The 144,179-nt window shown below is 37.1% G+C and overlaps 3 protein-coding genes across 5 annotated transcripts in view; 2 read left to right on the top strand and 1 right to left on the bottom strand.

Moving 5' to 3' along the window:
- Window positions 1-20,390: 20,390 nt before the first annotated feature.
- Window positions 20,391-78,222, bottom strand: GMPS (guanine monophosphate synthase). The gene is made up of 16 exons (XM_069475304.1): window positions 77,035-78,222; window positions 62,246-62,427; window positions 58,244-58,358; window positions 53,641-53,738; window positions 50,225-50,328; window positions 46,946-47,139; window positions 46,519-46,684; window positions 43,864-44,015; window positions 43,210-43,383; window positions 41,032-41,137; window positions 36,943-37,058; window positions 33,832-33,957; window positions 31,169-31,284; window positions 27,998-28,128; window positions 26,849-27,021; window positions 20,391-25,782 (listed from the first exon to the last, which is right to left on the bottom strand). Exons 1-16 carry the CDS (start codon window positions 77,671-77,673, stop codon window positions 25,681-25,683), a joined length of 2,694 nt encoding a protein of 897 aa, XP_069331405.1. The 5' UTR covers window positions 77,674-78,222; the 3' UTR covers window positions 20,391-25,680.
- Window positions 78,223-95,441: 17,219 nt separating this feature from the next.
- On the top strand, window positions 95,442-117,706 carry SLC33A1 (solute carrier family 33 member 1). Of its 3 annotated transcripts, XM_069475302.1 has the most exons (7): window positions 95,442-96,651; window positions 105,831-106,021; window positions 109,895-110,079; window positions 110,352-110,469; window positions 112,108-112,323; window positions 113,185-113,380; window positions 114,880-117,706. In XM_069475302.1, the coding sequence occupies exons 1-6, from the start codon at window positions 95,877-95,879 to the stop codon at window positions 113,350-113,352; spliced, it is 1,653 nt and encodes a 550-aa protein (XP_069331403.1). In that variant the 5' UTR covers window positions 95,442-95,876; the 3' UTR covers window positions 113,353-113,380; window positions 114,880-117,706. The 3 variants fall into 3 exon arrangements, with proteins under 3 accessions (XP_069331403.1, XP_069331402.1, XP_069331404.1); XM_069475301.1 differs by lacking the exon at window positions 114,880-117,706 and having other exon boundaries at window positions 113,185-114,243; XM_069475303.1 differs by lacking the exons at window positions 105,831-106,021; window positions 110,352-110,469; window positions 114,880-117,706 and having other exon boundaries at window positions 113,185-114,243.
- Window positions 117,707-130,065: 12,359 nt separating this feature from the next.
- Window positions 130,066-144,179, top strand: part of C7H3orf33 (chromosome 7 C3orf33 homolog) — a 15,198-nt gene continuing 1,084 nt past the window's right edge. The window contains exons 1-4 of the mRNA XM_069473062.1: window positions 130,066-130,179; window positions 132,154-132,213; window positions 136,038-136,185; window positions 140,431-140,591. Coding sequence (XP_069329163.1) covers window positions 130,066-130,179; window positions 132,154-132,213; window positions 136,038-136,185; window positions 140,431-140,591 — 483 coding nt within the window. The remainder of the gene's footprint in view (window positions 130,180-132,153; window positions 132,214-136,037; window positions 136,186-140,430; window positions 140,592-144,179) is intronic.

Genomic DNA, 144,179 nt, shown 5'->3' on the forward strand with positions numbered 1-144,179 from the left:
GGAGCCTAGGCTGTACCATACAGCCCCGGTGTGTAGTAGGCTATGCCATTTAGGTCTGTGTAAGTGCACTCTGCAGTGTTTGCACAACCAAAAATCACCTAATGATGCATCTCTCAGAACATATCCCTGTCATTAAGCAACTCATGACTATATAGAGAGGGTTCAGTAGTACTCAAGGTTTCAGGCATCCATTGGGGACCCTGGAACATATCCCATAAGGTTAAGGGTGGGAGGGGAATTACTACAATAACTTTTTTTTTAACTGAAGCCTTTTATAACTTTAGGTTTACAGAATTGAATCGGGCCAAGCTCAGTGGATCATGCCTGTAATCCTAGCACTCTGGGAGGCCAAGGCAGGAGGATCGCTTGAGCTCAGGAGTTTGAGACCAGCATGAGCAAGAGTGAGACCCCGTCTCTACTAAAAATAGAAAAAATTAGCCAGGCAACTAAAAATAGAAACAAAAAATTAGCCAGGCATGGTGGTGAGCACCTGTAGTCCCAGCTATTCAGGAGGCTGAGGCAGGAGGATCACTTGAGCCCAGGAGTTTGAGGTTGATGCCATGGCACTGTAGTCCAGGCAACAGAGCAAGACTCTGTCTCAAAAAAAAAAAAAAAAAAAAAAAAAGAATTGAATGGGTCATGCTGGGCATGGTAGCTCACGCTCAGCACTTTGGGAGGCCGAGGGCCGAGGCAGGAGGATCTCTTGAGACCAGCCTGGGCAACATAGCAAGACCCTGTCTCTACAAAAAATAAGAAATCTTAGCCAGGCATGGTGGTGCATGTCTGTAGTCCCAGCTACCTGGGAGGCTGAGATAAGAGGATCATTTGAGCCCACGAGTTTGAAGCTGCAGTGAGCTATGATTGTGCCACTGTACTACAGTCTGGGTGACAGAATGAGACCTCATCTCTAAAAAGATTAAAAAAATAAATAAAAAGAATCGAAAGAGTCGTATTCCTCAATTTATAGTATGATATCATTAGTGGCCCCTGCAAAGCTATGGCGTTCTATTTTAATATTTTGACTTGTTTTTGATGCTTTGTACTCTAGTTATTACTAAACAAGCAGTTTTTGCTTTCACTCCTTGGCATTTTCTCCACCCATTTATTTAATACAGCTTACCTATACTTAATTTGTTCCTAATCCTGCCCATTTAGCAGTTTTATCCTACACAGGTGAAATGACGGACCATCATTCTACCAGCATACTTTCTTGTTATTACACAAATGCTCTGATGGCAACAGGGGTAATCACATGCTTCTCAAGAACCAAACTCGATGTGGAATAAAAGAGGAGTCATTTTTCTGCCATCTGTCTCACAGATTCCAGGAACATATGCTTACACCAAGGACTTCCTGGAGAGGCACTATTTAGAAAACCAGGCTGTAAATACCTTGAGAGAAACTGCTGTGTCTTCATCTCACCACACGCCCAAGACTTCTCACAAAGACATTTCTCTGAGGAATTCCTTTATCCCCTTATCCTCTAGCAACTGAATGTAAAGGAACTCAGCCTCAAAGTAGGTATGGAGGTGGCCAATAAAAACTTCTCACAGTAGTGATCACAGTACTAGATAAGAGAATTCTAAATAGCCAGCTCAAAATAAACTAGGGAGGAACTTGGTAGAACCTATATGGCAAATTGTATTAATATTTAAAATATGTGCTGCCCCTTTCTGTGGGAAGATTTTACCTTCCACCACACTGATGTCATGAGAGGCCGTGTGACTTGTAGTTCCCTTTCCTATGCTATATTCACCCCTGCCCTATTGAATGCAGAGTACTTGCTTTGGGCCAAGAAATGTGAGCAGAGGTGCTGTTGCCTCTTTTTAACAAAAGCTTCTCTTTTCCTTTGACTGGCATGTCATGGAAAGAGCCCACTCTTTCATCCTGAGTTGCAGAATAAAGATCGCATGGAGCAAAGCCACAGCTGACCTACAAGCAATATGGAGCCTGAGTGAAAAATACACTTTGGTTATCACAAGCTACTGAGACCTCCGGGCTATTTGTTAACACAACATAACTTAGCCTAAGCTGACACATAAAATTTACCACAACAAATTTATGATACTTTGCATTTTGGTTGCATTTACTTTCCTTCCAAACTATTCACAGTGCTTTAGGTTCTCTGGTTAATTCTCTCAAATGCAGATCAGTGGGTTGTTTTGCTTTGTTTTGACATTATCTCTTGTAATAAATATAATCACCATTACGTTGCCTGTCTCCAAACACCAAGTACTCTTTCCACCAGGCTACTAAGCACACTACTATCTCTGAAAAGTGTTTTTAGAACTTAGGAGTGAATTAACTTAAAAGTTTTTTTAACTTTAAAGAGTTCTGTGAAGAACCAACTGCTGGTTTCCAGTCAGGCATGTAAGGAGCTTGGAAGTCACTACTCTGTCCTCACAAGTAAAAAGCTGAACAAATGAAAAAAATCAACTCTTCTGAGATTCATCAGAGAAGAGAGATCCCAGGGAAAACTGCTGCCTCAAAACTTAGAAAGACCAGCAGATACAGAGAAGTACAACTTACTGGGGCAGAAACCTCCACAGGAATGGAAACCTGAACTGTAATTTTTTTTTTTTTTTTTTTTTTTTTAAGACAGAGAGTCTCACTCTGTTGCCAGGCTAGAGTGCCGTGGCATCATCATAGCTCACAGCAACCTCAAACTGCTGGGCTCAAGCGATTCTCCTGCCTCAGCCTCCCGAGTAGCTGGGACTGCCACGATGCCCAGCTAATTTTTCTATTTTTTGTAGAGATGAGGTCTCACTCTTACTCAGGCTGGTCTTGAACTCCTGACCTCAAGTGATCCTCCTGCCTCTGCCTCCCAATGTGCTAGGATTATAGGCATGAGCCACAGTGCCCGCCGGCCCTGAACTGTAATTGTTGAAATGCTAGAGGTTCAGCGTAGACAAATTTCTGAGGTTAAAAACTTTAAGAGGGTCTCACACTTTTGTGAATTTTAGTTCCTGGAGCTCTACAAGTTTCTTACAGTGAATATCAAAGAAAAATCCCCTTGTTCTTCCAGCAGGGGGAGGGGAAAAGTAACCATCTTTTGAAAAATGCCAGAGCATTCTGTTCTTAACAAGACCTGCCCTAAGGAGAAACGATGTCATCAAAGCCTGACCTACTGGAGTTTTATCAGAGCCTAACCAACGTGAGGGAAGGGAACTATCCAACTCCAGCTTCCTCTAGCCATCTTGTTCCACCTAAGATAGAGGGAGGGGGGCTGAGAAACAAATGTGAAGTTCACAGTCCAGAGGTAAAGGGTCACTGAAAGACTGAGCCCTAATCATAGGCCTCTGGAAACACTCCCCTCCCCCACACTTTACCACCATACCACTAACGGCCTAGTTACTGAAGTTCCTTTCACCCAGTCTATCATGTCTGGCTTCAACAAATAATTACAAGGCATACTGAAAGGCAAAAAACACAGTTTGAAGAGACAGAGCAAGCATCAGAACCAGACTCAGATATAGCAGGTATATTAGAATTATCAGACTGTAAATTTATAAAACTGTGATTAATACGCTGAGAGTTCTAATGGGAAAGTAGGTAACATGTAAGAACAGATGGGTAATGAAAGCAGAGAGATAGGAATTCTAAGAAAGAAATTTTGCGGATTGCTAGAGATCAAAAACACTGTAACAAATGAAGAAAGTCTTTGGTAGGTTCATTAGTAGACTAGACACAGCTGAGGAAAGAATTTCTGAGCTTGAGGCTATGGCAAAATTTCAAGTTTTTAAATATAAAAATATAAATATACAAGACAGAAACACTTTCATTTGGAATCTTTGAGTTTCAAAGTTTTAGCTTCATAGGGCAGCTTCCTTTTGAGCTTCATTCAAAATTATAAGATGAAAGAAATCTGAAAAAAAAACTGTAACCAATTACAGCTCTGAACATTCTAACATCTGTTCCTGACAGCAGAGAAGTGAGGTTTCCCCTTGATGTTTCATTTGTCACCCTCTAAAGCAGAGGAGCAAGAGACATGGTGAAAGTGAAGCACTGAAACACTAGTAAAGTATCTTACAATACTTCTCCATGTCTATTTAGTCCTGAAGCTCTGAGGACAACCCTGCCAACAAATAAAGGTTTGGTTTCTCTTAGACAGCTAGAGAGACACAGGGCAACATGAGGGAAATCTCATGCAATGGAAGTAGTCACATATCTATGAATCTTTTTCCTTTAATTTGCACCTCTAAAAATTCTCCTTTATTTTCTATCTGGCCTCCTGAGGAGAAAGGATATCATGTGGGCATTCAGGTATTAGAGTAAATATTTTAACATTCTGTAGCTATTTTCTACGGATACCAGATCAAGTCTACATTTTTATAGTGACATTTATAACATTTATGATTAAAGTGGAAACATTGATCTTTGTGATCATAGTAATGTCATTCAACAGTGAGTAGAACCTGGCTATTTAAAAAAGTTTACACATAAATTATTTTTAAAGTGTTTAACTTAATAGACTGCATCATATGGAGATTTCTGAAAAGGAATTTGAGTTTGGGTAATACAGACCCAAGGCCCAGACCTTTGCTGTACCTGGGAATTACAGCTACATGACCCGTCCACACACATTCTGGCACTGTGGGAACCCACACTCTTTGCCACTATACTGCAATGCCTCTTCCAGAGAAGAAAACAAGGACACACCACCCCAGTGTATTCCATGAGATGAGTATAAATTCACGATCAAAATCAGACAAGTACAACATGAGAAAGAAATATAACAAACCAATCTCACTCATGAACATAAATGGAAAATCCTAAACAGTGTATTAACACAACAAATCCAAGAGAGCATAAAAATGATAATACATCTTGACCAAGTTGGGTTTATACCGGAAATGAAGGGGTAGCTTAAACCCAGAAAATCTACAAATATATTTATCACATTAACAGATTAAAGGAGAAAAACCATATATATAATCATTTCAATAGGTGTATTAAATAAAAAAAAGCATTTGACAAAATACAATATGCAGTTATGACTTACAAAAAAACAAAACAAAACAAACAAACAAAAAAAACTCTTACCAAACTGGAAATAGCTCTCCCTGGGATGCTATCTAGAGGCACTCAAAATGGTCTAGCATTTAACATACCTTTAACATACCATTGTAGACTACAATATAGCCTGTAAAAAACTAGGCTGTCTCAAACCCCTGGTAATAGAATTGGGAAAGCACTAAAATCTGCATGTGGCATGTGCCCAGGCAAACTTCGAGGAGTTTGTGCCGTGAGACCTAAAGTTTGTATAAGGTTGTCTAACAAAACAGGTAAAGACTGATTTCTTTTTAATCAACAATCAATGGAGGGGGCAGCATATCTAGCTAAGAAACATTATGGGGTTTGGACTGATAAAGTGGTTGGGACCAGATTCAGTGTGGCTGGCCCAGAGACACAATCTGCAATGAAGAATGCTCCAGAGGAAGGGGATTCATTGAAAATATTGGACTCATTGCAAAATATTCTAATCTCAATTCACTTCATAATTTGGGTGTGTGTGTATAATGGTCAGTTCCTTAATAACTGCTTTAGCTCTGACTGATGTAGATCTTTACTTGTGAGATCTGAGATTTCTTAGTGCCTCTTCTCTGTACAAGGTAGAAAAATTCTGAGGCTTGAGCTGGGTATTGAAACATAAAGAAAAATGAGACACTACATATGGTATAGTTAAGGAGCTCCCCTCTCTACAGGAGGAAAAGCATTACCAGCCTTAGGACAGGGCATGGGGACAGGAGCTCCAGAATCTTAAGGTTTCTCCTAAAGAAGGCAGAGCTTCCCAGTGCCCAAGGCAGATTTGTAGAATGGCAGGGCCACAGGGTAATTTCAGACTCAGCAGCAGTAGGCTGGGTCCATGGTGGGGGGACGGAATGTCTGAGTTTTTTCTTTGCTCATTTGATAAAGAGAAGGTAAAAGGGTGATGGAGGGGGGTGAAACGTGGCTCTCAAAGAACCACAGGAAACAGCTGAAGCATGTGCTTTTGGAGAACTGGTCATTTTCTTTTAAGGTTGGGATCAGAACATCAGGAACTGTTCTGTTTTTTGCTTGTTTGTTTGTTTTTTGAGACAGAGTCTTGCTCTGTTGCCTGGGCTAGAGTGGCTGTTCTGTTGAATTTGAGAAAACTGGCACTCTTTTCACTCTAATTGAGTGATTCTCTGGTGTCACTTCTGAAAACCATGGAGACAAAGAGAGGGAGAGATATGGGAGTGTCATAAAGCAATGAGATAAGAAAGTATGAGGAAAGGGAGAAGCTGCCAGACAATGGGTATGTAACAAGGGTTCTAGTTTTACCCCTTATTCAGTAACACCTCTGGGACTACTGAAAGGATACACAGAAGACAGGAATCACCCAAGCTAGATCTGGGAACATTGAACTGACAAGTGTCAACATTGGTGGGTTGATTTCTGAGCATGGGTAGGAATATAAGGACAAAAGCTGTGGTGTTGGACAGGGAGTCCTCCTCAGCTTATAGGGAAAGAGTTTCTTAATTGGGCTAAGAATTGGGGTTGCCTCTTTAAAAAGTATGCTTTAGTCCAAAGAGCCAGGTGGGGCCCACATTAGTGAGAACTAAACCCTGGGAAGTGTTGGCCCTCCTGTTACTGATAATAGCAGGAGTGTAAGAGACTACTGAGAAATGTAGAGTCAAAGGGTGATAAGACAAAACGTGGCGACCAATCTTAGTTAACAGGAACAAGCCAGAAAATGTTAGTTCTTTTGTTGATGGTAATTGGAAGTGATTTTAGGTAACTATGGAGGGGCCTACAATGAAATATTTGGTAAGATAAACTAGACAACCTTTATCCACAGGGATAAGCCTGGATGTGTCCACATCAAATAAGCAACAGAGTATGAGAAAAAGGTTAGTCCCTTTGTTGATGATAAATGGAAGAGTTTTAAGGCAACTAATGAAATTGGAATCAAATAGTAGGCAAAATTTGGGTGGCCAGTTAGTCATAGGAACCAGCTAGTGTGCACACAGGATAAGGATCTGGGACCCTGAAAATGTTAGTGCCTTTGTTGATGGTAATTGGAAAAGCTTTAGGGTGACTACAGAAGAACCTAAAGAGAAATTGGGTTAGGACAAACCTAGATGGCCCATTTGGATTCAGAAGGACAAGGTTGGGAAAGAACTAATTTCTTCAACCTATTGAGCCAGCGGGCCCTGCCCCTGCAGTTGGTCAAATGATGTTTTCCATGTGATCTGATTATCATAGTTAAAAAAAATTTTTTTTGGCCGGGTGTGGTGGCTCACGCCTGTAATCCTAGCACTCTGGGAGGCCGAGGCGGGCAGATCACTCAAGGTCAGGAGTTGGAGACCAGCCTGAGCAAGAGCCAGACCCCATCTCTACTAAAAATAGAAAGAAATTAGCTGGACAACTAAAAAATATATATATATAAAGTTAGCCGGGCATGGTGATGCATGCCCGTAGTCCCAGCTATTCGGGAGGCTGAGCCAGGAGGATCGCTTGAGCTCAGGAGTTTGAGGTTGCTGTGAGCAAGGCTAACGCCACGGCACTCTAGCCAGGGCAACAGAGTGAGACTCTGTCTCAAAAAAAAAAACAAATTTTTTTTAATAGGTTGAGACATACCATGAGTTTGTCACACTTACAAAGAAGCTTCAAATATTGGAGTTGAAGTAGACATTGAGAATAAACAAGAAATGGAGATGTAGAGAGAGAGAAGAAAAACTAAGATTAGTGGTATTGAAAATGAAACGAGAAAGGGCAAGAAGGCAAGAGAAAAAGAGTGTCAGACATGGAAGGGACCCAAAGAAATCAGAATAAATTTCTCTTTCTCATAAACTGCTGCCTGCCTTTCTTTTTCCCTCTTTTCACAATCATGGAGTGCCTGCCATGTGTCAGACTAAGTATTGGAGATAAAATATAAATAAGACTCTTTGCTCTGTGGGTCATTGCTTGGGACTAACACTTGTGAGAGCACAACAGTAAACTGCTAGTCAGGGGGACATTGAACTTCTAAGAGGAATTAAGAAGGAATGGCAGAGAGTGAGGAGGGATCATACTGCCAAGGATTTGGCTACCAGGGATTTCATCCCTGATGAAGATGGGAAAGTGAGCCTGATATGCAGAAGGTCAAGGTGAGCAGGGCAGATGGGCAGCTATGAGAGCCACTTCCCAGGGCCTAGAGTACCTGAAGGGCCACAGACTCAATTCCCACCCTACACCCTGAGGTCAACTTGCCAGTAGTTGCCATTCCTAGGGTAAAAATGCTGAACTGCCTGTGCTCAAAGACCTGGCCATCATTAACCTTCCAGGCATTACAAGTGCAAATGACTCAGGTTATCCCACATCTAGTGGCTTGGCTACCTCAGGAAGCCTTTACACATGGCGAAATTTAAGAGGATCATTGGGACACTGCAGGGTGTGGGCGTCAGGACAGAGATTCCATACCCATACTTAAGTTTTGGGTTTAGACTGGGCCACCTGGAGCATCACCAAACCCCAGCCTGGAACAGAGTGAAGGAGGTACTCATGTTATATGGAATGGGTTAAAATTGGGTTTAAATGGGTTGAAAAAAATCCATTTTTAAAGTATTATCAGGTAAGATAAAGTTATTCTTTAATATATTATTCACTGATGCTCTGCTTCCAAAAGGCTTTTAAAGTAGCTTTTTGTTGTTCCCATTTTCATTTAATAGGGAGGAAAGCTCCAGGAGAAAGAGAGAGGGGCAAATAAATTTTGATGGGAGAAAATGCAGTAATAAATCTGAAGTATTAACATCGCAACGGAAGACCTTCATAAGTTACAAGCCACTGGAGAAGAAAAGCATGTGTACCAGAACACTGCTCAGATGGAAGAGTGGGAAAAAGATCTTCAAGAGGAAGACATTTCTTCTTCAGTTTTGCAATATTCTATCCACCTACACAAAAGGCAAGATACATTGCATCCCTAGTGTGGACTTTCAAAATAATACCAGAAATGGAAATAATAATTAATTTATTCTCTTAAAGGTTCTATCATACAGAACAAAGAGTAAAATGTTCACGCCCAATCCCTCTCCCCTTTCCACTCACCTATCCCAAAGATAACTACTTTAGTGAATTTATAGTTTTTCTATGCATTTTTCTATATATAATTATATATTTTTCAAATATAAATGATTATGCATTTATATCATCAGGCCATAGAGCTTATTTGCCCTTTAAACAGCTACATGTATATACTAGATTATGCATGAACCCTATTTGACCATCCTCCTTTGGATGGACAATTGAGGTTTGCTATCTGTATTATTAAAAACATTCTTCCATGATCCTCCTTTGTAAGTCAAGGATCTGTATGTCCTTGGATCATTACATAAACTTAAGAAAGGGAGACACAGAATTAAAGTTAACTTAATGAACAGTTTTCCTTTATAAAGAGAACTGTGAAATGTACCAATAAAATTAAGACCGAGAAACACATTTTCAATAAATATATGAAAGTATTTTTCAAAGTAGACATCACTTCTCTAGTATGCATAAGGAAGACAGTTTAGAAAGGGAGAAATAGGGAAGAGACAGATAAAATCTTTATGCTTTCCAAAGCTCAATGACACAGTATTAATACACTTGTCAATACATTTTCTAAAACAAAGCGTCTCAGCTTTTGAAAGTTCAAAAATGTGGGTAAATTTGCCAAGTTTAAGAATTATTACTTAAAATACAGATCTTTCTTCAGATCCTCTATTTTCTTAATTTTCAGTGAAAAAAATATTAGCTCTGTGGACTAGACAGATTTTAGGAACCAGAAGTTAAATTTCATAGAATAATATCCCTGTTCTGCAATCTCCTAACTTCTAGAGTATTGTTACAAAATACTTTGGAAAGTACATTATATTTTTGTCTACATATATGGGTCGGCTTATATTAAGTCAAGGTAGAGATTAGATATGGGGGATAGTTCATCCTCTTTTCCCGGCTCCTACAGTAAAAGTCGCCAAACTTGCAATTCTTCTAAGACTGTATCTATGAAAAATGTGCAGTATCCAGGGATCAAGGAGCTGAGGACCTGAATTTAATTATTAATCTGGAATAACTTGACATTAGCCATCTTTGCTCCTCAGATGCCGCAAGACTCAGAAGCATGGTTTCAAAGCACAGACAAGGTCACACGATATGGCCTCAATTAGCTTGTTAAATCTTTCAATCCTTTTCATGTATATTTATTTAACCAATATATAACTTTCTATAGCCCAGGCTTGATTCTGAAGGCTGCACTCAGTGCCTGCTTCTCATCTGCAAACTGAAGATAATAATAATGATACGTAGTTCATAGAGTTGTGAGATTATATGAGGTTAAGTAAATTTGCCTGAGGCCATATATCAACCGGATGGTAGAGTCATTTAGTAATGCTTCAGCTCTTTTACAGCTGGCTTCACCTCTTCTATTTCCCTTAACAACTGGTTCACTCAGTCTCACAAGTTTATTGCAATGAATGATAGAGGTGAGATGGGACCCAAAAGCCCTATCCTAACTCATATTTACTGGCCTCCAATTTTCTAGCATTTGTTCTTAAAGAGTGCTCAGTTACAATTTATGATTTAGAAAAATATTTTAAATATTCATTTAAATATTGATTTAAAATCTCATCATGAATACCAAACCTAAAAGAGTTAGGAGGGCCAGAAGAAGAAACTAAGGAATTTTAATAATTGAGAAATCATAGAAGTTTCTTCCCTTTAACTCTCATTTGACAGCAAAATTTGACATTTGGCATAGAAAAAGTTTGCCCAAGCTTAGGTTGATTTGGATGAATTGTAAACCAGTTTGTGTTTTTATAAATAAATTTTCCCAATCGGGTAACTATTAACATGTTAATTAGTGACAGTAACCCAATATTAAAGTTAAGAAACAAACTAACCAAAGATAAAATATGTCCGAGTATGTTTTTATGTATAAGCCTCCCCACCCCCACACCCATTCCTCCTTACGTGCACCTTTCAATGAATAGACTTTCTCTGGAATGGACGTTCAACATGGATGAACCTTGAAAACATCATGCTCGGTGAAAGCAGTCACAAAAGACTACATATTGTACGATTCCGTTTATGTGAAATGTCCAGAATAGACAAATCTATAGAGATAGAAAGTAGATTAGTGATTGCCTAGGGAAGGGGAATTTGGGGGGAAATTGGGAGTGACCACTAATGGGTACAGAGTTTCTTTTTGGGGTGAAGATTTGTCTACAGTTGATTGTGGCAATGGTTACACAACTCCAAATATACTTAAAACCATTGAATTGTTCACTCTAAATAAGTTCTATGGTATATGAATTCTATCATAATAAAACTATTAAAAAGAAAAAAACAAATTGAGGTACATTCAACAAAATACCTGACCCGTATGCTCAAAACTGTCAAGGTAATCAAAACCAAGTCTTAAAAATTGTCACAGACAAGAAAAGGCTGAGGAGACATAATAATTGTAATGTGGTAACCTGGATGGGATCCTGGAACAGAAAAAGGACATTAGGGAAAATCAACTATGAATAAAATGTGCTTACTTTACTCATGCACCAATGTTGTTGGTTCCTTAGTTGTGGTAAATGTACCACATGGGAATGCACCAAGTCTGTCTGACTCCACAGTTCATGTTTTTAACCAACAAACCACCCTGCCTCTCCGTAGCCCTAATTATGGGAGCTCATCCTTGTTCCTGCTTGGATGCTGCTTCAGTCTGGGGTCACTTCTTATACTGAGGTTTGGATTCATGGACATTTGGGGTTGGGGATAGTCCAAAGCCGAGTTAGGTAACCTCACCCTGGCACTCACATTGGAGGCTTATCTTGGTTTTATTCTGGCCTCCCATGGAGATACCAGGATGCTTCATCAAAAAGCTGCATGAGTTAAAAAAAGAAACATCACTTCCTTCGTAGCTCTGCCAAGACATAGATTAAAATATAAAGCAGAATCAAAGTAACTGAGAACCATGTTATGATTCTCTTCTGGTTGACTATCATGAGATGACTGAAGAATGGAGTGGCATTCAAATGTAGATTAAATAAGCACCTTGAAGGTATTAAATTTGTCTTTTCTTCACACACTTAAAAAGTTAAACTCTGCTTTCCGAAGAAGACCTCTAAGATCGAAAAATCAGTCGCTATGATCTGATACCAGTTAGCTCGAAGGATGAAGAAAAGCTCTTTATTGTTCTCAATAAAAACTCTGGTCTTGCTTTCTAAGGGAGCAGAATGGGTTTCTTATTTTTAAACTAAAATTGATAAGGGGCAAGGGCACATACTTGACACTGCAGTGACCCAAGACACAGGCAAGCCTGACCAATGGGAAGAGGCACCTGCTCTCAAGCATGGCAGGAGGGGCCTGGCTCTATGACCATTAGGATCTTCAGGGCAGACAGGCAGTCTGATGCAGTGGGAAGTGCACCCAGACAGGCAGCTCCAGCTTTAACCAGCTTTGCAATCTTTCCACTGCTGGAGTCTTTGTTGCCCAATGGGATAAAATAAAATTTCTTTCCAGGGTCCTTATCCATTCTCATCTTCTAGAAATCTGAATGAACTAGAGATCAGCCTCAAACTGCCTTGAGGCCAATAGTATTTCCTCCCCCACTCAACCTCTCTCTTGGCTGAAGTTTTCAAGAAATAAAATTACCTACAGTCATTCTTTGGTATATGGGGGGTGTTGGTTCCAGGACCCCTGTATACACCAAGATCCATGAATAAAGAGTTTTGTGCTTCACTGAGGTGATGGGAGGGGAGAGAAGCTGAAGATCTGGGGAGTGTTTAGCCCCTGCTGTATAAAGGAGACTCTTACGTAAACCTTATTTCTGAACAATTAGGCCAGGATGATGGATTTTAGTAGCTCAGGGTTCCATTGCCTAAACTGCAAAACTGAACTAAGATTTTTCCCTCTGTCACTCTAACACTTGCAGCCTCATTCTGTTCATTTATTGTCAACTATAAATTGCATAATCTGTGGATCTCTCCCTGCTTTCTGGTTTGGTTCTTTTGGGTACTAATGCTAAGTTCCTACCTGTCACAGGAGTCATGATTGAGATCCACCAGCCCAGCACCCTGTGCCCTGGTGCACCAAGTGATTACATTTGAGCCTCCCAGGGAGAACATTCCTCCTACCATTCCTCTTTGGTGCTAAAAGGACCTAGAGTCCTGGAACAGGTGGACCACACTGCAAACAATTCCTCAGTACCTCCCCGTCTGGAGAAACATACCAGGTACCAACTCTATGGACACTGTCTCAGCCTGCCTGACTAGGTGGACTGCGGCAGCCCTAGGAGGAGAGGTAGGAAAACAAAGCCCACATACCACACAAAGCCATCTCTTGTCTTCTGGTGGCAAAAAATCTCTTCCCTGTCCCTTACCCCTTCCCCTCAGCATCCCTGGTCCTTTCTGTGCATCTCTTCTGCACTCACTTGATCACCTTACCCTGCCCTGCCTTCTCATAACCTCACCTTGCACAGGGCCAATATAGCCTCTAGGACCCACTCTAATTTACCTTAAGTTTTTAGTTCCCATACGGCTATATAACTCAGTCTTTCAGAAGCCCCTAGTTTAAACTCCCAAGGCAGGAAATAATGATCATCTCTACCTGGGCAGAGCCTTTCAGGTCAGTCCATGGACAGGCTGCTTTGTTCCTGCCATTGTAGCTCAGTGTGTATAAGGTCATGTGAAACAAAACCAGTCTATGGAGGCAGCAGAGGCCGTGAGTGGAGAAGGCAGTGTGTACACATGACTATTACTGATTAACTGTCATATGCCACCACTACCCTAGATACTACATCTAAAATAAATGATCTTATTTAGTCCTCACAGCAACCTAATAGGTAGGTATTATTTTCACCACATTACAAGTTAGGAAAAAAGTTTCAGAAAGATTAACTTGCTCAAGATTACACAGCTGGTGAAGCTACAGAAACAACCTCAAGGTATCTGACTTCATATCTCATGTTACTTCTACCTTCCTGACTTGCCTGCCATGTACAAACTGCTTTTGGCATTCCTTACCCAACCTATACAAGCTTGCATGACAACAGTCTACTTTTCCTTCCCAGCACCAATGCCAGTAACTTAGAAAAACTAAGAGCATTTGCTGACCAAAAGGCAAGCAATTAAAAATACATACAAAGCACAAAACATAACATTCAAACAGGTGCTGAGCACCTGTTATAAGCCAGGCATTGTAATGGCTGTCAATAGAACAGAAAGATAATCAAGGCTATTCTCCTCAGAAAAGTTTACCAACAAGTATGGGAAAGAGGTGAACAACTACAAAGCAAGGCAGAATGGAATAAGTGTCCTAAAAATGGATTCATATAATGTGATATAGGAATGTAGAGAGAGCAAATGCTCTGACTTAAAGCAACTGAGGGAGGTTTCTATGAAAAGGTAACTTTTGAGCTGAGCTTTAAAGCATGAGCTGCCTCCGTGTTGTTTGGAGTGGCACATGAGTCACAACAGCCTAGGTAAGAACACAGTCTGAGACACACACGGGGCAGAAAGATGCCCAAAGTTTGAAGGATTCAGTGGCTAGAGTACAGGGGGTTGGAGGATGGAGCTGGAAAAAGTTATGTCCCAGGTAAAGCAATCTGGGCATTATTCCATGGGCAATAGGAGGTTACTGATATGTTCTGAGCAGAGGAATAAGGCAACCAGAACTTTCTATGAGTCCATGACCTGTGTTTTGAAATAGAGATATTAACTTGGAGAGGGAAGAAACCAAGGAAAGGAAAAATCCCTAGGTTGTCATTGTAATAAGACAGATCAGAGACAACTGAGGGCCTGGACTGTGGTGGAAGCTGGGAATAAAAAGGAGCAGACGGGAGAAACATCGTAGGAGGAAGAACAGCCATTTAAAAACAAACTAGGGGTGTGTGTGGAGGATATGTATGTTGAGACAGTGAGGGAGCCAGAGGAATCACAAATGGCATGCCCCCCTCCAGGCTCAGAGCCTTGCTCTCTCTGCAGTCTCGCTGGGTGCTGGCGCAGAAAAGTGCTCTGCCAGTAGCTACTGCCATGAATGACCTCATGGTAGCTTGGAGGCCAATAAATGTCAAGTTACATATGTCTTCCCCTTCCTGAATAACGTAAGTGCAAAGTGTTTTTTAAAGTAATTATTATGACAGATAATAAATCTCTTGCTCTTCTACCAGTCAACCACAAAATCAGTGTAGCCTATGGCTGCTTAACATTTACCAGGCCACTCAGCAACTTATCAGTACTGGAAAATAAACCTCACAAACACTATTATTCTTTACTTTTGTGAGTAACTACACAGTGTACCCCTGCTGCAACAAAAGCTAAAAAATAAAAAAAAAAAACCCACATATTGAAATCCTGAGATTTAACTGCCTTTCCCTTCTAAACCTGTGTATCTTTGTGACACAGTACTATCACAAGATGTCCAGAGAAGTATTAAAGGAGACAGTTTCTAAATGAAACACGAACTGCTAATTGACCAGTCTAAACATAAGCAACATGAAAACTGTTCAACCACCTGAGTCAGGACTACCATTTCACTTCTTTGAATTCTGTGGTATTCTGCTTCCCAACCAGGGAGGCCCTTAAAGACCCAACTTCATTTAAAGACTGAACAAATCCCCAATAATTGCGTGCTATTCTCCATGTAATCATATTTTAATTTACAATTCAAACAGAATTTGCCAAAAAACAGACCACCTAGCTTTAAAAAAACAAACAAAAACTCACACTTAAGGCTATAATACAAAAGCTGAAGCTACACATAAAGAAAAATGTAAGTCATTTCCTATTTGGTGGTTTCAAATGTAGAGAGGCTAGGTCCTAAGTTTAGCTTCTTCACCTAGGTATCTGATACTTGGAATTCTATTATACATTTATTCCTTTGAAATAAGTCTTGCCTTCTTCTTGTAGGTCTTTTTTTTAAAAGCAGAAACTTCTTAAAGAGATAATGAATTGGATCATTAATACCTCACTGTAAGTAAGCTTGTTCATTTATTTAGCTTTTACATTTTATGAACCAGGCTCTGAGAGTTCAAAGATGAGTAAATCATTGGCCCTGACTTCAAAAGTTTAGTTTTGTGGGAGAAAGGAAATATAAATAAAATATAAAAAATAAATAGTCATGGAATTCTTTGACAGCTAAGTGGGAGCTTGGAATGGAATAGTTCCTTCTACAGGCATGAGGACAGACTGGGAAGTTTTCACAGAGGAACTTTCCTCCCAAAAGCTGATTTGTTCTGCAGTGGGCCGTGAGGGCTGTAGGGGCTGGCACTGCAAGCAGGGAGAGCAGTGAGGGCAAATGAAAAGTGAAAAAAGCAAGGGGCATGAGGGACAAGCGGATCAACATGGCTACAGAAGGCAAAGTAAAGCTAGATTGGTGGGCAAGAGTTAGGCTATGGAGGGCCTTAGAAGCCTTACTATAAATTTCTCTCTCCAACCTGAAGTAGTCTCCATGTAAAAGCCATGCAAAAAGTTTAGAGTGACCAACTGGTCTTACCATAGGTTATCACAGGACCTTATCCACAGCAAGGAAAAAGGGCTGGTGGCACTTTCTTAGAGGATAGCTGTGCTGACACAGAGCAGAACTCTTCATTAGTGCATACACCCAACTGGACACAATCCAATCCCTTGGCTGAGTCACAGCCCTGCACAACTTTGCACCAACTCTCCAGTATGACATTCCCAAACCATGCAAGCTGAACAAAGTTTATTCACTTCTGGCTCCTTCTGGCCTCCACCTACCTGGAATATTCCATGTTTTTACCTCTCCGTAGCCTACTTCCAAGACTCAGCTCTAATCCCAAGGACGATATAAAGCCCTTGAACATCATGTGAGCTTGAGATGTTCTCCCTCACCTCTGAACATTTTATGGAAATCATTGCCTGAATATCTTATTCTACAATCACTCACGTGTTAACTTACTGTCTATTATCATCCCAAACTTCTCTTTCCTCAACTACCAGATTGAAAGAGATGACAAGTATTTCAGTATTGCACACGTCACCAGAATCGGAACAGAAAGGAAACTGGACATCCAGTTTTTGCACTTTCAGTGCAGGGTTGGAGATTATGAGAAAAGAGTTCTGTTAGGATTAATATCATGTGGCATAAATTTCATAAGGATGTGTGTATATCCCCTATATAGTTCAAAGCAAATTATCCAATCCTACCCTCAAAATCTGGGAATCTGATATAGTGTAACTTTATCTGACTTGTCTCAGCTAACTGAATACAATGGGTTTATAAATCCTTACAGCACCCATTTCATCTGCACTGCCATCTGCTTACAATAAGAGATCATGCTTACATTAGCATTTTATACATAAAGCATATTCTCATACATAATGTACAGATAAAGCAATTTCTCATACATTTTCACTTGACCCACACAGGCAATATTATTCCTACATTACATGAGTTAACTGGTGCTGAGGAGACTGGTACCTTGCCCAAGGTTACACAACTAAATGGAGTCAGTGAAATAAGTCCAGTTTACTGGATTTTAGGCCAATGTATCAATACAATTGTGAACAAATACTTATAAAATAGGTTTCCAAGATTACACCTAACAAGTCAACTAATAATCTCATTTTATGTCTGATACTCTAAAAATTTCACGAAAAGTTTTACATTTTATACAACAGTCTTCTTCCGAGATTCTGGGTGGAGAAATGATACAAAGGTGGAAATACAAAGAGCTATGCTGCTTTAGTAAGTTTTTTATTGTAAGTTCAACTTAGTTCCAAACTAATGTGAGCAGTGCTGATTCCCTCTGTCTTACTGAACATCTCTAAACTCTAAAAACACAAAGGATGGCCATCACTATCTACTTAACAGAAAATTTTTTTAAAAACCACATGCAGTGATCATTCCCCCTTGTTTTACAAAGAAAAATCAATATAGTAACAAATCTGCAATTGCACCTTTGGCATTTTCTAAATCCAGTAACTTAAAATATTCACTTCTATCATATAGTATAAAAAGTATAGGATTGTTTTAAGTCTCTGTAGTAATAGCAATTACCTGACAAAGTAGGCTTCAAAGTAAACGTAAGTATACATCAAACTTGGATCTAGGCACATTCTATACATGTTATGTAATACATGGGATGTCTGTTTCTCTACTTCTAGGAAGATGCAATAAGAGTCTTCAATATATCTTTGTAAAATATTCCAACTCTTAAATGTCAAAAGAAAAGATAACTCAGTATTAAGGACACAAAGGATAAACCCCTCAAAGTTAAGAAAAATTGAGAAAAGAAAAAAAAAAAAACCTATAATACTCAGACATGACGGTTCTCAAAGTGTGCAGCAAGGCACCACAAGCCGCTGCAAGAAATTCACAGACGCAAGGTGAACTTCTAGCTCATAGAAGGTCAGTTTCAACACAGGATCATGTTCTATTACTTTCGATGATGACGTATCCTTGCAAGGCTGAGTTTTCATTGGCAGCTGTGATAAAAGATCAAGTACTATGCAAAATTCAGCATGGAACAGGAAATGAGGATGGCAGTGGTTTGATAAGCTATACAGTATTATTCCATTAGTAGTTAACTCTGAAAAATCAAAAGAAGCAGTTTTTCTTTCACATATGTATAATTTTTTTTCAAACAGCTACTATGTTGTTAGAACATAAATACTTTTTAAGTTGTTTGAACATAACTAATATCTAATAAATGCAACTGTTACTTATTTTGGCTTAAGGGAGCTATAAAAAAATTACAAAGGGAATTGTGAAAGCTGAAAGTTTGGGAACCTCTGTACTAAATTCACATCGAGTTCTTTAAGAGCCTGACCGGAAAAGGGAAAAAACTTTTAAAAAAGATAATTCAAAATGTTTCTTAACTCAATGATGAAATCCTTAAATTCTCTTTAAGCAAAAATCTGATAGAAAATAGGCTAGGAAAGCAGCATAAGTATTGGATTATTTAAGAATATAAATACTCTAAGCCATCTAATTTATTTAAAAATCTCTGGGTACTTACTACCAACTTTTGGGAAATCTCAACCATGTGTTATATGGTTAACTCAGTCATTAAAGAATCATTATTCTAATTCTTGAATCTGAGTAACAGGAACATTGGGGGTGCTAATGGCACTATTCTACTTTTGTGTATGCTTGAAAATTTTCACCATTTTTAAGATCGTTGAATATACAATAGTCATGATATATATAATTCTTGGTACCTACCCAGCCCCCAAAATAAGCACTATAAATTAGTTCAATTTATTACATGCTCACCACCCACAATGAAATAGAAATTGCAGAAGAATCAGAAGACGAAATTTTCTTGCACACTTTTTAGTCCACTGAAATGTTTTCCTTAGAGCAAGTATCAATCATGCTAATGCACTTAAAGACATCTTGACAAAAGGCTCTATTTTCCATCATTTTATTTAGCCACATTAAGCGGGAAGTTTTGAAACAGTTTTCACTAACAATTTTATTTTTTAAGACTGGGTCTCACTCTGCTGCCTAGGCTAAAGTGCAGTGGCGTGATCATAGCTCACTATGACTTCAAACTTCTGGGGCTCGCGTGATCCTCCTGCTTCAGCCTCCCTAGTAGCTGCGACTACAGGCTCATGCCAACACACCCAGCTAATTTTTTTTTTTTTTTTGTATATAGACAGGGTCTCACATGTTGCCCAGGCTGGTCTCGAACTCCTAGTCTCAAGTAATCCTCCCAGCTCAGCCTCCCAAAGTACTAGGATTACAGGTATGAGCCACTAAGCCCAGCCACTTTTTTTTTTTTTAAAAAAGAATACATTTTGGCAGGTTACATATTGTCTAAAAGAACAATAATATATGCATGTGGACTAGCATTCTAAAATATAAAAGAAGGATTCATAAGTAAAATTTCACACACTATCTGATAACAGCGCAGTTAATGTGGGATTCTTAGCTATTTTTCTTAGGACCTAATTCACTAATAATCTACAAAAAAATTACTTAACTGTGGTGTTAAATATAGCTTTTGATAAAAGGAATATTCTAAAAGGTAGAATAGTTTTGAAGATAAAGAATAATATTTTTGTTATATGTTAAAACAGTAAAGTTTTCATTATACAGTTGAATTAAATATAGTCTTCTCAGATAGCAGAAGGCCAAATCAGGGCATTGATCTGAAAGGAAATAGACCAGAGCAAAGCAGCTACCTGAAATTACAGAATTTAGTTTCCAGACATCATTATTTCCTCTAATCTTCATATTGGTGACTAATACATTTACTTTGATGGGTTTGATCAACTCTGATAACATAGTTTCAAACAGTTAAAAGGAACTGACCTATATATCAAATAAAGGTTAATTTATGTTTTGAGAAATAAATAGAAATAAAAGATTTGATCAAATATAAATGAATATGCAAGAAGTCACATAAGTCTGTATGTATATATGAAACTTTAATTTTGGAAACACGTGTACATACACACACACCCTTTAGCTGATCATTTAAAAAGCTGCCCAATGTTTTATGTCCATTATGTCTACTGGTAACACTCTGGGTAAAATACTGACACCCTCCTATAAATGTAAGGGAAGTAGATTAAGTTTATTATCCAGAAACCCCTGGCACTATACACCATTTTTTATTTCCCATATCCTAATAATGCCTATCCTCTTCACGCTTGCTTCTTGGACTTTCTCATAAACCCTGAAGCCTCATGACAAATTAGGAAAGTAATCATTTCCTTCTTTATGAAGTATACTGAAGGCAAAAGGGATAAAGTCACCTCACATTAACTTAGCAAAGCGATTTTATGCTAACATTGTTACAACACAAAATAGACACTGTAATATACAATGAACAATTACACAGTGATTTCAAAACAACTATACTACTTATTCCAATTAACAAAATATTTCTCTATAAAAAATATGTTCAAAAGGAAGTTTATATTCACTTCATTTAATATCAAGTTTATAATAACGGTCATACTAGATGCAAAGACAGAAAATTATTTACCTTAAAAATCTGTATTCTCCAAAGGTATATATATACTCTACTTGGATTATTCAAGGTTTAAGATTCCTGGACAACAGAAGACTTTGGAGCTATTAATATACCAAAGAAACAGCCAAAGTCTCATGATTTTGCTAACCAAAGGCCCTTAACAAAGTCAAATGATGCCACAGGATTCATCACTGAACAAAGATTCTAATGAGTAAATTAAGATGGTGCTGCTCAAATGATTCTAATTTAAGAAACTTAGGTTGCAGATAGGTAATTTCTAGTTCTCTAAAGAATGACACCCAAGGACACAGCTGCAGAAGAATTTCTGTATGGGTGCAGTAATAGCTATTTCAAGACCTAGTCAGAATTGGAGAATTGGCTGCAGCATAGAGGTGAATTTCTCCTCTTAGAAGGAAAAGCAAAACAAGTAGGAAGAAAGGATGAAAGAGAAGCCTGTATAGTTGCAGCGCAGATCTTGATACAGGCAACAATTATATCAGCTGTCCTAAGTATTACCAAACAGGCCCCTGGAGTGTCTGACCTACAACATAGTATAGATAGAATAAGTTCCAGAATCTGGTCCCTGGATCTGAACTAACTTAGCTCTGAGAACTTCAGCAAGATAATCTCTATGGCTTGTTTCTCACCTGTAAGTCTAAGATTTTAAGCCATAACTAGATAGGCCAGGTACGTCCCTCCATAACAGCTTATTCTGGCTGGGAGACTGGAAACTGTAAATGCTTGGGTTCCACTCCAAATTCCAATTTTATTTAATTGGCAATCTGGTCATTGTATTTTTTTAACTCCTCAGATTGTGTAATAATAGATATCCAGGGTTGAAAAACACTGACAAAAAGGTTACAGTTTCACAGAATATCTGGGCCTCTTCAACTAGGGTTGGGAGCTGCCATCTTAACACTCTTTGGGGGAGTCCACGTCTCTTCACTTGTCATTATGTAATGTTCAGGAATGTAACAGCCAACAATCTATCAATACTCCTGGTTCCCTCTATCACCTGGTGTGGTTAAACTACCTCAGTAAGGACAAACTGGGTACTTTCTAAAGGTTGGAGACATCCAACCTGTATTCATTTCCCCACTACATTCCGGATTTGGGGCAATAAAAGGAGCATCCACTGAGCTAAGGCATGTCCTTGCCACATAACAAAGAGAATTCTGGAGAGCCAAGAAGAGCGTGGGGAGTAGCGTGGAAAGGTATGAAGAAGCAAGGTTGTAACATTGGGCATGAGGATGTCAGAGAATTTCTGAGAGAGCGAGCTATCTCCAGAAACTTGCGTATTGTAAGTAACAAGATAATTAACACTTTGGAAGTGCATTTTTTTCCATGATGGTCAATTATACACTAAGAACTTCCTTTTAAAAGCTTTGCCTTGAAGGGTCTTAGAACATTACCTCTTCAATGTAGAGAATCAGAAGTCTGAATTCTAGCTCCAGCTCTGCCAACAATTAGCTGTACATAACTGATAGAAAACTTTTCAATAGTCTTAAAGCCAACGTATATTCTCTGTCAGCTTTTCCAAAAACACACAGTAAAGAGATTCCTATCAGGAACACTTTAATGGGTATATTTCAAGTGTTACCTCATAAAGGATTCTCAAGTGGTCAAACTTCGCTGATCTATACCACAGCTTCACAAAAAGGTAATCGGTATTTGATTTTATAATGCATTTTGATGTTTATCTTTGATTAGGCCATATCTGATGTTAAAAGAACTTTTTAAAAAAATTATCTAGTTTCTCCATTCTATCTCCTATGATTTTTCTTTTTATAAAATAAGAATTTAAATTTCTAAATCAAATCCAGCCTTAGTCTAGCTGCCACATCTTATAGATAAACAGAAATGACACGACCAAGTTCACACAGCTGTTCAATGGCAGGGCAAAGCACTAAAGATGGACAGTGCTGCCTACATAATCTGAAAGCCCTCATTCTCTAGAGGTTAGGATCAAGTTATTCAATAAAATAAGATGTCAGAAGGTAAGCACACAGTGAGAAAACAAATTTTTGAGATGCATGTTTAGCTACATGCATGTAGCTATCTCAAGATTAAGAGGCAAAAAAAGACTGGGAAACTGCAACCCTATCTCCTGGATACATCTAAAGACCTGTCCTTAGAGATTATGCCAGGCTAACTATGCTATTTCTAACAGAACTGATGATCACAGATGGGGCAAAAGCAGAACTGGGTATTTGGTTCTTGAAAATTTTGTGCCTGCCAATCTTAGAAATCAATGACGCCTTCACTGATGTGTTTTCCTCCTTCTATCTAAAAGGTACAAAGAAACAAAATACACTTAATCAGTGAGATGTCCCAGCTAGGTGGCAAGCAATGGGAATGAAGTCACAATCTGCCCAGGATAACCAGGGATGAATGTCATTAGCCAGGTAGCCATTATTCTAATCTTGGTCAAAAATAACCATCTCATAAGTTTCTGTAATTTTAGGTGTTAGAATATACTTAATGAGACAGTTGGGACTAAGGAAACCTGAAATTTAATTCTGAAACTCATTAGGCTTAACTATAAAATGGAAGTGCAACCTTCACTTTTCTCAGCAGCTCAGATGATACTATGAAGATACAGAGTAATGTTATAGGGTACAAAACAAAAAGTGCTGTCCAAAGGAAGACAGTACTATTACGAAATTTCTGAATTTCATACAATTTAGATTTTTAAAAAATCTGTGTCATGTCAAGGTGTGTTTGGAGAAATCATTTTCCTAGTATTATATTACAAAGTATACATTAAGAAGGACTATGTAAAAAGGTGTTTAACTGACAAGTATCGGGAAAACACTAAACAGTATTTAATTGTTTTTAACTTCAAAATTTCTCAGAACTTTGAATATCATGTATATCACAAATCTCCAAAATGGAAGGACAAGTGAAGAGCAGTTTCCCAAACTGATGATCATCCCACCACCCTTTTTACATGGACCATCTCAGTGCAGCTATATTCCAAAAGACATACTTCAGGGAAAAAAACATTCTTACTCTCAATTTATCCTAGATTCCTACTGTTTGCTTGAATACAAAATCATAAGACATTTTGGCTAAAAATTTTTTCATATAAACATAAATGTGTCCTGATACATGTGGTAGGCATTTTGTAGGCTGTGTCTTCTAGCTCTAAAATAACATGACTCTAAATCTGTTAAGACCAGATCACTAACATATCCTCTTTCCAGAAGGCCATTTTGAGTACCTCCTCATCAGGACAAAGAATGAACACTTCAAGTTTTGTACAAGTCAAATATTCCTTTGTCTTGGGTACAACTATCTGTTCAATAGACAGAAGCTCTTCCCTTTTGCTGTTCCAGCAGCAGTTTTCTTGTCCTCGGGACCAGCCAAAATGAAAAGATGATTTCTGCCATGCATCATTTTATTGTTTATCTAACACTGAATCTCAAACAAAATTTTCTCTCTAATTAATAGAAAAGACCTTTTAAACAAAGAAAGAGGCAGCAACCTGAGATGGAATTGTTAAGAGAAAAACATGACAAGATTCTTTGCTAAAATATTGAGAGAAACGGCTACCGAATTTAAGTCTACTACAATCTATTTTTATAGTTCTTATGTGAATGTTATAAAAGATCTGTTAGAAACTGGTGGCAATGGCAACAAATCCTGCATCAGTTCTTGAATCCTCTATTACAGTTGGTAGAAAGGATTACAAGGTTTGGCAAATACCTTGCATGGAACAAGACTGGTCACAGACTTCTGAGCAGCAAGTAATAAATCTGTCTACAGATTAGATCTAAGAGTTCATTTTACAACTCTTTACTAGATGACATAAGCACTTTTCCTCTCCCATTTGTAAGCTGTAGACATGCACTATGGCTTCCGTGATCTCAGAGCTGTTCCTCTGACCAGCCAACAAGAGATTAACACTCTCCTCTTAAACTCTATCTGCACTACACCAGAGACATCACTGAGACAGTTTCTTCTGGGGAGAGAACAGAAGCTTTCTATGCAAGGCTGTGGAAGCTGGTAATATAAGGCCAGGAGGATAAAGCTCCTTACTAATGAACAAGCTGACAATGAGTAACAGAGCATCTATATATGGAACATGGTTTGAGAACATTTTAAGAACATTCATAGAAATTTGAGACCACTCTAGTTTCTTCCTCCCATGGCTGCAATATTATAAAATTCTACAGAACTTCAACAAATTCCTGGTACTTTTCTATCCTAAGGTAGCTTACATTTTATAGCCCCAGTGTCCTGCAAAGTGGCTCAACAGCCCACCTATCCCTTCATCTGATATGGTCATCTTTTCCTCACCCTTTGGAGAAATGATTACTTATAGGAAAATTCAGATTCTCCAAAAAGTATATATAAATAGTAAGTCACACTGTTAAATAATGGGTGTTTCTAACAGCTCTTAGAAACTGGCATAGAGACCAAAGCCCATTACTACCCCTAAATTCACCCACCTTCATACATCTTCATAGACAGACATCAATAGCAACAGTGAATTTATACATAAAGAATAAGTGAGGCAAAGGCAAAAGCATTATCAATCTGAGTGTAGGCAATGGTGCTTTGATTATTTACCCGTACAAACTGTTCAGTCCCTTTTTGTTATCCCAACTCAGCTCTTAAGCCGTACATTTTTGCTGTAGAGAACTTAGATGTGATGCAGCTGATCCAGTAATTCTTTTCACAGTACTGCATGTCAATAATGGGAATGATTTCTAATCAATTTAAACTGCACACGGTACTTTAATAGAAGAAGTTTATTACTCCCATTCAGTTGTTCCTGGGGGCTTTGATGTTAAGTCATACATAATTCGAGAAATACCAGGAATCTTCTTAATCTCAGTCACCATCTTTAACACCACCTGTTATAAAAAGAAAAATTATACATACAGATGAGCCAGCATCCCATGCATGTGCAACAGTCCTAAAGGGCTTACATTTGCAATTTAAAATTAAAATGTGCTCTATTTTCACTACTGTCCTCCATATATATGGGATGGTCTCCAACTAATCTTACATAGTGAACTTATTTTCCTCTATAATAGATATTAGTGACTTAAACTCAATACTACTCAAAGTGTGATCCACAAATAGGTGCTAGTCTGCAAGTTGTGTTTGTTACTGGTCCACAACAAGTGCTTCAGAACACTTACAGCAATTTGACGTTGCCATGGGATCCAAATGTGATTTTATATGTTTTAACCAATGCTTTGCAAATTATCTATGGCTTAAACATACAACTCTGAGGACACCAACGTGGTATACAGTACATTATAATAACCACTGTGAAGTATATAAGAGGAGAGAATGGCCTGGTCACTTGACTGGCCAGAGATACGGCAAATTTGAGCCTTTAGGGAAAAGAGACTCTAAGCCACATTCCCCAACACAGCTAGCTATAATGAAGCAATAGTACAAACTAATAAAGTCTCACTTTGATTTTCATTTGTCATTATGTAAATAGCTCCTTTGGAACACTCTGGTAGAGGTATAGAAGAATGGAGAAAAGGTAATCAAAAAAGAAACAGGAATTGTTAGTAGGCAGAACATTAAGCAATTCTTGAGTGCATGGCTGTAAAGCCATCAAATCTCATCCTTATTTCTAACAAACTCTTCTTCATTCCTAAAGTTTTCTTCTGGGGAATACTATTTATAAAGTAGAGGTTGGTAAGATTAGATAAAATTATAGATTACAACTGGTTACTTTCTACATAGTAATCAGACATTTGGAAGGTATATTAAATTTAGGGACTTCTGCTACAGTGTATTAAATAATCAAATGTGTGCAGATTAATAAAAAGAGTTTACCTTATGAACAGAAAACCAACCCCAGAAATATCAACAATGCTATAGCCTATTCCATTTGCCATATTATAAAATGTAAGAGGTATGGAAAATGTACATTCGAAAAAAAATCATATAAATTACCTCTACAGGGATCTCATTGCCAGGTGTTGCAGGTATACCAGTCATGAAGTCACTAGTAATGAAGGTTCGAATAACCACAGATCTCTGGCATGAAGGCTGCTTCTGAAGTGGGTCCCGATCAAAATGTAGTGGTGTCAAAATCACCGGCATCTGGCTGATTTTCCCAGCATAACCTAGAGAAAAGAACATGAAGAACCAATCACCACACCATGGAAAAGCACTCTGTAAATCCTCCCAGACAGTATCTAAAATCACATATACGAGGATAATTTTCATCATTTTTCATATTACACGGCTGGATACTTTCCAGACAGCCCATGGATACACACACACTACAGTTAAGACTGTTGTCATGCATCAATTTCAGCTACTCCCACAGCATTACAACTTGATCACTGCAGTGATGTCACAGAGATGTGCTCTAAAGATAAAGAGTCAATTCTCATGATTCTCGGTAGTTATATTCTATACTGCAAATAGTGAATTAGCAATATACTGAACCTTTTCTCCTAGAAATATAGGGTTAGGTTCCTGCAAGCCCCTGGTTGCAATATTTTCATCAACAGATCCATACATAACTTTGTTTTATGTGTACTTCTGTTTAAACACATCTTATTTAATATTTATTATAGATTCATCAACAATGAACTCACACCCAATCAACTCATGCCTGAATAAAACTTATCTCACACACAGATTTTCTCTGTAAGGGACTTCACAGCCTTCTTGTGCTTAGGAACTCAGATGCACTTCAGCACTGTGTTTGAGGGCCATAATTTTAAATAGCAAAATCACCAACAAAAAGCATAAAAATGCAAGAAATATGGCACCAAGTACATCACGAAAAGGACACTTGTTTATAATATGAGAGTAAAAACAAGGCAGAGTGCCAATCTGTCCAACTTCATCTGGGAACATGTGAGTCTGGCAACTCAAATTTTTTGCCACTCTGCACATGTCCACAAATGGCCACAAGGTGAATAAATCTTATTTAGAAGGCAACATCAAAGAATCATCCATAGAATTAAATAACAAAAACAAAAGCATCTCAAAATTAAATAAAAAGCCACATCAACCTGCTAGTAATATTAATGCCAAGCATCCAAAGCTAGTTACAGCATGCACTGATAAACAAAATGAGCAACTTACCAGACTCCCTGAGAATGTTATGGGCCTCAAAGTCAGCTTGGCGTAAAGTACTGAGCACCCCTGTCGTCAAGAAAGTGGGAGTGACGTCTGTAGGAGGTTCTTTAACTGGTGGACCAAATATATAGACAACTCTAAAAGGAAAGAGGTAAAAATTATAAGGAAAATACATTTTAGTATGAGAAGTAAGGCATGTAGAATAACATTCTTTCCATTTATTTTTAGGCTCTTCCCCTACCCACGTCAACTCCCCAAATGAGTAGGACAGGATATAAGATTATAAGAAGGCCTATCTTCTATGTACCTTCCACAAAGTGAATTCTCTGGAATACCAGTATCGCAGAATGTGCAAAGATATGTGTGATTATTACAACCTTCTTTTCACCTAATGTACTGGATTGAAGAATGTCTCCAAAAATCATGTCCACCCAGAATCTGTGGGTGGAAAAAGGGCTCTGTAGATATAATCAAGTTTAAATGATGTTATACTGGATTAGGGTGGACTCTAATCCAATGACTGGTGTCCTTCCTAGAGCAAGAACATTTGGAAACACGGACACACCCAGGAAAGAAATCCATGTGAACATGGAGACAGAGATTGGAGTTATGCGGTCACAAGCCAAGGACTGCCAGCAACCACTAGACATTAGGAAGAAGCAAGGAAGGATCCTTCCCTAGAACCTTCAGAAAGAACATGGCCCTGCCAACACCCCGATTTCAGACTTCTGGCCTCCTGAACTGTAAAAGAATAAATTTATGCTGTTGTAAGCCTCCCAGTTTACAGCAATTTGTTACGGGTAGCCCTAGGAAACTAATCAACTAGTTAAATAAAAAAAATAAGTGTCCTTTTGACAAGACTTCAGAAACTGTAATATGCTAACATGCCCCAGAAATCTCTAAAATGAAATTATAGTGAATTTCCTAAAGTTGACTGACCACTCAATATTTTTTTTCCATTTTGAGAAATAGTGCTCCTAGAGAGAGATTCTCATTTACAATTCATTAAAAAGACCACTGAAATAGTACTTGGTATCCTATTTCCTTCCTAAACAAATGAATTGCTAGTACTTTAAGTATACGCATGTTTGAAAGACACGAAGATACAATGTTAAGTGTTAATAAAGTAGGGTTTAGAACATAACTTGAAGCAATTACAATCAGACAATTATAACAACTTGAAGTGTATCGTGCCACCGGTTTGAAGGAATCTATTTCACAACTCTCACTGAGAAAATAAGAGGGAGTCAGGGTAGAGGTATAAATGCCATCTAGCTAGCTCTCCCTACTCCAACTCCAGCCAGTAGACAACTGTCCCTATCCTTAGCCCTGTCTTTAGAAAAGAAAGTAAGTCACCCCTGGCAACTACCATGGTGAAGTTTAATAAAGTTTTTTTTCCCCTTAATATGTACATGGGAGTAAAATATCCAAAAGAAAACAGTATTTAGAGCAAAACCACCACTACCCACCAACTACTTCATTGTTTCCTTCCCAACATACTGTACCAGGTTTTTGTCCCCTGTATAAAAAGTATACCATACTTCTAAACAATATAGTCCCTAGAGCTCATAAAAGATCTTTAGAGGAGAAAGTGATTAGTTAAGAGAATGCCACGAACCTGCCCTTTTCACCTTCTCATTTCTTGTAAGTGAGAGTAATCACTACAGTATACAGGGACAGGCAGTCATTCACAGTGTGCAGAATAGTAAAACTGGAACAGTTCCTTCCTGCACAAAGACTCCCTCATCCAAATTAGGGAGGAAAAAATGGCAAAAATGGAAAAATATTTTTAAATTCCAGTTCCCAAAAAGGACCCTGGCAAATCTGAAGTCCACCAAGATTCTTTTAAGGGATTAAGTCCATATTTAAAAATCTAGTTTTTTGTTTGCTGGTTGTTAGGCTTTTTATTTTTTTCTTTTTTGAGATGTAGGGGTAAGGAAGGACAGACAAATGGGGGCAAAAAAGGGAAAAAACAGCATATAAAAGGATAAAGTTTAAACAAGGGTGAGTGCCCTTTGACAAAAGAAAAAGAAAAAAGAGAGATAAAACTAAGGATGCCGTGAAATGAAAAACATACTAATTATAGAGTAAAAGCAGTGGAGTTAAACTTAGGAAAAGGGAATTTTCTGTATGACATATAGTTTATTTAGGTATTAGCATTCCTCAGAAGATGAATTATGAACAATTGTTCTAACCAAGATAATTACCTCCATTCAAAATAGGCAATTACAAATTTACCACTGTTTAAAATGTTAATTTTTTTCAGTATATTAAAGGTACTTCTGTATTTGGGGGCCTTCAGTTCATCTAAGCAAGCTTTTTAATGGGCATGTTTCCATTAGTAAAAACTTGGCTTCCCTGTGACACCTTATCTCTAACTATCCACACTCTGCTAAGTTAAACACTAACAGGCAGGTTTCTAATTTCTGTAGCAGCTGAGTAAAATGAAACCTCAAGTAATTCTTTTTGGTTAACTGCCTAACACCCACGAAGAAAACTGAAGAGGGTGAACAACTGTGAAATATAAGAACATTTAATTAGCAATCTGATACAAAACAAGTGAGATTTTTGAACTGTATATGGGATAACGAAATTGAGTACTAGAAATAGATTATAAATCAACTGTTGATATAGCCAACATGAGCAATTAACAAACAAATCAAAAGAAAATTAGATCTAAAAATGTAAATTATACATTTAAATATAGCTATTTTAATGGTATCTGACATATGCCAATTTCTTTTCTTTGATTTTTCTTGGAATTACTATTAACCAAGTCTCTATTTGTAATTTTATAACCTGTGTATATTTTTTCCATCCTTCTGGAATAAAACATGTTACCATAAAATCAATAGCTAGTGTAAGCTGCTAATTTGGAGGACATGTTTTACAGCTGCTTTTAATATTTTACACTAAAATAAAAATCTTATTTCTCCTTTAAACAAATTTTTAAAAATAAACAGATGACTACATTGTGATGAAGTGTCAAAACACAATATTAAGTCTGCTTAACTGTGACCTATGCACATATCTGAACTATAAACACAGCCATTCACTCTTATCTTCTATCACCTACCTACATCTACACTTCAGCCTTTTGGTCTTTCATTAATAGAAAAGATCTTAAAAAACACATCCTATTCCATTACACATACCCCTGCATCCCACAGAACATACCTGTTAATGTTGTGACACATGCGAGGTATAAGCCTAGCCAGGAAAATGAGAGATTCCCAGTCAGGGTCATCTTTACTAGAGATTCCACACACGTAACTGTAGGAACGACAGTCACCCTGAAAACAGAAATACAATGGATAATTTTTAATAGTCTTATAGAAGTCAAAAGAAGTGTTGAAATATATTTTATACATGGGGACACTATTAATAGCAATTTTGAAACTTTTTAAACAAGAATATATTGTTGAATAAAACTATATATTAGTTCTCTAATGATATAAATAAATTTCAAATTAAAATCCCATATTAAGTCCTACCCCAATTCGTTCAGACATAAAGCATCATGGTAATTTCAAGAATTTATTCAACATATGTTGGAGAGGTCTACTGGGATTTCATCCCAAATACCTGCCGAACTGTGGATAACCAGCATACTTAATTTGGCAGACAAGATCTGCCCATGTTTATTGGGTGGATAAAGGATCCTCAAGCAGGAGACAAAAACAACTCATACACATTTATTTGTTTAAACATGAGCTAAAAAAGTTAATTTAAAAATAAGTAAATAAAATCAATAATTGATTCCCTTTTCCTTTGTCCTGTTTAATCAAAATAATTTGTTTTTTTAAAAAAGCAAATTTAAAAAGTTAACAGATTCATTAGATAACTACTTAATACCCAGAATGTCAGGTACTGAGAATATGAAAATTGAATGTATTTAATAGCATCTATAGAAGTTTAAAAAGTATTTGATAGTATGCTAACTTGGTAGTATCTATAAAGTATAAAATACACATGGTTCTGTAATCCAAAAAATGATCCTACATAAATAAATAACTGCTAAAATGCCTATAATAAAAAACACCTGAAAACAATTTAAACATTCATTGGTAGAAGAATAGTTAAATAAATTACAGTGTATGTGGAATATGAGGGAGCAGTTAAGAATAATCATCTACTTGGAAAAGATAAGTTCATGATGTTCAGTTAAAAGAAAAAAGTTTACCAACAACGTGTATTCGTAATCCCCTCTTTTTAAAATAAGTGTTTCTGGAATGATACAAACAAACCTACTAGAGAGAAGGAATAAGGAGAATTATGTTTTTACAAGTATGGTTTGCTTTGGTATTTAGAAAATAAACCTCATTGCTATACTAACCATGAATTATTTTTACCTGGCCAAATCTCTCAGCTCCAAAGGCCTAAAGACTAAAGTTAGGTATCTAATAACAAAAGAAACTTTTTTTTTTGGTGGGAAGAGTAGTAGAGGCTGATTAAGGTGATTTTCAAAAAAAGAAATCACTCATCCAACAAATTACATTATCTCAAACATCTATTCATCTGTAACATTAGTATCTATAACACTTCCCTAAAATTTCAACTCAACTCCCTGTTAGCATATAATGGTGGAAGTTTTCTATAACAGATCTACTTAGGGCCGGAAAAACTCTGAAGAATTAAATAACCTGCCTACACTTCAATCTTTATATAGTAGGGTAACATCTGCCTGCAAATATCGTGGCAAATTTCAAAATGAATTTGTGTATGACAAATTAGATAATCCATAAACCACTAAAAGAAAATTATTTCTACAATTCCAAGAAAGCTTATTTCAACAGTAATTTTAAAACAATATAAACAGCTTGCTTACACATGTGGCTTTTTAAAAGGTGAGTAAAGACAGGGCAAAATAGCTAGCTTTACCATTTCCATGAACTAAAATATTTTAGTTTAATTTAAAAGTAACAATGAGTTTTTACATTTTGTTTTGTTCAGACCAAACTACACAAAATCAGAGCAAGGAGAAATTTAAACTGACAAATTCATGTATTTACAAAATGAATATGCTTATTAAGTTTTAGATGAATCTCTAAAACAGACTTTCTACATAATTCTGTAAGAGGACATCGAAAACACATGAACCCAATAACTGGCCCAATTACCATTTTAAATTAAATTATTGACACCTTTCCTAGTTTCCATTTAACCACAAGCTCTAAGTAACAGAAAAGAAACCTCCCCTACACTCCCAAGCTTTTGTTCCCCAGAAACTCATTTGAGGGTCATATAAATAAAGGAGAAATCAATAAAATCATTTTATAAATAGCATTTTAAAATTGAGAATTATATTATTCTCACATGCTTTTACAACTGGAAAGGCAAAATAATAAACACAAAAAAACATTAGTTGTACACCACAGTTAAGGGAGAGAGATGATATGTTGAAGAGGCAGAGAACACTCGTTTAGGGAATATACAAGCTGATAATAAGAACTAAATGGTGTAATATATTTATCTGGAAGCCTCATTGCAGTTAAAGACTTCTAAAGCAATAGTATATTTCACACCTAGAAGGATAAATGAGGACATGATCTCTTGATACCTGCTGCACAAGACAGAAGCAAGCCAGCCAACCCTACAGCAAATTTTTACTTTTGGTTAGAGGTGACAGATATTCTAAAACTACAAAATCTCAGCCCTAATACTTAGTTCCTATAACTATTAACTCCATAAATATTCTATAAGATATTGCCTTTTTACTTTTCTAAACATGGTATATATACTTTCATATTTCACTTTCCTAAGTAATTCCTATTTTAACATTGGTGAAAAGAGCAAACTTCAGAAAGTATGTCACAGGTTAGTAAATTCACACAACTCACCTGTACACCTACAGTTTTAATTGGCAGCAAGAAGGCATTCAGTGAATGTAGACTTGTAATTTGCATCAGTTTCTCCTGATCCTCTTCTGTCGTGCAGGCTTTGACTCTTTGTAAGAGGGTATGTGGCTAAGAAGACCCATGAGACATTTTTTCAGGTTTCAAGAAAAAGTATTCACTCGTTTAGTATTTACTACTATCTTATCTATCTACACTGACTGGTTTACAGCACATCATTTTTGGTATCTCCTTCATTTGGGTGTGCTATGCACTATACCAGAAATTCATTCCTGCAGACTAAGGCTAGGAAGAAGTTAAATCTCGGGATAAGAAATAAGATTAGATTTACATACATCAAGGCTTTAATTCCCTGTCACCACCAAGTGACACAACTTACCTGAGTCAAATCTTACACCTCTAATACTTTTTGTCATAAAGTCAGTTTTGTCTGAAATTAATACAGATCCACCCATTTCCTTTATTTGGTTAATTTGTCTGGTACATGTTTTTCCATCCTTTAACTTTCACGCTTCTTATTCCCAGGTATTAATACCTCTTGTAAACAGACTGTACTTTTCAGATTTATTGTTCTATACTAAACAGATTTAGTTTCCAATCTAGTTTGTCAATCTATGTCTTAAGTAGAGATGTTAGTCCTTTTCATTAAGTGTGGGTTAATGATATGGTTGAATTTCATTCTACCATCTACCTTATTTGTAGTATCTATTTGTCCCATTTTATGTTTCTTTCTTCATTCTTGCTATCTTTTGAAATGGTGGTTTCTCCCAGCTCATTTACTTCCCCTTTACTAGTTTTGAAGTTAAACCCCTTATTTCTTTTAGTAGTTTCCCTTAAGTGTTAGCAAAAGAGAATCTTCTGTCCTTCTGGTAAACAATAGAAGCATATTTGAAAGCTTTAACTCAAATCAACTCCCTTGTGGTTTACATGCTATTTCAGCTATATACATTGTTACATATTTTTAAACAAACACCAAAAAGTAGCAGTTTCAGCAAGAGTGAGATCTAGTCTCTACTACAAAAATATAAAGGAAAAAAAAGTAGAGATCATTACTTCTATTATTTTAGACAGTCCACGTTTGTTTCAATTTTTCTCATTTACCATTTTCTTTGCCTATCATTCCTTCTTGTATCTCACACCTTTCTCCTGGGATCCTTTTGCTGCTCCTGAAGTCAGTTCTTTAAAAACAGTGGTTCTCAACTCTAGCTGCACAAATTACTTGGGATGTTCAGGTCCCATGCCAGACCAATTAAATAAGAAATTCTAGGGAGATGGGCCAAAAATAGTAAGCTTCAAAAGCTCCCCCAGATCATTCTAAATACATAGCCAGAGTTGAAAGTCATTGCCTTTAGTTTAAGGAACTGTTGATAGTAAATTCTGTTTATCTGAAAATGACTTTATTTTGCCCTTGTTCTTAAAAGACAGTTTAGCTGTTCACTACAGTTAATTATTTCCTCTGGGCACTCTGAAGTCTTGCTTTTACTGCTGCTTTCATTATAATCATCTTTCCTTTGTAGATAATCAATCTTTTCTCTGCAGCTGCTTTGTCTTTGGTAGTCCGTAAATTTCACTGAGACATACCCAGAAGGTGTCAAATTCTTTTCCTTCATCCTACTTAGGATGTATCATATTTCCAGAATCTGAAGCATCATGTCTTTCACCAGTGTGGAGGAATTAACGTGTTTTTATCTATTATCTCTTTCTGGATATATGTTAGCACTGACCTTCTCAGTCTATCTTAACCCCCTCTACTCATATTTTCTTTATGATTTGTACTGATTTCTAGATAATTTCTAAATATCCATCTTTGAGTTCACTAATTCTCTCTTTAGCTGTTTTTAATATCAGTTATTATTTTCATTTCTAGAGCTTAGATTTTTTTTCAAAGCTACCCAGTCATTTTTAGTAGTCTTACACCTTGTTCTTATGATCAGTATCATGTTTTATTTCTACTTACTTTATATATTGTTAATTCCAGTATCTGAAGTCTTTGACGGTCTTTTTTTTTTTTTTTTTTTTTTTGAGACACAGTCTCGCTCTGTTGCCCGGGCTAGAGTGCCATGGCATCAAGCTCACAGCAACCTCAAATTCCTGGGCTTAAGCAATCCTTCTGCCTCAGCCTCCTGAGTAGCTGGGAGTACAGGCATGTGCCACCATACCCGGCTAACTTTTTTCTATATATGTATTTTTTTAGCTGTCCAGATCATTTCTTTCTATTTTTAGTAGAGACGGGGGTCTCAATCTTGCTCAGGCTGGTCTCGAACTCCTGACATCAAGCGATCCTCCTGTCTCGGCCTCCCAGAGTGCTAGGATTACCCGGCCTCTTTGACAGTCTTATTTTGTTTCCACTCTCATTCCTGGTGCCTTACTTCTGTATGTGTTTTGTCTCTTTTATTGTAAGCTCATATTTGTTAGAATTCTACCTATGAAAATTCTTTGGGACCTAGCTGAAGATATTCCAAAGAGAATTCATACTGCCTCTTGACTGACTCCTGGAGGCACTACAAACCCAGGTCCACTTTCAATTATTAAATAAAACTCTTACCTTACAGTTTTCAGGCTATACAGATAATATAAACTAAAACTTCAAATCTGCAGAAACACTGGGAGACTTTTCCATTCATCTCTAATTTGGAGCTAAAGTGTTGCTCATGGTAGAGATCTCTGATCCAATTCCCAGCCCTTTCTAGACCCAAAGTCTCCTATTCAAACACTGTGTATGAATTGACTTGTTAAAACCAAAGCCTTAGACCACATGGGATTAGTAACTGCCCGCAGAGGAGGAGACAACTTTGGCTTCTTGAACTGTGTCCAATACACTCCTGACTCAAAGGATTTCCTTTACTTTCTTGTAATACATATGAAAGTGTTTTAAAATACTTTAGCATTTTTAGGGATTTAGAATACCCAGGCTTACTTGGCTGGGAAAAGAAGCCTGTATCCAAGAGTCTCTATAGAACACTTTCTTCACTGTCATTTGAAAGGTTATATTAATCTGAATTTTCAAATAATAAAATCCTAATAAATTTGTTGTAAATACTGGAGCACAATAAGAATCCATTCAATTCCTTATAATTAGCTGTGTCAAATTATTACCTTTTTAACACTTGCAGAAAAATCAGCTACTATTTTCAAAATATTGTTGGTTTCAGGAAAGTCCTTACAAATATAAGGTTCTTCAGCACATACTACTCTGATTGCCAGGCCAGGACCTAAAGATAGAGTAACAACAGTATTTAATACAAATTTTGTATTTAATATAAAACATCACTATTTTCAAAATATAAAATCCTTCCAAAATTAAAATCCATCCACCATCATAAGTTCTTTAAAGTATTTAATTTCAAATGTAGCCTTAGTTTCCCATTCAACTCATTTTTTAGAATGCTTAAAATTTCTGTGTCAAGAACTTCTTTTTTTAATAGTCAATGTGTATCACAAAATTCTCCAGTAAGTATCTGTAATTCATATTATACGTGTCAATCTATTTAAAAAATTTTATTAAGGGGCCAGACATGGTGGCTGAAGCCTGTAATCCCAGAACTTCAGGAGGCCAAGGAGGGAGGATCACTTGAGGTCAGGAGTTCAAGACCAGCCTACACAACATGGAAAGACTCCACTGCTATAAAAAATAACAAGCAAGACCTCACATTCACAAAAAATAACAAATTAAAATCAGGCAGGTGTGATGGCATGCGCCTGTATGTCAGCTACTCAGGAGGCTGAGCAGGAGGATCACTTGAACCCAGGAGTCTGAAGGTATAGTGAGCTATGATCAAGCCACAGCACTCCAGCCTGAGCAACAGGGTGAGACTCTGTCTCAAAAAAAAAAAAAAGATTAAGGAAATTTTCCAACATACATAAAGTAAAGAGAACAGTATAATGAACTACCTTATATCCATCATCCATCTTCAGCTACCAATATAATTTTAGGAACAGTAGTATGCTGTTAATATATCTTAAACAATGAATGTTTAATTCCAAAAACTGTGAACTAGTATTTCCACTTTACCAAATATTTAGAAGTTGATAAAAACCAAGGGATGCATGGATCTAACATTAATAAAAATTGGCTTCTGCTGCTTTACTATAACAGACAGACATCACTTGAGACATATGGTTATAGAAAAACCTTAGCCATGTCTATTAATCCCTCATTTTTAGAATAAGTAGCTTATTTAAGCTAAGTTGTTTTTAAAGCAGCAAAACCCTTTTTGCCAATAAAGTCATGCATAACAGAAAACCTGACATATACAATAGACTTTAAAAATATTAAGTGAGTCTAACTGAAATAATGACCAGGACAAAGGATCACTTATCCTCCCTCCATTACATTCACAGACCACCCTTTACCAACATGCAGGTTAGAAACTAAAGATCTTAAATTAGTAGATCTGATTACCAGATTTGATAATAAGTGCTAATCACCACATAGATTATACTTTTGTAATACTCTTTATGGAGGCAATATGATGGTTAAAAGTATAAACTTTAAGGTAATGATTACTGGGGGGGGGGGGGCGGGCTGGGCATGGTGGCTCACGCCTGTAATCCTAGCACTCTAAGAGGCTGAGGTGGGAGGATTGCTTGAGGCCAGGAGTTTGAGACCAGCCTGAGCAACAGTGAGACCCCCGTCAATATAAAAAATAGAAAAATTAGGTGTGGTGGTGCACGCCTGTGGTCCCAGCTGCTCTGGAGGCTGAGGCAGGAGGATCACTTGAGCCCAGGAGTTTGAGGTTGCAATGAGCCATGACAATGCCACTGCACCTAGCTGGGTGACACAGTGAGCCTCTGTCTCAAAAAGGGGAAAAAAAAAAAAAAAGAAAAAGATTACTGGGGATATAATCCTGGTTCCATACTTTCTAATTTGTGTAACTTTTGGCAAATTAGCCTCTGTCTAATTAGCCTAAGTTTCTTCATCTGTAAAATAGGGCAATACTAGTTTCTATCGTGAGGATCAAATAAGACAATATGTTGAAAGTATTAGCAGAGTGCCTAGTACGTAGCAAGTACTTAAGAAATGTTAGACATTACTATGTTTTTTAACATAATTAGACAATTCTTCCTACCTCATCACCTAATCACTATTATAAAGAGCTAATAAATCCCCCAGCTCTAAAACATATATAAGCCCACACAAAACTTTTGGGTGGCGCAACTTCTCGGGCCCCTCTCTTGGGACCCGTGAACCTCACCCAGGCCCCTCTCTTGGCACCCATTACCCTCGCCTGGGAGCACTCAAATAAAGCCTCGTTGCTTACCCCTTTCAAAAAAAAAAAAAAGAGCTAATAAAAACTGAGGTACAAGCCTTACCCATGCACAGCTAGTAACAAAAACGAGTTAAGACATTCGGTTCTAACTTTAAATATCACCTCTAAATAATTTATTTCTATATGACAGCAAATGACTTTTAGAAATAGAGTATTTTTTATTTGTTCATGAATTAGTTACGTAAAGCATTGTGTAAAGAATTCTCTGCACATGAAAGAAATGGCTCATCCATTCAAAGAAGTCAGACACAGGACAAGGATTTTGAAAAACCAAATTTTAACCTTCACTTCTTACTTGGAATGCATCATGGTATAGCACAAGAACACAAACCCTAGCTGTACCACTAGGAATTGTGTGGCAACATTATTAAAATATCTCTATGCCTTGCTTTTCTCATCTGATAGCAACATTATATGCCAGACTCCCAAGGATCATGTGATATTTAAATAATAATACAATGGAAAATGAGTATTTAATAAAATGAAGTTAATACAAAAGAATGTTTGGTCATTAAATATGAAATGTCCGATTTCCAATCAAGAGTTTAGTGTATTGTATTTCAAACAAGAAGCAATATAATTAATCAGAGTATGCACCTAAACTATCAACACAGTTTTGCCATATTAATGGTAGCTTGTTTATACCAGCGGTGAATAAATCTGGACAGCGAGTGGCAATGAAATTGCCAAAGGCATTTTCTACACCTTGTTGAGAATTGAATATGTTCCCTTCAAGACGTGGTCCAAAGCCTACAAGAAGTGGTAGTCAGTCAGTGCAAGGTCTGGTGAATATGGTGAATGACAGAAAATTTCCAAGTCCAGCTGCTATAGTTTGAACAGCATTGTGTGACATGTGGTCAACTGTTGTCTTCCAAGAGGATTGCCCTGTCTCTATTGACCAATCTTGACTGCTTAATCTCAAGCATCCTCATCATTTTGTCCAGCTGTTTGCAGCAGACATCCACTGTAATGGACTGACCAGGTTTCATGAAGCTGTAGTGGATAATACCAGCACTGGATCACCTGACACCAGCAGCTTTTTTTTTTTAACGAAAATGTGGTTTTAGACTATTTCAGCACTTCATCTTTACCCAATCATCATGCCCAACACTTGTTACTGTCAAAAAAAAAAATCCATTTCTCATCACACATAACAATATGATGTAGAAATGGTTCACCTTTATGTCATGACAGCAAAGCAAGGCAAGCTTCAAGACGATTTCTCCTCTGATGCTCCTTTAATTCATGCGGTACCCATCTACCCAGCTTCTTTACCTTGCAGATTTGTTTCAAATGTTCCAATATTGCTGGAATAGTAACGTTGAACCTTGCTGCTAATTCATGCATAGGTTGAGATGGATTTGCTTCCACTGCAGCTTTCAGCTCATCATTATTCACCTTGGTCTCAGGTCACCCACATGCCTCATTTTCAAGATTAAAATCACCAGAAAAGAACTTCTCAAGCCATCAATGTACCGGGTGTTCATTAGCCACACCCTTCCCAAACACTTCACTGATATTTCAAGATGTCTGTGCTGCATTGGTTCCCCAACGGCACTTGTATTAGAAAATAACACACATTTTTGACTTATCCATGTTTTCACAAAAATTGCTCTAAAAAAAAAAAAATCTGAGAGATAATCACAAGCTGAAACATGCGTTTGAAAAGACTGAGGATGTACCTTCACAATAAAAAAAGACAAGAAGTATCAAAGTGAAATGTCAGAGATACCAACTAACTTCGTACTTAAGGAAAGTGGACATTTCATACTTGAAAACCTAATATTTGTTACCTACTCATCCTTTCCATTCTCTCCTGTTATACATTCTGAGATGATGAATTATTTCAGAATTGTCTGAATTGGTTTTTCTTTAACATGTAGGTCTAAAGACAAAATTAAATATTTTTTTTTACCTGGAAATGGATGCCTGGAAACTAACTCTTCTGGAAGTCCAAGTTCTCTACCTAAAATTCTCACTTCATCTTTATGAAAATCTTTCAGAGGTTCTATTACTTTTCCCTACAGGAAAGAAAGAAGCCAGTCAACATAATTTAGTTACCAAATGACATGGAAAACAAAGGGTAAAAAACCGGCTTTTCCTATTGTCATTTTTCTTAAATTAAAAAATTGCTTTTAAAAATGCATGTTTTAAAGTATTTCCTCCTATGTGCTTATAAGGAATTAGATAAATATTCTTCCTTATAAGCACATAGGAGGATTCTTATTTTTCCTTAAAACACATTTTAAACATAAACCTTTTAAATATAAATAAATCAAGGTAATCCAACCCACTATTTCTGATCTAGTTCTCATTAGGAAAATAAGACATTTAGAAAATATGATATTAGTGTTTCAAAATTAAAACTCTTTAAATATCATTAAGAAAGTGAAAAGACAACAAACAGAAAAGGAGAAGATATTCGCAAATCACATCTGATAAAAGATTTGTAACCAGAATATATAAAGAACACTTACAACTCAGTAACAAAAAGATAAATAAGCCAATTAAAAAAGGAGCAAACAATATGAATAGACATTTCCCCAACATACAGAAATGGCCAATAAGTACATGAAAAGATGCTCAACGTTACTAGCTATTAGGGAAATGCAAAGCAAACCCATAATGAGATACACTATTTCATATCCACTAGGGTAACTAAAATCAAAAGAGACAGATAATTCATACCCAACAAAAAAACAGAAAATAATCAGTGTTAGTAAGGACATGGAGAAATTGGAACCCTAGTGTACTTTTGGTTGAACTGTAAAATGGTGTTAGTGCTACAGAGAACAGTGTAAAGGTTTCTGAAACAAACTGAAAACAGAACTACCATATGATCCAGCAATCCCACTTCTGGTTATATATCCAAAAGAACTGAAAGGAGCGTCTTGAAGAGACACTGGCATACACATGTTCACAGCAGCACTATCCATAATATCCAAAAGGTGGAAGCAACCCAAATGTCCACCAAAGAAAAACTGGATAAACAAAATGTCGTGCATACATACAGTGGTATATTATTTATCTTAAAATAAGGAAATAATTCTGCCACATGCTACAACATGAATGAACCTTGAAGACATTATGCTAAGTGAAATAAACCAGTAACAAAAAGAGGTTACTATGAAGTAATTAAAGTAGTCAAATACATAGAAAAACAAAATAGTATGGTGGTTGGGAGGGGAGGGAGAAAAGGAGAGCTGTTTAATGGGTATACAATTTCAGTTTTGCAAGATGAAAATGTTCTGGCAATCTGTTTCACAACAATATGCATATATACTTAACATTACTGAATTGTATACTTAAAAATGGTTAAGATAATAAATTTTATGTGATGTGTTTTTTACAATTAAAAAAAAAAACATTAACAAATCTTGGTAAGGATGCGGAAAACCTGGAACCCTCATACATTCCTGGTGAGAACGTAAAATGGTATAGACATTTTGATAACAGTCTGGCAATTCACCAAAATGTTAAACAGAGAGTTACCATCAGACCTAACAATTCTACGCCTAGATACATATCAAAAGAAATAAAAACATATGCACAAAAACTTGTAGCCAATGTTCATATCAGCATTACTTTTATAATAGCCAAAAAGTAGAAACAAACCAAATGTCCATCATCTGATCAATGGATAAATAAAATGTGTTACATCCATACAATGGAATATTGCTTGGCAATAATAAGGAATAAGGTTCTGATATGTTATACCATGGAAGACCCTTGAAAACATTGTGGTAAGTAAAAGAAGCCAGTCATAGAAGACCACATATTATATGATTCTATTTATATGAACTGTCCAGAATAAGCAAATCTATAGCAACGAAAAATAAATTAGTGGTTAGTGGTGGCCTAGAGCTGGCAGGAGAGGGTTGGGGGTTGGAGGAAAGGGTGAGATGACAACAGGTAGAATGAGGAATGACTGCTAACGGGTATGAGTTTACTTTTGGGAGTAAGGAAAATGTTCTAAAATTAGACTGTGGTGATGACTGTAAAACTCTATGAATATTGGGAGGGCAAAAGATGGGAGCGAGGGAGGGAGAATCTTCATGTATTATTTTATGGAAAAGTTCTCACAAGCTTTTACCTCTTCTCTCAGCTTTCTGATAAGCTCTGTGTCATTGTGATGGGTTTTGATGAGTTCAGCTTTGCCACTTGCAACAACGGATGCACTTTCAATTAGATCAGGCCGTAAAGTACCTTGGGCAAGGAAAACTTCTTCTGGTTTCAGGTTCATTTCTCCAATTACTTCATTGGCAATCTATAAGCAACGGGAGTAAAAGAGCCTTATAGGAGATGAATTTTTTTTAAGAAGACAGCAAAGTTTTATACTTTCAGCTAAATTTCTCAGAGTCCTTTTGCATTACTGACCAGGATATAAAATCCAACAACCTCCAAAATAAACTCCTTTAAGAACATGTGCTTTAACATAATTCAAAGAAGTACGCAAATATTTCCCTCAAGAACTTGAAATCTAGCCTTTGAGACACCCAATAAATTAAGACCCAAAAATCAACTGAAAACATTTACTCTTAAATAGTTACAACAACAGACTGGCAACATGAAGTAGATATGTTTTTTAAAACAAAACAGTTTCTAGTGGCTAGTATAGTAACAATATACACTAGAACTCTCAGTTACAAAAGAAAAAAAATCAAAATTAGCAAATTTGGTTATTTGATATAAAGACAAGAAAAAATACTAAGATTTACATCAAAAAGACATTAAAAAAAAAAGGTACCTTAACAAAAGTATCTCCAATGATTTTTCTTTTCTCTTCAGGACTTGTAGTCATATTTAAAGTTTTGCTAATTCTTTTTCGTGGGGTCCTATCTTCATCTGATATTGGTAGAGTTGTTGTTCCATTGTAAAAAGAATGAGCAGCATTTATCACTAGGGGAGAGGGAAGAAGTGTTTTAAACTAATAGTTCTTTTTTTAATCATAAATAAGTCAAACTACAGAAAGAAAAACTAGGTAGATCCCTTGATCTCCCCTAAATTTGCCTACATATTCAAAAACTAATAATAAACCATTAGTAACACAGTTCAGATACTGGCACTTATATTTTGTTCCTATGAGAATCCCATGGCATTTAATCATCTAGGGCCATGATAATCACAAATTATGCTGGTTACTTTCCCTCTGTTCAGTGCTCGATCAGAGCAACAAGCAAAAGCCACAGCAAGAAACACAGTCTCAAGCTAGTCAAAAGCAATGGTACACAGAGAATCAAAGTCCTTAGAACTGTACATTGAGTAGTCTCTTGTAAAACTGATATTTATGAACATACGTCTAGTGATCCTTGGCTGTCTTTTTTATATTTCAGAGTAAGAAACTAAAAAATGACTAGATCTTTAATTGGTAATAAAGCTTAACTACTAGTGGGCTTCACCATAAGATGACAAGACAGCTGGTTATTTCACTGGGGGACCTCCAGTGAATTTGGAGGTCTTTCCTTAACATGGTCAATTAACCCCAAAGAAAACACCTCCAATCTCCTGCCTATCATCCTTCTGGTAGTTGAACAGAAGAAGTGGTGGGAAGAAGGAGTCACCATTCAGTATACAGATTTTTACTTGAATCCTGTTCTTAATGTAGAATCTTATCTCCAACCCTCAACTATGGCTCATATTGGTATGCCCAAATCCAGAGCCTCTTTTGTTTAGCCTGTCTATAGAGAATTTACCCACAGTCTTCTGATGGGGAGGGATAGCAGCAGTTTGCTCCCATGTTAAGGAAAAGGATCTACTTCTCAGATTTTCAACCAATCCCTATTTTAGGCTCACTCAAAGACCCATGCCCCAAAAGGAACCCAGTGTCTCTAATTCCTAAGCCTCCCCATAAGTCTGTAGCATAAATCAGCTAACATTTTGTTGGCTTTCTTCCCACCCCCACCCCAAGGTTGTGAATTCCTCCATTCTACTGTCAATTACCAGGGATAGAGCCAAGTTTTTCTGAGCCTGAAACTTTTACAATTTGAAGGCCCACTTCAAGAAACAGAATAACAAATAAGATATTTTAAAAATCATAAGTGGGATGGCTAACAAGAACTATACACAGAAATGATTGCAAATCACATACATACCACTAAACCCAAACTGAACGTATCCCCAGTTCAATTTTTTCTTGGCCTGATCCAAGAATGCCCATAGCCATTCCAATACCACACCAAATAGAGCAAGTTGGAGTGGAAAAAGAAAATAAACTTAACTATAAAACATTAAAATATCTTACTTGCAAATTTCACAAAAATATACGATCATGTGAAGACACCACTAGGGTGCCTCCTAGGACTCTGGAAGAAATCTGGGTAGTGAGGGGTCCTAAAGCTTATCAAAGAAATTTCATCAGCTTATTGAAGAATCCACCTTATCTCTCGGCTCTCCACCTTCCAACATTTTGTTGAAACCATTCGTCTGCTATCATTTCCTTTATTTCTTATCTTTATGGCATTACACTTGTTTTATGCCTTTACTGTTATTTTAGTGAGGTTTCAAAAGAAGAAAAGAACTAGACTGATGTTCACTTCACGTTTACCTACAAGTCTGCATCTTATATTCAGTCTTTTGGTATTAATTTCAATCAACTCAATAATATGTACAATTTGTATCACTTCATTTGAACTACCGATTACACCTTGTTTTTAAAAAGTATAAAAGGTATCTACAAATATAAATGACCTTAAGGACTAAGAAGTTTACTAGTGGCCTTTAAAAAAAAAAGTAACTATACACTTTTTAATCCCTTAGCCTTTCTGTTTGCAAAAACAATCTGGATATCCTTACCTGTTGGAGGAGGGCTTGGGTGTTTCATGAATAAATATTATAAACGTGTGGGAGAAAATAATTTTGAAAGGGAGTGACTAAAAAAAACCAGAATGTTCGCTGGAAAATGGCCATTTAATCTAAGTATAATATTAGTAATAATCAAGTTTTAAAATTTGGCCAGGCGTGGTGGCTCACGCCTGTAATCCTCGCACTCTGGGAAGCAGAGACGGGTGGATCGCTCAAGGTCAGGAGTTCGAAACCCGCCTAAGCAAGAGTGAGACCCCGTCTCTACTAAAAATAGAAAGAAATTATCTGGCCAACTAAAATATATATGTACAAAAAATTAGTGGGGCATGGTGGCACATGCCTGTAGTCCCAGCTACTCAGTAGGATCACTTAAGCCGAGGAGTTTGAGGTTGCTGTGAGCTAGGCTGATGCCACGGCAACTCACTCTAGCCTGGGCAACAGAGCGAGACTCTATCTCAAAAAAAAAAAAAAAAAAAAAAAATTATACTGGGAGCCCTCTTGAACAGGAAGTAATTATAATGTACAAATTTTTAAAATTTTCAACCTTGAGCTGATTATAAGTCTTAGCACGTAAGTTAACTTTTCTGGGGTTCCTCAATACCTTTGACTTGAATTCCAAGCTTTTTGAGGGCCTCTTCAACAGACTGGCTTTCTCGTTTTCTCATAAAGCCATTATCAATGTGTACAGCAATGACTTGATCTTGGTTCAAAGCCCGATTTAGCAAAGCTGTACAAACTGTCGAGTCTACACCACCACTGAGTAAAACCTACAGGGTAAAATGAAAAGAAAAATCAATCTGAGCAGAATAAACAAAAAGAAAATAAATACTATCAGCTTAAGTCATTACCTACAGGTGCTGTTTGTATCAGAAATATGTATGGTAATGAAAACGTACTCTGAAACAGTACAACACATAAAGCATATGCTTATTCCATATCAACATATAAGGGCTGCGTTGAGGAATACAGCTCCTAGTTTTCAATATTATTGATGTAAATTTGCAAACTCCAGATAATAAAGTGCTTACCAAAACTTTTGATGTGCCTACTCTTTCTCTGATGTCTCGAATGCAGTCATGTTCTCTGTTCTGCACAGTAAAGGTCCCACTGCACCCAGCTATATCATAAAGGAAATTCTTCAGTATTACTTTCCCATTTTCTGTAAGGCCAACTTCAGGGTGGAACTGTGCTCCATATAATTTTTTAGATTCATTTGCTATGCCTTTATAAAGAAAATAATCACAAATTAAAATTTTTTCATGTTGAAAAAACTCAACCAATACCCACAATTAATTCTTCACAGTTTCTTCCTCTATAAATGTTAAAATTGATATGGCTTGTTGGATTTTTAGCTACAGAAAATGAAAATACAAACAAAAACTACATTGCAATACTGTGTTTTTATTAAGGTCTTTCATGATATAGTAACTGATGAGCTACTTACTAGATAGTACAATAAGTCTTCCACAGAGATTATTTCATAGCACGCTGACTTCTTTACCCAGGTTACTTCAATTATGTATTTAGTGCAATGGTAACTCAATTTTGGTTCTTGGTTCCATATGGCTTTCAAATGCAACATACAGCTACCAATTTTCTTTTTTTTTTTCCTTCCAATTTTCTACATTAAAGGAATCTCAGTTTCTTTCTTGAATACTATTAACTGCAAATATAACTTCACCTACTTGACTAATAATATGTTTCTGACAAATATTATTGACTAAGCAGCAGGTGTTAGGCTACATGTTTTACATATACATTTATTACCCCTATTTTATGGCCCTGAGATATCAAGAAACTTGTCTGAACCCTTGGCTAATTAATTAACTAAATCAGGCCTGGAAGGCTCCCAAACTCATACTCATTCTACCATACCAAGGCACGTCACACTTTCTTTATTTGACTTTCAGGATGCCACTCTCTTGGTTCATTTCTTATTTCACTACCTACTCCTCTTTGCTTGTTCCTCCTCAGCTTACTCATCTCTACATAGGGAATTCACTCAGTACTCAGCCCTTAAATCTCTTTTCTATACACTGAGTGATCTCATACTCTCACAACCTTAAAATTCCACCCATATGCTAGTAAACCCCCAAATTCATACCTTCCAGTCCAAGTTTTCTCCTCTAAAGTTCAGGCTCATATATACAACTGCCTATTCAACACCTCGATTTTGATGTTTAATAAAGCATCTTGAATTTAATATGCAAACCCAAACTCCTGAGGTCTTTGCCATCAAGTAAATAGAAACTTCATCCTTCTGGTTCCTCACACCAAAAAACTCAGAAGTTAAAACTTGATCCTACTTTCTCTTCCCACTCAAGATCCAATCTAATACCAAATCCTTTGTCTTTCCCTTCAAATCATATCAGAATCCAATCATTACTGACAACCACCACCTCTACTACTCTGCTCCTGACAATACTGCCTCTCTTGATTACTACACAATAGATTCCTAGCTGGTCTTCCTGCTTCTATCTTTGGCTTGATTTTTCTCCTATAATCTAATCCTGAAATTGGATCATGGCTTTCCTTTGTTCAAAACTCCACCTCACTCTGAGTAAACTCAAAGTTTTACAATGGCTAAAAGGTCTTACATTCTGGCCCCTAACTACCTCTTTGACTTCATCTTCTACCATTCTCCCCCATGCTTATTCTGCTCCAACCATGTGGTCTCCTTTCGGTTCCTCAAATATGGTCCTATCCCAGGACATCTGTACTGCTATTTCCTCTTCTTTCAAATATCCAGAGAGATCAGCACTTACTTTCTTCAGGTCCAATGGCATCTAATAGGAATACCTTCCTTGAATATCCTATATAAAACAGTAACCAATCGCACATTCCACAACACCCTTTCCCCTCCACTTATTTTTTCAATGAAAACACTATCTGACATCTGACATATTCTGTATTTGTGTATTGTCTACCTTACCTTTCTCTGATGTTAAAAAGGGATTTTGTCTATTTTGTTCATTACTGTATCCTTGACATCTAGAATTGTGCCTGACGAATACTCAAATATTTATTGAATGAATGAAAATACATAAGCCCATCTACTACTGTTGATCTTTTATATGAAGCAAAACCTTTCAGTATAAAAAACTATTCTTGATAATTCCTAGGCCAACCTATTAGTCTGCTAAGTAACTGCAGGTAGATTTGTCAATTCGGTTTATCCATGACAAATCTATTTTTCAACTTATTTAGATGTGGCATCTCAAACAAAAAGAACTTTATTGATTAAACCCACTTTTCTCCTTTACTGATTTCCAGGACTGTTAGTGATAATTTATATTACATTTACTCAAGCAAGCAAGTCAAAAGCCCAAACTGCCAAAAAAATCAATTCCTCTTCCTAAAAAAGTAGAGAATATGGTTTAAAGCAAGGGTCAGCAAATTTTGTGCAAAGGGCTAGACAGTAAATGTTATAGGCTTTGTGGGATATATATGGCCCCTGTGTTTTATTATAACCCTTTAATAATGTAAATACCATTTTTAAAAACCTGGACATAGGCCGGGTGTGGTGGCTCATGCCTGTAATCCTAGCACTCTGGGAGGCCAAGGCGGGTGGATTGTTTGAGCTCAGGAGTTCGAGACCAGCCTGAGCAAGAGCGAGACCCTGTCTCTACTAAAAATAGAAAGAAATTAGCTGGACAACTAAAAATATATAGAAAAAATTAGCTGGGCATGGTGGCGCATGCCTATAGTCCCAGCTACTCAGGAGGCTGTGGCAGAAGGATTGTTTGAGCCCAGGAGTTTGAGGTTGCTATGAGCTAGGCTGACACCATGGCACTCTAGCCCGGGCAACAGAGTGAGATTCCATCTCAAAAAAAAAAAACAACAAAACAAAACCTGGACATAAACAGTCAATAGGCTAGATTTGACCCACAGGTCATAATTTGACAACCCTAGTTGGAGAAATGTCCTGAATACCTAATCTAATGTTTTGTAGACACCTAAGACACATGGCTATATATACCTAAGAAAGGCATAAAAAACAGTTAACTATGAATATAGCAAGGTAGGAAGATAGACAATTCTCAAATTTCCTTAGGTTGTAAAAGTATAATGTTTTGTGTGAACAGCTTATATTAGGGTGAACATTTTAAAAAGTTGAAACTTTTTAAGAAAACCATTAAGTGAGTGATTTAAGGATAATCCTTACTAAATTCCCTTAATCAACAGTTGATCCTGCCACATTTATAGTATCATTAAAAAAATAAGAAAATCAATGAGTACTTCTTATAGAAATATGCTTATTCTTCAAATTTTTAAAATGAAATCTGCAAAATTTTTAGAATTTTCACCTGCTACAATGTTTCCAGAACGTGCCACAACTTTGAATCCATCAGCTACTTTGTCTACACTATCTCCATGTGTGAGTAAAACAATTTCTTCCTTCTGAAGGCCCCTAAATATACAAAAAATAAAACACAAATATCTTAATTAGTATCATGATTAACGGGGATTTTTTGCATTAGAAATACAAGCTTGCCATGTGATAAGAAAATAGAAAAAGTATGTGACAATGTAACACCACTAGAATTTAAATATTGTGTTCATTATAAAGCCAATAAAAGAATATTAAACCTCAAAAAAGGCAATCTATAAAAATTAAAAACTAAAACTAATAAACATATGAAGTTGGCAGTATAACCACACAATTTCAAGAGACCATAAAACAATAATTTCAACATTATATATCAATCAGAATTTATCTTAAGAACAGAGGCATTTAAAAGACCTTAACATTTCATTCAGTACTCTCATGTCAGTAATCACATCCATAGTAACAGTACTACTACTGATATTGTTATTCTGCAGCTATATATACAGATATATGTGTATTGTAAGCTAAAATAAACAATAATTGATGTTATTAGAAATTAAGATTTTCAGCTTAAGAGTAAGGAGACACAAAAATCAAAGGATTTAGGTAAAAATTCTAAATGTTTCATTTTAACTGGAAATAACATTGTACACTAATGATTTTGTTTTCTAATTCTAACAGAACAGGGCCAGGTGCAGTGGCACACACCTGTAATCTCAGCTACTTGGGAAGCTGAGGCAGGAGGATCACTTGAGCCCAGGAGTTCAGAGTTTGAGACTAGTGTGGGCAACATAGCAAGACTTCAACTCTTAAAAAAAAAAAAAAAGAAAGAAAGAAAGAAGAAAAGAAGAAAAGAAAGAAAGAAAGGGCACTACCTAATTGTTTACTGAAAAGACCAAGAAAAAATGACAATCTAGTAGCAATGTGGACCTCTAGTGCTAAAAAAAATTAATAATGTTTAGTTAAGAAAGGGAGAAGAGGAGCTACTATGTATTAAAAGATTTAACTAACAATAATCAAATGTAATAAGTAGACTTTCTCTGGACTCGTACTCAAACAAATCAACCATAAAAAGACACTGTTTAGGCTGGGTGCGGTGGCTCATGCCTGTAATCCTAGCACTCTGGGAGGCCGAAGCGGGAGGATCACTTGAGCTCAGGAGTTTGAGACCAGCCTGAGTAAGAGTAAGACCCTGTCTCTACTAAAAATAGAAAGAAATGATCTGGACAGCTAAAAATATATATAGAAAAAAAATTAGCCAGGCATGGCGGCACATGCCTATAGTCCCAGCTACTCGGCAGGCTGAGGCAGTAGGATTGCTTGAACCCAGGAGTTTGAGGTTGCTGTGAGCTAGGCTGATGCCACAGCACTGTAGCTCGGGCAACAGAGCGAGATTCTGTCAAAAAAAAAAAAAAAAAAAGATACTGTTTACACTATGGAAAAATCTAGATGAGAATTCGGTATTAAATAATATTAAGGAATAAAAATGTAAATTTAAAATAAAGGAAGAAGATACAGTACATTAATGCCAAAAGGATGTTTTGGGGCTTTGTTGTCACTATGGTTTCGGAATAGCACAGGTTGTGATGAAGTCCCAGAATTTTAGAAATGGAAAAACAAAAAATGTTAAATCTTAATCAGATCTTTATGTTTAAAGCTTCTTGTAGTATATCACATATTAAGATTCCTGAGGTAGTTCTCAAGACTAGTCACTTGAAATAAGGACAAATGTAATCACCAACACCTCTCCGTTATGAAGTGGAACAAGCACTGTACTTCAAATAAATGTATTTTGGCAATGAGTAGCTTCAGTTTATAAAGTAACTTTGAACAACTTGGCTTTTTTATTAATCTTCCTTTGAAAAATAAGAATCTTCAAAAACAGATCATCTATTTATTTTCGCCCTTCCTCAATACTAACGAAAAGCCAGCCCATAGTCAGTTTTGACTAAAACCTAGGATTATAGCTCCATTTCAGGTAAAAATAAGTTCATGACTTGAATTTTAAAATTTCTGATCTGTCCAATTTGGAATAAATTCATTAAGAATTAAATTAGGCAGAAGTCAATGGAGCCTTTCAAAATATATGTTGATAAAAATAAATCTACAACTAAAAATAAATAGCACAGTTAAAAAATAATGAAATGGGGCCGGGCGCGGTGGCTCACGCCTGTAATCCTAGCACTCTGGGAGGCCGAGGCGGGTGGATTGCTCAAGGTCAGGAGTTCGAGACCAGCCTGAGCGAGACCCCGTCTCTACTAAAAATAGAAAGACATTATATGGACACCTAAAAATCTATATAGAAAAAATTAGCCGGGCATAGTGGCGCATGCCTGTAGTCCCAGCTACTCGGGAGGCTGAGGCAGTAGGATCGCTTAAGCCCAGGAGTTTGAGGTTGCTGTGAGCTAAGCTGACGCCACGGCACTCGCTCTAGCCTGGGCAACAAAGTGAGACTCTGTCTCAACAAAAAAAAAAAAAAAAAAAAAAAAAAAAAATAATGAAAAGTACTCTCACTAATTGACATCAGCTTACATTTTAAAGATTTAATGAAGTTAGGGGTAAATTTAGTTTAAAAAAAAATTTAGGTCAAAATAAAGCAAGCAAGTAACTCTACCAATAGTCCACCAAATGGGCTTTCCACAAAGCACAGAAAACATCTCAAAAAGTAATAAAAACATAAATTTTCTGGTCTTTGAGAAAACCTAATGAAAACTCAGATTTTTATTTATTTAGCAAAGCATAAGATCAATGATTCTAGGAAGACAGTGAACAGCTCATTCAATTTTTAAATAGATTAGAGTTAAACCATCTTTATCACTTAGCAGTAAAATCAAATAATACATTCATTATATTAAAAAGATCATTCACCAAGATACAGTTCCTGCCTCAACGTCGAGGAAGGCAGAAGGAGGGAACTAAAACATATTTAGTAATGAGTCCAGCAAATGGATGGCTTATTATGTACCTAACAAAAAAAAAAAGTGGTAGGGAAAGAGGTATTCACATGCATGTAGCAGATGCAGAACAGCTTAAAACATCCATTTGCCACATTTGGCACACTAATGTACAGACTCACACTCCACCAAAGAGTGGAAAGGGAGAAGTACAAATGTCAGCATCACAATACGCAATTCCAAACAGGGTTCCAATACTGCATGAGTGCTTTCATAAGGCTTTTTAAGTGCCTGCCTTATTGCCTATCAGCATTACCACCATCCTTTGCTCTCTTCACACTCAACTAGAAGGCAAATATGACAATTAATTATACCTGTAGCCATTACTACATCTTTAATTTTGTTTATGAATTGGAGAATCTCCAATTTTGAAAAATAACAGTACTGACTTTAAAATAGGTAATCTACTGTTGTTCTTATTCATCTAAAAATATAATACCTGAATAACGAACATGTATTATCCACATTAATGCTGAAAACTCCATCTTCTCTAACACTTTTTTTGTGCACAGTACCTCCAAATACCTTATTCATCATCTGTTCAAAGAGAAAACAAATTGATGTTAAGATAAATCAAAATATTCATTTTGTTATGCTGATTTAACAATTTATATTTCTTGTTTTCAAAATACCTGCTGTTTGTACCCAAAAAATAAAGGGAGTTTGATAAATATAGATACTTGGTATTATATATAAAGTTATTAAGAGGCATGGTTATAAAACAAAATTCGATTAGAAATTTGACCTGAGGTTAATTGCTGTTAAACACTGGCAGATTTTCCATTTAGTGTACTTTTATTAATTTACCTGTTAAAAATGGAGATTTCTTTAATATTTACATCTGAGTTTAATTTAAAAGCATTTTAAAAGGTACATTGAGCTTAGGAAAAGCTAGAGCAGACAACAAAAAACTGTGGTACCAAAACAGGAATTTAGACAGGTATAAATTCCTCTAAGCTACTTAATCTTTGGCTCCAAAGGAACCATCTGAAAGCCAACAGAAGGCTATACTTTACCTCTATAAAGAAAAGTAAAGGTGAGGAAAAGCAGTTACCTCTGATGGAAATGTGAATGGAGAAAAGTAAAAAGAAGGTTTCAAAAGCTGAGTGGGGAGGTGGGGAGAGTTAATGCGTAATAGATATAAAGGAAGCAATGGACAGTACAGACCTTTTTCTTCTAAAGCAAAGAATTACCAGGAAGCAATTAGACTAACGGAAGAGTCCAGTTAATGAGAAAAGAGGGCACATAAGATACTGAAATTACTAAAATTTCAGAATACCATGGGGAGGCCAAGGTACACACTTTGGTGTTAAAATTACCCAATATAGTCACTAAGAAGTGGCAGTCCTTTGCAAGCAACATATTAGCCAGATGGGATCACCTACATAAATATTTTACAGAAGGACAATTTCTGCCTAAAGGACCCAGATCAGCCTATTCCATTACCTACTATGAAAGTTCAGATGATAATAAAGGCAAATTTTTTCATGCATCAGTAGGCCTGGCTTTGACTATCATAAGATAGCCTATGAATATGGCCTTATATAGGGAATTGACATAATGGGGAAATATTAAGCCACTATCTTTTAAATTAAGGGAGCATTTTCCAGGTGTATTTAAGAGGGCCCTAAAAAAATACCTTTTGAGATTCTTCCTTACAGAATGCCTCTCAATATACTAACAACCATTTAATTTAATTATAAGTTGTGCTATATGATTAACATTGACTACCCCGGCAAGGGAGATCAATCAATTATGTAAATACATTACATCCTGGGACAAAAAAAATGAAGCCAGCCAATTTCCAATATTCAATTCAATTAGGATGCAGGCTCTTCTAAGACTATCAGATGGAAAAATCATTTTTTTCCAAGTCAAATTCATAATCACCACTTAGGCTTTTCAGAGAACAATGAAAGGAAAAAAAAGAACCTTTTACTATAAAATGCTTGCTGCATAGAAGAAAACATACATTGGTGTAGATTTTGTACTTTATATATTTTTAGTGACCCGTATTTCCTCTAAATCAAAATGGGAAACTATAGCAAACAATCAGAAGAAACCAAATCTGGTATAGTTGTTTTACTGGTCACCTTCTTTCTAACATTCTGCACTTGTATCAAGTACAAATAGTAAAAACATTCAATATTCTTATGTGAACATTGATTTATATTTCCTTCCTTCACTGAAAGGTCAAAAGCCAGCTAGGATATATTGATCTGTTGTTCACATTCTCCTTTATAAACAGCTTCCCTTGGTGCAATATTCCTATTAAAGTAAAATAATTCAGACTGCTAAAGAAAAAAAAAAAAAAAGATGCAGGTGTGGTCACACACACCTGTAAGTCCCAGCTACTCAGGAAGCTGAGGGAGACAGATAGCTCGAGCCCAGGAGTTTGTGTCCAGCCTGGGCAACACAGTTAGACCCAGTCTCTTACAAAAAAAGCAAAAATTTCCTCTGTCTTGCCCGCTTAACTAAAATTTCAAATTATCCTCAATTCAAGGACTTAACTGAATCACTGGGAGAAATAAATACATCTATAATTTTAAACCATATGTGAAAGAAAGTGAAAATCAAGGTGATCCTCAATAATTAATCAGGGAGAATCAGAATATTAAGAGAAAATTATGAACTTGATATTTTAATTAATACCAATTCCTTTATGGTCAGTTAGCATATCACAACTAGACTAATTTCACTTTTATTCTGATCCTGTCTTCCCATCCACTTTAGTATTTGCTAAAGTCAAAAGGCAGGCAAAATGGAAACGACGTCAAGACAACTCACAAACTGAACAAGTTAATCAATAGTCATCTATATTTATTTAGCTGTTCTCAGCACAACAGAAAATCCTGAGTTTCACCAAAAAAAAAAAAAGTATCTTGCTTCTGACAAAAATACCATAGCAACTAATAATATATTGTTCAGGGAATAGTTTTCTTAATCATTTTGCTTATAACCACGAGTGATAAAGTTTCTAAAATCTATTTATAATCCTATTTCCTTAGTAAATAGATCTTATTGAATAAAGTCATTCTTTCATGAGTGAGAATTTAGCATCTTACCGGCTCGGTATTATCTTTCTATCATCTTATTCAATGACACTCTTACTTGTCTGGTAAACCTATACCACTTAAAAATTAAAGTAAGCTAGAATGGCCAAAATCCACAACATTAACAATACCAAATGCTAGGCAAGGATGCAGAACAACATGAATTCTCATTTTCTACTGGTGGGAATACAAAATGGTACAGCAACTCTGGAAAACAATTTGGCAGTTTCTTACAAAACTAAACATAACAAAACATACTCTTATCATATGATTTAGTAATTGCTCTCCTTAGAGTTTACCCAAAGGACTTGCATACTTTTGTTCACACAAAAATCTACACAAAGATGTTTACGGTAGCTTTATATTCATAATTGCTATAACCTGGATGCAACCAAGATGTCCTTTAGTATGTGAATGAATAAACTGTGGTACATCCACACAATGGAATATTATTTGGTGCTACAAACAAATGAGGTATTAAGCCCTGAAAAGATATGGAGGAACCTTAAATGAACTAAGTGAAAGATGACAATCTGAAAAGGCTACATACTGTATGATTACAATTATATGACATTCCAGAAATGGCAAAACCATGGGGACAATAAAAAGATCAGCAATTGCCAGAATTTGGGGTAGGGAGGATGAAATTACTATTAATGTGTATGATACTATACTGGTGGATACATGTCATTATACATTTGTCCAAACCCACAGATTGTACAACACCAAGAGTAAACCCTAATGTAAGCTATCGACCTTAGGTGATAATGATGCGTCAATGGAGGTTCATCAATTGTAACAAATGTACCACTCTGGCACAGGATGTTGATAATGGGAGAGGGCTATGCATGTGTGGGGGCAGGGGATATATGAGATATCTATGTACCTTCCTTTCAATATTGCTGTGAACCTAACTGCTCTAAAAAATTAAAGTATTTATTTTTAAATACTTTATTTTAAACAATTTATTTTAAAAAATAAACACAGAAAAAAAATAAACCAAAAATGGTATCAAAGCAGCCAAAACAGACTTCTAAATATTAAAGAGCAACTTATTTCAAGGCCTCAGTAACACCAATGGACATATGTTAATTGATGTTACAATGGAGACAGCTATAAGACACCATTTTATCCAACTAATCCAAGCTAACAACACTTGTCCTGGCACAAATCAAAATTGTGTGCCTCCTGATAAGATTCTCTAAGAGAAGTACAGCATCACTCTTGTGGTACTCTTGCCAAAAATGCATAACCTGAATCTAACAATGAAGAAACATCAAAGAAACCAAAATTGAGGGATATTCTACAAAATAGCGAGTACATGCTTTTTAAAAAAAAAAAAACAAAAAAAACCGCCAAGGTCATGAAACAAAAGAAGACACTGAGGAACTGCTCTAGATTGAAACAGTCTAAAAGAGACATGACAACTAAATTTAATGCAAAGTCCTGGGTTGGATCTGTGACCTATAAAGGACATTAATGAAACAAACTGTGAAATGTGAATGGAGCCTGTGGATTAGATGCTAACACTGAATCAATATTAACTTTCTGATTTGGACAGTTGCACTGTCATTACGGAGAAGAGGATATTAGCACTTACGAAATATGAGAAACAGGGCATCACATCTGCAACTTACTCTCAAATCGTTCAAAAATGTCGACAATTGGAGAATTAGGTAAAGGTATACTGGAGCTCTAGGTACTATTTCTGCAACTTTTACGTAAATTTACAAGCACACTATTTTTTTTTTTTAAATGGACAGTATTTTGTTACATGAAGTAGTGTTATTTTTCTCAAAATATATTTCCTATCAGGTCAATTCTGCCTGATTACTACGAGTTAGCAATTTATACACAGTTGTAGTATGTACAAATTATCTTATCCAATTGAGTATCCTAAATATCCTAAAGAAAGAAAATACCAATATGTTTTATTCTGTTTGTGACTCATACTGTAAGTAAACTCTCAGAACAAATTTACAGATGTACCTGCATGCCATAGCAAATTCCAAGAACAGGCTTGCCAAGAGTGAATATTGCTGGATCAAACCAGGGAGCATCTTCTGCATACACAGAATTAGGTCCTCCAGAGATGATAATAGCACTGTGGATTTAAGGAACAGAGTCAATAAAAAAAATCTCTAACTGCTAATTTTTATACAAGGTCTTTGCCCCGTCTCCCTTGTACCACTGAGGGAGACAACACAGATTCAGAGATTTTCTTATATTTTTGGTACCATGTAGCAGATTCAGATTGTATCACAGACAATATTGTCCTACACAGCTTATTTTTACTGTACTTTACTACAATATTTTAGAAATCTAGTCTATCAATTTAGCATTTACTTGTGAATAAGCACAAACTTCTAAATAGATAAATACCAATGTTCCCATCTGTGAAAGTTACCACAGATTTGTTTTGATGTTTCCTTATCAATGAAAGAAGTAAATGAGAATTCTGGAGATGGAGAAAATATAAGTCTTCTGAGATCCTAGGAGTAAAGCAGGTCACAGAAGAACAAGTGAAAGTATTATGAAGGCCCTGGATGGCTGGAAGCAAAATTCTCTACAACTGGGGTCCCTAACCCCAGGGGCAGGGATACCAGTCCATGGCCTATTAGGAACGAGGACGCACAGCAAGAGGTGAGCAGTGGCCAAAGCACAGCCACTCCGATCACAAGCATCACCGCATAAGCTCCGCCTCCTATCAGATCAACAGTGGCATTAGTCTCACAGAAGCACGAACTCTACTGTAAACTGCGCAGGCGCAGGATCTAGGTTGCACGCTCCTTGTGCCATTCCAATGCCTGATGATCTCAGGTGGAGCTGAGGCGGTGATGACAGCCCTGGGGAGCGGCTGCAAATACAGATTATCATTAGCGTAGAAGTTTGACTGCACAATATATGTAATGTGCTTAAATTACCCCGAAATCATCCCTCTCTCTCTACCCTGGTCCGTGAAGCCACTGTCTTCCATTAAACTGATCCCTGGTGCCAAAAACGTTGGGGACCGCTGCTCTACCACAAACGATGGCAGAATGCAAAGCATTGATTGCCTAACTTTACCTGTTTAAAATATCCAGCATACTCAACAGTTTTCCCTGAGACCCAGGAAAGGGAGCTAACATCAATTTTGCCCTATATGCTCTGCTCTCAGAACTCAGGCCTATACTATAATTTAGCTACATTATAATTTATAGAGCCTGAGTTAATTTGGGAGTCAAACTACTATTTAATATTATAAAGGAGATCTGCAAACTGAGGCCTATGTTCCTCTCCTAGCCACGGATACATCTAAATGGCCCTCAGCACTCAAAAAATTTAAAACATTTTAATATCATGAATTTCACATAAAAATTCAGACTTCTGGATTTTATTTAGGAAAAAAATATCTAGCAACACTGGGCCTTCACTTCTCCATAGCAACAACCAACTAGAGTCACAGAGAGGCTTGCAGCTTCAGACTGTACATGCTCTCCAGTTTGCTATATGCCCACTCACATAAAGGCACATTTGTGTGTGTTACTCAATTTAAGGTACAAACTCATTTTGAGTTTGCAGATAAACCTAATTTATCTATAATTTTAAGGAAAATACATTCCAAGATCTACTTAATCTACTTACAAACAAATTTATATTACAATTCACTTTTTAATTAGTCATGTAAAAATATACAAAGTATATTCCTAGGCTTATAATACATCCAGAAGACCAATATAACAAAAGTCAAATTTATAAAAACTGCCCAGCGAGCTGGGGTATTTTTTAAAAATGTAACAATGTTATCGAGCTCAAAAGCACCCTTTGAACTTTTACGGGTAACATGAGATGTGGCATACAATGTTTGCTACCAGATCTTCTGTAAAAGAGATGGAAGATGGCCTACTCAGATGATAAATGTGACATCTTTAAGATCCAATTCTAAAGGGGTAAAGGGTTAGCCCTAAGGGTAGATCTGTAACCTATTGCCTTAAAAATACAGAAGCTAAAATTCTATAAAACACACTTAATAATCAAGACCTCTAGAATCTGTATGTTACATTTAGTTTTACAAAGAATACCCACCATGGGGCTGCCCAGCATCCGTCATTAATCTGCTAAACAAATCAAGGCTATTAAGATTCTTAGTACTATGAAAAAAAAATGTGATGGACTTAGTCAAGGATAAAACTCAAGCAGTACTTAAACCAATTACGAAAAGTCTTATCTCAATAAATCTTAAGAGCTAATCACTCTTTGGGTCTTCTATTTCTACTCTGCTATTCTGAAATTAACTTGCAATTACAAGGCTCAGTAAGCTATAATTAATTCCAAATGCCAATCTTACATATCACTCAGATCAAGGTTCTAAAAACAGGTGGTTTAAGATGTCTCTCACATCATAAATCTCTTATTCTAGAAAAAGGGTGCTCAAATAGATATTTCTGCAGAAAGGATGACAGTAATAAAAATCAGTGGCCGAGCACAGTGTCTATGCCTGTAATCCTAGCACTCTAGGAGGCTGAGATGCGTGGATAGTTTGAACTCATGAATTTGAGACCAGCCTGAGCAAGAGTGAGACCCCAACTCTACTAAAAAAGAAAAAGAAAAAAATTAGCTGGACAGCTAAAAATGTATAGAAAAAATTAGCCAGGCATGGTGGTGCATGCCTGTAGTCCCAGCTACTTGGGAGGGTGAGGCAGGAGGATTGCTTGAGCCCAGGAGTTTGAGGTTGCTGTGAGCTAGGCAGACACCACGGCACTCTAGTCTGGGCAACAGAGTAAGATTCTGTCTCAAAAAAAAAAAAAAAAAAACAGTGCTATAATTTCTATTCCCCTAATACAGAATAAAGCTTTAGGCACAAGCTGGACCTAGAAACTGCTTATGATCAAGTGACAGGAAACATTTTTAGATTTCTGTTGCCAAGTATTTGCCTTTCCTATTCTAAATTATTTAGTCTGGGTTAGTTTGCTGGAGATTTTTTGTTTTGTGTGGAGGGAATGATGGAGCTTTGATTTGACAGAGAGCTATTCAGGTTTCTCACACAGTTTTTTGATCACGCTAAAACTAGTTCTTAATGACAAATCATGTCAGCTGGATTAAATAAACTCAATGGTCCCTTATTAGTCTAAAACTTCACAGTTTAAAAAAGAGCTATTTTTTTTATCTGTATCCTATGGCTACAACAGAGTTAAATTTAAACCTGCCTTTTCTGATTTTCAATTCACTCCATTTCAGAACCAGTGAATCACCAGATAACGTACACATGTCTGTGAAGTCTTTAAAAGTTCTTTTAACCATTTTTGCATTGGAAAAAAAATATGTTTTTAAGAAAAATAAAACATTTTGGGAGAAGCATAGCACATTTTTTTAATATTAAGGTTTAAGAACCAATTAAAGACAAACTGCAGTTGCCTGCTTCTGGATAACATTCTTTATAAAGAAAGAACATTAGTTCCATGAGAAAAGGCATGGCAATAACTGGAAATAGTTGTTAAAGGAAGAACTATATTTAAAGTTGGTTGTCGTCTTGACTAGTTCTAAGGGTACAAGGTATTGGCATTAGCCCTTACATTACAGAAATCTTTTTCATACTTTAGAACCTAGGCTCTTGGGATGGGAAGCAAAAGAGATTTATCACACACAGATTTCTTCTCTTTGGGATATTCTAGCCAACTTCCTGTGTATTTTTCTTTCGTTAAATGCTTTAGGGTGAATGCATAAATGGCCATAATAGCTACATCTAACTCTGACCCATAAATCCTATAAAACATAAAATATTCAAATGATAAGCTCTTTTAAGTGTCCAATTAAAATTTAGGCAATCTTTTTAACTGAAGGCTTAAATTTTTCCCTTTCTTCCTCTTACCAAATCAGAGCCATAGGAAATTTCTTGTAAAGCCATTCCACATCTTATTTTCATAGAAAAATTCAGCACTCGAGCAAATTAATAACAAAATACTCAACAATCTAAGCTCAATCTCTTCATAAAAACATTAGTGAAAAGTCTACCGGAATCCTTGTTCTTTTATGGCAAATGCTGGTGTTTCCAAGGGGAAGATTTCAGACTGCACGAAGAGTTCTCTCACTCTTCGGTCTATGACTTTCCCATACTGAGCACCAGCATCCAGAATGACAACAGCTCCTTCACAGTGGTAGTGGCCATCCTTGAGGTCTCCTCCAGCGTTCTCCAGCTGTGAATATTAACACAAATATTAATACAAATACAAATTCTTAATTATAAAAATTAGAGCTACTACAACTTAGGACTTTCTGAGTTGCCAATTCAAAACATCCTTTTTAAAGGAAAAATTTTAGTATCTACCCATAAATGGGCATACATAAACACTTAAATTTAGTAAAAGCTACCATTTATTGACTGTGATATAGTCATGTTATGTATACACTTCATGTGCATGGTCCTGGTTTATACCTGTTATACTGACATTATTATTAATAGTGCCTCCTTTTAATCTCAAAAGTGTCCCAGTTTGGCCAATAAATTTATGGTCACTCTAATAGTAATAGCATTCCTATGAGGAATGTACTAATGAGGAAACTAAAAGCTTGATGCTAGAATAGAAGCATGCTCAAATTCATTTTTTTAAGAGTTTTTGTATTATCTGAGGAAAATGTTTTATATACATCTAACCCATAACAACCTTGAGGTTATCTTATTTCTGTCAAAGTGTATATTAACAACACTTTTCCAGAAACCAATGTGGCAAAATGTCAAACTGTTGACTTTGTGTACAGAAATATTTACCTGGAATTGGCTTCAAAATAATGCAAAAGTAGGTGGGTATGGATGAAACAAGATTGCCCATGTACTGTAATCACTGAAGTTGGGTGCCAGGTACATTAAAAGTTCATTGTATTAGTCTGGTCTCTACCCTTTTTTATGTATTTTAAATTTTACATAAGAAAAAGCTTTAAAATGTGTATTTACACTGGAAGTCTACTGAGAGAAATAATATACAATATGATCCCACTTTAATTTGCATAAAAGTGCAAGAATATGTATGTATAAAAAGAGTATGAATAGATACACACCAAAATATTAACAAAGTGATGAAACAAGAGTTTCATCTAAGCGATGGAACTAGAAGTGATTTTAAATTTTTCTTTACATCCTTCAATATGTTCTAAATATTTACATAAACATATTTTGGGACACTCCCACCCTAATAGTAAAATTTGCACATAAAAAGCTTAAGGTAGCCCTTTAACCACTCATGTAACCCTTTCCAACCCTCCTGCTTCTCCATTTATCTGTAAAAAATAAATGCAGACCTCACGATACCACTAAACCTTCTGCTGTAGTAATGAAAAAGCAATAGTCACAGTCATCTACAGACAAGGACTGGTACACTATTCAGGTCACAGAAATGAAGATTTTAGTGATATGAATATTCAACAATGTAGAAAAGTAAGATTACAGAAACAAGTGAAGACTTTCTCTTTCAGACCTTTACCCTTAGTCTTAGTGTACATGTACACACACAAGGAATTTCTCTAGAATTCCTTATTTTTTAAAGAATAACAGTATTTTTGAAAGACCACTACGTTACCGCGTAAATTCCTCAAGACTCAGTCCCATTATCACCTTACAAATTTTACCAAATCTAAGTACAACCTGTTTTTTTTACATTACAGGCAGAGTTGCAGAGTTCTTGCCTGCATGGCCCTGATATGCACAAATTTCAATTACCATGGTTTATACTAAGGTTTAGTTAATTAACACCAGTCCCCAACAAACTATCCTGAGTGAAAAGAAATTGTTAGTCGCAATGTAGAAACAAATGAAATTCAATATCAAAAGATAAAAAAATCTATTACAACTATCTATAAAATCTATATATGTACTTTAAGTCATGGGCTGTCACTCTGTCATCCAGGCTGGAGTACACTGGCACATTATAGCTCACTGCAGCCTTAAACTCCTGGCCTCAAGAGATCCTCCCACCTCAGCCTCTAGAGTGGCAGGGATTACAGACACGAGCCAAAGTCTGACCTATAAAATCTATTAAAAAGACATAAGCCTAAAGGCTTAAGGTGAATACTCCTCAACTGCCTGTCCAGAGGTCATCATAACAAAATAAATAATGTTCATAAAGATATCTTTTAAGATCAAGAAAAAATATTAAGGAAAAAAACTAAATCACATTCAGGTACTAACTAAAGCACAGTAGCCAATTAAAGAACAGTAGATAGACTGGGAGAAGATTTGGCCATGCCAACAGTACACAGGTAGCAAGGGACCCAAGTTAAGGCCAAAAGGATCAGATGAGTTTAATCCTCATGAACTGTCAAAACTAACTGGCCAGGGATCCCTTCTAGGACAGGGCCCACTATGAAGAGCAGCTGCTGGGAGATGAATCAAAATTAAGCAGAACAGGAACAAAGGAGAAGAAAAAGAGAAGGACCAGACTAAAGTGGGGGAAGGGTACAGAGCCAGGAATCCTTAGAAAACAAGCTGCCATAATTTTAACAACAGAAGAGGGAGCTCTATAAAGTTATAAAAGTTATCTGAACCAAACTTCCTCTAAAATATTAGGAAAATCACATTCATATAAAAAAGAAACAACAAGTAAAGATGTCAAACCCCATATAAAGTTACTAAAAGTAAAAAAGAAGGACTAAGGAACAGAATATCTCTACACGAGAGCAAGCCCCAGAGATGTATTCAAACAGATCAAAACTAGAACGTACTATTTCTATCAGAGTTAAAAGATACTAAGAAAATTACATAAGGCATAAAAGAACATGAATCAAAATTAGACTAGGAACCCAGAATGACCAACCCTAAGACAGTCCAACAAAATTGAGATTTAAAATAAAAAAAAAAAGCCTTTGGATATTTTAGATAAAAAGAACATGATGTAAAATCCACTCAACTATACATGTCCTGTGTAGTTTTCTGTTTGCATGTTTTATCTGCAATAAAAAGATTTTTAAAATAAGGCAAGGGAACGAACATTTATTTTGCACCTATTATTTCAGGTGCTTCACATATTCTTTTATTAATAACAATGTGGATTTCTGTGTTCAGATGAAGAAAAAGAGACTCAGATACTGTAACAGTTGCCCAGGGACACAGTGGCAAAAGCAGGATGTAAACCTAGGTCTTTTTAAACCCTAGAAACAATTAGCACTACAGAAGAAAAGTAGGTTAATAAACATTACATTTTTAGGAGACTACCTACAGAACTATTTTATTTTACATACTTTGGTACTTAAAAGGAATAAGCTTTATTACTTCAGAAAGTTTGCTTATGTAAGTGAAATAATGTTCTATTGATGTATAAGTACTATTATACTATAAATGACATTCAAAATTAAATTTCATTAATACTAAACTTACTCAGATAGTTGCCCTTTTAAAAAAATCCTTTTATTTTAGAAATCTTCAGTTGTTAGAGGCTGGGTGCAATGGCTCACGCCTGTAATCCTAGCACTCTGGGAGGCTGAGGTGGAAGGATTCCTTGAGATCAGGAGTTCAAGACCAGCCTGAGCAAGAGCTGAAACCCCATCTCTACAAAAAATAGAAAAATCAGCCAGGCGTGGTGGTGCACGCCCATGGTCTCAGCTACTTGGGAGGCTGAGGCAGGAAGATCCCTTGAGCCAGGGAGTTTGAGGTTGCAGTCATCTATGATGACCCCAATGCACTCTAGCTGGGGTGAAAAAAAGAGACTCTTGTCTCAAAAAAAAGAAAACAAAGAAGTTGCCAAAATTAAGTTTTAGGGTTAAAAGAGACTTTTTAAAACACTTACCCACACATTTTAGTGATTGTGATACTCAAGTACCCAGAAGTCTTTTCATTACTAGAAGACTAAAAGTTTGACCATATTTACTTATCTAATCTCATCGCACCTACAATTCTATGAAAAAAGTACATTTTCTTCACAAAATTATCCAACACCTCGGCTACTTTAGAAATGCTGATCAATTTCACTGAGGTCTTATGTAAGAGACCATCGTCGAATGAAGTTTGAGCCTGCAATTAAAGGGTTAAATCAAAAATTTAGACTCTCTAGTTGTTATCCTACCATATGCTTGTACCACCCTACAAGGACACAATGTCATTTTGTTCCACTACTGGTGATACTAAATTTGATCACTGAAAATTTTTAGACACCAACATGATGACCAAATGAAGTACACATTGGAGCATTTCAGATTTCTAGATTAGGGATGCTCAAATGGTAAGTATAACACAAATATTCCAAAATAAATGTTTTAAAAATCAAAAATCTGAAACACTTCTGGTCCCACGCATTTCAGATAAGGGATACTCAACCTGTATATGTATATAAAAAATTCTAGATATAGTTGATAGGTACACAGTTGTTCATTTATGTAATAAATGTATAAAATGCCTTTAGGAAATGGTGTTTATACTTGAGAAAAATCTAGAACTCATGAGACATCCCCAATGCAACAATGTACAATATTGGATCTACATTGGCTTGTATAAGCAATGCTTACTAATCATCAACTGTTCCATGTTGCCTAAATTATAATCACTGACTTTTGTTCCATTTGTCTTACAATGTCAACACATTTGTACATATTAAATATAAACAAAAATTTTAATCTCTTAATTCATCTGAGTTCATTCTTCCCTCTCTCCTTTAATCTGAGTACACAACACACAGGCTTCTAATGGAATTCCTTTAATAAACTACTGTTTTACGTTTTCCGTGTTCAGTACATTTGGAATACACAAGTCTCTCATGATATAGTGTTGTCTTGGCCTTTCACTGCTCTTGGTTTGTTAGTAACTTCACACATTGAGAAAATTCTTTTCCCTAATGAGATTTCAAGCTAGTAGGTATTCCATTAAACTCCTACTTAGTTTCTACATATATGTGGGACCAACTCACCAATCTACATAGTTTCCAATTCAATTATTTTTCCTCCTTAACTGAACCAATTTGTACTTCCAATTAGAGCTTCATTGTCCTTTATCTAACCACCATGTCTCTTAGTTTTTCCAAAGTCATCCCAACCCTCTTCTGCCCTATCTATAAGGTGCCAACAGCTCCTTTCAAGTTCATATGGGCTCCATTCCTAAGTATAATGAGCACAATCTGAACGTACTATCTAAATCAAAGAATTAAAAAGCACTTTAGCTTTTTAGTTCACTCAGATTTAATTTTAGAATTTAATATTTAACTGACTCAGACAGATACTGCTTTTAACACCCACTTAAAAACAGTCAGATCCCCATACATATACCCTAACCATGGAATTGGTTGAGGAATTCCATCTTCTCAGGTAAACTAACTACTATAATTCTAATGTATGTCATCTATAGATTGTGAACACTGAGTAAGAAAATAAAGCCACAACTCTATGCTATCCTTCTCTTTTAACTTGAGGGGAAATCAAAAGTTAGCCCAGGCCGGGCATGGTGGCTCACGCCTGTAATCCTAGCACTCTGGGAGGCCGAGGCAGGAGGATCCCTTGAGCTCAGGAGTTTAAGACCAGCCTGAGCAAGAGCGAGACCCCGTCTCTACTAAAAATAGAAAAAAATTATATGGACAACTAAAAATATATGTAGAAAAAATTAGCCGGGCATAGTGGAGCATGCCTGTAGTCCCAGCTACTTGGGAGGCTGAGGCAGGAGGATTGCTTAAGCTCAGGAGTTTGAGGTTGCTGTGAGCTAGGCTGACGCCACGGCACTCTAGCCCGGGCAACAGAGTGAGACTGTCTCAAAAAAAAAAAAAGCCCAGGATCCTAACTTCTAAATCAATTTTTAAACCTTTTGAAATCAATACCGATCTTCCCCTTGAGTTTCAATTATCCTAAAACTTGTCTTTCCATAAAGTTAAGGCAATTATTTTGTTGACATAATATACTTATATAACCAGTTCTAAATTAACTAAGAAATTTTGGCACTGTTGGCTACAATTATATTGCTCATTGTCTCATGATTTTTAAATCCCTAAAAGTTTTACTATAGCTAGTTTTTCTATTCAATAGTAAGCATTTGCCAACTGAAAAACAAGATTATTTCTAGGTAAATTTAAATCAGTATCAATCAGTCCAAATCAATCTACTCTTTTCTAAAAATTGGTAGCATACACACAAAAAAGGCCGAATATTCAGTAAAAACTGTTGTCATACTATTAAAATATTGGAAGGAAAAGTTCTGTCTGATTACTTCTGTTCAGTTAAACTCTTGAGTTTTTTCTTCTGTTGACCTTTAGTTGTCCTGACTGACTCTGCAATCCTACTGTGACTGAGATCTACTATTTTAACAAAAAAATATGTTTTTTTTTTTTTTTTTTGAGACAGGGAATTGTTTTGTTGCCCGAGCTAGAGCACAAGGGCATCTACATAGCTCCCTGCAACCTCAGACTGCTGGCCCCAAGCAATCCTCCTGCCTCGGGCTCCCAAAGTGCTAGGATTACAGGCGTGAGCCACCGTGCCCCACCAAAAAATACTTTTGAAGGTGTTTCAAGTGTACACACGTGTGTAGCCTGTTTACATGAATAAGAACCAAAGGTTCGCTGCAAAGAAACAAAGAAATGGCAACAATCCAGATTTATACCCAGACTTTCACTCGTTCTCTTCAGTTCATCTTCCCATACTCATCAGTGTACTAAAGACAATCTCAAGATACAAGACACATCAGCCTGAGCAAGATCGAGACCCCATCTCTACTAAAAATAGAAAGAAATTATATAGACAGCTAAATATATATATAGAAAAAATTAGCCGGGCATGGTGGCACATGCCTATAGTCCCAGCTACTCGGGAGGCTGAGGCAGGAGGATTGCTTGAGCCCAGGAGTTTGAGGTTGCTGTGAGCTAGGCTGACGCCACGGCACTCACTCTAGCCTGGGCAACAGAGCGAGACTCTGTCTCAAAAAAAAAAAAAAAAAAAGAAAAAAAAAAAGATACAAGACACTTTTCATGCAAAGATAAAAGATAATCAAAAGCTTATCTCTTCCTATGTACTGAGTTTATGAACAGTTTCAATTTTGCCTCTCTGTATGATTACTATTCCTAAAATACTTTTAAAATATAATTTTAGCTTATTAATTAACTTCTAGAGAGCCAGGCCTGTTGAAACCAAGATAAGCCACATTAGACAGGGTAATATGACTAACAGACAAACTTATGGGAATATTCTTACTACCTGAAAATAGATTTTATTTGAAAATACCACACCAATATCATGTTTGCATTTTTTAAAAACCCAATCTTGTTAAATTCAGGGTGCTTCTGATTCTACTTATTTTTCAAAGGAACACTGGAAGTAATGGAAATGTTTTATATTTTGATTAGGGTAGTTATTACATGGGTACATATTTGTCAAAACTCAAACTATATATTTAAAGATTTCTGCATTTCACTACATGTGCATTTTATCACAATGAAAACAGGCAAAACTAGACATCTATTTGTGAGCTTTTTCAAACTACCACCTCTCCCCACAAACTGAAAGATACTGCCACTGTTACCCTTCCAAGGGCATTAGAAGGTCAAGCTCTGTCATGGTGTCAATAATAAGACCAACACTCACCCAAATCAAAGAGCCAGTGTGTTACAAAACCACAAATCTATCAGATTAAATCCACCTTACAGCAAATACAAAAATTATCTCAAAATGGAACAAAAAACTAAATATAAATAAGAGCTAAACTATAAAAGTCTTAACACAGGCAATTACACAAATCTTTTTTTTTTTTTTTTGAGAGAGAGTCTTCCTCTGTTGCCCAGGCTAGAGTGCCATGGCGTCAAGCTCACAGCAACCTCAAACTCCTGGGCTTAAGCAATCCTACTGCCTCAGTCTCCCAAGTAGCTGGGACTACAGGCATGCACCACCATGCCCAGCTAATTTTTTCTATATATACTTTTAGTTGTCCATATGTCTTTCTATTTTTAGTAGAGACGGGGGTCTCGCTCTTGCTCAGGCTGGTCTCGAACTCCTAACCTCCAGCGATCCTCCAGCCTCGGCCTCCCAGAGTGCTAGGATTACAGGCGTGAGCCATCGCGCCCAGCCCATTACACAAATCTTTGATTTTGAATTAGGCAATGGTTTCTTAGACATGACACCAAAAGCATAAGTGACAAAAGAAGAAATAGATAAACTGAACATCAAAATTAAAGGTTTTCGTGCTTCAAAGGACACCATTAAGAAAATGAAAAAAACAGACCGGACACAGTGGCTCATGCATTATAATCCCAGCACTTCGGGAGACCAAGGAGGGCCAGGAGTTTGAGACCAGCCTGGCCAACAAAGTAAGATCCTATCTCTACCAAAAAAAAAAAAAAAAATTAACCCACAAAATGGTAGGAAATAACCACAAATCATGTATCTGACTTGCCTCTAAACTCTTAAAACTCAATAAAAACACAAACAACCTAACTTAAAATTGGGCAAAAGACCTGAACAGACATTTCAGTGAAGAAAATACACAAAGGGCCAAAAAGCACATGAAAAGATATACAACATCAGTCATTATGGAAGTGCAAATAAAAATAAGATACCAACTCACACCTACTACAATGGCTATAATCAAAAAGACAAATGCTGGCAATGACGTGGAAAAATGGGAACCTCACTGTGATGGTTAATTTCATGTGTAAAGTTGACTAGATTAAGGTATACCCAGATAGTTGGAAAAACTTTACTTCTGCATACGTCTCTGAGGGTGTTTCCAGAAGAGATTGGCATTTCAATTAGTGGACTAAGAAAGGAAGATCCACCCTCACCCAGTATATATGGGCACCATCCCATACACTGAGGCCAGGACAGAACAAAAAGGCAGAGGAAAGGCAGAGATTGTCTCTTTCTTCTGAAGCTGGGACACCCTTCTTCTCCTGCCCTTAAACATCAGAACTCCAGGCTCTCTCAGCCTCTGGACTCCAGGACTTGTCCCAGCAGCCCCCAGGTTCTCAGGCCTTCAGACTTGGACTGAGCCATGCTACCAGCTTCCCTGGTTCTCCAGCCTGCTGACATAATTGCATGAGCAAATTCCCCTATTAAATCCCCTTTCATATATCTATCTATATCCATATCTATCTATATACGTGTATATATCTATTCTGTTTCTCTGGAGAACTTTAATGCATTCATACACAGCTGACAAATGTTAAAATGTGGCAGCTGCTCTGGAAATCAGTCTGACAGTTCACCAAAACGCTAAACTACACAACCTAGCAATTTCATTCTTAGGTACATACCCAAGAGAAATGAAAACTATGTCTAGATAAAAATTTACACAGAAATGTTCATAGCAGCATTATTCATATTCAAAAAGTAGAAACAACCCAATGTCTACCAACTGATGAATGGATAAATAAAAGGTGATACATACAATGGAATATTATTCAGTAACAAAAAGGAATAAAGCACTTATACATGCTACAGGACAGATGAACTTTGAAGGCATTATGCTAAGTTAAAGAAGCCAGTCACAAAAGATTACAAATTGTAAGATTCTAGTCATAAAATGTCCAAAATAGGTATCACGGTCTGAATGTGTGTGTCCCTTGCAAAATTCATACATTGAAACCTAATCACCCCATGTGGTGACATTAGAAGGTAGAATCTTTGGGAGGTGATTAGATCATAAGGGCACAGCTCACACGGATGGGATTCATGCCCTTATAAAAGAGGCTCCAAATAGCTGCCTTGTTCTTTCTATCGAGGACACAGCAAGAAGCAGTTTTGTGAACCAGGAAGTAGGACCTCACCAGACATCCAATCTGTTGGTGCCCTGATCTTGAACTTCACAGCCTACAGAATTGTAATATATTTCTGTTGTTCACAAACCACCCAGTCTATGGCACTTTGTTATAGTAGCCCTAACAAACTGAGACAACAGACAAATCTACAGAGACAGAAAATAGATTTGTGATTGACTAGGGTTGGGAGGGAGGGGTGGTTAGAGGAAAATGAGGACTGATTGCTAAAGGGTACAGAGTTTCTTTTTAGGGTGATAAGAATGTTCTAAAAATAACTGTGGTGATGGCTGCACAAACTTGTGAATATACTAAGAACCACTGAACTATATACTCAAAATGGGCAAAGTGTGTGGTATATGAATTATATCTCAACAAAGCTACTATAAAAATAAACTTTTTTAAGAAAAGTGAATGGTAGAATCTAGACTGTGGACATGAGTATTGACTAAAACTTCTTTTAATATGCTTGTTAGGCCGGGCGCGGTGGCTCACGCCTGTAATCCTAGCACTCTGGGAGGCCGAGGCGGGTGGATTGCTCAAGGTCAGGAGTTCGAGACCAGCCTGAGCGAGACCCCGTCTCTACTAAAAATAGAAACACATTATATGGACACCTAAAAATCTATATAGAAAAAATTAGCCGGGCATAGTGGCGCATGCCTGTAGTCCCAGCTACTCGGGAGGCTGAGGCAGTAGGATCGCTTGAGCCCAGGAGTTTGAGGTTGCTGTGAGCTAAGCTGACGCCATGGCACTCACTCTAGCCTGGGCAACAAAGTGAGACTCTGTCTCAACAAAAAAAAAAAAAAAAAAAAAAAAAAAAAAAATTCACAGGCCGGGCGTGGTGGCTCACGCCTGTAATCCTGGCACTCTGGGAGGCCAAGGCAGGTGGATCATTTGAGCTCAGGATAAGAGACTAGCCTGAGCAAGAGCGAGACCCCGTCTCTACTGAAAATAGAAAGAAATTATATGGACAACTAAAAATATATGTAGAAAAAATTAGCTGGGCATGGTGGCGCATGCCTGTAGTCCCAGCTACTTGGGAGGCTGAGGCAGGAGGATCGCTTGAGCCCAAGTGTTTGAGGTTGCTGTGAGCAAGGCTGACACCACGGCACTCTAGCCTGGGCAACAGAGTGAGACTGTCTCAAAAAAAAAAAATAGTAATAATAATAATTCACAGCATAATAAAGTTCTGCCATTAGCAATAACATCAAAACAATGAGGTAATTACAAGTATTTTCGTTCATCTAAAATTTCCCAAATTAATTAGGGATTGCTCATCTAAATATGTCCAAAGCAGAATTTTAGAAATCTGGAGTCCTAAATTTACATTCATGAGACTCAGGAGAAATACTGAGACTAATTCTCCAAATTACATATGAGGTGGAAGCAAATTAAATTTTCAAGGATCTCTGTGAGTTCTGAGAGAGAAAAAGGATTCTGTTTTCCCAGTGACAAACAGGAGTAACTAACAAAATTTTACAGTCCCATGCAGCTTTAATGGTTTGGGAAACATCCCTTGCAAATGTTACAACAGATTAGAGCAGATTATTTTACCTTTTGGTCAGGTTCAACATGGCTGGTTCTTGACTTTTAAAGAGCAAGTAATTTATGACACTCAATTTTCAAGACTTTTAGAATAACACTATTATCGGCATAGTTATTAACTCAAAAATAATTCACAAGTATACAGATTAGACTTGAATTTTAGCCAAATTTTAAATACACATCACTAGGATAAATCAGAGCCAAACTCAGAACAGTATGTGCTCTATAATTGGAGTGACCATATGGCCCTGTTTGCCCAGGACTATCCTGATTTCCATTTGTTGTTCTGGTATCCCACCCAGCTTAACATTTGTCTCGGGTTTTTCTTTTTAACGATATATTGTGAATAATTACACTAAAGTAAGATAGGATCGGTTTGTTAGACTTTCATTTTCTGCCATGGCTTTGTCTAGTGCTGTGTGGGTTGCAGGTGCAGTGAACAGAGTTCTCACTTTAACTTCTGGTTCAATCTGAAGGCCAAATACTAATAACACATCTCTTTTCTGGCCCTTTCCTGATAAAATAAAGTACATCTGGACCCTGGCAACTAAAAGTAGTTAACGCTATCCAGTCTTAGGTGATGATGGGAGAAGTATTAACAACTGAAGTTGCTGCTCCTCCCAGCCACCTGGTCTACCTGCCACTTGTGGCACAGCCATTCCTCAGCTTGCAAGATGCACGAAGCGTCCAGGCCATTGTAACCTGGGTCAGTAAGAAACGCAAAGTATTTGTGAAATACATGCAGGAAAGAGACGTGTTCTTATGCATGATATATGGAAAAGAGAAATCTGAACACTCTGCCTTAATTGAAAAAAGTTACTATGTCAAATACTATCATCCCATAGTTGCAAAAAAGTTTTAAAAAACAGCTGACCACCTATGCTCTAGTTTATATTAAATAAGATCCTTAACTAAATAACATTATATCAGCTCCTTAACTAAAAAAAGAGTCTCTGTCTTGGATGCTTAATCGAAGTAGCCTGGAAGGAGAAAAAAAAAAAAGCTGAGTTCTAACCCCAGCTGTTTCAGTTTAGGAAGCTAGAACACATAAAGGTCCTTTCCAGTTCTAAAATGCTGTGTATATCTGAGATGGCTCAATCTTAAAAAAATAAAATAAAATAAAATGCTGTGTATAAGACTAATGAACATACTCCAAATGCTTTTATAGCTTTTAAGTCCCTCCCTAATTTCTATAATGCAAAGACAGAATTTAGAAAATACTGATAACTGAAATGTATCAGAAATAGAAATCAAAACCAGCTCTTTTCAACTTTCAATTTATGAACTAGGATATAAACAGAGGCCCAATCAATATACAAAGTAAGCCTGGTACAGTACTTGTACTTTATTCCTGAGAAGGTGGTTCAGTGGTAGACTGTGGAAAATAAGACTCCTACTCAAAATTTCCAGGTGGACCTCTTGTAAAGATCTTATTATTTCCCCATTTTTAAACATCTCTTTACTTTAAATGTTTCTTATGATCAATGGCATGTCATGGTTTAATTGTCAGGATTTCCTCCATTGGAATACATAAAATAATCATAGATTTGATGAAATAAGTTAATTCCCTGGATTGTTCCTCTTGAAAATGCTTCTAATTCAGTCCATATCTAATTGTTTAGTTTTTTAAAAAATGTTTAATTATGCTATAAAATATAAAAGACCTTGAAATAAAAATTAGTTAATTCACCTTGGGCTCAGATATAGCAAACTGATCAAAATTCTCTTTAAAATTCCAAGTAGAGCAAAACAATACAATACTCGTATACCAGTTAAGAAAAAAAAATTGTATCTTACATACTCATGAGACAAAAAGTAATTTGGAAACTGAATCTTGTACTTTCTGCTGTCAACGTCGTGAAAATATTCTTCTCAAATGCACTATATATCTTTCAATGCCTGTAAATCAGGTATGAGTTCTAATAACAGTTGTTTCATCTACCAGCATGAAGCAGCTTTCCAGTGAGTTGGAAGGCTCAAAATTAAAGAGAAGTGCTTTGCAAGTCAACTAGTGTACGAGGAAAAAGCTGTACAATGAGGTTTACATTTGCTTCTCAGGTCAAAAACTAAAGGTTTGAGTGTCTCATTCAGCTTCATAACCCTGAGAAAGAGCTCCGGCTATTTAAGCATCACAGATGCCTCGGTTTAAGAGAGTTTATTAGCTACTTTAAAATCTTTATACATTTGTTCAACCAATACTTTTTGATTAATTAGTAGGTACTAAGCAACTATTCATGGAAAGGACCCACTAAAATGTGACACTTAGGCACCACTTTTGTAAGAGAAAATTAAAATTCTGCCTTAATAGGGCACTACTACTTGATGTAGAACACCAAATCCCACCCGAAGTTTAGAATTCCACATACCCGAATTTCGTAAAGCTAGGCCATAAACACAGAGTATCAGGAGGTACATCTTCTTTCTTAAGTAAATCTCAATTTAAAACTGTGCGGTTTCTCGCTGGCAAAACAGATTTTTTGAAGGTCCGAAAGAACTCCAAGCCAATGAAAACTTTTAACACAAAAGTGAAAGTGAAGGTGCCCAATTCCGAAGCGGGACGAAAAGGAGAGACAGAGAGGAAGGATCTAAAGAGTCGGACGCGAGCAGAAGCGCAGCAGCGGCCAAGCGCGCTCTCCCCGATCTGTACATCAAGGTGGCAACTTTTCCAGCACCCCGGAACTTCTGACTCTCAAGCCCTTGGGCGTGCTGGCAGCAGCTCGCGTCCCAAGGAGAGACCCCAAAGGCGGAGAAGCGGGTTCCACCACAAACCAGTAAGTAAAACAGAGGGCAAGCTTGTAGGGGCGGGACCTAGACACACACGCTTCCCCTCCCAGAAGGATGGGGGGAGGGGGACAGAGTGAGCGACCCAGGGACAGCCGGCCTCGACCAGAGTCTAACCTGGGCGGGAAGGAAGGGGGCTAGAGGGGTGCAGCCACGCGGGTCTCGCCGAGAACCGGCCTCGCCACTGCAGACCCCAAGGCTGGCGTGGGGAAATGGAGCGGGCCTCACCGGGGGCAAGCGGGAAACCGGGTGGCGGGAAGACAAGAGGCCGGCCCAGCTGGAACGCAGCACGGGAGGCCCCAACCTGCCCAGCCTTCGGCGCGCCCCGGGATCTCCACAACAGGCCCCTAGCCTCCCGAAGGGACAGGGTGAGGGCTGAGGAAGCCCCCACACCAGACACACAGAGACACACAGACACACACACACTCTCGCCTCCCTACCCCCACCCTCGGGCCGCGCTCTGCGGGCTCTGCGCCCCACAGCGGCGCGGGGGAGGCGGGGGCCAGCGATGCGGGCACTGGGAGCTGATGCCCTCCCCGACGCCCGGACCTCAACACGCAGACAAAAATCAACAAAGCACCACCAATCCCGAGGAGAAAACACGCCACAGGCCCCGACCGGGGACTCTCCGACGCGCTGCCGCCTGGGCCGCAGGGCTGCGCGGACGGGCTGGGGAAGGGGGCGGGGAAGAGCCCCGCGCGGTGGCTCCTCTGCCCATGAGCCTCACCTCAGCCAGGAGGTGGTGAGGCAGGGACCCCCACGACAGAGACTGACCTTGGAGTCTCCGTTGCACAGAGCCATCGGGGCCGGGACCGCGGCGGTGGCGGCGAGAGTACGAGACCGGGCAGGAGGGTGCCGGAAGGGTCGCCGCCGCGGGCTGAGGCAGAGGGAGGCCTGGTCGAGGAGCAGCACAGCACGAAGAGGAGCCAACCTTCTGAGAACCGCCGAATGGAGCAGCAGCCGCGAAGCGCGAGCCCCAGCGCCACGGGAGAGGAGACCAGCAGCGCGCACGCTGCCCCCGCCTCCTGCTTCCGCCCCGGCCGGCCACTGGGAGGAGCCAGAGCCCGTTCGCCTTGGCAGCGGAGCCGCAGATAACCCCAGCGGCCGCCGCCAAACCGGCCCGCCCTCGAGAGGAGGGCCCCGCACCTCCCGGCCCCGCCCTCCGTGCCCGCCCCCTCCGGCAAAGCCCGCCCCTGGAGGAAGAACACGCCCCGTCTCCGGCTGCCCGCCCCTGAGAGGTGGGGCCCGCGGTGCTAGGCCCCGCCCCCAAGTAAGGCCTGCGTTCTGGAGAAGGAACCAGCCCCGCGCACGCCTCTGTCGGGCCCTCCCTACCGGGGAGGAGCCCGCGGAGCCCAGCCCAGCTCTGCCGGTCCCGGGAGTAGGGGCCCGTGGCACCCTGACCCACCCCCGCATGGAGAAAAACCGAAGCCCGCGCCAACTTGTGGTTAGCCAGTTTATGAGCTGCCTTTGAGGGCTGGGAGACGCTGGTGGCACCCAGGAGGAGGCGTCCCGAGAGCTGAACGCTTGGGAAACTCTTAGCTGGTGGCGTCGCCTTCTCTCAGGTTGCCAGACATTGGGGAAGCCAAGGCTGCTTTTGATAGTTTCTGGTCACATCTCAAGGGACGCCAACGTGGAATTTGATCACTTTAGGTCCCTCAAAAGTTCTACAACTAATACATCTTGTATTAACCTGGATGGAACTGGAGACCATTCTTCTAAGTGAAGTATCACAAGAGTGGAAAAACAAACACCACATGTACTCACTATTAAATTGGAAGTAATCAATCAACACCTATGTGCACATATGGACATAACATTCATTGGAAATCAAGCAGGTGGGAGGGGAGAGGAGGGGATGGGTAAATTCACACCTAACGGGTACAATGCACACTATCTGGGGGCTGGGCACACTTATAACTTTGACTCAAACAGTAGGAAAGCAATTTATGTCACCAAAACGTTTGTACCCCCGTAATACTCTGAAATAATAAAAAAAGAGAGATGCCAATCGTTCACTGAATATATATTTAATGAAAGCGCACCAAAAAAATATTCTAGAGTGGGTGCAGCATTTACAAAAAGAAGGGGGTTTAGGAGTGGCAATCTGGTGAGCAGCTGGGCCAGGACTGGCCATGAAGCTCTGTTTGCACAGCAAACAACGTTTTTATGTGGATTGTTTGTGGAGATGGGGCTGCAGTCCCTCCAGCTGTCCCTTCAGCTACCCCTTGGCAACCTTGAAGAGTACTTTGAATTCGATTACCTGGGGGCTTAAATCAGGATTGGGGAACAAGTAATACTTGGAACAGCTTCTGGTTAACAGTCTTTCAACTTCAGTTATTACAATGCAGCCAACATTTGCTGTACTCATGCTATGTGTCAGGCTCTAGGTCAGGTATTAAGGAGCCAAAGTCAGACAACCCTGACTTTCAAAAACTTGCCTTATTCTAGCCAATTCTATAACAGTGGTGATGTTCTTACCTACTTTTTACAAATGAGGAAATTGTAATAATGGCTCATTGAAATAATGTGCTTCTCAGGATAGAAGGTAAGGGCTCCCTAATCTGGGAAAGAATAGACAAGTTTATTAGTAAAATATTTACAGAAGCAAAAGGTCCAAGGTCCTAGTGAGCCTCAGACTCAAAAGTATTTCACTTACATTTTTTTGAGCTGGAAATTGAATACTTGAACTTTCCAAATCCATGAATACTGGGTTCTCTGAGTAGAACTGTATGAACAATACAGAAAAAAATGTAGTAACCAATAGGAGAACCTCAACCTACAAAAACATCCACCGCTAATAGAACAGAATGTGATATGATGTACCGGCATTAAAGATTGGCTAAATCTCATCCATAATAGATAATGCCTAATTTAAATACATTCTAATGGTCACTTCTGTTTATGGCTTAGCGTGCACCAGGATCTTATATTTTAAGTTCCTTTTCAACTTTTTACTATATGGACCCTTCCCTCTTTCTTGTAACTGGATTTTCCTTATAATGTACCATAGAGTTGCCTTTTCATCTCTATGATTGCTTCTGATGGCCTTTGCTTGCTCCTCTTCCTATGTCTATCCTTCAGGAGTTTTAAGTGTTGGATTTCTTCAGCATTTCCATTCCTAATCCTCTTCTCTTCTTATTCCTCACGTTTGTTTCTCTGGGGCACTTGTTTAAAAATATAGATTTGTTTTAAAAAATACCTTTAATAGTCTCTGTTTTGACAGCTCTCTTCTGAGCTCCAGATCCATATAACTGTGTATATCCCCAGTAAGATGTTTAGTATCATGTTGGGTCCCAAACTCAAGTCTGAAACAAAACAACTTTCTCTGCCAAACTTTTGTGCCCACTCTCATTGGCACCATGATATTACGGGGGGAAAAATTAGTCTTTCACCAATAACCTGTAGGTTTTTCACAAATGCCCTTTATCAAATTGAGAAAGTTCCTTTTTATTCCTATTTTGTTGAGTTTTTTTAAACAAGAATGGATTCTGCCAAATACTTTTTTTGTGGCTATTGAGACTGTTAGAGTAGGAGACTAAGAGACAGGGCTGAGACAAGATGCAGGGGCTTACAGATTGGGTGAAAGTGTTAAAGTAAACCCTCAAGCAGAAGCTAACTAGAGGGGCTGATACCCATAGGCAAGAACAGCTTCATCTGGTTTGTAAGCTATCTCTGTCACCTTACCTGAACCTTAAAGTGTCATTTACATTACAGTTTTAAAATTACTCTGCCCTTGAAATCACCATGACAGTTCCAAGACAACCATATAAAGTATGAAAATAGGAGGGACCCTAATTCTAGGAATTACTACCTAAATTCTTAATAAAAGCCAATTCCTTGGTCTGGAATATTCCTGCCCTCAATTAGTAAAACTACAAAAGGTTTACAACCACTTCCTCCCAGTGCAGCTTCTCTTTTTAAAGCCTGTTCGCTCTCTCTCCTGAGAGTATACTTGTGCTTTCAATAAAAAGCTGTTACTTGCTTGCTTGGCTTGTGTGGTACATCCTGAAATTCTTTTCCTGAGGATCATGAAGAACTTGGAAAAACTTCCACTTAGAGGCTGGTAACAAGATGACTATATTTTTTTTTTTTCCAGTTTGTTAATGTAAATTACATTGGGTTCTGAATGTTAAATTAGCCCTGCATTCTTGGGACAAATCTCAAGTAATCATGATGTAGTTTCCTTTTTATATATTGGATTTGATTTGCTAAAATTCTGGTTTTGAATTTTTGCATCTATGTTCATGAGGAATATTAGTTTGTAGTTTTCTTGCAATGTCTTTGATTGGTTTTGGTATCAGGGTACTGCTACCCTCAAAGACTAAATTGAGAGTCTATATAAAATTGTTACTATTTCTGGAAGAATTTATATAGAATTTGGTTTATTTCTTCCTTAAATGCTGGTAGAATTCACCAATGCGGCCATCAGGGCCTGAAGTTTTATTTATGTAAGGTTTTAACTAAAAATTTCATTTTTTTTTTTTTTTTTTTGAGACAGAGTCTCACTTTGTTGCCCAGGCTAGAGTGAGTGCCGTGGCGTCAGCCTAGCTCACAGCAACCTCAAACTCCTGGGCTCAAGCGATCCTCCTGCCTCAGCCTCCCGAGTAGCTGGGACTACAGGCATGTGGCACTATGCCCGGCTAATTTTTCTATATATATATTTTTAGTTGTCCATATAATTTTTTTCTATTTTTAGTAGAGACGGGGTCTCGATTTTGCTCAGGCTAGTCTCGAACTCCTGACCTTGAGCGATCCACCCGCCTCGGCCTCCCAGAGTGCTAGGATTACAGGCGTGAGCCACCGCGCCCGGCCTAAAAATTTCATTTTTAAAAATACACGGCTATCCAGGTTATCTCTTTTTTCTTGAGTAAGCATTGGCAATTTGTCTTTTAAAAAATTTGTCCATTTCACCTAAGTTTTCAAATTCATAGGCATAAAGTTGTTCATGATATTCCCTTAGTATTCTTTCAACATTTAGAACCTGAAGTGATGTCAACTTTCTCATTCCTGATATGGGTAATTTCTGTTTTCTCTCTCTTCTTCATCAGCATGGCTAGACACTTACCAATTTTATTGATATTCTCAAAGAACCAGCTCTCAGTTTCATTTATTTTCTCTATTTTTCTGCTATTTCATTGATAGCTATTTCCACTTTGATCTTTATTATGTCCTTTTTTCTTTCTTTGTGTCTTATTTGCTCTTCTTTTTCTGGTTAAGTTGGATTCTGAGATCATTAATTTGAAACTTTTCTTCTTTCCTACATATTTACCTCTATAAATTTCCCTATAAATACTACCTTAGCAATGTCCTACAAATTATGGTGTATTGTATTATATTTTCATTTTCATTCCGTTCAAAATAGTGTCTCATTTTCCATTTGATTTCTTCTTTGACCCTTGGGTTACCTACAAACATGTTATTTCATTTCCAAATATTTGTGGATTTTCCAGAGACATTTCTGTTATTCGTTTCTAATTTAATTTCACTGTGGTCAGAGAATATATGAATATTTAGTATGACTTGAATACTTTTAATTTCACTAAGACTTACTTTAAAGCTCAGAATATAATCTATCATGATAAATGTTCTGTGTGCACTTGAGAAAAATATGTATTTTACTTTTGTTGTGTGGAATGTTCGATAAATGGCAAAGATCAAGTTGGTTGCTGGTGTTGCTCAAAGTCTACTATATTCTTGCTGATTTTCTGTTTACCTGTTCTGCCACAAGAGGGGATGTTGAAACTTTCAGCTATACAATTATGACTTTTCTCCTTATAGTTCTATAAATTTTGGTTTCATATATTTTAAAGCTCTGTTAATTGGGGTCATGAATGTTTATAATTATTACTGATCATATTTACCATTATGAAATGACATGAATATGAAATTGACTGGTCACTTTATCATCATGAAGTGACAATCTTTATCCTTGATAATATTATTTACTCTAAAATCTTCTATTAATATTGCCATCCCTTCTTTCTTGACTAGTGTTGGCATGGCATTATCTTTTGCATCCCATTAACCTGTTTGTGTCTTTATATTTAAAGTATTTCTTGTATGCAGATTAATGTTGAGTCTGGCTTTTTTGTCTAATCTGCCAATTTCTGTCTTTTAATTGGCTTGTTTAGACCATCTACATTTAATATGATGATTGATTCAGTTAGGTTTATGTCTATAATCTAGAGACTCTCAAGGCAGTAAGCTGAAGCAATTAAGGGGCTCACCTGTTTGCTTTTTGTCTGTCAGGGCTCACTGTCTTTTTTAAAAAAAAAAAAAAGGAAAAAGAGAAAAGGGTCTCTCTCTCTGTTGCCCAGGCTGGAGTGCAGTGGCACAATAATAAGCTCACTGCAGCCTTAAACAACTGGGCTCAAGCAATCCTCTCACCTCAGCCTCCGGAGTAGCTAGCACTACAGGCACACACCACCATGCCTGGCTAACATTTTTATTTTTTGTAGAGATAGGGTCTCATTATATTGCCCAGGCTGGTCTAGAACTCCTGGCCTCAAGCAGTCCTCCCACCTTGGCCTCCCAAAGTGCTGGGATTACAGGCATGAGCCATCATACCTGACCTGAGTTTTGTTGTTTGTTGCAGGCATGAGGGCAAATCTAGTCCTTGTTGCTCCATCTTTGGCAGAAGCAGAAGTCTGAAACCATCTTTTAATGATTAGTTGAGGCACCTTAAACCTACAAGGTTCTCCTTCCTTTACCTGCCATACAGATGTTTTTGTTAATGGAGAAGATTGCCTTGAATTTAGACTTTAGGCAGCATATAACAGTGATGATGATTCTTTTAAATATAATTATTATGATTTCTGGGACCAACAGATTTTTCAAGATACATTTGATAAAACCCACAGATAGAAATTTCACATGACTTTTCAGATTTGGTATGTATCATATCATATTTATTTCAGGTAAAATCCACGGTCATCTTATTTCATCTTTCAAAATGTTTAATTTCAACCTCCTATTAACAAAAAATTAACTTTTAAACATGAAAAATATTAGCTGTTAAGATGTGGAAGGCGGTATACTTTTCAAAATTCTTTTAGGGTGATATGTGAGTATTTAAAAAAATTAAAGACAACTGTTCTAAATTACAAATTCGATCATATATCCCCTGCTCAGAATATTTTTCTAGCTCCCATTGCTCTCAGAATAAATTCCAAACTTCTAACATTGTTTATTGGGTACTTGGAGATTTGGCTAGCAACTGTTTACCTTGCAGCCAGCTCCCTTACCACTGCCCCCTCACTCTACTCTCTAGCTTTATTAAACTGCTTCAGTTTCTTAAACATGACACATTATCTCTTGTCTCAGTCCTTTTGCACATAAATATTTTACCGTTTCCCTCCCCACAACTCTGAAGTCTTGGGTTATATGTTTCTTCCCCTTAGGATCCCATAGTCCTTTTCCTGTCATTAATACTTATGACTCTTCTACTGTATTTAGATGTTTACTTGTCTCTATCCACAGGGAGGCCCTGGAAGCAGTATCCCCTTAGTAGCAACAAGGAAACCCAGCACCCTGATATTGGTTTCTAAATATCATTCTCCAGTAAGAGGAACCAGGGCTTCTTGGAGAAATGGCTGCTTTCAGGACCAAGGCAAAGGAAAGGTGACTAGGAACATCTTTTTGTACCAGAAGTAAGGAAGTACTCAAAGAATGATGGAAACATGTCAGAAGGCCTGAGAGAAGTCATATTGAAAGAGCTTTTACTGGCCAAATCAGGGACAATATATTAAAATAAACAGTGATAGTAAACATTATATCCACTGAAATAATTAGGAATCTATTAGTCTATGCCAGTATAAATAAATGAATGATTAAATGGAGAGAAGAGAAATCTCTTCCTTATAATGGAATGTCAACTAGTAAATTTAGAACAAATAATTGAATTAGAAAATCATTATTTTGCAACCATCATAAAAATAATAAATTCAGGCAAGAAACATCAACGGATGGTGAAATTAGTGAGTGAAAGTTTGATGAGAAACAGGTTTTATTTACATTGTCTCAAAGTATCTCCCCACAAAATAATTATTACTTATACAAGAAAAAAGAGTAAATTTACAGTGGAGAAACCTGAAGACACATCCTTATTCATGTGATCACAATTAACATCAATAGTAATGGAATAAATCAACATCATTTGCCACCTGATGGATGAGCACAGTATTACTTTAGTTGTGTACTGTCTAAAGTGCATAACCTGAATCCAATTATGAATAAACATCAGACAAACCCAAATGGAGGCACATTTCACAAAATAGCTAGTATGTAATTGTCCCAGTTATCTATGGCTATGTAACAAACACCCCCAAACACAGTGACTTAAAACTGCATTTTTTATTTTGCTGCAATTTGGACAGGGTTCAGCAGGGGCAGCTTTTCTTTGCTCTGCTGTGTCAGCTGGCACAGTCCAAAGCCCAACCCCACTAGGCCTCAGCTAGCGTGGCTCAAAGACTGGGAGTTGGAACCATCTGAATGCTTTCTTGCTCACATCTCTGACACCTGGGCTGGGAGACTCCAACAGCTGAGGACTGGAACAGATGTGGCCTTTCCAGTGTCTCTACCTCTGTGTGGTCTCTTTATCACACAGCTGCTTCAGAGTAACTGGATTTCCTATATGTCAGCTCAAGAGGGAGTGTGTGTGTGTGTGTGTGTGTGAGAGAGAGTGTGACAGAGAGAGTGAGAGAGAGAGGAGAGAGAGAGAGAGAAACAGAGAATAGGGGGGCGGGGCATGAGGTATCAAATACCAGGTAGAAGCTGTTTGGTCTTTCCTAATCTAGCCTTAGAAATCACACAGGTTTACTTCCCTGCATTCTATTCCTTGAATGAACCACAAGACTCACTTAGATTAAAGAAAAATATTCTGGAAGAACATGTGGAACTTGAAATGTGTTGCGATGCTTAAAAAATAAAATTAGTCACAGTAATCTTAAAAAATGAATGTCAAGGGAAGACTGAGGAACTATTCCAGATTGAAGGAGACTAGAAACATGGCAACTGGGTGAAATACATGATCCTTTGGCTATAAAGGATATTACTAGGGGATTAGCAAAAAATGGCCTTTCCAGGTGAAGAGTATGTGAGAGCTCTTTGTACTGTTATTGCAACTTTGCTATAAGTTTGAAATCACTTCAAAATTTAAAAAATAAACATAAAAGCTCTTTGTTTAAGGCCGGGCGCGGTGGCTCATGCCTGTAATCCTAGCATTCTGGGAGGCCGAGGTGGGAGGATAGCTCGAGGTCAGGAGTTCGAGACCAGCCTGAGCAAGAGCGAGACCCCATCTCTACTAAAAATAGAAAGAAATGATCTAGACAGCTAAAAATATACAGAAAAAATTAGCCGGGCATGGTGCCACATGCCTGTAGTCCCAGCTACTCGGGAGGCTGAGGCAGAAAGATCGCTTGAGCCCAGGAGTTTGAGGTTGCTGTGAGCTAGGCTGATGCCACGGCACTCTAGCCTGGACAACAGAGCGAGACTCTGTCTCAAAAAAAAAAAAAAGAAAGAAAGAAAGTAATAGGTGGTTGTATAAAAAAAATAAACACCCAAGTTCCCCACATGATACAGTCATATATTTAATATCATGTTTTATTAAAGCAGAAAACCATTAAATGTTATTATAAGTATTATATTTTCACTGATCATTCCTGCTATATTCTCTGTCCCAACTATGCCTTCCAATTTTGGTCACCTTCTCTTAGAGCCAAACTAACATCCTCTTGGTGAGAAATGATTCAGCCAAATTCATTCCAATCTCCATCTCTAGGAAAAAGAGGGATATAACTTTTGGTGTCTTGCATATGAAAAGTTTCTAAACCTGGGGATGTGTACATTCCTTAATAATAATAATAGTGGTAGTGGTGGTGGTAGTGGAGATGGTGGTGGTAGCAGTAGCAGCAACAGTAGTAGTGGGAGCAGTAGCAGACCTTACATAGCACTATATGCACCAAGGCACTATTCTAAATTCGTTACACATATTAACTCATATGAACCTCTCAACAGTCCCGTGAGATAGGTGCTATTATTATCCTCTTATCACCCTTTATGATTGAGAAAACTGAGAGAGAAATTCAGTAACCTAAGGTCATACCGCCAACAAACCGCAAAACTGAGATTCAAACCAGGGCAACTCACTGTAGCCTTTTTATTGTTTGTTAGACAATCAAAATATACTTTACCAAACAATCTCCAAAGGCACAGGTTTCACTGGGGACATTTTAAAGCAGAGCGCTTTTCCTGTTTACCACTGTCTCTTTGAATTGGTTATCATTAACAAAATCCATGGCACAAATTCACTAATATGAACACCCAGTAATTGTGGTTAAAAAAAATAACATAAAATTTGCTATCTTGTTCAAGACCAGCTTGAGCAAGAGCAAGACCCTGTCTCTACAAAAACTTGAAAAATTAGCTGGGCATGGTGGTGTGCACCTGGAGGCCCAGCCACTCAGAAGGCTGAGGCAGGAGGATTACTTGAGCTCAGGAGTTTGAGGTTGCAGTGAGCTACAATGATGCCACTGCACTCTAGCCTGGTGACAGAGCAAGACTCTGTCTCAAAAAACAAAAACATTTCTATCTTAATCATTTTAAGTGTACAGTTAAGTAGTCTTAAGTATATTCACATTATGTGCAACAGATATCCATAATTTTTTCATTTTATAAGACTAAAACTTGAGCCACTGAACTCCCCATTTCTCCTTTCCCCCCATCTCCACCATTCTATTTTCTTTTTCTATTAATTTGACTACTTTCAACACCTCAGATAAGTGGAATCATACAGCATTTGTCTTGTTTGTGATGACTAGCTATTTCACTTAGCATAATGTCCTCAAGTTTCATCCATCCATATTATAGCATGTGGCAGGATTTCCTTCCTTTTTAAGCCCGAATAATATTCCACTATACACACACACACACACACACACACACACACACACACATGCACCCCACCACATTTAGTTTATTTAGTCATCTGTCAATGGACATTTGGGTTGCTTCTATTTCATTGCGTATAATGCTGCTATTGAGATGTTCATATATTAAAAACAGAAAATATAAGAATGAAACATGATAACTCAAAATAGCTTACAGCAAGGTGAAGAAAACAAAGCTCTGCAGGTTTTAAAATGTAGTGTGCTTTCTATTTTTGTGTAAGTAATGATAATACTTTATATGGAATTTTATAGCTTAGGAATTTAAGCTGTTTTCATATACTAAAATCACTTATCTTTACATAATGTCCATGAACTTAACATTATGGCAATAGGCATCATAATAATTATACAAGTACAAGGCTCCGTTTGTAACCTATAGCTTGATGTTTTTAAATTTCAACATCTTCCTAGTAATGACCTCTATATTCAGAAAGCCTCATTTCAATCAAGATGCCCAGGATTTGAGTTGGCTAGCAAAGAGCAGCATGACCCAACTTTACTACAAAACTGGATGCTTTTCCTCAATGGAGAAATTTCACAAAGTGCCTTTCCAAACTTACTCTCATTTTACTGAAGATTTTTTTTTTTCCCAGTTACTCAAACGAAAATTCCTTCCCTGGGAACAATTTGTTGGAGGAGGTAGGTAACCAGTTATTCAGCATTTCAAAAGGCTAATAAAAAATATGAAAGTACATTGTAAAGATATCCAAAGGAATTTTAGGGGAGAACAAACATGTTTACCTAACATTCATTGAATGCCCTTCCTTTCTCTACTCCTCTGCCTCCCATTCACACATTTGTTACTTCTTTCTCCATCTCTTAGCCAACTCAACACATCTTTTGTCTGTCCATCTTTCCCTCATTCTCATATTTCTCCCTGCCCCTTAATTGTCTATAACATGTATATCAAAAGAACACTTGGATATGGGTAGTTGTGTGTGTGTGTGTGTGTGTGTGTGTGTTTAATGTATAATGAATCAAATAATATATGAGAAAACACTTTGTAAAGCACTATACAAAACATTGGTGATTTTCAAAATATAATCCAGTGCCCAGCATATTGTTGGTACCCAATATATGGTTGTCAAATGATTTAGTAAAGCATATGAACTGTGTCCTTATTTTTATTTATTTATTTTGAGAGACAGGGTCTTGCTCTGGGGCCCAGGCTTGAATGCAGTGGCGTGATCATAGCTCACTGCAACTTCAAACTCCTGGGCTCAGGTGACCCTCCTGCCTCAGCCTCCTAAGTAGCTAGGACTATAGGCATGCACCACCACATCCAGCTAATTTTTTTTTTTTTTTGAGACAGAGTCTCGCTTTGTTGCCCGGGCTAGAGTGAGTGCCATGGCATCAGCCTAGTTCACAGCAACCTCAAACTCCTGGGCTTAAGCGATTCTACTGCTCAGCCTCCTGAGTAGCTGGGACGACAGGCATGTGCCACCATGCCCGGCTAATTTGTTCTATATATATTTTAGTTGGCCAGATAATTTCTTTCTATTTTTAGTAGAGACGGGGTCTCGCTCTGGCTCAGGCTGGTCTCGAACTCCTGACCTTGAGCGATCCACCCACCTCGGCCTCCCAGAGTGCTAGGATTACAGGCGTGAGCCACTGCGCCCAGCCAACCCAGCTAATTTTTAAGTTTTTTTTATAGAGAAAAGATCTCACTATGTTGCCCAGGTTGGTCTTGGCCTCAAGTGATTCTCCCGCCTAAGCCTCCCAAAGTGCTGGGATTACAGGTGTGAGCCATTGTGCCTGGTTGTCTCCTTATTTTTAAAACCATATGCATAGAACATAACAAGAGATGAAGACATTTTTATAGCAAAAGGGTAAGTATGTTAATCTCTAAAACACGTGGAGCACATACTGATAATAATAATAAATCACCAAGACCCCAATAGAGAAAGGGGAAGATAAAATTCACAAATTAGGCAATACAAATCATTACTAAATGTGATATATTACTTAAAATATTTGGTGTCATTTTCCCAACCTTTGGAAATCCCATAAAATGACAGAAAAAAATTAAAAAGTAAAATATGGCAATATTGGAAAACTAGGTAGGATGTCATCAGCAGAGAAAAATGTTGCTAGTGGGAGTACAAAATAGTACAACCACTTTAGAAAACATTTTGGCAGTTTCTTATAAAGTTTAATATACATATATCATAGGACCTAACAATCCTATTCCTAGGTATTTGCTCAAGAGATGAAAAGTTATGTTTATATAAAAACCTGTATGCAAATGTATACAGTGACATTATTTACAACTGCCAACAACTGGAAACAATCCAAATGTCCTTCAACTAGTGAGTAGATAAGCACAACCTGATACAGCCAATGGAATGCTACTCTGGAAAAAAAAGATGAAGGCAGGGGAGGGGGTACAACAACATAGACCAAACTACATGCATTACACTGACTGAAAGAAGCTACAATCAAAGGCCAAACATTGTGTGATTCCATTTACATGACATTTTGGAAAAGGTAAAGTTATACAGATAGAAAACAGATCAGTGGTTGCCAGAGGCTAAGGGGTAGGTGGTTAACTTCAAATGAGCATAAGAAAATTTTTTTGAGGGGTAGAACTATTCCATATCTTGATTGTGGTGGTGGTTACACAACTGAGCATTTTTTAAAACTCATAGACCTATATACCAAAAAGGGACAATTTTATTAGATATAAATTATACCTCAGTATACCTGATTCTCCCTTGAAAAGTACTTGAAAAGAATTTGAAACTTCTCAGGAATTTATAGGCGATACAGGTCCGCTGATAGTAACTGACTGGAAAAACAGTGAAGAAATTTATAATCAGACATAAGTATAGGAAGGCCCCACTAGATGGTGGTATTAATTTTTGAAATAGAGCCCAGGAAAAACTTGAAGCTCAGAGATCACAAGTGTGGCAGTGGAGTAGTTTTTTGGAAAATTTTTTAAAAGTTGATTGCTGTAACTCCTGCTGTCTAGCATTTAGCCACTTTGATTTCTGTGTTTTTGCTAAGTCAGGTGTTCCAGCCTTCCACTGATTCTGGAAGGCCATAAATATCCTTCCAGCAAAATCTTCTCTCCCTGTTTTTGTTTTGTTTCTGAAACAGACTGAATCACAGCACTAATAGCAGCTGTTAACCAATTTGTTTGGGGGGGGTTTTGGTTGTTTTTGTTCTTATTTTCCATTATGGAGAATTTTGAACATGTACAAAATAAACAGAATGATATAATGATCCTCCAATGTATCTATCACCAAGCTTCAACAGTCTTTGATAATCTGCCATTTTCAAACCTCCATGACCTCCAACCCCCATGCAAATAGTTTTTTATAGTCCTTTTTTTAAAGATAAAACTCTTACATAGTTTGAAATGCACAAATTTTAACTATTCAATTCCAATTTGTTTTTGAAGGACCTATTTTCGAAGTTTCCAAGAACACAGAGCAAAAAGAAAAAGGAAAATTATGAGAGAAAGCTTAAGGGATAAATCCAGTAAACAAAGTATAAGTTTAGTAGGATTTCCAGGAGGAGTTAGTGAAGAGGAAAAAAAGAAAAATCAAAGATATTATAAAAAAAAATTCCTAAATTCAAGACAGATTTGGAACTTTGTTCAAAAAGGCTAATAAGTGTTGAACAAGATTAGTAGAAAAAAATACATGTACTATACATACTTTTATACATCCTGGTGAAAATTCTGAACTCCAAGGATAAAGCAAAATTCCACAAGCTTCCAAATGGAAGACAGGATACCTATAAAAGAACGAAAATTGGATTGATATTAAAGTAACCATATTATAATAATGTAAGTAACTTTCTTTGATGTAATTCATATCTTGTTTTTGAGAGCTATAGCCTCAAGTCACAAGAAAAAAATTATGTATCATAAACATGAATACATGTCCTCATTAAAGGAATACAAATTAAAATAATAACATCATATTTCTTACCTGTCATATTGGTGTAGATTAACAAGTCTGGTATTATAATACAAAGGGTTAGTGAAGGGAAAGCAGATGCAATTAATCACAATTAAAGACAGTGCAAATTGGTACAAATCCTTTTGAAGAGCTATTTGACCATATTATCATATTTTAAATGTACGTATTTGCCCAGAAATTCCACGTATATATACAGACACATGTACATATGTACACACATATATATTTGGTAACGGCAAAACAAACTATCAAACCAGAAAAAATTGTAATGGTTCTAGCTGGGACTAGCTGGTAAATTTTAGCAAATCCATACAATGGATTCTGGTAGGCCTAGTGTGGACCCTGTGTTCACCCTTGCAGTCATTTGGGCATGAGTGATAGAGAATTGGGAGAGTAGGGAGCAGTTGAAAAGCAAGAAGGGATCACGACTAACACCAGGAGGGTTTTGTGTTTGGCAATTTAACCAGCTTCATTAAAACACATCAATCAGGGAAGACCAGTTTCCCAAAGAAAAAGGAGAACAATATTAACCCAGGAAGTGAATAAGGGGCACCGAGTATGCAAAAAGAACAGCTGTTCATGACAGTACTGGCTGAAGGTCCCATGCCGTTATCAGTCTTGTTTTCATAGTGGTAGTGACAGTTGTTCCACATTTTCTGAGAGGCACTGAGGGCTTGGTGGGGATGGGCTCCCAGATTTGAAGAGAAATGTCTCAGTCTATCTCAGAAGATGACTACCATGAGCTCTTCTTAGGAAGCAATAGCAATTTAGGCATGGCTTAACAGTGAAGATTTGCTTTTGTTCTTAATGTAACATCAGCAAGCATGGCTCAGCTTGGGGCTGGAGCATTCACTTCCAAGATAGCTCACACATGGCTGGCAATTTGGTTGGTGCTGTCAACTGAGAGCTCAGCCAGTGCTGAAAGCCACAGGCCTTAGTTCCTTTCCAGAAAGTCCTTCCCTAGTGCATAGGATTCAGTTCCAAGAGTGGTGTCTCAAGAAACAGAATGTGGAAATTGCCAGTTTCTTAAGACCTGGTCCTAAAAAGTAGCCTAGCATCACCTCAGCTGTATTCTATTGGTCAGTCATAAAGCCTAGATTCAAGGGAAGGAGCATGGACTCCACTTCTCAAAGGGAGAAGTGATAAACAATTTGGGGGCCATGTTTTATAACTGCCACACCAGGTTCAGAGAAAACTATTTCAGTTACTTATGGATTCTCTAAAAAGCCTTAAGAGTTTAGGTGTTGGATATACATTATGTATGACTGGCTGGCTCACTGTGTGTAATGTCTACCATCACATTACATTGCCACCTACAACTTAGTTAAACCAAGATTGTACCATATTACACATCAGAATTTCCTGACCCCTAACCCCCAGTCTGCTTTTGGTCAAAATTAGCTCCTAAAGAAGAAGACCTGACCAAGGGGGATTTGGTTTCTTTTTGGTGCAGTATTAACAGTTGAATGTCAGCTCCAGATAGCCATGTAGTTGAGAAAGGCACAAAGAATTAGAACAATCATAAATATCTTAAGGGATATTAGGAAACTGTTTTGTATTTAATTTCTTAGTCAGCTTAGGCCTACCTAATTAGGAGAATAAAACTTAGGGATCAGTTTTGTCTTTAACATTACAAATAATGCTATTTGTTCCCTAAGGTTAGTAATGCATACACATTGAATTGGGTTAACAGGAAACAATTTTTTTTGAATATTTGGTTCCAGTAAATTTTCTTATTGCTTGTAAATATTGCCTACATGGATCCAGAGATTTATCATTTGATAGGAAGATAACTTACCCACTAAATGGGAATCACTATTTTATGTAAGGAGAAATCAATATTTGGGAAAAGAGATTCCTTATCTAAAACACTGATGTGACCTCCATACAATGTGATACTACTCTGCAATAAAAAGAAACAAACAATTGACATCTATTGATATTGATATATTAACATCTTAAATGGATCTCAAGGACATTAGTCTGGGTGAAAAAAATTGATTCCAAAGGTTACATATTATATGATTCTATTTATATAACATTTTTTAAATAACATAAGGATGGCCCTGGAGAACAGATTAGTGATTGCCAGAGAACAAGGAGGAGGAGGAGGAGTTGGTTCAACTATAAAAGTGTAGTATTATAAAGGGATAACACCATAAAAGGGTAGCACACATGCACACAAACTTGTGCATGTAAAAAATGGTGAAATCTGAGTAAGGCCTGTAGTCTAGTCAATAATACTTTATAGATGTCAATTTCCTGGTTTTGATATTGTACTATAGTTATGTAAAATGATACCATTGGGGAAAGCTGGGTGAAGGGTATATTACTCTGCTATATTTGCAATTCCTGTGAGTCTATCATTCTTTCAAAATAAAGAGTTAAAAAAATCAAACAGAAGAAATACAAACTCATTATTTTCACATCTTTGCAGGGGAAAACACTTATTGACTGTGCATAGCTTTATAAGTTACTTCCTTTAACTCTCACCAACTCTCTGAAATAAATGTCATGAACTCTATTTTGTAGTCATCAAAACTGGGGCTTAGGCTAAGTGATTTGTCAAAGGCACAACTGCTGGTAGAGCAGAGTTTGAATCCAGAACAAGCTGACCACCACTCATGGGTCTTTTGGTTGTACCCTGATTGGTCTTACTTAAATGGCACTGTTCTTTTCCTGTAAGCTCTTCTCTTTAACAAAAATTAGAGGACTTTACAGTTGCCATTTTCTATTGTTCAAAAAAATTAATCAGACTCAAATTCCTGTGGAGGAAATGGGTAGAGGAATCAGCTGTGGTAGGAAGTATAAATGTAAGAGCAACCTGTAGAGTAACAATCATTAAGGCAAATTTTAAAGCATTTTTTAAAGTGGAGGAAAAATGGGATAACATTACTGCTATAACATGTTAGCAGTTATGTCTGAAAACTACTGCACAATCTGGGATTCAGTAAAATTCTTGGAAAGCCTGTCTCTTGGACAGCACTTTAATATTATATCTGATTTCTCAGCATTTCCAGCTCCAAGGGTTTGCAATACTTTGCCAAGAACCCTAAGAAAGGAGAGCCACTTAAAATGCATCAACGATGATGATGCCAGCTGAGCGGTGGCTTACAAGACCTTTCATAGTAAGCACGAAACTAGAGGGATGTAATGAGTCTTAGAATTTATCCAATCAGCCAATGTAACTAGAGTTGGTTACCAAGTTCCCCTAGCTTTTTCCACCACATTCAAAAAAAGGACTGCAGAGAAACCTACCACCTCTTGAGCAATTTCATTCCTTCCATAAATATGTAGGCACTACAAGTGCCTCTCCAGTTAGCCGGGACTTTTTCTACCCTTTCTTAACCCTCAGGTCACATTTGACATTAAGCAGGCTTCCAGATTACTCTGCCTTGGTGAGGTCTTGTTACCAGATGGTGACATTCTACCTCTGAGTAAAGAATTTTATGTTAAGTTCCTCAAATTGTTGATGTACTGATCAATGTACAACCTGAAGATATTAAATAGGATGGATTTAAGATTAGCTGAAGCATGAAGTTCTACAGATTGTATTGCACAAAGACATCATTAGCCTGGATGATGTAATCTGTAGCCAATGATTGTAACGTCTGTCTTGTACCCGCCAATGAAAAGAGGGCAAGTCTGGCATAAGGACATCCTCCTTCCTTCTGCTAAACTTTCCCACAAAAACCTTTCACCTGTGACAGACTCCGGAACAGGCCCAACTCTGTTGATCATTACATCTGGTTTTCAACAAACCCTTGTCAAATTATTTCTGCCTCAACAGCCTTAATTTTAGGGGGCACCTTTTGGGGGTACAAAGCGACCTTGCCCTTGCTTCCTGATACAAAAACGTCGCAAATCTCAATCCTTATTCCCGTTTCTGCCCGGCGCACGAAAGCAGCAGGATCACACAATTCCTGGTATAGAGCTTGGGCATTGCTCTTCACCAGTACAACCACCAAATCTAGCCACTGTGGCTTCAGAAGCCGTACGGAATAGTCTCTCAACCGCTAGCGCAAGCCTGGTGCTGCCCGCTGTCACGTGGCCGCTCGCGCCCAATGACAGAGGCCCACGCTTTCCAGACGGCCGCATGCGCTGACAGAGCCAGAGTTCGCGGGGCGCCCCGCCCCGGCCGCACGGTGCGCCGGCGTTAAGACTCCCCAAAGGTCCCGGCAGCCAGAATTGCAGGTTCCCATCAAGCGTTGTTTCCGAACTCGGCCTCGAGAGTCTGTCCTGATTGGCTTGCTATGGAGGCGGGGAAGGGATCTTTTTGAGACTGGGACCACTTCCTGAAGCGCGGGGCAGGAAGTTATCCGGTACCTTTGGAGTCCTGTGAAGAAAGTGTTCTCTGCCGTATTGGTAGCGGTGAGAGGAGGAGGTGGTTTGGGACGTGGGCCGATCGGTCTCTCTTGCTGGGAGCCGATTTCCACCGCAGCACCACGGCCCCCTCCTCCAGCTTCGAGCCCGGTGCGGCTGCCTGGGGGGCTCCTTCAGGCTCCTTGACGCCGCTGCACGGGGCACCTACCCAGGCATCGCCTGGGCTTCCAGCCAGGGGACTGGCTCCCGGCTTCAGCACTTTGGGCTGCAGTAAGAAGTGCCCTTATCACCCTTCTCCCTTCCCCCTTCCCTGAGCCACTGACCCTGGTCCAGAGCGACAGCCTTGGACCTGGGACTAGAGGAAGCCAAAACGCTCAGCCCCGGTCCCCCACAGACGGGGCTCTGCATTGTCTCTGATATGTCACCCACCGTCTCCCATAAGGATAACAGTCGGCAACGGCGGCCAGGGACTTTCAACCACTCTCTGGATTTGAAGAGCGGTCCTCTGCCGCCGGGCAGCTGGGATGACAGTCATTCGGACTCTGTGGGCGGGGAAGGGGACAGAGAAGCTCTTCTAAGGGATACCGGCACTGGTGACTTCTCAAAAACACCACGGAGCTACCGAGCTGAACTGAGCAGCATTTTGCTACTGCTCTTTCTTTACGTGCTTCAGGGCATTCCCTTGGGCTTGGCGGGAAGCATCCCACTCATTTTGCAGAGCAAAAATGTTAGCTATACAGACCAAGCTTTCTTCAGTTTTGTCTTTTGGCCCTTCAGTCTGAAATTGCTCTGGGCCCCGTTGGTTGATGCGGTTTACTTTAAGAACTTTGGTCGTCGCAAATCTTGGCTTGTCCCTACACAGTATATACTAGGACTCTTCATGATATATTTATCCACCCAAGTGGACCTTTTGCTCGGGAATACCGATGGCAGAACACCTGATGTGGTTGCTCTCACTGTGACATTCTTTTTGTTTGAATTCCTGGCTGCCACTCAGGATATCGCTGTGGATGGTTGGGCGTTAACTATGTTATCGCGGGAAAACGTGGGTTATGCTTCTACCTGCAATTCGGTGGGCCAAACAGCGGGCTATTTTTTGGGCAATGTTTTGTTTTTGGCCCTTGAATCTGCCGACTTCTGTAATAAATATTTGCGGTTTCAGCCTCAACCCAGGGGAATCGTTACTCTTTCAGGTAGTATATTTAAACTACTATGCTGTTAGGTTTATTTTACGTTTATGAATCCTTTTGACAGAGTGTGTGACGTTTGAGGGAAGTTCATTATTTAATTTACTGGAAATTATTTTATGGGAGATGACTGAAGGTAAGTTTTCTGTTTTGTTAAGATGGGCTTCTTTGAAGTGTGTGAAAGCCAGAATGAATGATATTAGAGCAATCATAACTGATCAGTACTCTTCAGTGAACAAGGAGAGGCAACCCATCAAATAACAAAACTCTGAATCTAGGGAATCCATCGGCACTTGCTTAAGACGTAAGTGCACATTTTTAAAAAGTCTGGCGCCATATTTTCCTTTTGTTCTCATTTTTCCTTTTCTATTTTGTTGGATTGAGATTTCTAGCTCCAAACTTTCTGATCCATTTCTACCCGTGCTCTTGTACCAAGAGTCCTCATCTAGCTTTCTGGTGAATGGAACAGGGTTAATTCATTCAAACATAATTGAGTCAGGTAAGGCACAGGATTCTAAGGGCCTCCTATGAATAAGGCAGAGTCCCACTCCCAAAGAATAGGGGAGATGAACATTTTAGGGGAGCCCAGAGTTGCCAGCCATTAACTGCTTGTGGGAGGTGGGCTGCACATTGCAGATAACATTGTATTTTGTTCTTGAATGATACGGTTCCATGAGGCAGAGAAATAGCACACCATAATGCACAACATGAAGTGCAAATGTACTGAGACAGGAAAGTACAGAAAGGTACGGGATGTTGCCTATGATATTCAAAGTGCTGGAGGTAGCCATTGTGGAGCTGAGTTTGGGAACTGGTGCTGAAAGAATGATTGGGACCAAATTAGTAATATTTTATTTAATTGCTATGGAAAGGAGTTTAAAGTTTATGCTGTAAGAAAATGGGTATAAGTTCTACTGAATTTCCCCTTTTCTCTGCATGAGGAAAATACACAAAGTTTTCTGAGGGCTTTTTAAATTTTCTTTTTTTTTTTTTTTTAACTTTCTTAACTAAGAAACAAGTAAAATCACCAGTATTAGTAATAACAACATCAGAAATAAAATAGAACTCTTCATTTGTTAGTGATGTTGAATTTAAGTGATTCTGTTTGGAAATTTATGAAGCTAACCTTCCTCTCAGCTTCCATACTAGCTTGGAAATTCCCAGTAGGGCCAATGTCAGGGGTATGTGGGTGACGATAAGTGATGTCACAACTGTACTACCCATGTCCTGGAATCTTATTCTCACACATGTCTAAGCCCATGTCCACCTCCTCAAACTGCTAGTGAGCCACTATTACTAATGAAATGATGGTAATGGTACTTTTCCCTCAGCTTATTTGGTTGAAAGATAATTGCTTTGTACCTAGGCAGATTTGTCTCTGAATATTCTGGGGTTCCACTCCTGCTTTATGGATAATTCTCTGCCTAGAAATACTTTGTGAATGCATACTATGGGCAGCTTGTTGCTTTTTATGTGTCTGCTTTTCATTTTATCTTGGGACTGCTGTTCATATCACCAAGGAGGATTAATGAGATGATGTGTTACTTAAGATGAAAAAGTCTCAGAGAAATCAAAACTTAAGAGGCTATGGAAACTACATTGTTAATTAGGTAAATTACAGCTTTCTCTCAAGTATAATGTAAAAGCGATTGATTAAACATCATTCCAGAAAAGCTATTATAATTCTATCTGTACTCTCTTAGCCACAGCTGATCCTCAATGGATCAAAATTATGCCATTGGATTTTTATTTAGATTGACTCGGCTGTTTTTTTGTTTTTTTTTTGCACAGAGTCTCACTCTATTGCCCCTACTCAAGTGCAGTGGCTTCAAGTCAGCTCACAGCAACCTCAAACTCCTGGGCTCAAGTGATCCTACTACCTCAGCCTCCTGAGTAGCTGGGACCACAGGCATGCGCCACCATGCCCGGCTATTTTTCTATATATTTTTAGTTGTCCAGCTAATTTCTATTTCTTTAGTAGAGCCAGGGTCTTGCTCTTGCTCAGGCTGGTCTCGAACTCCTGAGCTCAACCGATCTGCCCTGCCCATCTTGGCCTCCCAGGGTGCTAGGATTAGTGGCCTGAGGCACTGCGCCTGGCCTTGACTTGTTATTTTGAATAGCTGTTGTATGGAATTTGAATTTTGTTCTCCATGACATTCTAAAAATAGCTGACTTTACAATTTAACTTTTTATATGTGTAGTGGACTGCTGTTTTTGGTTCAAACATTTTAGTTGAGAGTTAAAGAGTACCTGTGTTTTCATTCTCCTTTTTATGACTACACATACCACATTCATAGCCTTGTACTTTCTGGAACTTAATAATAGAATAACCAGTGATTTTGAGGAATTTAAAGAGTGCAGAAAGAATCACATGAAGGAAATACAATTTCTTAGGTAATTAAGGAGGAGCTAAACACTGAGGCAATGTTTAGAAAATCAGAGTATTAAAAGGAGGCATTTTTTTTTTTTTTTTTTGAGACAGAGTCTCACACTGTTGCCCGGGCTAGAGTGCTGTGGCATCAACCTAGCTCACAGCAACCTCAAACTCCTTAGCTCAAGTGATCCTCCTGCCTCAGCCTCCTGAGTAGCTGGGACTACAGGCATGCGCCATCATGCCCAGCTAATTTTTCTATTTTTGGTAGAGACGGGGTCTTGCTCTGGCTCAGGCTAGTCTCCAACTCCTGACTTCAAGTGATCCTCTTGCCTCAGCCTCCCAGAGTGCTAGGATTACAGGCCTAAGCCACCGTGCCCGGCCTTTTTTTTAAATTCTAAAGTATGTTCTGTGGTTAATGCTATTTTGAGTGTTATAGAGAAGTGGAGATGGAATATATTGGGTGGATGGATAATGTAAACAAGTCAACTGAGTTGGTTCAAAACTGTAGGAATTAGAGGGGACAGTGATAATCTGATAAATCCATGCCTCTCCAAAGGCAAGGAACTGATGCTCCTCAGGCAAGGAGTTGATACTCCAATAAATTGTCTGTGATAATAGGATCCAGGATTGCCAGATTTTATGAGTATCCAAGAGAAGCTGGAAGTTCCTTTTTTATTTCCTAATTTTAAAAAAACACTTGTTAGGATCACATAAAACATGTCTTTAACAGGCACAATGTCACATGCCTGTAGTCCCAGCTACTTGGGAAGGCTGAAGCAGGAGGATTGTTTGAGGCCATAGCGCACTGTGATCAGGTGTCTGTGAAAAGCCACTGCCTTCCAGCCTGGGTAACAATGCCATCTTAAAACATACATATATGATACAAAACTATATGGATGGAGAACAGATCTGTAGTTGCTAGGAGTTGTAGGTAGGGAGAAGGTAGGTGAATATCAATAGATAGCAAGAGGGAGTTTGGGGGGTGATGGAACTGTTCTGTACCTTAATTATGGTGGTGGTAGTTTGAAATTTATGCATGTATTAAAATTCATACAACTGTATACCAAAAAAATTCAATTTTACTGCATGACCATTTAAAAGTAAAACTTATTTTAAAATCATTTTAAAAATCTAATCCATTACCTTAAAAGTTAATCCCTATCATTTAAAGTGTATGATATAAAATCCTTGACTTTAGCTCCCTTTTTGTCTTAACTAGAACAAGTTGTTAAATCTGGTGGATCTTACATATGAATATAGACAAATGGAGCAAATTGGAACTTATTTTCAAATGTGGGGGCCCTAGTAATAAATGGAGAAATACTGGGGCTAGTAGATGCACAGGGAATTAAATATTAAAAACCAGAGCCCTACAACTCAGAAGGAAGATCTTAAAAACCTTTTTTCTTAGGCCGGGCGTGGTGGCTCACACCTGTAATCCTAGCATTCTGGGAGGCTGAGGCGGAAGGATTGCTCGAGGTCAGTAGTTCAAGACCAGTCTGAGCAAGAGCGAGACCCTATCTCTACTAAAAATAGAAAGAAATTATCTCGACAGCTAAAAATATACAGAAAAAATTAGCCGGGCATGGTGGTGCTTGCCTGTAGTCCCAGCTACTCGGGAGGCTGAGGCAAAAGGATGGCTTAAGCCCAGGAGTTTGAGGTTGCTGTGAGCTAGGCTGACACCATGGCACTCTAGCTCGGACAACAGAGTAAGACTCTGTCTCAAAAAAAAAAAAAAAAAAATTTTTCTTTTTAAAAACAAAGCAAGGAAGAAATGGTACTGTGTGCTTTCTTTGTCAAGTAAAGAACTGTAGAAGTGCTTTTGTGTGGAAAGTCAATTTATAAAACACACTGTAAACTTAAAAGTTTTTGACTTTATTTGGCATATATCTTATTCTGAATTTCACTTCTAATTTATTGAGATTTATTTAGAGGGCAATTATTAGCATTTACTATGGAAATTTATCAGTGGAAGAATCATTGAGCTTTAATAATTACAAGCAGTCTTCTACTTTCATTTCTAGTGTGTTCTTTAAAACTATAATTTGAGAAAGCAAAATAGAAAGCAAATATAAGGGACTATTCTATTCCTAGAGAATTAAAAATGAAAAATATAAAATCCCTGATTTCATCTGCACTTTTAAATGTAATTGTGGATAAATCTTGCATTTAGTACATGTTCATTTTCATTCTTTCCATTCACTGTTGATCACACTTTTCTATCTGGCTCATGTCCAGTGGTCATCGATTAAAGCTATAGAATAGGTGATTTCAAAATAACTAAAGATTTCTATCTTTTTTGATTGTCATATATTGTCATGTATTTGAGACCTGTGTTTCTTATTCCTAGCATAAACTTTTTGTTGTTGTTGTTGTTTTGAGACAGAGTCTCACTCTGTTGCCCGGGCTAGAGTGCCATGGCGTCACCCCAGCTCACAGCAACCTCAAACTCCTGGGCTCAAGCGATCCTCCTGCCTCAGCCTCCCGAGTAGCTAGGACTACAGGCATGCACCACCATGCCCAGCTAATTTTTTTTCTATATATATTTTTAGTTGTCTAGATAATTTGTTTCTATTTTTTCAGTAGAGACGGGGTCTCGCTCTTGCTCAGGCTGGTCTTTGAACTCCTGAGCTCAAACGTTCCACCTGCCTTGGCCTCCCAGAGTGCTGGGATTACTGGTGTGAGCCACCGCGCCCGGCCCCTAGCATAAACTTTTGCATTTTTAAATTTCTCATAATTTTTAAAACTTTTATGTTAAAATGATGATAGATTCACAGGTTACAAAGAAATGTTTGGAGAAATCCCATGAACCCTTCTCCCAGCCTCCTGTTGTCATCATCTTACGTAACTATAGTATAATATCAAAACCAAGAATTTGATATGAGTATACTCCATAGAGTTTATTCTATTTCACCATTTATACGTGTACTCATTTGTGTGTGTATGTGTGTAGTTCTATGCAATTTAATCACACGTGTAGCCTTGTATAACCAACACTACAATCAAGGGTACTCAACTGTACCATCACCGGTAAGATTCCTTTGTGTTGCCTCTATAGCTATCCCCACCTTCTCTCTGTCCCTAAACCCTGGCAACCACTAATTTGTTTTCCATTTTTATAATTATGTTATTTCAGAAATGTTGCATAAATGGAATCATGCAGTATGTATTCTTTGGAGATTGACTCTTTTCACTCAGCATAATTTCTTCAAAGTTCATCCAAATAGTTTTATGTATTAATGGTTTGTTCCTTTTTATTGTGGAAAGGAAGGATACAAGTAGTCAGGTGATGTTATCTATGTTCCAGACATTATGGTTACAGCTAAAATATGTACCTTTTTTCTCAGGAATGTCTGGTTAATAGAAAAGAGAGCCTACTTGCTGTGGGTGTATATGAGCATCTGGGTAATATAATGGAAAACATTCTTGCTTTACAACTAGACCTGAATTTGAATCCCACTTCTGGCGCTCTCTGGCTTGTGATCCTGTTTTCATTGTGTATAACACAGGAATAATAATGCCTGTCTTGGAGAGTGATTTTTGAGATTTAAATGAGATTACATGTGTTTTTCCCAGGGCTTATAATAGCCACCCAGATGCTAGCTATTATAACCTTCTTGGTGACTGTAAATTGCTACATGCTCTTAATTTCTGCATTCATGGGAGCACTAGACAAGATCTTGTAGCCACTTCAGAATATTTAGTCTATTTTTTAGGTCTTTGCTCAAAAATCATGTTTATGAAACTTGAATACCAGCTTTGACATCTTGATCATCCATTTATATACCATAATGCTTTTGCAAATAAAATATATAAATCAAAATTAACCAAAATGTTAAAAATGAAATATTTTTGGTAATAATGTGTGTTTATAGTGGTTGGTATGTCAGACTATGAATGGCTCTAGCATCAAAGCAATGTTAATAAATGATAGCCAGTAGTCTTATGATCAGTATTTATGATAATTGTGTTCATAAAACTTCTTAATATATTTCCTGGAAGTTACTAAGCTTTTCTGAGCTATTGGCTTCTGTATTCTTCTATACATGTGAGACATGAAAAGCCTTTGAATTAGGACTCTGTGAATGACCCATTGTCACTACTTTCTTCTTTCATATATACTGTTATTTTTTTCAAAGCACAAAGAAATTAGAAATTATTTTATCTGAAAATATTATTGAAACCTGTTTAACTTGTTCTTATTCTTCCGTTTAGTATTGTTATCAAGGAATTTTAATTCTAGATGAAGATTTTGTTCATTAACATTGGGGGACTACTAAGCAAAATAAAAATATTTTTTGCTTAAAGAAGTGGAACTCATAAAGTAGTATATAACTGTAAAACTATAAATCTTCACTTAATATTTATATAAAGACTATCAATTGGAATTTCTGGTGGCAGCAAAAGTAATACAGTTTATTTTCAGGGCTGCTTAACTGATTTAAACCAAATGAACAAAAACTTGCTCAATGAAAATGATATTGTACATGAAATCTGTAAACATGTTATTATTCATCTCATTTTACAGATGAAATTAAGAATGCAAAAATAAGGACATTAGCCTCATTTATGAGAATAATGTTAAATGTTATTCATTCCTTTTGAACCAGATTCCAAAATGCTAGAAATCATATATTATGGTGTTACTTTGATGAAGTTTAATCATAGACTTTTATATATGGATTTTAAAATGGATATCTTGATGTTTAAGTATGTTTCATGTTTCTCTTCAGACATCTAACATTACTTAGAAATTTCCCATGGTAGAGAAAAGAATTCATCCCAGAATAAAATTTTCCATGTGTGTTTAAAACTTTTTAGCTACTTTGATTTGCATAATTTGAATAGCAGAGCCTTGGTTTTTGGTTAGGCTTTTAGAGACTAGGCAATTGTAGCAGATCATTTCAACATTAATTTAAAAAAAATATATGTAAGCAGTGTGAAATAATGGAAAAAGTATAAGACTACCACTCAGGAGATTGAGATTCAAGTTCTGCCTCAAGATTTAAGTATTCTGGCCGGGCGCGGTGGCTCACGCCTATAATCCTAGCACTCTGGGAGGCCGAGGTGGGCGGATCCTTTGAGCTCAGGAGTTCGAGACCAGCCTGAGCAAGAGCGAGACTCCACCTCTACTAAAAATAGAAAGAAATTATATGGACAGCTAAAAATATATATAGAAAAAATTAGCCGGGCATGGTGGCGCATGCCTGTAGTCCCAGCTACTCGGGAGGCTGAGACAGGAGGATCGCTTGAGCTCAGGAGTTTGAGGTTGCTGTGAGCTAGGCTGACGCCACGGCACTCACTCTAGCCTGGGCAACAGAGCGAGACTCTGTCTCAAAAAAAAAAAAAAAAAAAAGATTTAAGTATTCTGATTTCTTTTCCTCATCTGTGCGTAGTAATAACACCTGCTTTGCCTATCTAACATGTTTGCTATGAGAATCAAATGACATAACTTATAAGAAAGGAGCATTTAAATACTAAGGTGACAAATAATGCTGTATGCCTCCATCATAAATGAGGTTCAAGCTGTAGTGATCACCTTTAGCTAGCAGAGCAGCAGGAGCAAGATTCAATCTAAGGAACAACACTGATGCAAGAATGCTCCAATTGTTTTTGAAAAGAGGACTGGGATCCTTTAACAGTTAGTTATGCTACATAAACAATAAAACAAAAAGTAAACACATCTAAAACTGAGTACAGTTCTGGAATGCTAGTGCTAGAAAGCTTCTTTAGGATTTTCTAGCCAAGTTCTCTTATTTTACATATGAAGAAACTGAGATAGGGTTATCCAATAAGTTTTTGTAGTGGCAAACTAAAATGCAGTTCTCAGGGTGGTTAATGAGATACAGGGTTTGAAATTAGTTGTACTTATAAGGCATCAAATCACCATTTTACTACTGACTTAGAATGTAATCATGGGCAACTTCTCTAAGCCTCAGTTTTTCATCTATTAATATAAATTGGGGCTAGTGATAACCGTATCTATGGGGTGGTTTTAGTAAAAGAGATGATATATGTAAAATGCTTAGCACATTTATGGCACATAGTATGCCCTCAGTAAATGATGCCTCTGTTATTACTGTTATTTTTAGCTGTTTAGCAGATAGCAGAATCTTCCAGAACAATTTACTCCTTCCACTAAATTTGTTCAAGGTAATAGCTAATGGCCCAGTTATCTTTCACTGAAACAACCTAGGCAGTACTCTTCATGTGTCCCCATTCTGCAGTTACAAGGATGAGCAAATTGCTTCCGTATTGAAAAGAGACGGTTATCCTTAAACAGATTAAAAACATTAGAAAGTTTAAAAATACAAGGTAGAAAATCTAATGTAAATAATCATCTGTTGTCTAAGTTGTCATAATTTAATAAAGAACTGAAATGACTTGGGTATGTAAGAAGTATAACTTATAGATGATCTGGGGTATGAAAATCATCTCTCGCCCCTAGCGCTTTCCTTGAGTAAAATGACACGATAGGCTTTTGTTTCATTCAACTTAATTGTACACTAAATGTCTATAACTCCTTTTTTCCCCTTGTTAAGTGACAGTATGAAAAAGCATGTAATACTTTCAATGCCTTTTCATATTAAAAGTGTCCCTGTCTATTTTGGATCTATGTATGTTTAAGAGTCAAGATTATTCATCTGTTGTGCCTGGTACAGTGCCTTGAGTATAATAAAGAGGCATCTAAATATTGATTTTTTAAAAAATAGATTTTAGTTGAGAATTATTATATGCAGAATTATTTAGTATCAATGAAGTTATGTCATTTCAAAAGTTAATTATAGATTTAAAACATTCTTAATTTCAGATTTCCTTTTTTTCTGGGGAACTATATTTTTAATAACAACAACATTAGTTGCTCTTCTGAAAAAAGAAAACAAAGAAATATCAGTAGTAAAAGAAGAAACACAAGGGATCACAGATACTTATAAGCTGCTTTTTGCAATTGTAAAAATGCCAGCAGTTCTGACATTTTGCCTTCTGATTCTAACTGCAAAGGTAAGAGATTTATAAATCAAATTTACCATTTTGTTGTAAGTCCCAATATCATGTAATACTTTCAATGCCTTTTCATACCATAGGTTCCTTTCCACTAGTATTAGAATTTAACAATGGAAAACAATATTTTCTGTTCATTAATGTATTTGAAAAGGTATGATGATACCAAATATAATTTTAAAGTAAGCTTATTCTTGAAAAGAATTATGTCAATTTGAAGAACTGCTAATAAATGAACTTTTATTGAATTAATGATATTAATGCTTAGAATGGAAATGAATACCTTGAAAAACCGTTAGCTCTCCACTGTTATAATGAGTATATATTTAATGTTGGGGTAATAAAATTATTTTCTTAGAATGTGGTTTACATAGATATGGAAGTGTATGAGTATTAGAAGTCTCTTTAAAAATCCATTGAATTATTTTTTTAAATATGGAAAAGAAAATCATACCATAAGATAAATGGGGATTACTGTTGAATATTATTCTGTATTAAGATGTCCTAATTTGTAGTTCCACAACATTTTTAAAATGTTATGCTAGAATAAAGGTAAGTATATTTTGTTACAGTGAGTTATTGCTAGTGTTGGAGTTAATATTCCTAAAATCTAGAATCTTACAGGATTTTCATTTTATACATTTAAATCTATATAAACAGTTTATAGTTATCTTTTGGCAGTTCTGAAGGAAATATAATAGCCTCATGGTTTTCATTTTATATAATCAGCTTATCCATCTCTTAATAGGAAGGGAAAGTTCAGGAAATGTTGACAGTTTCAGGGAACATATTTTCTAATTATGTCATTCAGAAATAAACATTATTAGAATTTTTGGTATGTTTCTTCAAGCCTCCCCTTTTTCCCTATATATGTATGTGTGTATATACATACTTCATTTATTTACATATATATTTTAAAAGTAGAATTGGATCATACTGTATATAATTTCTTATCTTGTTTTTGTCTTATTATCCCAAACATATTTCTATATTATTAAATAATATTTGAAAGCATACTTTTTAATAGCTACATAATATAGTCATAGTGTGTAAATTTGCCATAATCTACTTAGTCATTTTGTTGTTACTGTATATTTAATTTGCTTATGTTTTTTAATTATAAAGATGTACTAGTGATAAGTCCTTCTTTGATGTTCTGAATATTTCCTTCCAATGGATTCTTAAATGGGCAATTAGTGAGTGAATTAGTGAATATGATTGTTGAATTGCTTTTCAAAAAGTTATACTAATTTATACTGTCTCCAGCAATGTATAAGGAAGTACTTCAATTACAAAGTATATAATCCTGTGTTCTTAGGCTGGGCGCAGTGGCTCACACCTGTAATCCTAGCACTCTGGGAGGCCGAGGCGGGTGGATCGTTTGAGCTCAGGAGTTTGAGACCAGCCTGAGCAAGAGCGAGACCCCGTCTCTACTAAAAATAGAAAGAAATTATATGGACAGCTAAAAATATATATATAGAAAAAATTAGCCAGGCATGGTGGCGCATGCCTGTAGTCCCAGCTACTCGGGAGGCTGAGGCAGGAGGATTGCTTGAACCCAGGAGTTTGAGGTTCCTGTGAGCTTGACACCATGGCACTCTAGCCCGGGCAACAGAGTGAGACTCTGTCTCAAAAAAATAAATAAATAAATAAATAATCCTGTGTTCTCCCTTTAAATTTCCCCCAAACTGACATCTCTCCTAACTTTTAATAGTATAGATTAATTTTCCTTGGTTTTGAGTTTTATGTAAATGGACTACATATATGTGTGTGTGTGTATTAAGTGTGTGTGTGCATATATATATATATATATATATATTTATTTATTTTTTAGAGACAATATCTCACTCTGTCAGCCAGGCTGGAATGCAGTGGCATGGTCACTGTAACCTCCAACTCCTGGGTTCAAACAGTCTTCCTACCTCAGCCTCCTGGAGTCGTTGGGACTACAGGAGCACACCACACCTGGCTAAATTTTTATTTTTATTTTTTTGTAGAAACAAGACATTGCTATATTGCCCAAACTCCTGGCCTCAAGTGATCCTCTCACCTTGGCTTCACAAAGTGTTGGGATTATAGGCGTAAGCCACTGTGCCTGGCCTATAATATGTATTCTTACGTTTGATGCATGTACTTTTTTTCACTCAACATTATATTTGTGTGATTTACCCATGTTATTGTCCACAGCAAGCAGTAGTTCATCTCATTGATGTATAATATTCCGTTTTACAAATATACCACAATTTATCCATTCTAGGAACAGATTGTTTAGAGTTATTACTGAATAGTATTTCTACGAACATTCATGTACATGACTTTTGGTGAACATAGGTACACATTTCTGATGGGTAAATACATAGGAGTAGAATGGCTAGGTCATAGGAAAGGCATAGTGTATACTGCCAAACAGTTTTCCAAAGTGGTCATTTTCCAGTTTTCCCTACTACCAGCAATAGTAGGGTTCTAATTACTTCACATCCTTGAAAACACATATATCATCGTTTTAATTTTAGCCTTTCTGATGGGTGTGTAATGGCATCTTATTATGGTTATAATTTGAATTTCCCTGAAGATGAAAGAAATTCAGCATCTTTTCATATGTTTATTGGCCATTTGAATATCCAGAGTTGCCCTTTTCTTTAAATTTGTAAAATTTTTGGTTTTTATGTATTCTGAATTGAGTCTTTTCTTAGATATGTGTATTACAAATATCTCCTACTATGTAACTTTTAAGACAGAGTAAATTATAAAGTCAGTTTGTATATCTCATTTGTACAAAGAGAATGGATAAAATGTAAGTGAAATTCTTTTTTGGGCTTAAGTGAAATATATTTGACCTTTGATTTTTTTGTGGTGAAATTTGCTCTTTGGCTCCATTCCGAGAACTTAAAGTATGTACTATCTATAATTTCTTTTAAAAAATTTTGTGATACAATTTCCCAAGTTTTGCAGATTAATTAATAGAAAGAACTCCTTTATGTCCTTTATCCAGATTCTCTAATTGTTAACATTTAGCTCTACTTTCTTTATTCTGTAAATTTGTTCTTTCTGTATATATATATATATATATATATATATATTTTTTTTTTTTTTGAGACAGCGTCTCACTCTGTTGCCCGGGCTAGAGTGCCATGGCATCAGCCTCGCTCACAGCAACCTCAAACTCCTGGGCTCAAGCAATCCTCCTGCCTCAGCCTCCCGAGTAGCTGGGACTACAGGCATGCGCCACCATGCCTGGCTAATTTTTTCTGTATATATTTTTAGTTGTCCATATAATTTCTTTCTATTTTTTTAGTAGAGACGGGGTCTCGCTCTTGCTCAGGCTGTTCTTGAACTCCTGAGCTCAAACGATCCACCCGCCTCGGCCTCCCAGAGTGCTAGGATTACAGGCGTGAGCCACCGTGCCCGGCCTATATATATATCTATTACATATTTCTTCTGAAATATTTGAGAGTAATTTGTACATATTTGTGGCGATAATGCTTCATCTTTACCATACTTATTATATTTGGGGTTAACTGAAGACTTAAGGTTTTTTTAAACTTAAACCATATAAATCAGTAAGTTTGGATTTTTGACACTGTTTATTATAACAGATTGGACTTTTTTGAAGCAGAAATTTAGTTGTACTTAGAGCCATCTACATTTCCTATAAGTACTGAATTTTCATTTGTTTTCACTAAATATTGTTAGTAAACCATAGGGCAAAGTGGGCCTTCTGTAACTTGATTGTTATACCAGCTATAATAATATGATACTTGTAACAGTCATGGGTCAATAATGAAATTGAGGCTTTTGAGGAACTTACAGATGCCTGAAGGAAAATATTTCATAAGTCACAAATTAAAATACTTTTTTGTTTTTATATTGCAGATTGGTTTTTCAGCAGCAGATGCAGTAACGGGACTGAAATTGATAGAAGAGGGAGTACCCAAAGAACATTTAGCCTTATTGGCAGTTCCAATGGTTCCTTTGCAGATAATATTGCCTCTGATTATCAGCAAATACACTGCAGGTCCCCAGCCACTAAACATATTTTACAAAGCCATGCCCTACAGGTAAAAATGAAATAAAACCTTACTAAATAAGAAAGGTTAAAATGAGGGACATTCATCAGTATCACTAATATCTGAGTGTAGAGAATATATGAAAAAAGTCTTGAAAAGCATCTTTAATTTCACCATCATTTGTATGTACTTTTATCTCTTTTTAACCTCCTAACAGGCTTTAGATACAGGTTTCTTTCATATGGTAGGCACACAGATTTCTGTTTTTATTGTTGCTTAACCTAAAAGGGAAGTCAACTCAATGTTCCCTTGTTTTCCTACAGGTTATTGCTTGGATTAGAATATGCCCTACTTGTTTGGTGGACTCCTAAAGTAGAACATCAAGGGGGATTCCCTATATATTACTATATCTTAGTGCTGCTGAGTTATGCATTACATCAGGTAAGCTTGCTGTGGTTTTCTCAGGAAGTCAACTATTTTCTGTAAAAAAAGGGGAAAATTTTCTGTAATTGCCTTAAAATAATGTTAATAAATTTTAAGATGTAAGCATGAATCTGACACAGAAGAAATTATTTGATGGTGAACTTTAAACCTTATCATTTTTGATTTAATGAGTTCTGTTCTCTTTCTCTGAAAAGGAGAGCTCTTTACTCATTTGTTCATTTTTTAAAATTCATTCAACAAGTATTTGTTAGATTTCAGAATTGATTCCAAAGCCAGGTAATTCTACTCTTGCTAAACATCCCTCAGTTTATTCCTAGATTTGGGTTCTTTGTTTCTTCAAGTCATAAATCTTTTCTTTCTGAAAGTACTGAGAAATAATGATGGCTACTGGATTAGAGGTCCCAGGTTTCTGACTTAACTTCCATATTAAAATTATGATGTACTCTGATTTTGAAAGCTGTGTGTTAAGATGCTTTTTCTTTCTTTGTTAAATATATTTATAATCTCTAGAAGAAGTAATTCCTTCTTTACTCTAGCCTCACCTAAGCTGCTCTCGCAGAATGAGGTTTTTTGTTCTCAAAGGAAGTGATTCAAGTAAATGGCAGAAACCCAGTAGTAACCTTTGGGACTCGACTACAATTATTCCTAATGCATATTTCAGAGTCACTTTGGATTTTTCTGTCCAATATACTCTAAACCCTTTGAAAGTTATATTTACTAACTTTTACTTAGTTTTTAACTGAAACCTGAAAATATGACTTCCTGGTAACCTCAGAGAATTCCGTAGTGGATCATGTCTGACTAAACTGTGTGTTCATAAAATCACTGAGGCCAGGCTATCAAATATTTGTTTTCTGTTTTGCACATGTTTGGTTAATACTAGGCACATAATTAAAGTTAAAAGAAGTGCTTTAGCTTAGTCAGTGCTTTACTGTCTGTATGGTATGATGTTATGGTCCAAAAATTACTTGTTGGGCTTTGGATTTTATTTGACAATTTACCGAAGTGTAGTCAGTGAAACTCAGCCAACCAGATGCTTTTTGGGAAAAAAAGGTACAAGGCTAAGTAAATTCGAGAAATGATGCATGACATAACTCCTTTATAAGGAGTTATAAGTAGCACTGAATCATTCCTTCAACAAATATTAAGTGAACACCTATTCCTTGCCAGAAACCATTCTGAGTACTGAAATATAACTGAATAAATCTTGCCAAAATCCCTGCCCTCAAGGAGTTTATATCCTAAATATTTTCAGAAAGCCTGCAGTGAAAGGAAACTTTTAAATTTTGTATGACTTAACATATCTCAGTCTTAATTGACTTTGGAACTCCTCTTTGTATGAACACCCCATGGGACAGTATTCAAAGGAATACTATTTTAGAAGCATGATTTGTATGCATTTTCCTAAATGGAGAGTTAATTTTTGCCTCTTAAGCACTTTTTGCCACCTTAGGAGGTTTTTCTCTTCAGTTTGTCACATAAATTTTAGAATGTTATTTTTCTTGTGTATATATAGGAGAAAATATAATTTTATATTCGGATTTCTTTGAATATTTTGAGTATTTACATGTATAATAGGTATACACATATATATACAATATATAATACTAACAATGTTTTATGTTTTCCCTGTAGGTTACGTTGTACAGCATGTATGTTTCTATAATGGCTTTCAATGCAAAAGTTAGTGATCCACTTATTGGAGGAACATACATGACCCTTTTAAATACTGTGTCCAATCTAGGGGGAAACTGGCCTTCTACAGTAGCTCTTTGGCTGGTGGATCCCCTTACAGTGAAAGAGTGCGTAGGAGCATCAAACCAGAATTGTCGAACACCTGATTCTGTTGAGGTATGTATGTTTTAATTTTAGATAACATTATGCTAATATTAAGATATTAGAGCCAGGCTTGATGTTTCATGCCTGTAATCCCAGCTGTTTGGGAGACTGAGGCAGGAGGATCACTTGAGCCCAGGGGTTCAAGGCTGCAGTGAGCTATGATTGTGCCCCTGCACTTCAGCTTGGGCAACAGAGGGAGACCTTGTCTTTTAAACTAAAAACAAAAACCAGAAAGGGTATTAACTTCCTTATTTTGCCTCTAGAAGTACTGTAGCTTTTCTTAAAATCATAACTGTCCGTAGTTTCTAGTGTATAAATTTACTTATTTTTTTCTTTCTCATCATAACTAGGGGTGATAACACATTCAAATTAGCAAGACTAGCTCACTTTAAAGGTGCTTCTCAGCAATGGAGAGGCAATCTGTCCTCCACCTTGAGGAATAACTGTCCTACACAGTAGGCACTGGATAAATGCATAATAGCTAAGTTTTATAATGTTGGAAAAGGGGAACTTCCATTGGCTATTCATATAACAATTATAACTAAAACTGAATGGTGAATGGTTTGTCAAGTCATTATTTCAAAGTAGCACAGTCTTCTAGAGTACATTCATTCAAAATTTCTTCACATTTTCAAATGTGAAGAGCTGCATCTTGTTTACAGCAAGAGCTAAAAATTGTTTTTAATCCTATTAGTGGCACTAGAGAGATTAACATATTAACATATTTTGCCATTTGAATTAAGTGAAATATTGAACTATTTTAAGAAAAATATATTTTGATTAATCCTTTAAATTATAAAGTAGAAACATGGTAATTGCTGGATACTTCCATTTTGAAATTGTAGAATATTTATTATAATTTTCTTTTTACAGCTTTGCAAAAAACTTGGTGGCTCATGTGTTACGGCACTGGATGGTTATTATGTGGAGTCAATTATTTGTGTTTTTATTGGATTTGGTTGGTGGTTCTTTCTTGGTCCAAAATTTAAAAAGTTACAGGATGAAGAACCATCTTCATGGAAGTGCAAAAGGAGCAACTAATGCATATACTACTGGACATTCTAGAAAGGTAATTGTAGTTTAGTTTTAATTCAGAGAGCTATGATAATCAGTGCACAGGAGTATAAAATATTATTTTAAACAAGGAAATTATTAATATGAAATGCCAAATGGTTGAAAGATATAGACCTCTCTGTATATTCGATCTTATTTTTCCTTGCCTTGTCAATGTATTTAAAGTTTACTTAAGTCGAGAAATTGATTCTAAAACAACTTTTTTGGCTTTGTTATTTGATTTATATCTTTTTATTTTGTTGGTTCTAAAACAACTTTTTTGGCCTTGTTATTTGATTTATATCTTTTTAATTTACTGACCAAAGCATGTTTTAAGCTGCAGTGCATTAGTCATGGGTGGTAACCATGCCCACAAGTATTGTTACCAGTACCTATCATTGAGCTGTGTTTAAATTTTGGGTACAATATATTAAATGGAAAAGAGCTTGATATTCAGGTACTAACTATAAACTAGTCTGACCTTGTTGGAAGTTAAAATCTTATTTTGAATTGTAAATTGGTTAAATTTTATGTGGAATTTGCTGAGAAGAGAATGTAGACTACTGAAATGTCATTTTGGTTGTTATTTTTCTGATCATAACCACATTGTAAAAATGAATCTGTGTTTAAAAGACTATTTTAAATGTATTTCCTGCTTTTGTAAGCATTAGAGATTTATAAGAAGATTGTTCAAATTATTTTTTATAAAATGAAAGCTATGGCTTTTTTAATTTATTGATTCCCCCTGCCCCCACCCCCTCTTTTTGGAAGATATTTTGATTTCTTGTTAACTTTTACCCTAAAGTTTATGTATGTTTTTTGTCACAAGTGCTTCATGGCACACAGACAGCTAATGAGGGGATCAAATTTAGTGTTATATGTATGTTCACAGCAAAGTTTTAAAAATAAAAATTAAATGTTATTCCTCAAGTAGTTTTTTTTTAATTAACAAGAGAAAAAAACAGTAAAGCTTTCCGATTAAGTAAAATTTCAGTGAATAATTCCATAATATTCAAAACTAATATTTTAAAGAGAGAGACAAAGACATTTTGTGCCTTTGACAAATAAATTATGTGGTAGAAGAATATTCTTAATTAAGCACTTTACTAGTGAAAAAGAGCTCACAGTTACTTTATGCCAAATCAGGTACTGTATTTTCATTTATTAAAACACAGTCTTTATTTGTAAAGTATAATTTCCAGTGGACAATTGCTATTCCAGAAGAATTAAGCTTCTGAGTACTTTAGCAATTTCTAACATATTATGTACACCCAGTGATAAGGTTCTTTGCATATTTTCTGTTATGTATTACTCTGATGCATTAGAGATTATATAAACTCTTCACAAATTAGAGAAAAATAGAGATTAAGTTGTTTGTATTACTCTGATGCATTAGAGATTATATAAACCCTTCACAAATTAGAGAAAAATAGAGATTAAGTTGTGAGTCTTAATAATTTTATCTTTGTAGGAACATATATACTAACTCCTGACTTTGTGAACTTTATAACATAGGTTGAATTTTAGAATGGGGTTTTTATAAATAATGGAGAATAAAATGGGTGGGAGAAAATGGCACACAGCATCTGAAGAAAGATAGAGGGCAGTGGCCTCTAGAACTCATGCACTGCCATTGGAAAGCCTGTGTTGGGCATCAATGTCAGATCCTGAAGAATCACCTGGAAAAATATTTATCCTAGAGGCAAGGAGGCCACACCAAACTGCAGACTACAGTACTTTGTCACATGGTTGTCCATTATCATGTATTATAATCAAAATGTTTACTTGAATAAAGAAAAGAGCCCATTTAACTCTCACATATGAAATGTATTTTGATTTTTAATTTTTGGATTAAGAAGCTCAGATTGCCATAACAGCCTTTTATTTCTTCCCATTTATATTATTACAAATTATACATACTTTCAAACATAGTTTTAAATCTATACATCTTTCATGACTTGAAGTGTTAAAACATATTTTAAGCCTTTAACTATAAGATGAAAGCCATTAATTACATTTGCTCTAGAAATAAACAAAAAATTATTTTGAATTATATTTCATTGGTAATTTGGGTACAGTTTGTAATGCATGCCAAAAAAGACTTCTTAATAGCTATGTGCAACTGTGTTGCATACATTGATCACCAATGGCATTTAAAAATGATCTACCTGAATCTGAGGATCTGTTCATTGTAAATCATTAGTACTAAAAAATACTACCCTATTTTTGTATGTGAGTGTTTTTCTTGAATGATTGATCCTGATAAATTAAGCTCTACTCTCAAGTATGGATATCAACTCCTCCTGTTAATGCATTATATATTTATTGGCTAATATTAGATTGAGCATATATCTCTTTATATTAGTATCTCTATATGAGCATTGGTTGCAACATGTATACATCTGAGTTTGAAAAGTTCTTATAAGATTAACTAAAACTAAAACCACAAACTCGCTCCATTGTAAATATTTTAATTTTGCTTGATCAATCATAAGTGTGTTGAACGTCTTAAATAGATTTTTTTTCTAATTTTTTATGTTATCCCTTTGAAATCTAAACCCACAAGCCAAAGTTATTGTTGGGTTTCATCTCTTTATTGCAAGGATTTTTATCCAAAACAGATGTCAGTGGGATTGGGGCCCTAAACCCCTGAATTGCTTGCAAAACTCTGGGTATATAATTTTTTGTTTTTCTGGACAGAGTAAAATCTTGAATGGGCTGTGATCCAAAAATCATGGTTTTGAAAGTGGGCTGCATTATGACCTATAATCACAAATCTGAAATAATAGTTATAAAATTGTTTAAAGATTCTTGAGAAGAATGTTGAAAAAAAATCAGTGATGAAAACTGGAGAATCTCTGCGTTTGTAGTACTGTATTGAACTTGAAACCTTGAAGGAGTAGATAAGACATTATGGTGAAAGAGAGACCACAAGGGTCAATTATATCCTACAGAAGACTTACCTTAGTCATTGAACTCTTTTTTTCCAATGAATGACTTTTATTTTGCTTTGTTAACAGAAACCCAAAAAAGTATGTTGCTTTATATTGAATGGTTGAGATTATTTAATATAAAATATGACTAATTTGTTTTTGTATTTTGGAAGATTATGTTTTTCCAAGTAGTTGAAAGAATGACTAAAGCTATGTAACACAGACCCTACTAAAAATAAAGAAACAACTTAGTGGGAACATTCCATGCCGATTTCCAAAATGTATTTTACCTTAGTATTAGAGAAAGAAAATAAATCTTTAAAATAATTCCATTAAAACTAGGATTAATGTATTTAATAAGACCATTTTAGTTACAGAAGGGAAGGTGATATTGTAACTGCTGAGACTTTTTTTAGCCAATGTCTTTGGTAGATAGCAAGGCATAATTATTTTATTTTCTCTTAGAGGAGATTTAAAATACCTATTATAGGCCATGTTCTTTTCTACTTCAGCTTATATCTATCTCCCTGATTTGACAGTGCCAAATTTTTAATGTAATCATTATTTGGTTTGGGACTGAGAGCTCTTCCATTTACTATCAGTCAAAACCACTACTGGAGTTTTCATTTTACTCCCCCAGTTTGTTAGCAAGTTGGAATCAGAATCAGCACGGAGAGCTAATTTTCCTTCCTGGAATTCTGTTTTGTTGGAGACAGGTCCCATATCAGGGCAGCCTAATTAATGTACAGGATTCATACCCTCTCCCTTAAGTGAATAGAAGCTTTTATCCCATCATTGGATTATGAAGATTGCTTTTAAAGATGTTTGTTTGTTTGTTATATGTTTGTTTACTTTGGACCATTGGGTTATAAGGATTGCTTTTAAAGATGTTTGTTTTATTGTGGGGAAGGGAAGTGGGCATTTTATAGGAGAAAATAGTTTTATGAAGCAGAGTGAAAATTCTATGATTAATCATCACTTTAAAAAATTTTTAAAAATTTTGCCTGAGTGTATCATTAAAGAGATCATATTAAAATATCAGCAATATTAATTCACATAGCTCATATGAAGTCTTGAATCATTTAGAAAAAAGTTGCTATAGTTTAATAGTTTTTTATTGTCAATGTAGATATTACAACTTTGTAACACTTTTGTGTGAAGAATAATGATTAAGTAGCAGGACTGAAATAAGGTACTGGTATAATTCATAGGGAATTATCATAAGTCTCTAAAATTTAGTACCCAGTCAGTGAACAGTTAATTAGTCACTAATATAAAACATAAATACTAAAGCCTATTCTTATTTTCCTTGAAATGACCTAATGTTGGAAAAATTTAATTTTATAGTCATAGTTAATGAAATTGAAATTTTTTATCACATGTACCTATAAAGTTAGGAAAATATAACATTGAAACAAAATTTGATATTTTAAAAAGTTAGTTTGGTATATTTGATAAATTACCACTTTCAAATTATATTGATCAGTCTATATTGTTGTCCTCTGATACTGCATTTACAAAAATTAGTGTAAATTGAAAAAAATACTAAATGTTGAAAGCTGTCATTGTTGAAATTTTTATGAAATTATTGTGCCCGTGTACAGGTGTGAATTAAGAATATACAGCACACAATCATTTCTGTTATTGTTTTTGGAAGATATAGCACTAGCCTTCCTAGTTTTGCATTGTTTAAGTGTTTTGAATATATGTGAAATGTTTAGTTATATTTGGTTAATTTATTTAAAAAGTGCATTAAACCATAATATTTATGAAATGTTTTAAGTATTTGGAATATATTTGAAATAAATTCTCCAGATTTTTACATAAAGGATTACTTAAATGCTCAAAATGATTGTTACACAATCGATCTCTAAAAAATAAAACATTAATGAAATACTTTGTTTTCATTTTTATTAACAGGTAAATTTACTTTCAAATCAGTCATGTTAAAATTGCAGTAGACTGGCATAATTAGGACCAACTACAGTAATTTCAAATCACATATACTTACCACCAAACCTTTTCTTTCTTTCTTTCTTTTTTTTTTAATGAAGCCATACTCAATTATTGTTTATATCTTTATTTTTAGAGAGACAGTCTTGCTCTGTTGCCCACGCAGGAATGCAGTGGCACAATCATAGCTCACTGCAACCTTGAACTCCCAAATTCAGGTGATCCTCCTGCCTCAGCCTCCTAAGCAGCTAGAGTTATAGGCTTTTTATTTTTTAGAGATGGGGCTCCCAAAATGGTGAGATTACAGGTGAGAGCCACCATGTCTGGCCTGTTTGTATCTTTAACTAATAACCTGAGCAAAGGGAAGGGCAGGTACTGGCATGACATTTTCCCTTTAAGAAGAGATAATACTTGGATAGTTTGGGATTATTAAGAATTTCACAGCTATGATCACACCACTGCACTTCAGCCTGGCCACAAAGCAAGACTCCATCTCTAAATAAATAATAAAGAATTTCACTGGGAAACTTTATTAGAAAATCTCTTGTTTTTAAAACATTTGTATTTGGGTATAGGCTTCATTAGTGGTTACAATTTTGAAGAGTTTCTTTAAAAGGCAATATGAAACCATAGAGAAAATATTTGTTTCTATACAGTTAGAGCTCTCTGAGAAAATTTTACTGAAATTTGGGACCTATGCAGAAAGAGAAACCTTTGAAGTTAAATCATGACTGAATAGATAGTGAGAAACCATCCAGAGTATATTAGTTTGCTAGGACTGCCATAACAGAATACCATAGACTGAGTGGCTTAAACAGTGGAAACTTCTTTTCTCACAATTCTGGAGGCTGGAAGTCCAAAATCAAGGTGTCAGCAGGTTGAGTTTTTTCTGAAGCTTCCCTTCTTGGTTTGGAGACAACCACCTTCTTGCTGTGTCCTCACATGACCCTTCCTCTGTGCACATCTATCCCTAGTATCTCTTCCTCTTATAAGGACACCAGTCCTGTCAGCTTAAGGCCCCACCCTTATGATCTCACTTAGCCTTTTTTTTCTTTTTGAGACAGAGTCTCGCTTTGTTGCCTGGGCTAGAGTGAGTGCCATGGTGTCAGCCTAGCTCACAGCAACCTCAAACTCCTGGGCTTAAGCCATCCTCCTGCCTCAGCCTCCCGAGTAGCTGGGACTATAGGCATGCACCACCATGCCCGGCTAATTTTTTCTATATATATTTTTAGTTGGCCAGATAATTTCTTTCTATTTTTAGTAGAGATGGGGTCTCGCTCTTGCTCAGGCTGGTCTCGAACTCCTGACCTCGAGCCATCCTCCCACCTCGGCCTCCCAGAGTGCTAGCATTACAGGTGTGAGCCACTGTGCCTGGCCTTCACTTAGCCTTAATTACCTTTTTAAAGATCCTATCTCCAAATACAGTCACTGGGCTTTCGGTCTTCAACATACCAATTTTGAGGAGGCGCAATTCAGTCCATTACACAGAGATACTTCTTCAGTATGCACATCTCAAGAGGGGATGAGACCTGGGACAATGAAGATATCTCCAGTTGTTAATCTGGACACACTAGTCTTGTCTTCCCCTAGAAACATACATTTATATCCCAAAGGGTAAGATCCTTCCCAAGTAGAATTTGTTTACACTAAGGAAGTAAGATTTCTCTTCCTCTCTTTGGAGGAGAGGAGGCCTTCTGTACAGCTGTCCTGTATTACTAGCCAGATTCATATTTAGGGGTTCCTCACCTACAGTACAAACTTCAGTATATGTAGGCTCTAATCAGTCTGATGGGCTCTTTTTGGTCTGGCTCACCTCACAGGTGAGAACTGGGGTGTGGGAAACCAGTGTGGTTATTATAAGTAAGTAAGAATTAAATCTTCCTGCCTTCAGGACAACATGAATATAGACATTTGATCTGATGTTTCCTGGTATTGTATCTATTTGTTGATTATATTATGGTCAGAGGCCTGGGATATTGAAAATATGGATCCTAGAATCAAGAGTTCAGTCTCCAGTGTTTAGATGTGTCATTTATATTTTCTCCTAGCCTAAATGGGGCAAATTATCCAAGTAGTTCAAGTTAAAGTGACAATTCTAAAAAGTCCACTCCTGTAGGTAGAAGAAATTGTAAATCTAACATTTTAGTAGTGCGCTGTGAATTGAAGCAAAACTTGGAAGTTGTGTGGAGAAATCACACCCTGTAAGTCAGGAAATGTAAAGTAGAAAGCAACCACTTGTTTTTTTGTTTGTTTTTTTTTTTTTTATAAATGAAGAAATAGTAAAACCGTTTCAAAATAACAGTTTTTTGAATATTTTTGTTTATCAAGTTAATAACTTCTGATGAAAGAAAAAGTCAAGTTTTTGTTCTTTAAATTCATTTATTTCCAGTCCTAACTCAAGTTTTTTCTATTGTTGATCAAATACTGCCTGCACTGAGATTGACTTATACATGGATCATTATATATTGTCAGTGTATGCAAAGCTTGTAAAATTTGCATATTATGAATGCTTGTAAATTTTGCAGTTTACAAACATTGATTTATTAATGATGATCTTTCTACTGCCTATATATATATGTGTGTGTGTGTGTGTGTATATATATATATATATATATATATATTTTTTTTTTTTTTTTAGAGAGGGTCTTGCTCTGTTGCCCAGGCTGGAGTACAGAGTACAGTGGTGCAATGGCATGATCATAGCTCACTGCAACCTTGAACTCCCAGGACTCCCGGGCTCAAGCAATCCTCCCACCTCAGCCCCACAAAGTGCTGGGATTATAGGCATGAGCTACTGTGCATGGCCTCTATTGCCAATTTCTAATAAAATGAAATTGGAAGCAGGAGGTCAGTTAGAAGGCCCTCATAGTAAACAAGGCCTAACTAGAATGGTAGCATTGGAAAAAGAAAAGAAGAAATAAATTCCAGAGATTGTGAAGGTGAATTATAAGGACAACTGGTTACCTGTGGGAAGCATGAGATTTCAGTGTAGGTGACTGTAGGAAATTACAAGCAGAGGAGCTTTGAAAGGGACCATAGTTTTAATTAGAAGATGGTAGTATGAGTATGCATAGGGACTTGTTTAAAAAATTTTTTTTTTATGCGAAGTTGAGACTTGGACATTCTCTTCAGTTCAGTGAGCGAACCAGGAAAATAAAGCCAGTATGATTGCAAAAGAGAAAGGGGGCAATTTGTAGGGCAAAGTTCTGGAGGAGGCTGGATGAAGGTAATGGCATCCTTTTTTAAAATTTAACATTTGTCCCTGTAAAAAATTAAAGGGCACACTCTTCATTTTTTCAGTCCTAATAAAAATAAAATTGAAAGTTAAGAGTTTTGTTATATAAACTCATATTCCTTGTGGTTAATATCAAAGTATTTTTTGAGGTGCAGATTGCTTCTTAATCTAGAATTGCACAGTAGTAGCCTTCTGATGAATCTTCCTTACTCTCAGTTCCTCTGACTTTTATCTATATCCCTCACTACAAGTGTTACAGAGTTCTTCCAAAACGCCATCAGAAAATATGAACTCCTTTCTTTAGAACAAATTGTTTTCCCTAAGTGATAACATCAGTAATCTTCATGATCTAGTCACACATTCAAATACACTCTGTCCATTGTATATTCTATACACCAGATGCAGTAAGTAGAGAATTCTAAATTTGAGAAGCACTGTTTATACTAACCCTCCAAATTCAAGACCATGTCCTATGGCATTCCTCCTTTAAAATTAGCAGTGGGCTTTAAAGCACTCCCTTGTCCACAGTACCACAATAGAAAACAAAGAAAGGCTCTGCTGCAGTCCAGGGTCAAGATCATCATAGGGTCCTAGAATATTAATAATGGTAAAAGCGAACACTTATTTAGTACTTTCTTCACTCCAGACACTGTTCTAAACTCTTCATATAAATTACCTCATTTAATCTTCATGAAGATTCATAATCTTGAACAGGAAGTATCATGGTAATTCCTATTTTATACAAGAATAGAGACAAGGAGAAGGTAAGAAACTTGTTCAAGGTCAGACTGCTAGTAAGCAGCAGAGCCAGATTCCAACTAACACCCACACTCTTAAACCACTGAACTGCTAATGCTGTGTTGCCACGACCATCTCACTTGTCCCACCTCATACCCAACATTGTGCTATTCTGAACATTTTGCACCATGTAAATTAACTCCCAAACAATGACAAAATTCCTCATGGGATAGTTGGAGCTCTCCTTCTTGGACCAATATTGCATTTTTTTTGTTTCTGTCCCTTAGTTCATGCCATGTCCTACACTTGAAATACTTTTAAAAGTGACCTTTTATTGAAGATAATTATTTCTTAAGGATAAGAGATTTAACCAAAAAAGACATAACTTCTGAACCTGGAGATGAGATTATGACAGAAAATTTAAGAACATGTTGAAAGAGATGGGAGAGAGGTTGAAATTAATTTTTGCCAGGTATTTTGATATCAGTAAATAGAAAGTCAAAAAGAAACTGAGGAATAACATTCAACTGAAAAGACGGAAGAGATTTAAGATAGGGATAAATGGTAAGAAATCAGTTGGAAATAAAACTAAGTTTAGAGTTTAGGTAGTATAATTTTGAGGTGAGACTAATTAGCCAAATTTTCTGACTTTCCTAGCAGTTCTTAGAATCTCAAGGGGGAAGTCTTAGCAGTGATGGGATTTAGCCATGGTGACTTGGCCTTATAGGTATGGCAGAAGGGTATGGGAGCAAGAGATTCTGGGACACTAGATCTCAAAGGTATTTCTGTGGTGATGAACCATGATGAGAGTCATTCCTAAAAGCATGCCTAGTTATTTCTAATCCCCAAGGGACTAGTTGTTTTATTATTTCCCACTCAAGAAAACAAATTTGGGTATAAGAGTAATACCTTATTTCTATATGGAATAATTTCTCAGTTCTTTCTATTTGATCCCCTTCACACATGTGCATGAAGGGGATCATGCTCATATGTGCATATACACACACATACACACATAATTTGGACATGTAATTTTGGAGAACAAAATTAAACTTCATAAGTGAGTCTGACAGGCCAATCTCATTTATATCAGTAAAAAAACTACTGATCTACAATATTATCATATATGTGAACTGACCTATAAGATAACGGATATTTTAAAAACTTATTTGTTAAAATTGTATTATGGAAAAATTTAAACATACAAAAGTAGACAGGGTAATATAATGAACTCATGCAGAGTCAAATGAAGCAGTCCACAAGATTTCTAATAATTCTAACACCAACTACAGAGTTCAGGGGTTCCCAAAGCCACCCTCGGGTGTAATGATTTGCTAAAAAGACTTACAGAATTCACCTAAAGCTGTTATAGTCACAGTTATGGTTGATTACAGGGAAAGGATACAGATTAAAATATGCAAAGAGAAGACACATGTGAGTGTCATGCATAAGCAGAGTCCAGATGGTTCTCGAAGTAGAGATTCCAGTTGTTCTCTCCCTATGGAGTTATGGACATTGACCATTCCCAGCAATGATGTGTGACAAGACAGACACATGGGAGTAGTGCCAACCAGGAAAGCTCACCCAAGCTTTGGTATCTGGAGTTTTTGTTGGGACATCATAGTTGATTTGCCCATACAGATGACCTCAGTCTCCACCCTTCTGAAGGTCAAACTGATAGCAGGATGCTTAAATCCTATACTATAAATGAATTTATGTGTTCCAAAGACCTCAAGTAAAGGACATACTTGTCAGGCTAGATACGCCGAGGGTTTAGAGATTACCAGGGGCAAAGAAAGGGCAATAGCCAGACCCATCTTTGGACAGGGTTAAATTCTTCAATACACAACCCATTACTCAGCTTCAACAAGTACATCTCCAACAAACTTCCCTTATCATACTATTTTTTTGCATTAAAAATATTTAGAGGCTGGGCATGGTGGCTCACACCTATAATCCTGTAACTCTGGGAGACCGAGACGGGAGGATCACTTGAGGTCAGGAGTTCCAGAACAGCTTGAACAAGAGTGAGACCCCATCTCTACTAAAAATAGAAAAAATTCGCCGGGTGTGGTGGCGTGGGCTTGTAGTCCAGCTACTCAGAGGCTGAGGCAGAAGAATTGCTTGAGCCCAGGAGTTTGAGGCTGCAGTGTCTATAATGACACCACTGCACTCTAGCCAGGGCAGTAGAGTAAGACTCTGTCTCAAAAGAAAAAAGAACCGGCTTACTTTATAAAAAGAAATTTAGAAACTTGGCGGGTTGCAGTGGCTCACACAATCTTAGCACTTTGGGACGCCAAGGTGGGAGTATCACCTGAGGCCAGGAGTTTGAGACCAGCCTGGGCAAATAAGGAAGACCCTGTCTCTACACACACTAAAAAAAATTAACCAGATGTGGTGGTGAGCACCTGTAGTCCCAGCTACCGGGGAGGCTGGAGGCTGAGGGGAGGAGGATCACTTGAGCCCAGAGGTTGAGATTGCAGTGAGCAACTCTTTGCTCAAATCTGTCTCCTTTAGCTTAGGGATGGGGCAGATTTTATAGCCAGAGGGTAATGAGGTGTGATCTGATTGGCTGTTGTGATGGGGTGATGCTAGGAGACATGTTCTGACTGGATCCTGCCATGGGGTGACGCCATGGCTTGACCTGATTGGATCCTAATGCTGCCATGAGATGCCCTGAGATGTCTGCTTCCTAATTCAGTCCCTGCTCCTGGGTCTGAACTCTTAGGTTCCATCTGTGGTTGCATGCTTGGTTCATCTCTAGTTATGTGGCCTTCAACCTGGGAGTCCATGGCAACTGAAAAACAACTCACAACTTTGTTACAGAAAAGCTGAACCAGATTGGTCTGATGTGATTACACTAGCTACTAATTAAAATATTAAGGTTATAGCAGGCCATTTGGGCAGCTGGGCCTGTGAGACAGTTTCTGGAGCAGGTGCTTTGTGTCCTGAGTGCTTCTTCCCCTGGTCCCTCGATTCCAATATAATTGGGTATGACAAGAATAACTCCAGTTCATATGATCAATTTTCACAGTAGTTTTTTAGGAGGTTGTATAGGACAGATACCATGTATGTGTTAGTAGTGGAAGGAGATTAAGAAATAGTGAGGCAAAAATAGAGTTGCTGGAGATAGGTTAACAATAGTATACATAGAGATCAATGAACTTCTGATCCGTGAGGAAGGGATCAGTGTTTGTGACTTACTGCCTTCCTTTGTGTTAAAGAGATATTATCTAGTGTGCCATTTTAATTATCTTTTTCTTTCTTTTACTATATAACATTGTGAGTTATTTTCTTATGGTTCCCATAGTGATTACAATTAACATCTTAACTTAAAACAATCCAGTTCAGATTAATAGCAACTTCATTTTATAGTGTACAAAAACCTTGTTCCAGTATAGCTCTGTTCCCTCTTCCATTTTTTGTGCTACTATTGTCATACAAATTATATCTTTATATATTATAAGCACATCAGCACAGTTTTATGATTATTGCTTTATCCAGTTGTCTTTTAGATCATATAGGAGAAGGAAAGTGCCATAAACAAAGATACATGTATACTGTTTTTTATATTTATTTGTTTAGTTACCTTTATTGGTACTCTTTAATTTTTCATGCGGATTCAAGTTACTAATTCTGCTCTCCCTAATGGCTGTAAGACTGAATTTGAATGAAAAAGAATGGAAGGGAAGAGAATGAGGATAAAGATGGACTTATCTTAGAAGTTAGGGTAGGCAGAGATTTGGCAGCATAGAGAATTGAAGAGTATCTCTCAGTCAACTAACACTTAGGATTCTCTTATGTGCTGGGAACTATGCTTGGCACTGGCTATCCAGTCATAGACACAAAGACATAGTAAAGAGATATAGTCTCTGTCCTACAGACTAGTGGGGGAGAAAGGGAATAAAAAGAAAGTCTGTCAGTCCAAAAGTTATAAATTAAATTTTGTGTTGTGTATGGTGAGGACTTACTTGAGAAAGAGTATTTAGAAAACTGTTCTTGTGGCTATGATATTTAAAATGAGACTTGAAGGAAAATGAGCCAGTTTGGTAATGGTGGTGGTGGGAGGGAAGTTGGGGGGCAAAGTGCAGAGGAATCAGGGCATTCTAGCAGAGGGAGCAGTAAGTGCAAAGGCTCTAAGGCAAGGATGAGCTTAGCACTATGAAGAACAGAGAGAAGGTCAGTGTGTTTCAGACATAATGAAGTGGGAGTAGGAAAGATGAGCTTGGAGAGATATGCAGGGCCTTGCATGTGAGCCTAAGAAGTTTTGATATTGCACAAAGAACAATGGAAAACCATTAAAGCAGAGGTAAAAAACAAAGTATGTAATTTCTGCCTCAAGGTATGTTCTATACCCAGCACGGTATGTTGCCAACACTTAATTTTAATTTCAGAACAAGGAAATTTCATATAAAAATCTAGATTTCCAGCTTCTTTTTAAAAAAGCTGAAGATCTCACCACCTCATAGTCCAACTGTTTGGTGGAGGTTGGGTATAATACCATGTTGGGGTTTTGCCAGGCAAGTGCAAAGGAGGCAGAGGGGGTTGGAAGTTGAGGATATTTTCAAGGGAGTGATTATAATGACAAACTATGGAGTCTAAGTTGGATAATATGGGAACTAAAGTCCAGAGGGAGCTGTTGAATAGATGACGGTGGTTCAGTGCACTGGCATCTTAATGACCTCAAAGAATTGTTGTTGTAAACAGCAGTCCCCAACCTTTTTGGCACCTGGGAACAGTTTTATGGAAGACAATTTTTCCACGGCCTAGAGGATGGATTCGGGGTAATTCAAGTGCATTACATTTATTGTGTACTTTATTTCTATTATTATTACATTGTAATATGTAATGAAATAATTATACAAACTTCTCTGCTAATGATAATCTGTATTTGTAGCTGCTCCCCAGTGCTAGCATCACCACCTCAGCTCCACCTCAGATCATCAAGCATTAGATTCTCATAAGGAGTGTGCAACCAAATCCCTCGAGTGTACAGTTTTCAAGTAGAGTTTGCATTTCTATGAGAATCTAATGCTGCTGCTGATCTGACAGGAGGCAGAGCTGAGGCAGTGATGTGAGTAATGGGGAGTGGCTGTAAATACAGATGAAGCTATGCTGGCTTATCGCCTCTCACCTCCTGCTGTACCCCCTGGTTCCTAACAGGCCACAGACTGGTACTGGTCCACAGCCCAGGGTTTGGGGACCACAATTATAAGGGATATTTTCACAAGTGAGCCAGAACTGGAAGTTGTGGTGGGAGAGTGAGGTGTTGGGGCTGTGATTGTGGATGTGGTCATTTCTGGTGAAGGCAAATTCCAGGGCGTGACCATGGGAAGGGATGGCTGAAGTGGGGTAAAAGGAAAGGTCACAGAGCATGAGACAGTCAAGCAACTGAGACATCAGAATGATGTAGGAATTGAGATGAAGAGAAAGTCTTCAAGTGGGATATAAAATCTTCAATGAATAAGAGGGAGTGAATAGGAGACCACAAGATTACAACCCTGATCACTCCTGGAAGTCCTGAAGAAAGTGAAAGAGAGATAACAATTTGGGGAGCAAGGAAGTTATGACCTCATCTCCTGATTCTGAGATATCTGAATGCATAAGAGAAACAGAATGGTTGACTTTGAAACTGGGAACCAAGGCTAGAAACTGGGGTGTGCTTGTGTGAGATCCCCATATGATATTGAGCTTTTTTTCTTTTTCTTTGGTCTCTGGGAACATTTACATTAACATCCAGTCAATTTTTTAAAAAATGATAATTCCACTTTCAAACCTTCAATAAAAAGTTTATTACAGACACAGCCTTTGTGTTCCTGGTATTATGAGAAATTAAGGGATAGGGCAGTGAATCTAAGTGTGGCTTTCCATGCATTTCTCTCTGCTGAAGTCAGGTAATCATCATATCCAGTGAGTTCTCAGAGGTTACCAGCAGTAAAAGGAACAGTGTTCCTTGGTGGAGCTAAGTCAGGAGGATAAGTCTCTGATTAATCTGCAGAAATCCTGGAACAGACATTATACTTTTCACAGCAATGGTTAGTGAGGTGATGCTGAAATATTATTGAATGACACATCTAGAGGATGTATAGATGCCCACATAGCTGATATATATGTATATATATACACATATATATATGTGTATATATGTGTGTGTATGTGTGTGTGTGTCCATATATATATATATATATATATATATAAAGACTTTGGGATGGAAAGTAGGGAGAATGGACTAATCTGTCTTCAACTAGGATAGTGAGAATGGTAGCAAAAAGGAGGTAAGAGATACAGGACATTGGAAAAGCAAAAGGAACAGCAACTGGCAAATGATTGCCCATAAGGAAATTCACACTTTTTTCACATATTAACTACATTTATTGAAAATCTATTAACACAGATCTTTTTTTTTATTTGAAATAGTGATTAAGGATTTTGGTTATAGTGTATCTTTGTAGTTGGATTTTCCCCAATATCATTTGTGTTCCATTCTCACTGGAAATTTATAGGGATTTTTGTGATTTGGCTAATTGCTTGTATAAGAGGCTGTGTTGAGGTTAAGTGCACAGACTGAGCCAACTGGCTGAGTTGAATCCCAGCACAACTTCCCAGTTTACCACTTCTTGTCTGGGTGACCTTGGCTACTGGTTTAAACACCCTGTGCCTACTTCCTCTATAAAACAGTGATTAATAATATCTCATAAGATTGCTGTAAGGATCAAGGGAGTTAATACATGAAAAGCACCTAGAACAATGCCTGGCACATAGTTAATGCTAGCTATTGTTATTATACTTTCTATTGGCTACACTACTGAGACAATACATTCCTTGAGAGCACCATTCATGATATGTGTTGTGAGGAATATAACATATTCTATTTTGACTTTTAAAGGTACTATTTGTGTAATACACACACAAAAATTCCAATAGTATACCTACACTGTCCAATGTATAGTCGCCACTAGCCATAGTGACTATTTAAATTAATTAAAATTAATAAAGTTAAAAATTCAGCTCCTCAGTAGCACTAGTCACATTTCAAGCAGGCAATAGCCCCGGGAGGCTGTTGTCTACTGAATTGGACAGTACAGCGACAGAACGTTTCTAGCACTGCAAAATGTTCTACTAGACAGAGCAGGCAGATAGTGAAACCTCCTGCCCTTTCCTATCCACAGTCCTCTCCCAGGGGCAATCACTGTTAGGGGTTTCTTGTATAGTCTTTTATGGTTCAGACCCACACGAATACACACAGCATATATTTCTATTGCACAAAAGTTACCATATCATTTGCACTGTCCAGCACCTTTTTTGTTTGTTTCATTTAAATATATTAATTGTTAATTTCTTAAATATGGCCATCTCCTTATATTTAAGCAATTAATAGTTCAGAGATTCAGAGCATCTGATATTAGGCTTATAGAGCAACTCTGAAAACTTTAAAGCACAATTCAAATATAAGAAATATGCACATGGTTATATTTGGGAGCAGGTGGACGGAATGAAGTACTCCAATTTCCATTTTTGTGTGGCACCTGCAGAAGCCACACTGTGGCTGGTTTAATAGAAGTCACAAACTGGTAAGCACCCCACCAGTATGGCCGAGAATGAAGCCCCCCCATCGCTGCGGCATGCAGATCATCCGCACTGTGGAAAATCTCTGTATAAATGCGGAGGGGGCACTGTTAAGATGTCTGATACTTGGACTGGGAGGCCCATCCAGGGGCGATGGAAGGTCGCTGGACCACCCCCAGGCCGTGGGGAAGGGGACCCGCCTCCCGGCCTGAGGAGCGCGGCGCCCCCTGCTGTCCGCCGGAGGAGCGTGGCGCGGGCTCCCAGGAGGCCAAGAACATGGCGGGGCGGCCCGCGGACTCGGACTCGCAGTCTCCGGACCCCGACCGAGCAGCGCCCAATGTGGTGGCGCGGATCTCACAGTGGGCGGACGACCACCTGCGCCTCGTCAGGGTACCGCAGCCCTGCCGCCCGGGAGGGTGGTGGGCGCAGAGCGGCGCGGAGCGAGCCCGAGAGGGGACGTTCCGGGGAGGCCTCAGGCAGTGGGGCCCCTCCTGGGCCGGGGAGGGACAGGGGGCCGCTGGGGAGTGAGTTCCGGAGGGCGAGTTCGCGAGGGTCGCATGTTCGGGGCCGTGGAGGGCGCGAGGTGGACCAGGGGGGCAGATCTGCCTCATTACTGAAAGGCCTGTGCTGGGCTCTGGGGGACACCTCAGAGAGCGAGTCTCAGCCCAGCTCGGGGACGCCAGCGGGTCCATTAGAGCAGTTGGGCAGGGCTCGCTGAGGATACCAAGGAAGAGCAGGAAGGTCCTGTAGGCCCTGGGAGAGAGGATTTTTTTTTTTTTTTAATGTGAAGCACAAGGCCACTGGAATTCGAGCAAGGGTGGGACATTTTAGGCCACCAGGCGGGACCCCAGTGGTGCTGTGGATGGTTGGGTGTGGAATCAAGGGGCCTGCCACTGGGTGGATGGTGGTGACAGTTGCTGATACGGAGGAGTTGAAGTAAATTATGTGTTGGGAAAATCTAGAAAACTTTTTGGGCATGTGAACATGGACATGTGTGAACTTGAGATGATCATTAGACTTCTAAGCAGAGATGTAGATGTTCTAGGCACCGATATAGAGACTGGTGTTGAAGGAAGATCAGAACTGGACATAGAACTTAGGAAATGAGCTGGATAAACCTTAAGTAGTATTTAAAGCCGTAGGCTTCAATGACGTCTTGGAACAAGTGAGAAAAGCTACTGAAGCAGCCCTATAACTGAGACCTGGGGGATTCTAACATTAAGAATCTGAGGAGTGAAGAGGAGGTCAGCAAAGACTAGGAAGAAGCAGATAGTGAGGCAGGAAGAAATTCAGGAACGCCAGGTGCCCTAGAAACCCAATGAAGAAAACGTTTTCAGAAGGAATGATTAACTTCAAAAATTCTGCTGAGTTGAGTAAGATGAGCTTTGCAAATGCCCTGCAGCCAAGCAGCACAAGGTCCAAAACCATGTCTGTTTTCACTCACCATTGTAACCCCAGTCCTTAGAGTAATATCTGCCACTTAGTAAGTGCTAGATGAATATTTGTATCATTAATGAATAGTAGATAATATACATGTTAATTGATGAGAACTCATTTCATCCAGTTACGCAGTAATAGATGCACAGGTTGTTTCAAATTAAAAAATGATCTCGGAAGGACTGTGAGAGGAAACTGTCTAAATTGGAACATGTGTATAATATTCCAAATAATCCAATCACAGAACAGAATCCAAACAATGTACCTTTATGTGTGTTTTCAACTGCATTTCTTAAATACTTTGTTGTATTTATTGAAGGAAAGTATGTTAGATTATCACTCTTTTTGAGGGAGTTGCAGGATTCTTAATTTTTCATTAGTCTCCTTTAGGTCTAATTAAGTTTAAATGAAGCACTTTTAAAACATCACAAAGTTTTCTCTAATCATTTACCCACATATATTTGCCAAGGTGCTATATTTTAAGGTTTTAGTGATAAGGTTTTCTACCAAATACTGAAATTTCCACTGTGGACAAAAGGTTATACTAATTACTGTGGGCACTATATAAGAAGTATTAGACTGGTTCAAGCATTCAAGGAATTCATAGTTAAATTAGCGCAATCAATAGACACAATATATGTGTGTATATATATAATATAGAGATTGTGTGTATATGTATATATAAAAAAATTAGTGTGCATTCCAGATTTTTTGGAAAAGATTTTGAGTACTATAAAAGTTGATAGAATGGTATATTAATGAGTAGGTGGACGAAGTTTTTGGAAGAAGTGGACCTTCATTTGAAGGATGTGCATTGTTTAAACAGTTAGATACAGAGAGGATAGTATTCTTTTTTTCCTCTTTCTAATTAGTACATTCACTATTGTGAATAATAATTAGCATTAATCCTCAAATCTCTTTCTGTAGAACATCAGCACTGGAATGGCCATAGCTGGAATAGTGTTATTTATAAGAAGTGTTCGACTGGTAAGTTAAATGGAAAAGACATTATGATAAGCAATAGAATTTATTTCCATATTTTTCCATAATTTATTTCCAGTTTTCATCTCAAGCAGTATATTATTTTGTTATTCATATTGGAAGCTTTTAAATAGTATTTTAGAGCAATGAACATTTTAAGGTCTTGGTTTAAAAGTAACACATCCATAGGATTTTACAGAAGGTAATTGCACAGCCTATATATCCATAATCACTTTTTTCATAGTTAAAGAAGAATCTGAAAATGATTTAGTTTGCTAGAATGTTATAATCACTAAAATTGCATTTCAAACATTGTGGAATTATCTCAAAAGAATTTTCTGTGGTGCTTTTACATTTAGATCACAGTTGAATTATATCCCTTAGCACTAAATAACATGATTTCAGTTAGCATATTTTTTGACGCTTTCAATTATGTTTTATTATTGACATAATAGACATTTTATTCCATACCCATTAAACAATAACTCCCACTCTTCCATCCCTTCATCCCCTGGTAACTATCATTCCACTTTCTCTTTATGATTTTGACTGCTCTATGTACTTCATATATGTGGAATTATACCATATTTTTTGGTGTGCCGTGCCTAGTTTATTTCACTTAGTTTAATGTTTTCAAGGTTCATCAATGTTGTAGCAGAATTTTCATCTTTTTAAGGATTGATAGTATTGCATTGTAAGTATATATTACATTTTGCTTATCCATTCATCTCTTGATGGATACTTGGTTTGCTTTCATGTTTTAGCCATTGTGAATAATGCTGCTATGAACATGGGTGTACAAATATCTCTTCGAGACCCTGCTTTCAGTTCTTTCTGGTATATACCCAGAAGTGAAATTGCTGAGTCATATGTTAATTGTATTTTTAATTTTTTGAGTAACTGTCGTACTGTTTTCTAGTGGCCTTCCCATTTTATATTCCCAATAACAGGGCACAAGGATTCCAATTTTTCCATATCCTTACCAGCACTTACTATTTTCTGGTTTTTTGATAGTAGCCATTCTCATAGCTACTATCCTAATGAGAGTGAGGTGGTATTTCATTGTGGTTTTGATTTTCATTGCCCTAATGATTAGTGATGTTGACCATTTTTTCATGTACATATTGGCCTTTCATATATCTTCTTTGGAAAAATGTCTGTTCAACTCTTTTGCTCATTTTTGAATCAGGTTAGTTTTTGTTGTTGTTGAGTTTTAGGAGTTTATATATTCTGGATATTAATCCCTGATTAGATATTTGATTTCCAAATATTTTCTCTCATTCTATATGTTACCATTTCACTCTGTTGATAGTGTCCATTGATGTGCAAGTTTTTAATTTTCATGAGATCCAATTTGTCTATTTTTTCTTTTATTGTCTGTGTCTTTAGTATCACGTCCAAGAAATCATTGCCAAATCTAATGTCATGAAGATTTTTCCCTATGTTTTCTTCTAACAGTTTTATAGTTTTAGCTCTTGTGTTTAGGTCTTTGATCCATCTCAAGTTAATTTTTATATTCAGTGTTAGGTAAGGGGCCAACTTCATTCTTTCGCATGTGTATATCCACTTTTCCCAGCACCATTTTTGAAAACACTGTCTTTTCCCCCATTGAATGGTCTTGTTACCCTTGTTCAATATCATTTAACCATGTGTGTAAGGGTTTATTTCTGGGCCCTCTATTCTATTCCATTGGTCTATATGTCTTATCTTTATGCCAGAACTACATGGTTTTGAAATTAGGAAGTGTGAGTCCTCTAACTTTGTTCTTTTTTCAAAATTGTTTTGGTTATTTGGAGTCCCTTGAGATTCCATATGAATTTGAGAGTAGATTTTTCTATTTCTGCAAAAAATGTTTTTGGGATTTTCATAGGGGTTGTACTGAGTCTATAGATCTCTTTGGGGAAAATTAACATTTTAATAATACTAAGTTTTCTAGTCTATAAACATGGGATATCTTTTCATTTATGCCTTCTTTAATTTCTTTCAGCAATGTTTTATAGTTTTCATTGCACAAGTCTTTCACCTCCTTGATTAAGTTAATTCTTTCACCTATTGTAAATGGAATTGTTTTCATAATTTCTTTTTCAGATTGTTTATTATCAGTGTAGAGAAATGCAACTGATTTTTGTGTGTTGACTTTGTATGCTGCTACTTTACTGAATTTGTGTTTTCTCATAGTTTTTTTTTTTTTTTTGGAGTTTGTGTATATAAGATAATATAATCTGTGAAGAGAAATAATTTTACTTCTTCCATCTTAATCTAGATGCCTTTTATTTCTTTTTCTTGCCTAAGTGCTCTGGCTAGGACTCCTAGTACTGTGTTAAATAGAAGTGCTGAGAGTGGACATCTTTGCCTTGTTTCTGATCTTAGAGGAAAAGTCTTTTACCACTGAGTATAATGTTTGCTGTGTTTTTTGTTTCATATATGGCTTTTATTATGTTGAAGTAGTTTCCTTCTATTTCTAGTGTTGTTATAAAGGATGTTGAATTTTGTTAAATGCTTTTTCTGTATCAATTAAGATAATCATGTAGGGTTTTTTCTTTATCCTGTTAATATGGTATATTATATTGATTTTTTTATATGTTACATTCTAGGAATAAATACCACTTGGTTATGATGTATAATCCTTTTAATATGTGGCCGAATTTCGTTTGCTAGTATTTAGTTAAGGATTTTTGCATCAGTGTTTATAACAGATATTGGTCTATAGTTGTCTTTTCTTGTAGTGTTTTTGTATAGCTTTATCAGGGGTAATGCTGGCCTCATAGACTGAGTTAGGAACTATTTTCTCTTCAGTTTTGGGGAAAAGTTTGAGAAGGATTGATGTTAGTTCTTTAAATACTTGTTTGAATTCACCAGTGATGCCACAGCTACAGGGCTTTTCTTAGGGGAGAGATATTTGATTACTAATTTAACTACCTTACCAGTTATTTAGGTTTTTTATTTTTCATGATTCAGTCTTGGAAGGTTTTGTGTTTCTAGGAATTTATCCATTTCATCTCCATTATCCAATTTATTGGTATACGATGGTTCATAGTACTCACTTACAGTTTTTTTATTTCTGTAGAATTCGTAGTTATGTCCCCACTTAATGATATCCCATATGTCCCTTAGGCTCTGTTCACTTTTTTTCAATCTTTTTTTCCTTCTGTTTCTCAGACTCAGTAACTTAAATTGTCCTAAAGTTTGTTGATTCCTTCTTCTGCATGTTCAAATATGCCTTTGAATCCCTCTAGTGAATTTTTTATTTGTTATTGTAATTTTCAGCTCTAGAATTTTTCCTTTTTTTCAATTTTCTATTTCATTATTGATATCTTCATTTTATTCACATATTTTCTTTCTCCAACTTTGTTCCTATAAGCACATTTGATTAAATTATGTTAAAGTATTAATACAAAATTAAGAACCAAATTTAAAAAATAATTTTTTTTTTGAGACAGAGTCTCACTCCATTGCTTTGGGTAGAGTGCAGTGGCATCATCATAGCTCACTGTAACCTCATACTCCTGGGCTCAAGCTATCCTCCTATCTTAGCATCCCTAGTAGCTGGGACTAAAGGTGTCCGCTACCATATCTAGCTAATTTTTTCTATATTTGGTAGAGATGGGGTTTCACTTTTGCTCAGGCTGGTCTTAAACTCCTGACCTCAAACAATCCTCCTGCCTTGACCATGCAGAGTGTTACGATTATATGGGCATGAGCCACCAGGCCCAGCTCAAATTAAAAATTTTTGATGGCTATGTCTTGTTAAATGTTTAGATAATAATTTGAGATTTTAAATTTTGAAATGAAAATAATATGGTTATATTTTTCTCTTTGTAAATTAATAGACATCAAAATTTACAAGCTCTTCAGATATTCCAGTAGAATTTATAAGAAGAAATGTTAAACTACGTGGACGATTACGACGAATAACTGAGAATGGTTTAGAAATTGAACATATTCCTATTACTTTACCTATTATATCTTCATTGAGAAGTAAGTAATGTGCGAGAAAAATAAGACTAAGTAACTATTGTAGTGTTCTTTTATTAGATGTTATTTATAAAATAGCAAAAAATTTCACTGTAATTCCTAATAATCATCCATTGTCTGTGAGAGAAAGTCTGAACTCTTGGCTTTATATACAAGGAACTGTTTAATTTGGCTCCAGGCTTCCTTTCTTCCTTTTCTCCTTTTTAAAATTCAGCTACTGAGTCTTTCATTGAGGCATTCAGTCATTCATTTCACAAATGTTGAGCGCTCTTTGTGGTCTAGGACCTAAGCTAACTGTACAATGTTGGGTGAAACAAAGCCCCTTTAACCCTTGGAGCTTACAGTCTAGGTGGAAGATAAACAACAAACAAATGAAAACCTGTGCTAAGAGCTATGAAGGAAAGGAGCAGGGTTTTAGGACAGAATTATTGGGGGTCACGTGAGGGATAGGGGAATCTACATATATGGAGTAATTAGAGAAGTCCTCATTGAGGAGTTGCTATCTCATGATAGACTTGATTGAGGGGACTAGCTTGGAAAAGCAGAGGTAGGAATGAGTTTGACTTTTCTGACAAGCCATATGAAGGCTGATATGGCTGAGGCACTGGGAAGAAGTGGGTGAGATGCACCAAAGGAGATTGGTGAGAGAGGCAGGAGCCAATCTTTCCTGCTGCAATTCCTGTTTCTCTTTGCTTCACATCAAAGACTTCAGCCATACAGACCTTGCTGCTGCTTGTATGCATTCTCATTGCTCAGTGTCTTGGCTCCTGAACTCCAGTTGATTCTGTAAGATCCAGCTCAACTGTCAGCTCTTTTGTGAAGCTTCTTTAACTCCAAAACCGAATTAACCTCTTTCTTTACTATGTCTCACAGCAGTTTATAATACACTGTGATAATAGTACTTATTCACCTTTCCCTATAGTTATTATGTATTTAGGTTTATATCCTTCACTAAGCTGTGAGCCCCTGATGGGCAGGGACCTTTACCTTTTTATCTTGATATTCACAGTCCTTAGAAAAATACTTATTAGCCAATAGAGACTTGGTAAAAGCTATCTAATGAATTGATTTAGTTCTATTTAAAGATATTTTTTTCCTAACTCTGTTGCTCAGGCTGGAGTGTAGTGGAGTCATCTTAACTCACTGCAACCTCAAACTCCTAGGCTCAAGCGAGGTGCCTGACTCAGCCTCCTGAGTAGCTGGGACTGTAGGCGTGCATCACCGTGCCTGGCTAATTTTTTTATTTTTTGCAGAGACAGGATCTTGCTATCTTGCCTAGGCTGGTCTCGAAATCCTGGCCTCAAGTGATCCTTCCACCTTGGCCTCCCAAAGTGCTAGAATTACTGGTGCGAGCTACCTTGCCTGGTTATTTAAAGATCTTCTTAACATTATTTTAATTTTATGAAGAAAAGGGTTCTTTTTTTTAATTTTCCCCCCAGATGAATGAATATCACCGTTCAATGAAATATAACTATAAAGGAATAAGATTGATGTTTTTTGCCCCCCCGAACATACCTGACATAATTGATTCTTTTAACAAACCAGAGAATTTACACAGTTTAAATGAGTGTTGCTCCCTAAAGAGAGATCAGCTAGGATGGTTTTTTGTTTGTTGTTGTTGTTTTTTTTTTTTTTTTTTTTTTGCGACAGAGTCTCACTCTGTTGCCCAGGCTAGAGTGAGTGCTGTGGCGTCAGCCTAGCTCACAGCAACCTCAAACTCCTGAGCTCAAGTGATCCTCCTGTCTCAGCCTCCCGAGTAGCTGGGACTACAGGCATGCACCACCATGCCCGGCTAATTTTTTCTATATATATTTTTAGCTGTCCATATAATTTCTTTCTATTTTTAGTAGAGATGGGGTCTCGCTCTTGCTCAGGCTGTGTTTTTTGTTTTTTTTGCCATTTCAGCTCTAAGCAGGATTTACACTTCACAAGTCCTTTAGCTTCTTAGTTGTTGTAATAATTTAAATCTTTCCTATCTGAAATAGTAATGACTCTATAAAGCTTAGGCAGCAAGGTCATCACCTGTGGTTGTCCAGACTATGCATTGCATGACTCCAGGCATATTCAATAGGAATCTGCCTCCTGACGTCGTGTAATGCCAAAGCATTGTAATCACCATATATGATTATTATTATTATTAATGGGTTCCTGTCAAATGTCTATATAACTTGGTATTTAGAATCAAAATTTTAGAGGTGAAAAGAACCTCAGTAAGCCTTAATTCCCACCTTATTTTTCTCCCCAACTTATTTTAACTTTTCTATAGAGATTAAATGCCATATATACAACCATCTAGCTAATAATTGATGAAATCAAAGCTAGAAAACAGATTTTCTGCCACTCAGTTCAGAACTTCATAAGTAGACATATAGAAGTTAAAGAAACAAATGGACATATGTGTTATAGCTCTCACACTCTTGGGCTCAAGCAGTCCTCCTGCGTTGGGCTCCCAAAGTGTTGAGATTATAGGTGTGATCCACTGTGCCCTGCCAGAAGTCATAGACCTTTAAAAGTAACATTTGCTTTTTCAAAAAAGCTCTAAGGTTTTTTTGAAAGTATATTATGGGTGTAACTTACCTTATTCTTTTTCGAAAATTTATTGTTAAATTATTATTGACCACATTGTATTTTAAATGTTCAATGGAGAATTTGCCAATTTTAAAGGAATATAATGATCTTTGTCAAATGAACAATTAGGACATTAATACTTCAGGTTGATAGTGTTGAATTAGATTCATGGACCATCCACTCTAAGTTTTTGGTTCCAAAAACTTTGGTCTCCAAGACTATGGGATATTTTATTGTAAAATGGTTGGTGGTGTTGGCAACATTAAAAGATTAGAGAGAAACATCAGAATTCTCAGGCTTCCCTTCACTCATTATGTACCAATGATTTCAATTCATCTAACCTTTATTGTATGTTCTGCCTTCATCTAATTTGTGTATTTACTGTATCACAAAGTTTTTGCTAACAACATAATTCTCCCACTTACACCTTTTGATGCTTCTCAAACTGAAACCCTAGGATAAGTTTCAAGAAGCCCAACCAACATCCTAAAGAAAATGTTTTTCTATTATCAAATAATATAACAGGACATCTTCTTGACCTAAAGTATTATTTCTTCCCTAGAGGTGAACCTAACTTAAAGTTAATGAACTTAACCTTATACTTTCAACCACTTCACAAGAGCTAACATATGTTAAATGTATAATTTCTTTTTTGAAAAAAAAGACACTAAGTTTTTTTTTTTTTTGGTCAGCCATTATCCCTTTTCAGAAAGTTACAAACTTTTTCTAAAATAAAATCCTGTTATTAAAGTTAAATTGGTTAAAATTGTATCAAGAGTTTAGGTAAACAGATCTTCATACTATGTTACTTTAAATATAAATTGATAAAATCCTGTTTGGAAGTCAGTTTTGCAAAATGTATAAAAAATAATGGTGTAAATCAATATTTGTTGAGATGGGAAGGTATCCTCAATAAGTTGTTAAGTGAAAAAGCAATTTCTACAGTTTTTTGGTGGTAATAGCCCATATTACTATTTTTTTATTTTTTTAAAGATGGGGTCTCACTGTGTAACACGGGCTGGAGTGCCATTGTACAATCATAGCTCACTATAACCTCAAACTCCTATTTCTGGGCTCAAGCAATCTTCACACTTCAGCCTCCTGTGTAGCTAGGGCTACAGGTGCCTACCTGTATTTTTTAAATTTTTTTTTTTGTTTGTTTTTTGTAGCCAAGGTCTTGCTATATTGCACCACCACCCCTGCCTAATTCTTTTTTTTTTTTTTTTTTTTTTTTAGACAGGGTCTTGCTATGTTGCTCAGGCTGGTCTCAAATGCCTGGCCTCAATTGATCCTTCTGCCTCAGCCTCCCAAAGTGCTGGGATTACAGATGTGAGCCACCACGCCCACAGCCCGTATTACTAAACTACATGTTTATAACTTTATGATATATGCTTCAAAATAAGTCTGGAAGAAATAAGTCTGGAAGTTTAAAACAAAAAGGTTAAATTGGTTAAATCTCCCTTACTGAAATGGGTTTTTGAAATTACTCCATTTGTTATACATTTGTATTGTTTTAAAGAAAAGTTGAACATAGAAATAAAGTGACCTACATTTAGAAAGTCTGAGTATTTATAAATAAATATAATATATTCAGTTGCTTTTTTGGAGGCCAAATGACTTTGGAATTTGCTTTTACAACATGCTATTAAAGCTAAACTCTTTTCTACCTAACCTTTTTAGAAGAGCCATGTGGTGCTTTGCTGATTAAGCTGGCTGGAGTAGAACTCACTGAAACTGGGAAAATATGGTTACAAAAAGAGTTAAAACCTTCCCAACTAGTATGGTTCCAACTTCTTGGAAAGGAAAATTCAGCACTCATTTGCTACCTTTTAGTGAATAAGGTAAGCAGTGTGAAGAAATAACTAGCACTGTTATTCTTATTATTTATACAAGCATACTTACTTAGAACTTTGGCTATATAATGGGACTCTGAATTATTTTTGTCTTTTTAAATTGCTAGTAATAGTGATTATGAAACCTTGTATTTCATATATAAGTTTTATTATTGTAGAAAAAAATAGAAACTTAAGAAAGAAAGAAAGAAAAAACCTTCAAATTATTGATGACTCTGGGCATTGCTAATTTAACACGTTAACTGTCACACACAAAAAACAGAAACTTTTCCTTGGGGCCACAGTGTTTTATTACGAAAATAGAATAAAAACTTCAAGTGTAATTTAAAGGTAAACATAAATAGAAAAACAAAATTTACTGACTTCTATTCATTTAATCCATGGTTTTAGAATTAAATTGTCAAATATTAATTGTAAGAATAAGAACATCAACAAGTAAGATTTTATATATGCTTCACACGGCCCTGGGATCAAGGTATACTGAGTTAAATACAACTGTCCTGGCAATTAATGTGTTAATGAGTATCTTTATATATTTATTTATACATGGGTATATTATATCACTCTTGTTATTAGAAACCACTTTTTGAGTGAGATTTGTCAACCAGAAACTACAAAGAGCAAGGGTGTTTTCTGAAGGTAAATATTGCTAAGTCTGGTCCAATACCTTGTTGATAGGTATATCTTAGTGTGTAAGTCTTCAAACTCTAAAGTTGAACATTTAAATACTATTTCTGATCAGTAGGTAGTCATCTAAAGACGATGTCTCAGAGTCTCACCTTTATGATTGGTCATAGCCATTGTGTACCTGGGAATGACAGAGTTTCATGGTTGTTGCCAAATCACTGTCCTGAATCCTTGGATGTGCCTTACTCCACATTTCTTTTGGTGGGCCATCAGACAGGTTTTTATTCCTTATTCATGTCAATGATATGCAGATATCAAAATTATAATTATGAGGATGGCAGCAACACAGAAAAAGTTTATGACTTAATTTTTAATTTTTTAAAATTTTTATTTATTTATATTTTAGAGACAGGATTTCAGTCTGTTGCTCAGGCTGGAATGCTGTGGAGCAGTCTAAGCTCACTGTAGCCTCCAACTTCTGGGCATAAGCAATCCTCCCACTTCAGTGTCCCAAAGTGTTGGGATCATAGGCGTGAGCCACTGTGCCCAGGGTTATCGTTAGGTTTCAGTCTGAAACCTTCCGTTCTTGGCACGCTCATGGCCAAAGAATGACCAGACACGCCAAAGTTAGGCAAGCATGAAAATGAGGTTTATTGAGAAAAGAAAGATAGGGTTATAGGGCAAGAGCACAACATAGGTTTACAGAGCATGGTATATATGCCATGGATGACAGCCAGACCCACTGTCACAGCAGGGCAGGCAAAAGGAAGGAAGGAAGGAAGGGCAAAGAGAGAGAACTTAGCTATGGTCTGTGTCTTATTTTATAATATCCGGATAGGGACCTCCCTTGTGGTTCAGAGATCACCATGGAACCACTTTGATTAGAGAGTTGGGAGTCACATGAACTGAGTCTTACCGCACACATGTGGGTTCTAGGTCACTTTCCAGACTTATGGTCCCCATGCGGCGTGGCCCGTGGGCTAGAGAGTCCTCTGCATTCTTTTGCAGCTGGCGTGCCAAGTTCTGATTGGCAGATTCATAGAGTATTCCCTCCTTCCCCAGGTATGGAGAATCAGGGTTGGGCAGGACCAAGATGGAGGCAACAGTACCCACTTTTGTCCCTAGGAGACCTGGAATCCCTCGCTATCTACATAACATTATGACTTAATCTTTTAAAAATCAGAATACAAAATTGTGTCTAGACAGATTTCCAAACTTATTAAAAATGTATGTATGTGGGTGATTACTGAAAAGGGAATATGGAAAAATAAAATGGTTAAAATGTTACTATGACAGGATTAAGAGCAGTGTTTCTTATTTTTTAAAGTCCCTTATCATATAACAAACAAGAATAACCTGAAGAGAAAACCTCATATTAAAATGATTAGAATTTTAACTAGTTTAATTCTTAGAAGTGTTACCAAAAACTCAGCACTTGTCAACAAGGCCTAATCAGAATGAGGACAAGTGGTTTGAAGAGGAAGCAAAGAGGCATTTTATTACTTTTCAGGCAAAGGCGGAAACATGATAGACCTCCTTGTCTCAAAATCCAAATTTTCTGAACATTTGCAGAAATACAGAGCTTTCAAAGGGTGGGTTCTCAGCTTCAGGCAATTACTGTTCAACTGCAGTAGATGATTCTGAGCCTCCCATCTCCGCTGAAGACAATCATGTGACCTCGGCCTAGGACCTCCCTTTACCAGGTCTGGGCTGGGCCATCTCCTGTTGCACAAAGAAACAAAAGTCTTACCCTGACTTACCCTGCCCCTCCCAACCACTGGCCTGAGGCAGGATGCAGGCTTCAGTTCTCAAAAAGGAATGGCGGATGTTTTAAAGAGACAGAAAATATTTTTGCCATTTTTTCCAGGCCATTCCCTCTGTTACAAAATCATTTTGAATTATTAATAGAAACTTAATGAAATTCATTAAGTTTTACATATCCAGATCATTCAGTTCTTTCAAAATAAGAATTATCCAAACGTAATTGGTGCAATCATAGCTCACTGCAGCCTCCAACCCCTGGGCGTAAGCAATCCTCCTACTTCAGTGTCCCAAAGTGTTAGCATTATAGGTGTGAGCCACTGTGCTTAAGTTTAAAAGTAAGTTAATAATACAAAATTATATAAAGCATCCCAAAGTCCTTACAAAAATAAAATATTAGCTTCTCTTTTAAGTTGAAGAGCACAATTACCAAAAAAGGAGATGATTACGTTGATAATGACGATAACAATAATATATTCTGAGTGTACGCCATATGCCAGATGCTGAACTAACTAACTGCTATGCTTATATTATTTCACTTATCCTCAGAACCACCCTATGGAGTTACTACTGTTTTTATTCCCATCTACAGGAGGGACACTTAGGGAAGATAATTGTCTTGACCAGGATTACCAAGTGAAAGAGCCTGTGTTTGAGCCTAACTCTTCCTGGTTCCCAAGTCCACATTTCATGTTATATATCTTTAACTTATATTGCTTCCTAGGTGACCAAATTATGCTATATGCATATTGTGATAATTTACTTCTCCTATTTGAATTTTATTAGTGCGTGAGGTTGAATTTTAATTCTGATTTTGATTCAAAAGAATGAGCTTATAAGATTTCAAAGATTGAGAAAAATATGATAAACCCTTTATGACTGACTACTTATAATTATGTACCAAAATTACTAAATTTGAAGAAAAAAATTTATTTTTAAATTTTCTATTTAATAAAATGTTTTAAAGATAACTTTGTTCCTTTAGATGGTCTTAGAAAATGTCTCCTAGTTTAAGCCTGAGTTTTCACATTTTTAGAATTTAACTGTGAATTACTTATCTAATGAAGCTATTACATTATTAATACTTTAAGATTAATGTTGTTAGATTAAAATCCCACAAGGACTGTAGAAATAGTTAAGCAGAACCCCCTTTATACAGTGAATTAGTGAGGGGAAAAAAAGTCCCTT

This window comes from Eulemur rufifrons, chromosome 7, assembly GCF_041146395.1.
Source record: "Eulemur rufifrons isolate Redbay chromosome 7, OSU_ERuf_1, whole genome shotgun sequence".
In the NCBI taxonomy this organism is placed as follows: Eukaryota; Metazoa; Chordata; class Mammalia; order Primates; family Lemuridae; genus Eulemur; species Eulemur rufifrons.

What these genes read in the sequence shown, in the direction of transcription:
- SLC33A1 (XM_069475302.1), top strand. Translation starts at nt 95,877, where the DNA reads ATGTCACCCACCGTCTCCCATAAGGATAACAGTCGGCAACGGCGGCCA. An exon ending in GGGAATCGTTACTCTTTCAG is followed by an intron (nt 96,652 to 105,830) that starts GTAGTATATTTA and finishes TCTTAATTTCAG; the next exon opens with ATTTCCTTTTTTTCTGGGGA. An exon ending in GAACACCTGATTCTGTTGAG is followed by an intron (nt 112,324 to 113,184) that starts GTATGTATGTTT and finishes TTCTTTTTACAG; the next exon opens with CTTTGCAAAAAACTTGGTGG.
- GMPS (XM_069475304.1), bottom strand. Translation starts at nt 77,673, where the DNA reads ATGCGGGGGTGGGTCAGGGTGCCACGGGCCCCTACTCCCGGGACCGGC. An exon ending in GCTTGGAATTCAAGTCAAAG is followed by an intron (nt 44,016 to 46,518) that starts GTATTGAGGAAC and finishes CCTCTCCCCTAG; the next exon opens with TGATAAATGCTGCTCATTCT. An exon ending in TTCCAGGCATCCATTTCCAG is followed by an intron (nt 37,059 to 41,031) that starts GTAAAAAAAAAT and finishes CTCTATCTTTAG; the next exon opens with GTCCTGGCCTGGCAATCAGA.